General features: G+C 40.7%; 6 protein-coding genes across 6 annotated transcripts; 2 read left to right on the forward strand and 4 right to left on the reverse strand.

The window, feature by feature from the left end:
- Nucleotides 1–12,037: 12,037 nt before the first annotated feature.
- Nucleotides 12,038–14,397, reverse strand: LOC127652018 (E3 SUMO-protein ligase ZBED1-like). Its single transcript, XM_052138082.1, has 3 exons — nucleotides 14,186–14,397; nucleotides 12,760–13,428; nucleotides 12,038–12,584 (listed from the first exon to the last, which is right to left on the reverse strand). Exons 1-3 carry the CDS (start codon nucleotides 14,395–14,397, stop codon nucleotides 12,038–12,040), a joined length of 1,428 nt encoding a protein of 475 aa, XP_051994042.1.
- Nucleotides 14,398–22,376: 7,979 nt separating this feature from the next.
- Nucleotides 22,377–81,797, reverse strand: LOC127651148 (complement C3-like). The gene is made up of 41 exons (XM_052136849.1): nucleotides 81,712–81,797; nucleotides 81,382–81,577; nucleotides 81,082–81,250; nucleotides 80,699–80,772; nucleotides 80,527–80,615; nucleotides 80,211–80,293; nucleotides 80,018–80,105; nucleotides 75,282–75,384; nucleotides 75,033–75,153; nucleotides 74,783–74,898; nucleotides 74,516–74,662; nucleotides 74,153–74,356; nucleotides 73,737–73,925; nucleotides 73,409–73,561; nucleotides 73,169–73,298; nucleotides 71,932–72,003; nucleotides 68,920–69,114; nucleotides 62,924–63,038; nucleotides 61,182–61,273; nucleotides 60,931–61,070; nucleotides 60,362–60,574; nucleotides 60,159–60,219; nucleotides 54,805–54,897; nucleotides 50,709–50,912; nucleotides 50,207–50,282; nucleotides 45,093–45,252; nucleotides 44,892–44,987; nucleotides 44,648–44,804; nucleotides 44,260–44,420; nucleotides 38,870–39,028; nucleotides 38,724–38,783; nucleotides 38,558–38,648; nucleotides 38,387–38,435; nucleotides 34,771–34,861; nucleotides 34,147–34,236; nucleotides 33,273–33,378; nucleotides 33,051–33,143; nucleotides 24,039–24,119; nucleotides 23,831–23,914; nucleotides 22,715–22,850; nucleotides 22,377–22,576 (listed from the first exon to the last, which is right to left on the reverse strand). Exons 1-41 carry the CDS (start codon nucleotides 81,780–81,782, stop codon nucleotides 22,435–22,437), a joined length of 4,950 nt encoding a protein of 1,649 aa, XP_051992809.1. The 5' UTR covers nucleotides 81,783–81,797; the 3' UTR covers nucleotides 22,377–22,434.
- Nucleotides 81,798–94,462: 12,665 nt separating this feature from the next.
- LOC127652019 (DENN domain-containing protein 1C-like) lies at nucleotides 94,463–96,926 on the reverse strand. The gene is made up of 7 exons (XM_052138083.1): nucleotides 96,845–96,926; nucleotides 96,117–96,154; nucleotides 95,983–96,033; nucleotides 95,801–95,839; nucleotides 95,573–95,692; nucleotides 94,883–94,977; nucleotides 94,463–94,610 (listed from the first exon to the last, which is right to left on the reverse strand). The coding sequence occupies exons 1-7, from the start codon at nucleotides 96,924–96,926 to the stop codon at nucleotides 94,463–94,465; spliced, it is 573 nt and encodes a 190-aa protein (XP_051994043.1).
- A 552-nt stretch (nucleotides 96,927–97,478) lies between these two features.
- On the reverse strand, nucleotides 97,479–105,531 carry LOC127651160 (uncharacterized). The gene is made up of 8 exons (XM_052136868.1): nucleotides 105,417–105,531; nucleotides 101,487–101,674; nucleotides 101,055–101,166; nucleotides 100,780–100,898; nucleotides 100,264–100,425; nucleotides 99,928–100,151; nucleotides 99,624–99,783; nucleotides 97,479–97,681 (listed from the first exon to the last, which is right to left on the reverse strand). Exons 2-8 carry the CDS (start codon nucleotides 101,671–101,673, stop codon nucleotides 97,533–97,535), a joined length of 1,113 nt encoding a protein of 370 aa, XP_051992828.1. The 5' UTR covers nucleotide 101,674; nucleotides 105,417–105,531; the 3' UTR covers nucleotides 97,479–97,532.
- Nucleotides 105,532–106,380: 849 nt separating this feature from the next.
- On the forward strand, nucleotides 106,381–114,893 carry LOC127652020 (GTPase IMAP family member 4-like). The gene is made up of 2 exons (XM_052138084.1): nucleotides 106,381–106,426; nucleotides 114,040–114,893. Exons 1-2 carry the CDS (start codon nucleotides 106,381–106,383, stop codon nucleotides 114,891–114,893), a joined length of 900 nt encoding a protein of 299 aa, XP_051994044.1.
- Nucleotides 109,961–121,571, forward strand: LOC127651163 (GTPase IMAP family member 9-like). The gene is made up of 3 exons (XM_052136871.1): nucleotides 109,961–110,094; nucleotides 115,373–115,409; nucleotides 120,552–121,571. Exons 2-3 carry the CDS (start codon nucleotides 115,406–115,408, stop codon nucleotides 121,349–121,351), a joined length of 804 nt encoding a protein of 267 aa, XP_051992831.1. The 5' UTR covers nucleotides 109,961–110,094; nucleotides 115,373–115,405; the 3' UTR covers nucleotides 121,352–121,571.
- Nucleotides 121,572–124,967: the final 3,396 nt, after the last annotated feature.

Genomic DNA, 124,967 nt, shown 5'->3' on the forward strand with positions numbered 1-124,967 from the left:
TGGGGGGACATGGGTTGTCTAGTATCGGAGCAGGCCTTTTCTTTCAAAGTTTTTCTCTCCACGGAATATTAGATTCGGCTGGGTTCTTTAAATGCTCAAAATCGTTTCCCTTCTTATTCTTTCAGGAGGAAAAGGCCCAGTGGAGACCACACCCTGGAGGGCAAAAAGTGGTTAATGCGTCATATGGGCCAGAGGCCGCACATGGAAGAGGCACGGTGGTAGGTCCTGCCCTTCATAGGGGAGGAGTTCTGCAGTGACCGGGGTAGAGAGGTCTCTGCCAAGGGAGACGCAGGTCTACCGAAAGATACATCTTACCCCAGTTCAGGACACGTTAGCACACATACTGTGTCCGACTACAAATTCCTCCACTGAATTCATGAGCAATAGGGCTAGGAGGAAGGACATCTAGGGGCCACAGATCGTGAACACACATGGGAGAGAAGAGCGTACAGCTTCACCCCGTGGAGGGGAAAGGTGTTATACACAAGCGGGACACCCGGCCAGCTGTCCCGCATAACGAAATTGTACCTGAAAGAACACAGGTACAGTCTATCCAGTGGGCAAGCCTCTGTTTGGAGACAGCATTCCCTTTCCGCTGTCCGCTAAAGCAGACAAAGTGCTGCTCAGAGCATCTAAAGCTCTGCGTGCAATCCAAGTAGATGTGCAAAGAGCATGCACTGGACACAGCAACAGCCTCCTCCAAGGACAGTGCTTGCAGGCTCACCGCCTGATACCTAAAAGGATAGCACATAGCCTGGTCGGGGTCTCAGGATCACGCGAGAGTCTTGAGTGCCTAGGAGTTTGGTCCGTTTCGCTGACAGAGAACGCTTGCATGTCCCTGACCGTCTTGATGGAAGTGGGGGGGGGGGGGTCTTTACCTCGACTGACTCTAGGGGCTCGAACGGGGATCTCCATAGGCCTAAAAAGACCACGGAGAGGTCCGATGAGGGAAACAGGCGCGGCCTAGGAGGGTTAAACCTCCTGGCACCTCTCAGGAACCTGATGATCAGGTCATGCTTACCGAGAGACTTACCTTCAACAGTGTCGTGGTGTGCTGCTATACCAGCTACATAGACCTTGAGAGTGGAGGGGGACAGCCACCCATCCAACTTCTCATGCAGGAAGGAAAGCACTGACCTGACTGCGCACCTCTGGGTGTCTTCGGTATGGGAAGAACACCACTTAGCGAAGATATGCCACTGCAGTGAATACAGTTGCCATGTAGAAGGAGCTCTGCTGTGAGGCACGCTATCATTGACACGGAGTCTAACTACATGCCTAGAAAAGAGATGCTCTGAACCGGAGAGAGCTTGCTCTTTTCCCAGTTGATCAGTCAGTCGTCGAGGTAGTGGAGTATGCACTTCCCTTATCGGGGCAAGGGCTGCCTCTGCGACATTTGTGAAGACGCGAGGGGACAGGGACAAGCCAAAAGGGAGGACCTTGTACTGATATGCCTGACCGTCAAACACGAACGGTAGGAATGGTCTGTGTCGAGGTAAAATCGAGATTTTAATGTACAGGTTCTTCAGGTCTACCGCCGCGAACCAATCTTGATGCCGGATGCAAGCCAAATGTGCTTTTGCGTCAGCATCTTTAACGGGAGTCTGTACAAGGCCCGATTCAGAACTCGCAGGTCCAGGATTGGCCGCAACCCATTGGCCTTCTTGGGAACTATGAAGTAAGGACTGTAAAACCCTTGCCTCGCCTCGGCTGGAGGGACAGGCCCTATCACGCTCTTCTGCAGAAGGACTGCAATCTCCGCCCGCAGGACGGCGGCGCTCTCGTCCTTTACTGACGTGAAGTGAACGGCGCGGAACCAGGGCGGGCGCTTGGCAAACTGACCATGACCACTTTCTCTATAATGTTGGATGGAAAGTGAGCCTGTAGATCCACATTCTGCTTCTGCAGCGGATCATCAGTGAAGAAGTTTTTATCACCAGGAATCTGCAAAAAAATACAACAGACTGTCTGAATTATTGTGTAAGTGCTTATCCCTCTTGTTGACCACATCAATAATTGTAGGGACAATCCCTCTGGAATAACCTTGGGTTAGTAAATGCCCAGTGTCCCGTTGCAACAAACTCCCTAATTTATGAAAACAATCAAGTTATGAAGAAAAGTACGTCTCACCTGAAATGAGAATCTGAAAATGGATCTAGAAGTGCCTCAACAAAACACATTATCTGAGGAACCCACCCTCAGCAAATAAGGGGCTGACAGAACATACCTGTGAAGTAAAGTATATTTTTGTATATCATCGTATATTTTTTCATCTCAAAGTACTTATATGGAATGGCTTGGACTTTGTGTGACCCAGGAGAGAGCATATGAGGTTACTAAAAGTGTTGATGCTGCAAAAACCACACAATGCACTCAGCTGTAACAGAAATAATGATACTATGGACCATGAGAAACATAGCTGAAGATAAAGATTAAAACAATCAGTGGTCAAAGTGAATGTATTATGCTCAGACTGTCATGTTTTATTTGCCACTTTAATTAAAAAGAGAGACTAAATCCAGGTCTCCACCATTAAAAAGAAATCAAAGGCTCTGTGAGGCTAACAGTATCCATTGATTAAAAAAAATAATGAAGGGGTATTTAGACTTGCTTTCAGAGTGTTACGATCCCTGGTTGTCTGTCTCGTGTTTCTCGTGTCGCCGTCACGGACTCCAATTCCCACGATTCCCGGCCCTCATCACTGCCATCCCCGTGTCATTGTTCTCACCTGATTGTCGTTTTGTCATCATCATGTCTCTGTATTTAAACCCTGGTTGTTTGTCCAGTCTCTGTCGTTAGTTGTTTGCTCATGTTTGGAAGTAGATGTCTTCCCTGTCTTGCCTTGTTCACCCAGTTTGTGTACCCCTGATGTTTTCGTGTCTTGTTTTCAATTTTGATTAATAAAACCCACGTTTAGATCCTAACTCCTCGTCTGCCTCTTCCTGCTAACGTCACAGAACGAACGACCATCAGGTGAGAACAATGACACGGGGATGGCAGTGATGAGGGAATTGGAGTCTGTGACAGCGACACGAGAAACACGGGGCAGACAACCAGGGATTGTAACACAGAGTATGTAATATATTTTGTATAGACCCTTTTACTGTTTGTACACAATGATGACGTGGCAACGTATGCGCGCGCATATTGGCAACGGAAGTATGGCGAGAATCAGCAGCGTGTCAAGCTACGCGAGCGGATTAAGCAACACAGACAGAGAAAGTTATTTCAAAAAGTTGACTTTATCAAATGGTATCCGGCTACCAGATCCGTGTACTATAGTGGAGTGGATAGAAGACGTTAGCAGATGGCCAAATATACAGTGGCCAGATATATATACGTATTTAGTTGAGAAACCGAGCGTGTACACCCGAGAGAAATTACGAGCATATAAATCACTGGATGCTTATGAATACGTTGTCTGTGGTCATGTACAGAATGTCAAATACCATGACATAGACTCAGAGTTTTGTGTGTTGAAATCAGAAATTCTTCCTAGTCAAAGACAAGGACACAAGACAACGATGTATGAGGCTTGGGTTATTATCAACCAACGAGAGAACTACGTCCTCACGGCGAACTGCACCTGTATGGTGGGGTAAGTAGGCTATTATTTGGTGTTGTGGGCTTGTAGTTGACATACAAACATGAATTATGCTTCAGTGTTACTGTCCTTTCAGGTTTAACTTAGGCTTAACCTACTCTCCTTTACATATTCTCATATGTTCTCATAACAAGGGTTTGAAACAATTTTCACGAAATACACAGTGCCAACAGTGTTCAAAATGTCAGCAGCCAGCCAATATCATTCAGTTACATTCAAAACCTGTTTAGGCTTAGGTCGTATACACGCGTAGTAAGTCAGATGTTTACTTACTTCATAGTCCGAGACGAAATTTGGCCACAGGCGCCGCCGGTTCTTCTGAAATGGCCGTGATCCTGTCGGAATCCTATAAAATTTAAGCCCCTTGGTGGAATATCGATTAGTGCAACCGTAAACGCAACAACCAGACATTTTGATGCTGGGAAACCGTTTTGATACACTTCCGGAGTTGCTAACACTTTAGAGCCAGTGGGAAACCAAAATGCACGCGCAACTATTTGATCACGTGGGCTGTAAAAGGGTCTATATAAGTGTATTTTTCACTTGTTCATACTTCTGCCAGTGCAGTAAAGACATTCAAGATACATTCTATGAAAGCAAGTCTAAATATCTTATATGTTGCTTCTCAAGTAAATGTATCCTATTGTAAAGATTTTCATATATTTAAAAAATATTTAAATATTATATTCAACATTCACCGATAACAAATTTTTCTTCTGCAGTATAGCTCCTAAAGTAAATATAAGCAAGGACATGGGCGTAGAATACACGGTGGATATGGGGGACATGTTTCCCTCACTTTCAATATAACCAAAGTTCGTCACCCGCAATTTTTCACAGGGCAAATGTGTTTAGAGCCCCAAACACCTCTATTATTTTGAGAAAATGCCAATGAGAATTGGCGAGTGGAATTTGCATGCCACTCCCCCGGACATACGGGCATAAAAGGAGAAGGAATGCCCAATCTCATTCAGGTGTTGTGCTGAGGAGCAGAGACAAGGTCTACTTACCACTAGACCAGTGTTTCCCAACCACTGTGCCGTGGCACACTATGTTGTCAGGTGTGCCGTGGAAAATTATCAAATTCCTCATAATAAATAAATGCATGAAAAAAAAATATTTCAGGGATCCAAACTCCTCACTTTTCAGAGAAACCTTGTGAAGAGCAATGATTAATGTGCAAAAGTGAGTGATATTTATACGTGTAAAGGGTCATCACATGACTCGTGTCTGCACTGCAGAATACATTGAAGTCTGTGAAGTGAGTGATATTTATACATGTAAAGGGTCATCACATGACTTGTGTCAGCGCTGCAGAATACATTGAAGTCTGTGAAGTGAGTGATATTTATACGCGTAAAGGGTCATCACATGACTCGCGTCAGCACTGCAGAATACATTGAAGTCTGTGAAGTGAGTGATATTTATTTGCGTAAAGGGTCATCACATGACTCGCGTCAGCACTGCAGAATACATTGAAGTCTATGAAGTGAGTGATATTTATACGCGTAAAGGGTCATCACATGACTCGCGTCAGCACTGCAGAATACATTGAAGTCTGTGAAGTGAGTGATATTTATACGCGTAAAGGGTCATCACATGACTCGTGTCAGCACTGCAGAATACATTGAAGTCTGTGAAGTGAGTGATATTTATACGCTTAAAGGGTCATCACATGACTCGCATCAGCACTGCAGAATACATTGAAGTCTGTGAAGTGAGTGATATTTATACGCGTAAAGGGTCATCACATGACTCGCGTCAGCACTTTAGAATACATTGAAGTCTATGAAGTGAGTGATATTTATACGCGTAAAGGGTCATCACATGACTCGCGTCAGCACTTTAGAATACATTGAAGTCTGTGAAGTGAGTGATATTTATACGCTTAAAGGGTCATCACATGACTCGCGTCAGCACTGCAGAATAGATTGAAGTCTGTGAAGTGAGTGATATTTATACGTGTAAAGGGTCATCACATGACTTGCGTCAGCACTGCAGAATACATTGAAGTCTGTGAAGTGAGTGATATTTATTTGCGTAAAGGGTCATCACATGACTCGTGTCTGCACTGCAGAATACATTGAAGTCTATGAAGTGAGTGATATTTATACATGTAAAGGGTCATCACATGACTTGTGTCAGCGCTGCAGAATACATTGAAGTCTGTGAAGTGAGTGATATTTATACGCGTAAAGGGTCATCACATGACTCGCGTCAGCACTGCAGAATACATTGAAGTCTGTGAATTGAGTGATATTTATTTGCGTAAAGGGTCATCACATGACTCGCGTCAGCACTGCAGAATACATTGAAGTCTATGAAGTGAGTGATATTTATACGCGTAAAGGGTCATCACATGACTCGCGTCAGCACTGCAGAATACATTGAAGTCTATGAAGTGAGTGATATTTATACGTGTAAAGGGTCATCACATGACTCGTGTCTGCACTGCAGAATACATTGAAGTCTGTGAAGTGAGTGATATTTATACATGTAAAGGGTCATCACATGACTTGTGTCAGCGCTGCAGAATACATTGAAGTCTGTGAAGTGAGTGATATTTATACGCGTAAAGGGTCATCACATGACTCGCGTCAGCACTGCAGAATACATTGAATTCTGTTGAGTGAGTGATATTTATTTGCGTAAAGGGTCATCACATGACTCGCGTCAGCACTGCAGAATACATTGAAGTCTATGAAGTGAGTGATATTTATACGCATAAAGGGTCATCACATGACTCGCGTCAGCACTGCAGAATACATTGAAGTCTATGAAGTGAGTGATATTTATACGTGTAAAGGGTCATCACATGACTCGTGTCTGCACTGCAGAATACATTGAAGTCTGTGAAGTGAGTGATATTTATACATGTAAAGGGTCATCACATGACTTGTGTCAGCGCTGCAGAATACATTGAAGTCTGTGAAGTGAGTGATATTTATACGCGTAAAGGGTCATCACATGACTCGCGTCAGCACTGCAGAATACATTGAAGTCTGTGAAGTGAGTGATATTTATTTGCGTAAAGGGTCATCACATGACTCGCGTCAGCACTGCAGAATACATTGAAGTCTATGAAGTGAGTGATATTTATACGCGTAAAGGGTCATCACATGACTGGCTTCAGCGCTGCAGAATACATTGAAGTCTATGAAGTGAGTGATATTTATACGCGTAAAGGGTCATCACATGACTCGTGTCAGCACTGCAGAATACATTGAAGTCTGTGAAGTGAGTGATATTTATACGCTTAAAGGGTCATCACATGACTCGCGTCAGCACTGCAGAATACATTGAAGTCTGTGAAGTGAGTGATATTTATACGCGTAAAGGGTCATCACATGACTCGTGTCAGCACTGCAGAATACATTGAAGTCTGTGAAGTGAGTGATATTTATACGCTTAAAGGGTCATCACATGACTCGCATCAGCACTGCAGAATACATTGAAGTCTGTGAAGTGAGTGATATTTATACGCGTAAAGGGTCATCACATGACTCGCGTCAGCACTTTAGAATACATTGAAGTCTATGAAGTGAGTGATATTTATACGCGTAAAGGGTCATCACATGACTCGCGTCAGCACTTTAGAATACATTGAAGTCTGTGAAGTGAGTGATATTTATACGCTTAAAGGGTCATCACATGACTCGCGTCAGCACTGCAGAATAGATTGAAGTCTGTGAAGTGAGTGATATTTATACGTGTAAATGGTCATCACATGACTCGCGTCAGCACTGCAGAATACATTGAAGTCTGTGAAGTGAGTGATATTTATTTGCGTAAAGGGTCATCACATGACTCGTGTCAGCACTGCAGAATACATTGAAGTCTGTGAAGTGAGTGATATTTATATGCTTAAAGGGTCATCACATGACTTGCGTCAGCACTGCAGAATACATTGAAGTCTGTGAAGTGAGTGATATTTATATGCTTAAAGGGTCATCACATGACTTGCGTCAGCACTGCAGAATACATTGAAGTCTGTGAAGTGAGTGATATTTATTTGCGTAAAGGGTCATCACACGACTCGCGTCAGCACTGCAGAATACATTGAAGTCTGTGAAGTGAGTGATATTTATACGCTTAAAGGGTCATCATATGACTCGCGTCAGCGCTGCAGAATACATTGAAGTCTGTGAAGTGAGTGATATTTATACGCATAAAGGGTCATCACATGACTCGCGTCAGCGCTGCAGAATACATTGAAGTCTGTGAAGTGAGTGATATTTATACACGTAAAGGTTCATCACATGACTCGCGTCAGCGCTGCAGAATACATTGAAGTCTGTGAAGTGAGTGATATTTATACGTGTAAAGGGTCATCACATGACTCGCGTCAGCACTGCAGAATACATTGAAGTCTATGAAGTGACTTTACACCATAGTGTTTTTCTACACCCATTTTTGCTTCACCAATAATATTTTGAGTGTACTAAGCAACAAGAAATATTTAAAAACTGTCCATATTTGTGAAGAGACATTTAATGTCTCATATTTTTTTTATTAAATGTTACCTTATCCTTTATGAATATCAGAGACCCCAGTTATTGAACTATTTTAAAATCACCAAGAAAACGCTTCGACCTAAACGTAAACGAGTCCTTTTATTACTTTCTGCTATTAAAGCAACTGCAAGCTTTTTTCTCTCTTCCAAATACATGTTTTCAATGTTTATTTTGCACACCTCAAGCTTTTTACTTGGCAAACTGGTAAAATCGCCCCTCTGTGACGCTTTCTGTAACTCATGTCATCTGGAGGGCGATGCGGCACCTCACAGTGGGTTCAGCCTCCAGAACCAGATTAAAACTGCCATGAGAAGTCGTCTGTCCAAGGCAAAGACACAAAATCTATTGACAATTGCCATCAGTCTACCTTGATGCGTTTGATTATGCATCTGTAAAAGTTTGAATTCACAAATATTCTGTCAAATGCATGTCTGGGAAATGTATTTATTTTAAAATCGCCCACTGTTCACATTATCAGTTCACATCAGAAAAGATGCACCATAAAACCTCAAAACAATCTGAAGGTCTGTGCCAAATGGTGGATGTAGCATAAAAACTATTTTGATAAATGTTGGTCTCAGAAGAGAGAGAAGTATAAGAATCTTAAATAGTTAATCAGTTTGATGGCTTGATGATTCAGAGTCATAATCTTCTCCTGAACAATTATATTCTGCAAATGTACATCTGCCCATGCAGAAGCAACTCTCTGGTCACTGCTATAATCCACTAAATGGCATACTATAACCAAAGATTTTTATGAGTGCATACTGGTGTAGAGATCTATGCCTCGATCACTTTTGCAGCTTGAATGAAATCACAAAATAACAAATGTGCCCGTTTTCTAACATACGATGGCAATGTACAATTTATGACCCATAACTATAATACCATGGTTTTCTAAATCCAAATCTCCAAACATTTAACACTTCATTGCAACAGCACACACCATTCTGTCGATTACCTGCAGTATAATGCAGCTAGACTATTATTAGTTTAACATATCTAGCAATGAAACGTTAGAATCTATAGAATTGTCTTATTACTGAAAATGATAAAAATCCATACATTTTAGAAAGCCTAGATGAACAAGACAACGATGACCAGAGACTGAAAAGGCAGAAACAAATGAAGCAAGTTAATTGAAAATATTCAGAAAATTAGGATTTCACTTCAGTGCACATTCATGATAGAGAAGACATGACTATAGCTGAAGAGGATGATTTTAGCAAATGAAAATCGTAAAAAAGGATGAAAAACAGAACATAGGAAGAAAGCTGTGAAGGTGAAAATGACTGGGAGATTACACCAGGTCCAACAAAACTCAAACTATCAATTTAGATGGAGAACTGGGGGAAAAAAAGCTGCAAAACAGCTCAGAAAACCATTGACAGATGTATTATATGATCGGTTTACAAAGATCAGTCCTTGCTGTGTGGTATCCTTTAAATACCAGCATATAAAAGCAAAACAGCCGGAAACGATCTTCCTTATTTTACTGCACATGCCAAAATTCAGGCAATCAAAGTATCCATGAAGGGGTAAAATTGCAAAAGCAATCACAAACGGGGTGAATAATTACCATTATGACACCTTAAGAACAGCACCCACTGAAGAGATTCTGGCTGGTAACATCTCACAATGCTTGACCAAAAGATGTCCTGAGGGTTATTTCAACTGAAATACAAAAAAAAAAAACACCAGGCTATATGATGACATCATTATGAAGCTGATGCTTATGTAACAGGTTAAAGAATGACAAATACTTTTGCAACCTTTCTTTCTCTGTTTTGTGGGTATGTGAGTTTATTTCACCAAAATATTGTATTGTTCAGTCATTTCATGGTAGTTTATAGGTTGGGAGAGTTAATTGTTGTGTAAGTGCGCCCTCTAGTGGAGAGAGGCTAGAGTTGTGGTCACATACTGATTTTTCGCGCTCTTTTGTCAGTCTGCGTTCTACTTGACTGAGAGAGGTACGTGCTTAGGCGGAAATCGCGGGGGGGTCGGGGGGTCAGGACCCCCTTATCTGAGGATTGTCCCCCCCTAAAATATCATTAAAATATGTGTATTGTAAATAATATAATGATATATTCTTAAAATAATTGTTTAAGAAATAAAATAATACAAATGCAAACGGGGCAACAACAAAAAAAACCTTGGTGTCCCCTTCAAAAATTGCTCTTGAGAATTGTTATGTTTATTGTCCCCCCCAACATTTTGATGAAATTTTCGCCCCTGGGTACGTGTGCACATCAGTGCAATGTTAACTTGAAATATACCTGTTGTAACTTTAGTTTTAATGCACATGATAATTTGTACGGGTATTTTATGATGAGTGCACATACATTTAGTCGAGATGTGTTGAGAACTTTGCTGTTTTGAGAGCTTAAGAAATTGCTAACATAGCTAACCTCGTGTTTTGTTTTGCTGTATGCTAGCGCTCGCATTTCTATCTTCTTGTGATGTTGCCCAGATGTTTCAGTTGTCCTTTTTTAATGTTAGGCTGATTCTGATTGAAGATAGAATCCTGAACTTTTGCTCTCTTTGAAATTGTACAGGTATGTACTTCCAATACCAGGTTTAGAATATAACGTGTTTGTTTAAAAGTTTTCTTGTATTGATTGATGTTCAATGGCACTGAACAGCCCAGATGTAAAGCATGTAAATTTTGCTTTGTGCATATAACTGTATGTATTAATTATTGAAAGGAAGATGGTTAATTTCATGTTGCATAATGTTAATGTAAAAGCTAAAAGCCCATAGTTAACAGAAATACCACGCAACATGACACATACACATGATATACACAAGCCTAATGCAATATGTTTATTTTCCATAATTCTTATATATTTTATTTTCAGATTTTTGAAAGTGAATTCTGATTGAAGATAGAATCCTGAACTTTTGCTCTCTTTGAAATTGTACAGAATAAAGTGCCTTAAGGAACGTCAGTGTCCTGTCATCAGTGCACCAGAACACAACGCAGTAGTCACGAAATGCAGATGGCGCTATTGAAAGATATTGAAAGAATGCACTACTTCTGAGATTTCTGGCAACCTGCAACACCTACAGATGGACCCATTTGCGGTCCACTTGTATACGCAATGTGGTTTACACAAATTGGCCCAGCACTTTCCAACAAATCCTACAGTAACCCTTCACCTGGATGCAACTGGTAGTGTCATTTCATGCATTCCCAGTAGGGCTGCAACTAACGATTATTTTGATAATCGATTAATCGGACGATTATTTTTTCGATTAATCGATTAATCAGATAAAGTTTTTTAAATTCAATTTGATTTTTTTTTGTAACAAAATAAAACCCTAAATCAGTGTATTTATGTGTAAAAGTGTACTTTAAAAAGTGCAAAAGCCACACATTGAGTTTTACTAATATAATCTTTAATTTGGACATTTTAAACCTTAAAACACAAAAGTTTGTCCAGTTTTTAAACAGTAAAACTTAAATATCCAAAATATAAATAAACAAAACAAAATATTGAGTTGTGCTCATATAAACTATTAAGCAGCAGATTTAGTTGAAATATCAAAATTATAAATAATAAACAAACAAACAAATGTTACTGTTTTATACAGAGGTAGAATGTAGAAGAAGAGGAAAACTGTCACTGTTCAGTGTTGTTCATACTGAACATGTTTCTTATTCACTATTCCAAAACTTTGAATTGGAATGCAAAAATGTCAGCATGTCCACATGCTCCGGGCTGAGGCTGGCTCTCTTTTTGCAAGCTATGTTACCTGCAGCAGAGAACAGACGCTCAGATGGTGTTGAGGTGCTTGGGATACACAAGTAGGATTTAGCTAATTTTGCCAAAGTGGGATATTTATCTTTATTATCTCTCCACCAATCCAAAGGATTTTCTTCCTTGGCTAGGGGCCTCTCAACAAAGTAAGCCATGACTTAATTTCTTATTTGAGTGTAGTGGTCCTCCTCAGCTTTCTCCTCTCTGCTCTCTTCCTCACTGCTGTCTCCAGACTCAAGGAGTGAGTCAATCAAAGATGTTGAAGGTTCAGCTGCGGTTCTTATGGTTGAGGTGGTAATTTGCTGCTGCTGCACCATCTCCCTTCTTGCTGCAAGTGCTTCAGTTTGCAGTTTAGCTTGAACTGTTATAATTTGCTCAGGTGACAGAAATTTCAGTTTTCTGAACCTTGGGTCCAGAGCAGAGGAGAGAATCACAGGATTATCTACCTGATCAAAGAGTGTTTCCTTCCATCTGTTTTGAAGCTGCTCAACTGCTGTGACTTGGAAGGACTTCACTGAAGCTGTATCGTAGGCAGCACCTTCAGTGGACTTCAAGAGCCCTTTCACAAGTGGAGGCAACGAAGAGACTGTTATATATTCCGGCCCACTCATAAAGACAGTGGCACATTCAAACGGCTTAAGAGCAGTGGAAAGCTCTTCAAGCAGACTCCACTGGTCTGGTTTCAAGTCAAGATAGCGTTTGCCTCTGTGAGTGAGGGATGGGTCAGATAGAGTTGCAGTTACAGGCCACCTCTGTTCAATCAGTCTGTTAACCATATAAAATGTACTGTTCCATCTTGTACTTACATCCTGAACAAGCTTATGGTCAGGTGTGCCCATTTGTTTCTGTTTTTCTTTCAGCTTGCTGCAGGCTAGCTCACTTTTTTTTGAAATGCTCGACAAGACATCTTGCAGCTCCAACAGCTCTTTGAATGACTGTGTTCTTTAATGCAGCATTAATCACCAACTGCAAGGTGTGGCCAGTGCAGCGTATACTGGTCCACCCATGTTTCTCCTCCAGTAATTTTGCAGCAGCCACAACGTTCGCACCATTGTCATGTACAATGGCACAAATGTTCTCAAAAGGGATTTCAAACTTGACTGCTACTTCTTCCAACCACTCTGCAATGTTGGTTGAGGTATGTCTGTCTTCGAGTGGCATGGTGGTAAGGCAGACAGATGTCATCTTCCAGTCATTCCCAATGTAATGGCATGTAATGCCAAGGTAAGCTTCAGTGGCAACACTTGTCCATATATCAGTAGTTAAAGCCATTCTGCTGTTGGTGGTGTTTATAGCACTCTTAATTTTTTGGAATGCCTCCTGGTACTTCCTCTCCATTAATTTTGTGAAGTGGGTCCTTGAGGGAAGAATGTATCCTGGGTTGAGTATGCTGACCATTTTTTTGAATCCTTCATCTTCCACCATTGCCATTGGCCGCATGTCAGTTACCAACATACTAAGTATGGCATCTGTTACAATGGCTGCTTGTTGAGGAGTGCATGGGGGATTTCTCCTCTGAACAAATTCACTCATGGTGAGCTGTTTCTTTCTGGAAAAAAAAAACAGCATTTGAGTATGCAAGGAGAAACAATTTATGTTTAAATCAACATTTGCATTGTTTTTAATGATAATTGCTGATGGCAAGTTGACAACCATGATTAATGTAAAAAAAAAAAATCAGAATTATATACAAATTTACACAGACATGTTGTTCAGATGTGAAGATATAAACCAAAAACATCTCAAATATATAATTCATTTAATTTTTATGAATTATAAGAATATATTGATAAATTAAATATAGAAAGACTGAAAACAAGCTTGTGAACGTAGTAGAGCTACGCATTTTTTTTCCCCGACAAAGCCTTTTTTAATCGGTGATTGATGTAGAATAGAATGACTGCTGCACTTGACAGGGCGAAAACGAGCAGAGAGAGCGCGCGCGCGCGAGAGAGAGAGAGAGAGAGAGAGCCCCGGCCGCGCGCGCGCCCTCTCACGTCTTCAAACAACACGAGCGCTGTCTTGCTCTCTCTCCCTCGCGCATATTAATCAAAATCTATTGACACGATAGTAAAAGGTCGGAAGACCGCAGTTTCACGTGGAGCATTTGGAGATTTTTAGAGATTAGAGACTCTAGGAACAACATCTCAATGAACAAAATCTCAACTAAATTATAAAGGCCTGTCTCAAATACAAGCCGGTGCAGTTCGACGATTTGGGAAAATAAAAGCCCGGGCTATTATTTGAAGTTTTACGGGTATACCATTTTCACATCTTCATATAATGAGGATACAGTTTTTGCTTACCGTGCTGTTTCACCTTCATCCGTGACACCAACGTGTTTCCTCTTCATGTGTTCGTGCATCACTGTGGTACTTCCATGCCACACAAGCTCAGCTTTGCATAACTTGCAGGTAACGATCTTCTTTGCTGCATTTAATGTAAAATGCTCCCATGCCTTAGATGACTTGGGGCGCACACTTTTTTCTGCCGCCGATTGATTTGTACTCTCTGCCATTTCGCGTGTGACTGTTGTCATGAAAGTGACGTCATCAGTAAACGCTCCCTGTGACGTAAGCAGACCAACTAATCGATAATGACATTCGTTGACAACGATTTTCATAATCGATTATTATCGATTTTATCGATTAGTTGTTGCAGCCCTAATTCCCAGTCAGCCCAAGATTGTTCTGTATAATTCTCTTGTACTGCCAGGAATAGAAAACAACAAGCCACCACTTCCTGTGACCGAGCGGATCACAAATCGGCTTTCTGTTCCAACATTGACATTTTGACTGGTGGAAAGTCTCAGGAAACTTGGACAAATTACATCATGCCAGGTACACCAGGTGGAGACTGTCTACAGCTGGGCACTAACTGGAAGTGTGCTTCTGGCTTTTAACAAAGAGCACATTTCATCATATCTGGAAAGAGCCAACCGCATCATTTCCAACAACACAAAAAATGGTGAGCTTCACAGTGTTACATCTGCGTGCTGCTCACATTCTAAATTAAGTTTGCGAGGCATTTGCGAAGAAGACAAACAGCAAGGCTTTAAAACAGTATGCCACTTACTGCTCTGCCTTGTTAAACAGCACTCATCTGGTGTTTTGAAGACATGTCTGTGTTGTTTACATCAGCGGAGGAGACTGATGTGGCGAGTGCTGCCAAAGCATCCCTAGATATGAAAATCATGCAGACTAAAACAACCATCAATGAGGATGAAACCATGCCAGAAAAAATTGAAATAACTGAAAGTGGAAGAACAATGTGGCAGATCACCTTTCACTTTTTTTAGGGCCATTCTGGATAAAACTGGCAGTCTCTACTTTGAGGGCAAGACAAGATATAAAAACATATTTCTGTCCCCTGCTCATTGATGTCTTCATGGATACATACATGGCCATTTTTCCCCTCTGGAGTGGAGTGCTGCTTGGGGATCGGAGCAGGTATTCTGAGGACATCACAGCCAATGGCCAAAACCAGGGAAACCAACGGTCATGTTGAACAGTGGTTTTGGATAGTCAAATGGAGCATCCTTCAAAACAAGAAGTTCCTGCGTCCTGCTGACTTCATTCACACAATGCATGTTTCTCTACATGGCAGGTACAAAGAACACACGATGGCCCATAGTCTTTCAATGGCTATGATCCATGCCCCAAACCAAAGTTTTTGGACTCACAAGAACAATGGGCCAAAAAAAAAACAAACACAGAACAAAATATTTTGACCCACCACATTCATTCAGTCCAGAGTGTAAAGACACCCAAATCCTTCCCAATGTCATCCAAAAGGATAACACCAAAGTGACTGTAGAGACACCAAATCTCTGGAACCACACAAATGGCTCGTGGGAGAGGCAAGAATAATCATGAGTGATTTAAAAGTGTTTCAACTGCCGAATGTGCACGGTCAACATTTTACACATCTGAGAAGCTATCAGTTACTATTCTGCACCCTCTAATATGCATTTTACATGTAATATTTCATATCATTTTGTCTTTTACTCAGACAACTGAATGTTACTTCCAAATAATCTTACACCAAATGGTGCAAAACACCATTTATCTCCAGAATCACTTCTCGGCTGGTGTCATCATCAGTGGAGACTGAGATGCGGTACGCAGATAGAGCCTACGGAAGGTACAACTTTATTATTATACACTGAAGACCTGAAAGCACACCTTTAACAGACTTTACTGATGTGACACAATCAAACATTTATTTCAGGTGGACTTTGGAAACTATAAGGCCATACGTTTTCTGAATGTCAATAGGAACCACTGGAAGTTTTTGGGAAAAGCTTTCAAAATTACCAATAAGTCTGACCCCTTCATGGATCTGTAGTCAAAACTCAACTTTGATTTTAAATATTTATTTTACCATTTTCTGCATGCATCCTCTGGTCAAGTGTTTGTGATTGACCGAGCAGGAGGAGAAGGACCAGATTGAGGTAAAAACACCCTTCAAAACTGTTAAAATAATAGCACTAAACCCAATAAAAGCACTAAGACCGTTTGCCATAAAGGTGTCAAATCAACTGCAAATTACTCAGAATATTATTCCCTCTGTTGCACAAGGCTTATTTGTGGGTTTTTCCTTTGGTAGTTTTGATATAGAATCATATCAATCTCTTAAATCCATAGCCAAAACATTTCTCCTTACACAGCACTATCCTTTTGTTAGTAGTATTTTGGTTTGTTTTTATATATGCCAGCAACATGAGTAACAGAGTCACCAGATTTCCTCACTGTAGGGGTCGAGCATGTACTATTCTCTTGGGTTATGCCATGCATGCACTTGCCCACTTTCAATAATATGGTGACAAATGACTCATCTGGCTATATCCGTGCCCCAACAAAGAACCCTTTTGAAAGGGAATAACAGCAAAAATTCCAGGATATCAGCAGTAATAGATGGGCTCAAACCAGCCCATCTGGCGCTAACAATCATCCATTTGATTATCTAATCAGCCAATCGTGTGGGAGAAGTGCAATGCATAAAATCATGCAGATATGGGTCAGCAGCTTCGGTTAATGTTCACATCAACCATCAGAATGGGGAAAAAGTGATTTCCACTGTGATCATGTGTGTTGGTGTATATACAGTGAGGGGATCTGGTGTTTCTGTTGTGCTCTGTGCGACATTTGGCTTATATAGAAGCAAACCAAAATTACTACTCCCAAAAAGTAGTGTTTTGGCCATGGATTTGAAAAGATAATGAAGATTCTACATATACAAACTACAAACTAAAAAAATAAGTCTTACTGCAGTACTGAAGCGAGACCAGATCCAGATTAAAATCGCTGAAAGAGCTTCTGATAAAAGAAGGGGTGCTCTATCTAAAGTAGAGACATAATGTCATTATGTTTTAATGAGGTAATGTTAATTCTACCAAAACAATTTAAGATTTAATCCAGAAATTGCATTATGTTCCCCGTCTGTCGCTCACTTCGACGATGAGTCGAAGAAGCGACACTAGGGGTCTCTCTTGTGTGCCGAATATGCCTCTGAACTATGAAAAAAGGCCAATGAGAAGTTGGCAGACAGTATTTGCATACCTCGCCCCCGGACATACGGGTATTTAAGCGGGCAAATACGATGAGTTAATTCAGTAATTTTCTTCGGAGCCGATGGTAGTGCATGCAGTCTGCTGCGAGTTACGCCCGTTTCACACATACTCCGTGTACAGTGCGTATACGGTACAGGAGCAGCACGCGCTATAGTGCTTTCACATATGCTGCGTTTGCAGTGTGCTACTGATCCGCAGATTCTGTGTGCCACAAAATAAAAAATGTGTAAGGAATTTTGATTTTAAATCCAAACGTTAACTTTGAGATTGTTTAAGGCATTGAAACAGTATGAAAAATCTTTGTTTTACATGTAGTTCGAGTTGTTGACAGAAGAAAAACGCGCTATATCTGTTGCTAATAAGAAAAAGAATGAGACTCATTTGGGTTCACTCTGTCTTTTTTTAGGATAAAAAAATCATATATGATGGCATTTTGCAACTTTTGATACTATAATCATACTTTTTTGTTTTTCTTGACCCTGTAATTTAGTAACTGTAGAACACATTAACTGTAATTATGCATATATGATGAAATTATTACAGTTTCTTGACAATCTATGTCTATTTTAATGTGAACAATGCGCTGCCACTTTAATTCAGTGCGGTGCAGCACAGCAAAAATAGACTCTGTCCGTTAACGATCGCTGCACTGCTGTATACGCATCGCAACTGGAACAGATCGACGGACTGCATCCGCGTGCAGTGTAAAAGCTCTAACCTGTTAACATGGGTACGGAAAAAAATACGCATCGCATACGCACTGCAAACGGAGTATGTGTGAAACGGGCATTACACACCAGTTCCTGTTTATCCTCTGACGCTCTGGATGCTGTTGGATGGACGGCGCATAACAGCGGCTTTCTCCTTGCACGGCAGTGCAGCTTTGCCCCTGGGTGCTTCGACAGCGCAAGAGCTTAAAAGAGATGTAAAAGAGTATTTTCCTCTATTAGAGCAAATACACAGCTGGCGTTGAATGTCCTTTTCAGGACGACATCGCCGCTGCATCAGAGAGCATTACAGCAGCGTCTGATGCGGATGACTCGCCTGGGCCGCCAACTTCGGGTGTGCTCGCCCAGTCCGTGCCTGATGAACGGAGGTCAGCTATGCTTTCCTGGGCTACCGCGAGTGCGTGGCTGGACCGGACCCCCCACCTCACGGCTACTTGATTGGTTCTATGGGCATATGCCTCAACCCCCCCGGTTCCTTCCTGAATAAACCGAGCTTCCTCACTCCTCTGCTCTCGCTACCCTCGACGGTGGAGCGGTCCCAGATCCTACATGCCATGGCTCACCTGCAAGTCCACCAGGCCAAGGCACTTAAAAATTTGCACTTGGGTAGTCCTGTTCTTGACGCGCTGCAGGAACTGCGCTCAGTGACCGATCGCGACCCCCGGGCCATGAAGGTCAGGAGCGCCGGCACTCAAACAGGCGAGGGCCACCCCTGTGGTCCGGAAACGTAACCTATGGACTGGACCTGGTCGAAATACGGGAGGTAGACAAAGCACGCTTTCTCGAACGCCCCTTCTCCCAGCTCCGTCCATTCGGCGGCGTCGTTGACTACTCCGCCCAGCAGTCCTCAGCGGTGAAGAAGCAGACGGAGGCTATTTCACATATCCTGCCCCGCCGGAAACCTGCCGCCATGGACCATGCCCCGTCTGCTCACCAAGGACGTCCTCCTGCGGCTTTAAAAAAATAAAAAAGTGCTGCTTTGCCTCAACAAAACAAGAGTGGGCCCAGCTCTCAGCCCCAGCATTGAGCACCCCGCAGAAGGCGGACGCCCCCTGTCTCACGGTCCCCCTCGAGGACCCAGAAGGCTCCCAGGCACTCCTGAGATGACCGACCCAGAGAGCGAGACATTAGCTCTGGAGCTGGTAAGACCACTCTGTTCCCCGGTGGGGTGCCGGGAGGAGAATCTTTTGTTGAATTAATTTCATTTGCCGCACCCCTAGCCACATTCTCAATAACACCGCTATTTCCTTTTGTCTCTGGGTCACCTGGCCCGCAAATGCCATTCTCACGGCACTCTGCCGCCAGATTTCAACAGTTCCGGCACGCTGGACGTGGACCCTCAGCCCCACGACTGTTCCCCGGCCGGCCGATTCTGATGAGTCTAGAGGATGCCTACACCGGACCTCCTCCTCAGTCACTAAGCCCCTGCCAGGTGCGCGGAGCATGGAAAGTGTTTTGAGTCTTTTCTAAGCACTAGAGCCTCGGGAAGCACCCTTGCCTCCCGACGCCAGTTAGGTCAATGCTCTTATTTCTGCAGGAGTGGTTGGAGGGGAGGCTGTCCCCTTCCACCCTAAAGGTGTACGTCGCTGCCATCGTGGCCCAGCATGATGCAGTAGACGGTAAGTATTTGGGCAAGCACGACTTAATCACCAGGTTCCTAAGAGGCGCCCGGAGGTAAAACCCCTCCCGGCCAAGCCTGTTCCCCTCCTGGGATCTCTCAGTGGTCCTCGCGGGCCTCCAGAGACCTCCCTTCGAGCCGCTGGAATCAGTTGGACTCAGGGCCCTCTCTCTCAAGCCGGCCCTGCTGATCACACTCGCCTCCATCAAGAGGGTTGGGGACTTGCAAGCATTCTCTGTCATATGTGATCCTAAGACCGCGGCCGGGCTACGTGCCCAAGGTTCCTACCACGCCCTTTAGAGACCAGGTAGTGAATCTGCAAGCGCTGCCCCGGGAGGAGGCAGACCCAGTCCTTTCGTTATTGTGTCCGGTACTTGCTTTGCGTACCTATTTGGAACGCACGCGGAGCTCTAGACATTCTGAGCAGCTCTTTGTCTGCTTCGGTGGACAGCGGAAAGGGAACGCTGTCTCCAAACAAAGGCTCTTCCACTGGGTCGTTGATGCCATTTCATTGGCTTATCACGTCCAGCCCCCCTCTGCCTTCAGGCTCTGAACTTTTAAATACTCCTAAGGGATTCATGTGACTAACACCAAATGTATGCAACATCCTGCCAATATATTGTAGATGCTAAATTGTAAATAGATTTTTGATATTTTGATATCAAAACTATGTCAACTTGGAGAAGAAAAATATGGGATACTGGGAGTGCCTTGTATCTTCTCTTTGCATTGTGATTTTGATGAAAATTCAGTTGTATGTTTGGAAATGGGGCTGATCACATGGATGTGGATGTTATGGGTCACCATTATAGTGCCACCAAATGGCAGCAGGAAGTGTGGCACTTTTAACAGACTTTGAAATAGCCCTTTTATTTTTCATGAATTGCTTAAAAATTATTTTGAATAATGTCAAGACACCGCTGATATCACATTGTCAACAGATATTTGATATATTAAATAGTGTCACCATGGTAACACGTTAATTGTTATTATTAAATATTATTATGTTGTTATTAAACTTCCTGGCTGATGTTTTGAGATGTTGCTTCAATATATCCACATAATTTTCCTTCCTCATGATTCCATCTATTTTGTGAAGTGCACCAGTCCCTCCTGCAGCAAAGCACCCCCAAAACATGATGCTGCCACCCCCATGTTTCACAGTTGGGATGGTGTTCTTTGGCTTGCAAGCCTCACCCTTTTTCATCCAAACATATCAATGGTCATTATGGCCACATAGTTACTTTTCTGTTTCATCAGACCAAGTTAGATCTTTGTCCACATGTGCACTTGCAAACTGTATACAGTTTTGGAGCAGTGGCTTTTTCCCTTGCTGAGCAGCCTATCGGGTTATGTCGATATAGGACTCATTTTACTGTGGATTTAGATACTTGTCTACCTGTTCGTTCCAGCATCTTCACAAGGTCCTTTGCAGTTGTTCTGGGATTGATTTGCACTTTTCTCACCAAACTACGTTCATCTCTAGGAGACAGAATGAGTCTCCTTCCTGAGCGGTATGATGGATGCATGTTCCAATGGTGTTTATACTTGTATACTATTGTTTGTACTGATGATTGTAGTACTTTCAAGAGTTTATTGCTCCCAAGTGTGATCCAGACTTGTGGAGGTCTTGGCTGATTTCTTTTGATTTTCTCATGTTGTCAAGTAAAGAGGCACTGAGTTTGAAGTTGGGACTGATATAGTCAATTAAAAGTGAATTGTCTGTAAAGAACTGTAGGAAAAATTACTTGTCATACACAAAGTAGATGTCCTAAACGACTTGCTATAACTATGGTTTGCTTATATTAAATCTGTGGAGTGGTTCAAAAAATGAGTTTTAATGATTTCAACAAGTGTATGTAATCTTCTGATTTCAACTGTATTTATTTATTAATCTTTATCTTTGGCCTCAATGGAAAACTCTTTTGCTTTTATTTACTCAGCTGTCCTTGAGATTCATTAAACGAACAGTTCACCCAAAAAAGAAAATTCTCTCATCGTTTACTCATCCTCATGTCATCCCAGATGTGAATGACTTTTGCATTTGGCATTTTTAGAAGTGCACCTCTGTTTGTCCTCACAATGCAAGTCAATGGACACTGGAAGTTGGTGGTGGTGGTGTAGTGGTCTAAGCACATAACTGGTAATCAGAAGGTTGCTGGTTCAAGTCCCACAGCCACCACCATTGTGTCCTTGAGCAAGGCACTTAACTCCAGGTTGCTCCGGGGGGATTGTCCCTGTAATAAGTGCACTGTAAGTCGCTTTGGATAAAAGCATCTGCCAAATGCATAAATGTAAATGTAAGTTTGAACTTTCAAAGTTCTGACCACACTTTTCTTGCATTGAATGGATGAAAAGAGCCGAGATATTCTGAGGTTTTCTGCAGATATTAGTGTTCATATTTAAAATTAACGGTTTTACACCACCTTTTATCTAGTAAGAGTCAAACACCAACATTTTAAACTTTTGTTCAACTAACTTTTATTATGAAATTATAATAAAGTATTTTGGCCAAAACATTATTATTATTATTATTATTATTATTATTTAAAAAAAACTTTATTTAGAGTCAACTGAAGAATAGTATGCAAGAGAGAATATGTTTGATCTTCTGTAATATAATCATTTGTTATATATTTATGTAGAGCATCCTTCTTTTTGTAGCTTATTCTCGAGAGTATTGATGCCGATGTACGATTTCCTGTACTGTGCAGTTTGACTTTCCTCTCTTGTTGGCCAGTATTCAATCCAGGTCTGATCACCCAAGATGTACTGTATTCTAAAAACAACAGAAGTAGAACACAAAACTTGACTTAGTTTGCTGGTTACACTTGGGTATAAACAACCATCTAAGCATTTTCAATAAATGAACCATCATTTATTTAACACATAAAAGAGACACACAGTGGACACCTACCTTCCTCCTAGCTTTGGCAGATCAATGGATTTGCCCATTATGAGGTACGACTTTCCTTCTTGTAATAACAAAGATTCTCTGCAGTTGGGATGACCCAGAAAGTCTCTTTCCTGTCCTTCCACACCATCTTCAGTGCCTAGAGGACAGTACAGTACTTAAAAAAACGATTCTGTTGTAAAGTAATTTAGCCTCGTAGGCAGAATCCTAGCATCCAGCAATATCACTATTCAACTAAGCTATAAACAGCAAGCAATACATTTGTAAGTAAAACAATAATTAAATAAAAAAAAAGTCCCTGCTTTGCAGACATGCAGTTCTTTAAACTTAAGAAATATAATGAAACCTATATGAATGCAGAAGGAGATTTAAAGCAGAATGTTAGGCAATTACTTAAAAATAATCCACTGCAAATTTACATTTATGCATTTGGCAGATGCTTTTATCCAAAGTCTATTACACTTATTACAGGGACAATCCCCACCAGAGCAACCTGGAGTTAAGTGTCTTGCTCAAGTACACAATGGTGGTGGCTGTGGTGATTGAACCAGCGACCTTCTGATTACCAATTCAGTGCTTTAGCCCACTACACCACCACCACTCAAACGTACTCTGCATTATTAGATACTTTAGTTATTTTCTGAAAACATTTTTCACAGCAAAGTTTTTGTTTTTCCGCACAACAAATTCAAAATAAAGGCTATAATTCCTCTACATGCAAATCAAATCTATTTTTCCTTTCTAATGACTCATTAGTGATTCTTCAGTTGTCACAGAGATGCAAACATATGTTCAAATTTATTTTTCCTCCCCAATTTGGTATGCCCAATGCGCTCTAAGTCCTCGTGGTGGTGTAGTGATTCCTCAAATCGGTTGCATCTGAGACCATCAATACACAAGGAAAGTGAATAACAAAAAATATTTTTGGGTGTGATTAAATGATGACACCATTGGTGAGTGAACTATCCCTTTAAGACTAATAGGACTGAGAAAGACTGACCAGGAGAATCTGTGTGTAATTTCTTGCATTTTATGGAATCCGGTGAAGAAGCACGTAACATGCTCAACAAAGAGACATTTCCACATACATTGTAAACGCAAGAGAAAAATGAAACTTACCTTCTTTCAGGACTTTCTCCACCTTCATTTTATAGATGTCTGAGTGTTGTGACAGATCCATTTTCACCACTTTGACTTTATAAACTGTAAAACAGTACAATGTGCTATTTCAATATCTACACCAGATCAGTAATGTGGAATGAAAACATTTATTGCTTGACGGTCATGAAAAACAGTTTGTATGTATGTCATTTTGTAATGTGTTTACCATAATCCATGCCACCTTCACAGGCTTTATCCGAACGCAAATCTTCTTTGACATCGTTTTTTTTCTGGTAACTGCAGTTTTCTATGTTAAGAGATGATGAAACACACTTGCAATAATCACCACCAAAATCAATACCACTTTTTCCATTTAAAGGGGCCATATAACAGTCATTATATAACACACACACATATATATATATATATATATAAAACAGACATTATATAACACACACATAACAGACATTATATAACACACACATATATATATATATATATATATATATATATATATATATATATATATATATATATATATATATATATAAAATAACAAATTTCCAACATTTGTCTTCCATGTCTACATTCGCTAGATGGATGTCTTTGACCACTGTGCCATGTTTCGCTGTGTTTTCAGCATCTCTTGTACAGGACAGTTGCATTTTTAGACCGTGTGTGAGGTTAAACAGATCTTCAACTGTTAAAATGCATTTCGAGACTCCTGCGTTCTGCTCCATTCATTGCGTGAATTAGTTGTGAGTTTGCCTTCGCCAATAGTTACATGATTGTTACACATGCTCAAGAAAATTAAAATAAATGCTTCTCTCAAAGTCACCAGACCTAAATAATTTGGCGTTATTTTTTGCAAACAGATTTATCCCAGGATAATATAATATTCTAGATATCCAGAAGGTTGTGCTGTTCTTGGGTGAGGGGTAGCAGCTGCTTTTCTGTCTAATGTGTGAAATATTTTTTTAAATAATTATTTTCTGGACTTCCGGTTGGGCAGTGAAGCATGATGGCAGGTTAAACTGTGAGCTCCCTTAAGTCAGATTAAAAACTCCGCTAAACTCGATATATATTTGTTGAGAATTTTCGTGTGCTGAGAGATGAGCGGAGGTAACAAATCTAAAGCTAAAAGAAACCTCGAAAAGCAAGGTAAAGATCCCAAACGAATAGAGAAAGACAGCATGCAAGAAAAAGAGGGAAATGGCGACCGAGGAACTTCAGATGCTCTGCGCGCGGGTTTAAATGATATAAGTAAGCAGATACAGGAATTTCGCAGCGAGCTGAAAGCGGAGCTCGGGACATTTAAAGATGAACTCAAAACCCAGATGAAACGCGAGCTAGAGGAGTTTAAAGAGGACATAAATAAAAAAATCGTGGCAACAACACAAGAAATAAAGGAACAAAATGCAAAAGCTGAGGCCACCTTGTCGCGTGTTGAAGAAATGGAGTGCTGGAGCACCGAGACTGATGGTCTACTACACGACTTCATACAAGAACACAAAAAGATGATGGAAAAATTGGTGGACCTTGAGTCGCGGTCCAGAAGAAATAACCTGCGGATTTTCGGAGTGCCAGAAGAGGCCGAGAAGGGGTCTGTTACTCAGTTCGTCGAAGAAATTATCCGGAGTAAACTTGACATTGAAACCGACTGTCAAATTCAGCGGGCGCACAAGGCTCTGGCGCCGAAACCTAAAACAGATCAACCAACGAGGGCCATCGTGGTGAATTTCCTACAGTATAACACGAAGGAGAAAGTCCTGAGAAGAGCCTGGGAAAAGAAAATAATCACACTTGGAGAGCGGAGGATTTTCTTCGACCATGATTACACCTCGGCTGTGGTGCAGCAACGCAAGTCATATGTTAAAGCCAAGAAAATTTTGAAAGAAGCGGGGATTCGATTTCAGACTCCATTTACAAAGATGAGAGTTCACTGGGATAATGGAGTAAAAACATACCACGAAGTGGAGAAAGACTTGCATGATAGAGGATATAAAGTGACGGATTCTGAAGATGCAGCCGGCCCAATAACGTTACTGGAACGACTCGAGGCACGGAAAAGTTTAGCATGGCAACGGGTCGGCAGAGAACGGAGAGCGGAGGCAAGCAGAAGAGCACGGAAACGGCTGGAGGATTTTCGGCTGACAAACACGGTGAATTAGTAAGAAACCCTCTATATGACGACGTGAATAAGGGACTAATACATAAGGGGTTAAGGGGAAACAATGTTGCGCGATGACCGTAATTTAGAACAATTCAATAATACAGTGAGAGGCGTTTGTGAACATGCATTGACTTAGGGGAGACGTGGACAATGAAGAAAATATATCTAGTATGGGTGCAAAAACATTTTACAGACTACATCTCATATCTAGAAGGGGGCCCTCAGTGCAGCTGAGGCTTTCCCTCTCTATGGAGACAGTGACTCAAAACCCTAAGTTATGGGTAATCATTCCCATCTGGAGGTCAGTTGATATCCTTTCAGTTAATCTAATATGTTTTGGTTTATGTAAAAGTTGTTTAGTAGTTTGTACTTGTTCAAATGTTTGCCAGTGGGGTTATCATTATACAATGATTGTTATAGAGATAGTTGAATGCAGGAGAGAGACATTGAGATAATGTCTTTGAATGTTAATGGACTAGGGAACCCAGCCAAAAGAGCTAAAGTTATAGCCAAATTGAAAAAGGAAAAGAAACATATTTATTTTCTGCAAGAAACACATTTATCGAATGAGGAACATGAAAAACTGAAAAAATTTGGTTTTAAAAATATATTTTATAGTTCATGTCCAAACCATCGTAAGAGAGGGGTCATTATCTTAATTCCAAAAGGTGTCAACATTGATTGTCACAAAGAAGTAAAGGATAAAGAAGGGAGATATGTTATTGTCAAAGGAACAATTAATAATAGCATGATAACTTTGATAAATTTTTATGCCCCACCGGAAAGCAATAAACAATATTTCAAAGTACTATTTGATATTGTGGCGGAGGAGATGGAGGGGGTTGGTATATGTGGAGGGGACCTAAACATAGTGCTTAACCATGACCTGGATACTACAAGCCATAAAAGAAACAAAAAACATATAACAAAATTCATGAATCACATATGTACAGAAATGGGCCTAATTGATGTCTGGAGGGAATTACACCCATTAGAGAAGGATTATAGTCACTACTCTGCCACGCATTCTGTGTATTCTAGAATAGATTATTTTCTCTTACAAGTAGAAAACAGACACCGCATACAGAATTGTGGTATTGGGGTATCTGACGTATCGGACCATAATGCTATTTATATGAAGATTTCTCTGGGAGAGGAAAAAAGGAACACGTTGTGGAGATTAAATCTAGGAATATTAAATAATAAATCAATAGTTGAGCAAATCCGAATAGAAATAAAAAGATACTTAGAAGAAAATAACAATGGAGAGGTAGACCCCTCTATACTATGGGATGCACTAAAAGCAGTGATTCGAGGAAAATTAATAGCTATTACAAGCACTTTCAAAAAAGAAAGGATAGCTCATTATGAGAAACTTATTTCAGAATTAAAACAATTGGAGTTAAAACATAAACATAAATCAAATAAAGAGGTGGTGGCTCAAATGGGAGAATTGAGAAAGGAAATTAACAGCTTGTTGCAGTCAGAAGTGGAGAAAAAGGCTAGATTCGTGAAACAAACTTACTATGAATCAGGACCGAGAGCACTTAAATTATTGGCAAGACGAATGCGGAAGCAACAGACTGATAATTTAATCTCCAAAGTACGAGACCCCAAAACGAATCAAATTAAATCCGAACCAACAGATATTAGAAATATATTTAAGAAGTACTATGAAGAATTATACAAACAGACCTCTGGTATGAATGGAACCAAAATACAAGAATTCCTTAATACATTAGATATGCCCTCTATTGGTGAAGTACAAAATAAAAGTCTAACTGCAGAAATAACCACTGAGGAACTACAACAGGTCATGGGCAAATTAAAATCAGGCAAATCACCAGGGAGCGATGGTTTCCCTTCAGAGTGGTATAGAACTTGCTACAAAGAACTGATGCCATTACTAAGGGACACGTTCAATTGGGTCATAAAAGAAGGGAAAACTCCTCCATCGTGGAAAGAGGCTATCATTTCTGTTATCCCAAAGGAGAAAAAAGACAGGGAACATTGTCAAAACTATAGACCCATATCACTTCTTAATACAGACTATAACATTTTTAGTTCTATCTTGGCATCCAGAATACAATTGTTCTTACCAGACTTGATAGATGAAGACCAAACAGGTTTTGTTAAAGGTCGACAAACATACGACAATATAAGAAGAACTCTCCATATAATAGATAGGGCTCATCGAAATAAACTACCTATAGGCCTAATCAGTCTTGATGCAGAGAAGGCCTTCGACAGGGTCAACTGGGAATTTCTTTACTTAGCATTAGAAAAGTTGGGTTTTAATGACAAATCTGTCCAGTGTATCAAGTCATTATATCAGAACCCAACAGCTAGAGTAAGAGTAAATGGGTCTCTATCAGAGAGATTCCTCCTTGAAAGAGGAACTAGACAGGGTTGCTGTCTTAGTCCCTCTCTATTTGCCATCTATATAGAGCCACTGGCTCAATTAATCAGACAACACTTGTTGATTCCAGGGGTCAAAATTAACGGCATTGAACATAAAATTTGTCTTTTTGCAGATGATGTTATGATCTATTTAGCTGAACCCAAAAAACATTTCATAAACCTTATGCAAGTATTAGAGCAATTTAATGAATATGCTGGATACAAATTAAATGTAACAAAAACTCAAATTCTTATGCTTAATTGTAAACCAAACACGCAACTCAAACTAAACTATGACATAAATTGGGACGCAAAATGTATAAAATACCTAGGTATAAATATAACTAAAGACTTAACAAAACTGTATAGGGCCAATTACGATTCAATTACTAATAATATAAAGAGTGACATTGAGAGGTGGTCCACGTATCCCATGAGCTTCAGTGATAGGATAAAAGGAATAAAAATGAATGTCTTACCGCACCTGCTGTATTTGTTTCAATCCCTCCCAGTGGAAATCCCACCAAAGCAATTCTTTGAATGGGACAAAATAATATCCAGGTATATATGGGGGGGTAAAAGACCCAGAGTGCGCTTTTCAACACTCCAATTATCTAGAGAGAAAGGTGGCATGGCTCTTCCAAATCTTAAAAATGATTACTGTGCAGCACAGTTGCGTCCCATCTTATATTGGTGCACCTCTAGTTACATAGCCAAGTGGAAAAACATAGAAACACATATACAAGATCTTCAAGTTCAGTCACTTATAGGGGAGAGTAAAATCCATGGATATATTAAAGACAAACTGGACCCAATAACAACATTCTCATTGAAGGCAGGGTTTCCCGCAGCACTTTGTAACTAAGGCGGCCGCCTAAACAACACACGCCTGCCGCCTTAACTACGTCGTCAAAAAATATATATATGAGCGATATTCGCCGTGTTACTCTGTCCTGTTTTCTCCCTTTCCATCTTTAAATATGTGATAAGCCTTCGTGTCCCCTTCAGTCTTGTTATCAGCGCGTTCTTCCGCAGCGGCACCGAGTGTGTGTGTGTGTGTGTGTGTGTGTGTGTGTGTGTGTTCATCTGAGCCTCATTGGTCTGTCACTGCTCGTCAATGTCAGAATATTTGAGATGACCAATCAAATCAAAGGCGGCGGGCTTTATGTTCACAGCGCGAATTTGCGAAGTGCGAGATAAGACGTAAGTTGCTAAACTATAGTAGCCAAGCGTAGTTTGTCGTCTGAAATGGGAACGTTTCAGTTTAATGCCAGAATTCAATAATTTAAACCCCAAATCAGAGCTTTTCTGTTAAAAGAACATGTTTTCTACCCGGTCTTTTCAATAGTATCTGGCAATCATGCGCGCGCGCTCTAACGCAAGAAGCGCGGATGATCTGTAAACACAGACGAGCTGGAGTTCAGCAATCTTCATTTGAGATTGTCAACTTAAATTGAAGTGTCATTCAGTCGGCCTGTGTTCTGTCACGAGCGCTTACGCTGTTTGTGCTGAACAAAATGCAGGCTGATATCCCAGCGGTGTTTTTAATGTTGATGCAATGTTTCCCGAATATCCACACGATTTCAAATGTGACATTAATTTTATACAACAGTTAAAAAACAAAACAAAAGGGTAACATTAAGTGATTTTACTACATTTAAAACAGTATAGTCAGGCTTATTGCTCTATTTTGCAATGAAATCTGTGGCTTTGAACGAATCGTGAGATTCAATGAATGACTCGATGACTCACACATAAAGACAATGAGTTACCGCCACCTACTGGCGATTTTAATATACTTTTATATAATATTTTTTATTTTATAAAAGTATATTATTTATATATATTTATATTTATATAATACTTTTATTAATATCAAACGATTTTAACATTGCCTATTTATTGAACATTGTTTTATTTAAGGCATTATTTATTTTTTTAAAGGTATTACAAAGGTAAAAAATGAAATGGGAAAATTGATTAAAGGGAGCAAAATATTGTCCCTTAATGGAAAAGGTGTGACTGCAGTCGAAGTGGAAGAGGGTTACGGCACTCTAAAAAATTGGAGAACCACGGAACTAAGGAAAAGGGATATGTAGAATTGCACAAGTGCTACTGCTAAAGAGTGCAATATCAATAATTTCCCATAACCCCCCGCCACCACCACCACCCACCACCTTAACTAACACATTTTCTGCGGGAAACCCTGGAAGGTATGGCATTCTATTGTTAAACAATTCAAATTGGAGAAAGAAATTGGAATACTTGGGTGGGTGACTCATGATGAGGAATTTAAGCCAGGAAGGGATGACCCAATATTTCAACAATGGAGGGATAGGGGAATAACAGCATTGTGCTGTGTAATTACAGAGGGTGAAATTAGAAGTTTCCAGGACTTAAAGGAGAACTTTGGAATAAGAAATCAGGATTTATTTAGATACTTCCAGTTAAGGGATTACTACAACAAAAAAAGGAAAGTTAAAGTAAATCATATCCATCCCCTTACTAAAATGATGATGGACGCCTATGAGCATACACTACCTAGAATAATTTCTTATTTGTATGAAGTGTTGATGTGTAGCGGCCCCTCCTCTACATTATATATAAAATTGAAATGGGATAAAGAACTAAAGATTGAATTAACAGAAACGGATTGGTATGACTTGTGGTCAATACACCAAACTACTACCAGTTCACAAATATGGAGGGAGTTTTGCTGGAAGTGCCTTATCCGCTTCTTTATAACACCTAAGATCAGAAACAAACAAGTCTCCGGACAACAAGCTTGCTGGAGGCAGTGTGGACAGTTAGAAGCGGATCACACACACATTTTTTGGAGTTGTGAGAAAATTCAGTCTTTTTGGGACGATGTGCAGGTAGTTATGTCGGAAGTGTTTGGATTTAAAATACCTAGAACCTCTTTGTTTCTACTAATGGGAAATATTAAAGGCATAGTCCCTAAAAGTGATCAATACTTATGTAAGATCCTTCTTGCGGCTTGCAAAAAAAACTATAACTAGGAACTGGCTTAAAGATACGACTTTGAAGTGTAAACAATGGTTTGGAATTATTGAAGAAATCATGGATATGGAAGAAGTTACTTATATTTTAAAGATGAAAAAAGGTGCTTTTAAAAGGGACTGGGAAAAGTGGTTGATATATAAAGAATGTAAAGACATCTTTAACTAAGTAAACAGTAATGGCTATTAGAATGGTTAACCTCACCAGTTTGGCTTTGTTGTTCAGTGTTTCTTTTTCTTTCCTTCTTTCTTTTATTTATTTATTTATTTTTTATAGGGGGGTTAGTGCATACATATAATTTTAGGAATACAGGTATACGATGATTTATATTTGAGAATATGCGTGGATATTGTAATGGCCCCGGGGCCGTATAAAGTTGTATAAGTATAAAGCTGTCTATGCTATGTAACATACATCTGCGATGTATTTATGCATAATTCCTTCTCCTCCCTTCTGTTAATATTGTTTTTGCTTTAATTGTTCATCCTGTAAATCAAAAATTAAAAATAAAAGTGAAAAAAAAAAAAATATATATATATTTTCTCAAGGTCCCTGATCATCTTAACATTTTTTTTTTCATGAATCTGTCACAATGTAATGCAGCTTTGCAAAGAAGTTCATATTAAATGATGGGATAGTGCAAACTAGAGGTCGACAGATGGTGGATTTTGTAGATACTATAAGGTGGTGGAAAAGGCAGACAACAAATTAATCAGCCCATCGTTTTTAAGTTACTTTACAATGCTAAAAAACTTTGTCTTTTCTTACTTTGACGGCTAAAGACATGGAGGCTACAAGAATAAAATACAAGATTCAGTTTCTTCTGCAACAAAACTACAGAAAATTACCATAAGAAAATTGGGATTTGGTGCATAAAGCAGAAACTATAAACGAGCCTGATTTTCACAGAGGACTCTTATTTTAAATTGACGGAGACTTGATTAGATTACAATGGTCTACATTAAAGTATTTGGCATGCCCAATTCCCACTATTACTAGGTCCTCGCGGTGGCGTGGTTACTCAATCCGGGTGGCGGAGCACTTCTGAGACGTCAATCCGCACATCTTATCTCGTGACTCGTTGTGCATGACACCACAGAGACTCACAGCATGCGGAGGCTCATGCTACTCTCCACAATCCACGCATGACTTACAACACGCCCCATTGAGAGCAAGAACCACTAATCGCGACCATGAGGAGGTTGCCACATGTGAACCGATAGGTTTGCTAGCAATTTGGTTATTTAGGAGACCTGGTTTGAGGCACTCAGCACACCCTATATTCGAACTCCAGGGGTGGTAGTCAAATTTACTTGCTGAGCTGCTTTATATATCTTTTATATTCACCAGGATTTTGTGTATTTTTCCACATTTTTGTTATAGAGGAACACAGCAGAAGAAAGAAACTATCTGCATGGATTTTTTTCGATAACCTATAGTTGCCAAAAAGCAACTATCAGCACAGATTACTCAGTAAAACCGATATATCGGTCTAACTCTAGAGCAAACTATATTAATACCCAAATGGAAAATGGTCATTAAACTCTTTTTGCAATGACACTGTCTAAATGCTACAAAAAGACATGACCCCTTTAAACTTTTGCACTGAAGTGTCCCTCTAGCACTGTTTCTGGGTTACAATACCTTCTGCACACTGACATATTTCCTTGTTTAAGCACAGTCGGGTTAGAGCGCCATCTTTCTTTTCAGGGTGGTAGAACTTTGTACAGCGTGCATCTAAGAAAACACATGGGTTTCATGAAAGAGAGGTGGGTATAGAATATAGCATTGGATCATCCATAAACAACAAACTATATAATATAACATAATATAGTATAATTTATAATGTATGTGCCAGCAGATTACCTGGAGAGTAATATTCATACACAGTCACTGCAGCAGGTTGAAGTAAACCCACATTATTCATCTTGTGTATTTTGAAGGAAATCCTTTCATGCTCTTTATGAGAAACCTAATAACACCGAAATCAAAGCAAATTTATAACAGCAGAAATTATTTCCAATACTTTCCAAAATAAAACTTTGTACCATATACAAACCTTTTTATATCTTGAAATCTAAAATAGAAGTTTATCATTTGCTTCTGAAGAAACTCTTTATGCATTAATTATAAATCAATTCAGAAATAATTTCATGATCTAAGTCATCTTTTATATGAAGCCAAATCCCTGATTAAGCTCATCACTCCCTCAAAAGTCTTTTATTTGCTAGTAAGCAAGGAATCATTGACTATGGATCATTGAATTATTGGGGGGAAAAAAGGAACTCCAGAGGTGGAAATGCGGCTTCAGCACGAGGCAAACTTCTTCAAACTTGAAACAGTAATTCAATGGTTCTGAGTTAATTACATGGATAATAAAATTGTTAACATATGTACATGTTTCTTGAGACATTTTTTAGGTTTTAGTCCCTAAAACGCCACCAATAAATGATCTTGCTTAGAAACAGCCCAAGCCGCCATTACCATTGTTGCTATAGTAACCTGTATGTCTCATGGAAATTTCATCCATTTGGAACGTTTAAGACATTCGGAAAGATTGTTTCAACCTGAAACTACTTCAAAGCCGTGCAGTTATGGAGAATTACTCAACACATCAGAACTTCTGTCAACCAATCAGAATCAAGAATTCAACAATGCTGTGCTATAAACCAAAGTGCTTTCTTTTAAATTCTCTTTCAGTGTTGCTTTAGACATCTGACAACACAATCGGCTGAAATACCTTATCTAAGTAGATGATGAGGGATCCTCGCTCCGAGAGCTCTTTGTCCATCTCAAATTTCTGAATAGTACGATCCTTCCCTGTGGCTAACTGAAAGTACAAAAAAAGAAAAGTCAATAAATGATATGATCCAATGTTGTTCATTTTGATGTCTTATATTTTGCATTATTCCTCTTGAATATACAGCGAGGTCTGAATTATTAATGCAATTATTTGCTATTTTCTACAGAACTATTACAGTTCTTTCCACTAAATTATCTTATCAGTATAACAATTTGAGGGAACAGTATTATTGTAAAATTAGCATGGATTTTGGTATGTCTCTCTTTTGCTTTGGAAGGAAAAGGAAATCAGTTTGAAAATCTGACCTTTTGTACAGAGTTAACATGGTCAGTGTCACAAATTTGCTTGTTTTATTAGAGACCTACATTTTTCAAAATCCTCAAACTTTGCTTATTTCCATGTTTAAGTTGTATCTTCAACAGCAGGTGTTCAATGTGGACTTTTGAATCTCATTGTACATACAGTGTAAGCTGTTCCACAAAGAGCAAACTGGAATCTAGAGCAATTGATTCGTTCTATTCAGACTTGAAGCATCATTGCATCAGTTTATCATCACATTACCGCTTCAAGATCTCCTTCATCCACTTTATACCCAGTCAGTAAGCCGATATCCACAATTGTCATGGTGGCATCATTTGTCTGGCTTTTGTAGCTGTAAAGACAAATCAATGACAAAAGTTCTTTACAGGTTAATAATAGTTTTGCTCCATCCACTTTGGATCCATCCAGTCTGCATTTGTGTGAATGAAGCATGTACCAACATGCAGTGTGCAAACACTCTTCTGGATAGCCCGGAATGATTTGGGGCAAACTTTGTGTCTTCATGTGAACAGCGATCATGTCACGTGGTAAATGCGGCTGCGGGTGTGAATGGTCAAATTCAATTTTTGGTCAAAATGCCCTTCTTGACCAGTGTTGGATGTGATCTTATTACAAAGTATGTGTAACACATTACAATTAAAATGCTTGTAATCAGATTACAGTTACTGACTTTCAATTAAATTAGGTGCTGTACTTTTCCATAAGTTGTTTTGGGTTACGCATTTCTAAAATACTTTTTCCTTACACATTTAAAACATGGAATATGTTCTTGTGTACGTCTGTTTGCGTTTGTGATTCTGTGACAGCTAAAAGGGATAGTTTGGCAGGGCGGAGGGCGGGGCCGAGTCGTGATTATACACACCCGGACCCTTACTCTGACTGTTGTCTGTGCATATGCACCGAACAGCAGTTCAGAGTATTCGGCCTTTTTGGAGACCCTGAATGGAGTCCTGAATAGGGCCCCAGTAGGGGACTCCATAGTGATGCTGGGTGACTTCAACACGCACAGGAGAAATGACAGTGACATCTGGAAAGGCGTAATTGGGAGGAACGGCCTCCCCGATCTGAACTCGAGTGGATGTTTGTTATTAGACTTCTGTGTTAGTCATGGATTATCTATAACAAACACCATGTTCGAACATAAGGATGCTCATAAGTCTACGTGGTACCAGAGCACCTTAGGCCGAAGGTCGATGATCGAATTTGTAATTGTGTCATCGGATCTGAGGCCATATGTTTTGGACACTCAGGTGAAGAGAGGGGCAGAGCTGTGGTGGACACTGGTGGTCAGGGAAGCCATCTGACTGAAGAAAGAGGCCTTCATGGATTTGTTGTCCCGGAGGCAGTTGCAAGGTACCGACAGGCCCAAAGGGCTGCGGCCTCGGCCGTGAGGGAGGCAAAGCAGTGGGTGTGGGAAAAGTTTGGAGAAGCAATGGAGAAGGACTTTTGGTCCTCACCAAAGTGCTTCTGGAAAACCATCTGCCACCTTAGGAGGGGGAAACGGGGAACCATCCAAGCTGTATACAGCAAAAATGGGAATCTGTTGACCTCATCCGAGGAGATTATTAGGTGGTGGAAGGAACACTTTGAAGAACACCTAAATCCCAACACACCCTCTATGCTAGAGGGAGAGCCGGAGGCTGATGGGGGATCAGATTCTATTTCCCTGGGGGAGTTCACTGAGGTAGTCAAACAACTCCAAAATGGATGTGGAGGGGGTGTCATGGATGACATGTCTCTTCAAAATTGCATGGAAATCTTGGACAGTGCCAGAAGTGGTAAAGGAGTGGCAGAACGGGGTGGTGGTTCCCCTTTTCAAAAAGGGACTGCTGGGAGGTGCTGCGGGAGTACGGGGTGGGGGGCCCTTCTTAGGGCGATCCAATCCCTGTATGTCCAAAGCGAGAGCTGTGTCCAGGTCCACGGCACGAAGTCGAGTCCGTTCCATGTGGGGGATGGTCTCCGCCAAGGCTGCACTTTGTCACCAATCCTGTTTGTGATATTCATGGACAGGTTATCAAGGCGTAGTTGGGGTGGGGATCGCTAATTTTTGCAGATGATGTTATCTTCATGTCATCATCGGTCCATGACCTTCAGCTCTCACTGGATCGCTTGGAAGTCGAGTGTGAAGCGGCTAGGATGAGGATTAGCAGCTGGGATTAGGATTACCAGGTAGGGAAGGAGGTATTTCCCCAAGTGAAGGAGTTCAAGTACCTCCAGGGTCTTGTTCATGAGTGATAGGACAATGGAGTGGGAGGTTGGCCGGAGAATCGAGCAGCGGGGGCGGTATTGCACTCGCTCTATTGCACCGTTGTCATGAAAAGAGAGCTGAGCCGGAAGGCAAAGCTCTCGATCTACCGGTCAATTTTTGTTCCTACCCTCACCTATGGTCATGAAGGCTGGGTCATGACCGAAAGAACTAGGTCGCGAGTACAAGCGGCCGAAATGGGTTTCCTCAGAAGGGTGGCGGGTTTCTCCCTTAGAGATAGGGTGAGGAGCTCAGTCATCCGTGAGGAGCTCGGAGTAGAGCTGCTGCTCCTATACTTCGAAAGGAGTCAGTTGAGGTGGTTTGGGCATCTGATAAGGAGCTGAGCCGGAAGGCAAAGCTCTCGATCTACCGGTCAATTTTTGTTCCTACCCTCACCTATGGTCATGAAGGCTGGGTCATGACCGAAAGAACTAGGTCGCGAGTACAAGCGGCCGAAATGGGTTTCCTCAGAAGGGTGGCGGGTTTCTCCCTTAGAGATAGGGTGAGGAGCTCAGTCATCCGTGAGGAGCTCGGAGTAGAGCTGCTGCTCCTATACTTCGAAAGGAGTCAGTTGAGGTGGTTTGGGCATCTGATAAGGATGCCCCCTGGCCGCCTCCCTAGGGAGGTGTTTCAGGCACGTCCAGCTGGGAGGAGGCCTCGGGGAAGACCCAGGATTAGGTGGAGAGATTACATCTCCACACTGGCCTGGGAACGCCTCGGGGTCCCCCAGTCAGAGCTGGTTAATATGGCTCGGGATAGGGAAGTTTGAGGCCCCCTGCTAGAGCGGCTGCCCCCGTGACCCAACTTCAGATAAGTGGTTGAAGATGGATGGATGGATAAACATAGTTCTGTTTCTTACCCACATCTATTATATTGCATCTGAAGAAATGGATTTAACCACACAAGATATGGATGTCCATGGGCATTTGTGTTTTTCTAAAAGAACTGAAGTCTGCAATTGCAAGCAAGCCATCTCTAACATGTTCATGTTCAGTTTCATGAACTATAGCTTATTTTTGGAATTAAATGACTAGTCCTTATCCACTTGTGACTCTTCTTGTAATGCACTGTTGCTGTAACCAATATCACCTGTCCAAGATGCAATTATGTGGGTTTTAAAAGTGACAACATGGATGAGTCGCTTACTTGCTTTTTAGACAATGAATGGATTTGTATTTACTTTAAGTAAAAGTAGTATTTTTATGAATTACTTTAATTTTTTTCACCATAAAATCTTGTTTTTGGTGATTTCGAGAAGCAACAACTGAAAACGAAATGGGCCAAGTGTGGCCTGAGAAGCCAATTTTAAAGTAGTTTAAAACATTTTTTGTTTGGTGGTTATATTGACATTACAGTTAAACAAACAGCTTACTAGCTAGCTAGCTTTGATCATTAATTAAAAGTCCAAATGTCAAAAATATTAATGTAAACAACCCAAGATTGAAAGCTGTACAGGAGTTGTTTTTACAAATGTTTGTCTTGGTTTAGACATTTCAAGCACTGAACAAGCATTTTAGAATAACAATATGTTGGTTTTGTCAAGCCAGCATAATAAAATGGTTTGTTTACCATATATATATATATATAACTTTATTTTAATTTTTTACTTACAAGAAATCAACAACAAGTTTGTAACTTTCAATGGCTCCTTGGTATTTTGCTGAAGAGAAAAAACACATTAGAAAAGAGAATAAGCAATGAATAAAGAGGTACACTGGGGGTTTTAGGACTAAAATTATGGAAAGAGTTTCAGAAAGCACAACAATTCTCTGTCAGTCCTACCATTGCGTTCTGGATTCATTGCAACACTTAGATTGAAATGTTTACAGTCAGCCTCCTTCGCAACAGGCTTGGCGTAGTACAGGGTAAACACCTGAAATAAACAAAATACACTTGGGTTAGATGTTTCAACATTTTGCTCTTGACTACTGTGTAAATGGACACTCACGGATAGAGTGGCTGTTCCAGGTCCTTTAGCAGTTACATTGAAGTTATTTTTCATCTGGACCTGTTGAGTGAACATAGACAGATGTCAGCATGATGCATGCAGGATACAGTATGAACATTATTCATTTCCTTTCTCTGTCTCCTCACCTTGTCTGATCTTGTGACATGCATAGTATCCTTTCTGAAACTCCATTTGACTGGTTTGCTTCTTCCTGCAACAGACAGCTCAACGTCCAGATCAAAATTCTGTGGGTTCTTCACCTGTGTGCGGTATTCAGCCACTGCCTGGAACACCATGATGGTTGCCTAGAAGAGAAGGGTGTGTAAAATGTTGGCTTATTAATTCAACTGATTATGCTTTTAATTTTGTAACTGTGACGGTTCTTGTCAAGGAAGACACGGGAAACAGCGTTGGCTTCAAAGGTAAGATTCTTTTAATTCTTTTCTGACAGTTAAATGTGGGTAACTCTTTCTGTGTTGGCGACGGGTTCTCTCTGCCTCTCCTCTGTGGCTGCTGGCATTTTAACCACTCTCCTCACTCTACTGCAATTAGAGACAGGTGTTAGACATAATTTAGCCCAGGTGTGAGCGCCCTTACCGCTTTTCTCTCCCGGACGGGCGCTTGACCACGCCCCCGCTGCCACATACCCCCACCGCCCAACTCAGGCCGGGGGCGTCATCCGGCCTGCCTACCACTCCCCCCCCCCATTTCTGGAGAGGAAGTCGGCGGCAGCCATCTGCACCCCCGGTCTGTGGACCACCTTGAACTTAAAAGGCTGGAGGGCCAGATACCAACGGGTGATCCGGGCGTTGGTATCCTTCATGCGGTGGAGCCACTGGAGTGGGGCATGATCCGAACAGAGGGTGAAGGCCCGCCCCAGCAGGTAGTATCGGAGGGTGAGGACCGCCCACTTGATGGCCAGACACTCCTTCTCCACGGTGCTGTACTTAGTCTCCCTTAAGGTGAGCTTTAGAAGTCCCAATTTCTAGCGTCATCGTGTACGAATTTACGAATCATGTTCTTGAGCGTTCTATTAAACCGTTCCACTAGGCCATCTGTCTGAGGATGGTAAACGCTAGTGCGAATCGATTTGATGCCCAAGAGCTCGTAAAGTTCGCGAAGTGTTCGTGACATAAAAGTTGTGCCTTGATCGGTGAGGATTTCTTTCGGGATCCCCACCCGGGAGATTATCTTGAAGAGTGCCCCTGCAACACTGCGTGCGGAGATGTTGCTCAGAGGCACTGCTTCCGGATATCGCGTCGCGTAATCCACTAGGACTAACACGAAGCGATGTCCGCGTGCTGACCGTTCTAATGGCCCGACGAGGTCCATCCCAATTCTTTCGAAGGGGACCTCGATTAATGGTAGAGGGCGCAATGGCGCTTTTGGGGTGGCCGGTGGGTTTACCAGCTGACATCCTGGAAAACCATTTCCCGGCGGCTCCGTGGAATCAATAATTGCGTTACTTCCTCCTTTGTTTGGGCGTCCTGCGTCACCCTGTATAAGCGATCTTTAATAAGCGAAAAATACGGATATGAAACGGCGACACCCGGCCGGAGTTGTTGACCATCGATTACTCTCACTTGGTCAAAAGCGTGCTTAAGGGTTTCATCTCGCGTCTGCTCCAAGGGGAAGTCCCCTCCGAGAATTCCCGAGAGGAGGAGCGTCCACCTCGCCCCTTCCCACGTCATTCGAGCAGCCGAGGATGGCCCGGCTCCGCCTCCCCGCCAAAGCATCGCACATCACACACCCCTTCACTTCCATGCAGGACCCATCCGCACAAACCCCTCCAATAATTTTCTAAAATTCGGCCAATCCGTACCCAAAATTAGCGGATGGGTGAGGCGGGGACTAACCGCTGCCTCTACACTATGTTTTTCTCCCCTGAATTTGATCGCCAGAGTCACCACGGGATATTTGTGAACATCCCCGTGCACACACCTTACCCTCACCAGTTTAGCTGAGCCCAAAGCCCCGGGTTGAACCAAGCGTTGGTGGATGGTGGTCTGGTTACAGCCGGTATCCAACAAAGCTTGGTATGTACCCCCTGGATTCTTACCGAATCTGCACGCTCCAGCCCAATCGGGGCAGCCTGCGGAACATCGGAGACCCGCACCACTGCCCCTATTTCCATCAGCGGACACTGATCCCGGAAGTGGTCCGGGTCTCCGCACCTCCAGCAGACCGGCCCAGGCGCTGCGGCCGCACCGCATGCTGGCGGGTGCCCCCACCTGAGGAGGAGAGCGGCTGAAGGATGGGGAAGGGCTTGGCGGGTGTTCCCAAGGCCGGGAGCTGGGCGCGAAGCGCTCAGCGCCTGCGGGGGCAGGAACGGACCCTGGGGAGAGAGCAGAGCGAGAGGGAAGAGGGGAGGGAAAAAAAACAGGGGAAGACACAGAGGAAGGGGAGACAGACAGAGAGGGCTCATCCGCCCTGGGAATCGCCGCCATGTGGTCCTCCGCGAGTTGGACGGCTTCCTCCAGCGACGCCGGGCGGTGGCACTGGACCCACTCGGCCGTCTTCCGGGGCAGACGCTGAACAAACTGCTCCAGTACCACCTGGTTGATTAGTTCCTCGACGCCGCGGTCCTGCGAGAGCAGCCACCTCCGACAGGCATCACGGAGCCGCTGAGCGAACGCAAACGGGCGGTCGGACTTTTCGAGCTTCAGGGCCCGGAAGAGCTGGCGACTTTCCTCCGGGCTCCGACCAACCCGTTGCAGGATGGTTTTCTTCAGGTCGTGGTAGGCCAGGAGGCTTGTTGCCGGCAGTTGTTGGGCCGCGAGTTGTGCTTCCCCGGACAGAAGAGGGACTAGACGGGCCGCCCATTGGTCTTGGGGCCACCCCCAAATTTCTGCTGTCCGCTCGAAGAGGTCGACGAACGCCTCAGGGTCATCTGCCGGCCCCATCTTCTGCAGCGCGGGTGGGGGCAACGTGGCGCGGGTGTCCGGGGTCGCGGCTGCGGCTGGAGCGGCCTCCTGGCTGAGTAGGCTCCGGATGGCGTGTCGGTCCTCTGCTTGAGCCCGCATGATTTCGAAGAACCGACGATCCTGGTCTTGCCGGAGCTCAAGCAGGGATTGTTGGTGGCTCTGATGGAGTGTCGCGAGGGACTGGAGGACTTCCGCCAGCTGGGAGGACTCTATGGGGCGACTCTGGTCCATAACGGGTAGACGGTCTAATTTTCCTGGATTTCGGCACCAGTGTGACGGTTCTTGTCAAGGAAGACACGGGAAACAGCGTTGGCTTCAAAGGTAAGATTCTTTTAATTCTTTTCTGACAGTTAAATGTGGGTAACTCTTTCTGTGTTGGCGACGGGTTCTCTCTGCCTCTCCTCTGTGGCTGCTGGCATTTTAACCGCTCTCCTCACTCTACTGCAATTAGAGACAGGTGTTAGACATAATTTAGCCCAGGTGTGAGCGCCCTTACCGCTTTTCTCTCCCGGACGGGCGCTTGACCACGCCCCCGCTGCCACAGTAACATTTTAAGGGATAGTTCACGCTCAAATGAAAATGATGTCATTTACTCACCCTCATGTCATTCCAAACACGTCATTCTTTCTAAGGTAGAATAAAAGTACCCCTACAGTATATCCTCACCATATAATGAAAGTGAACGGGGATGGTCAAGATAAAAGTACAGCCAAAATAAAAAGCAGCATAAAAGTATTACAAAAGTGGTCCATCTGTCTTCACAAGTTATATACTAACTTTTTTCTGTGAGGAACAGACCAAAATTTCAGTCATTATTATGTTGGCTTGTTGAAGTTATTTGACAAACTTGATTTAAGGTTTTTTTCAAAATACCAAAACGTTTAACATTAACTCCTCCTCGAGCTTTCAAGCTACATCCACCAAATTTGGCACAGACCTTCAGACTGTTCTGGAATAGCATGCCATGTCTTTTCAAACTAATCAGAATTGCGGTTTTCTGAAAAGGTAAAAATCCATAAACTTACATTGAATGTTCAAACGTGCCTGTTCAGGTAGGTGTGTGCATTAATTTATACCTTACATAATGAACTGCTTGTAATGATTTCTATGCTTGTTAATTCAAACTTCAACTGTCAAATTTTTATCTATCTATCTATCTCTCTCTCTCTCTCTCTCTCTCTCTCTCTCACTCACTCTTATCCATCCATCCACTACAAACAAAAATGTATAATTTGACTGTACTCAATTGATTGGTTAAACTTGTTTCCACAATTGAATTTGAGTAGCGGCGTCTCCAAAACTTGGGTCATTATGTTCACTTTACTTTGTGTTCATGTAGAACTAAACAGTTTAAATTAATGTAACTAGATGCAACTAGACTTAACTCAGATTTAAATATTGCTGTTTCTAATTGATAATTTTGGTAACACAATAAAATAAGTTTCCATTAGTTAATGCATTCGGTATCATGATCTAACAATGATCAATATAGTATTAATTACAGCATTTATAAATCTTTGTTCATTTTAGTTAATAAAAAATACAATTGTTAATTGTTTATTCATGTTAGTTCATAGTACATTAACTTATGTTAATTCATGCAACATTTGATTTTAAAAATGCTGTAAAATTATTGTTCATTTTTAGGTAATGTTGAGTAATGTATTTAACTAATGTTAACGAATAGAACCTCATTGTAAAGTATTACTTACATTTACATCATACAATAACAGCTTAAATAGAAGATTATAATCGATTTAATCAATCATTAAATAATCTTAATTCTCCACTGATATACATGTACTTCAGGTGCTCATGCACAAGGTAAGGTGAAATAGAGCTAACAGGGTCCAACTTGACCAAAGAGGGCACAAATCACCCTTAAGGTGACATCACAAGAAACATCTATTTGCCACAAAACAACATAAATTATGCAAAAATGTAAATGCCCCCATAAGTTCCCTTTGACAAAAGAAACAATTCAGTAATTCAAGTGCAAGGAATTATGGGTATTCAACATATATTTAATTGTGTACTATATATTTCTAGGATAAATAAATTCAAGGTTATGAGTTATGAGCTCAAAACTTAACATTTCAAGTCATGTTTAAGACAAACAATTTTTTCTAGAGTGTAGAAATGGATCAGTCCAATTAATGAACAAATCATTTAGTTTTGTAGATCATAATGATTATTTGACTCAAAAGAATGAATCATTCACAAATCGGACCTCGTTGCTACTTGCATGAACTCTCATGGTGGATTTCAAGATTTTCAGTAAACAACTTCTTCAATTTTGGTCTGTTTTTCACACAAAGCTCACAGTCTTATGGCTTCAGAAGACTTGCACAAGTTGTTGGAACACTTTTATGATACTTGAATGGTGACACTTTTGTCATTTTGAATCTTGAGTCACAGTCCTCATTCAGTTTCATTATATAGAAAAGAGCAGACAGTATATTCTTCAACATTTTACAGAATTGTAACTTTTGGCTAAACTATTCCTTTAAATATAAATGTGTTTGCCTATTTATGTTGGCTTGAAAAAGCCATGGTTTAGAGTAGGAGCTGATCCATATCTATCAAACTCAAATGACAATTTGTTACTGTACCTGTGTGGTTCCACTTGAACCATACTGAGCCTGTTGTCTGGCCAGCCAGTGCACGGCCTCTCCAGCTTTGTCATAATCTCTTGCCCTTACGAGTGCGAGCACTGCATAGGCTGTAGCTTCTAGAGAGTGATGTTTTTGATTGGTGTTCCAAGCAGTTCCTTCTGTTTAAGAGACACAATAAATATATACAAGATGGTGTCGCTTTTTCATTCTCTATTCATACCATTACTGTGATGATTACTAATGATTTCTGAGCACAAAACGGCTTTCAGGCTAGAACTAGGAAAGCCTTCTCTTCCATAATGATCACTTATTGCCAAACTCATTGAATTGCTTCATGATATATAAAACATTCTGTCTTTTTGGATCTGGTTGTGATGCTACTGACCTTTCATTTTGGTGGAATGCTTCATCAGCAGGTCTTTATTGAGTTTGTCCGCATTGGCCATGGCGTAGGACGTCATCGCAACAGCATAAGGATTGGTCATTTTTGGAAGTCTGGATTCCAAATAGTTGACTGCCTTCCTCATACTGTCATGAAGACTCTATAAAGTGTGTAAGTGAGGTTAAAACCAAGAGTGAGAGATCAGTGCAAACAGTAGCAGGACAACATGCTAACTCCTGTTACTTACACCAACTGATTGGGCACAAATCTCGACGCCCTCTTGCATGGCAATCAGGACAAATGCAGTGAGAGAGGCATCAGCATCATTACCCCGTACATCACCCTAAAAGCACAAATAAACACACTGTCACAAAAGACCATCAGACAGTGTTGTTTATTTTACTTGTTTTGTGTGTTAAAGTGGCTAATCTCTCAAAATTCAACTTACGACCATCTCTCCATGAACTACAGCTGTTCCTTCTTTAAAGGAGCCATCTGGCAGTTGTTTATTGAGAACCAGCCACTTGAGAGCGCTGCAGATCACATTCTCCTCTATTGCAATGAGGTTATTAGCCATAGCAAACACTTTCGCCACATAAGCTGTTAGCCTTTAACAGACACACAAAACAGAAACAAAAGCCTGTTAATGTTACATATGGATAATAGGAGAAAATGGTCATAAACAACAGAAGGCTTATTTCTCAATAGCATTTCTATCGGGAAGACACGCAGGCTTGAGTGAAGTTTAAGATGCCATTTATTTGATTGATGTAATACAGAAAGTAATGTCTCTCTCTTTGGCATAGGCCCTGTCCGGCGTTCTGAGGGATTTGTACCCGGAACCATCATGTCCTTCCGGAGATAGTTGGTAGGGGCGAGGAGCCTACCCCCAAAAAGAGAGAAAGTAGTATACTACCCCCAAAAGAGATGATTCACTTTGGTATGAACCAGGTCTTGTGTAAGGCGTTCATTCTGGAGGAGAAAATAAGAGATGCATGCGTCAGAATTTGACATGAAATTTGCAATACCTCTGGGATGGTTGTGTGAAGCCTTTGCAATGGGAAAGTAGTTTTTCTCCTTTTTTCTCCACAAGTTTGATTTAGTCCCTGTGCATTTCCTCTTTGTCCTCGAGTGTGATTTTGGGCACTCCGTCAAGAGCCCCTGGTTGAGCAGAATCTTTGCTTTAGGCCGGCATTGCTGTGCAGTGTCTTTGTTGAAAGATAAACGGCATTTGATATGAAAACCCTCCGGCGAGGAAAAAGTAGTTTGAGGCCTCTTTGCCGAAGGGGACAACATGTGTAGAGCCATACGATAATGGGGATGTTGCGTGCAGTGTCTTCGTTGAAAGACATTTGATATGAAAACCCTCCGGCGAGGGAAAAGTTGTTTTGAGGTATCTTTGCCGAAAGGGACAACGTGTGTAGAGCCATACGATAATGGTGATGTTGCATGCAATCCCTTCGTTGAAAGAAAACAACACTGATATGAAAACCCTCCGACGAGGGAAAAGTTGTTTGAGGTATCTTTGCCAAAAGGGACAACGTGTGTAGAGCCATACGATTATGGCGACGTTGCGTGCGGTCCCTTCGTTGAAAGAAAACAACACTGATATGAAAACCCTCCGACGAGGGAAAAGTTGTTTGAGGTATTTTTGCAAATGTGAACAGCATACATAAAGCCATACGATAATGCCGATGTTGTAGTGCAGTACCTTGTTGAAAGATATCTCGTTATGGTGCGAGCTTTCCGGCGAGGGCGGCTGGCTTGGGCAATACCTATGCGAAGGAACTGTGCTTGAGATTATGGAAGCCCGGCAAGGGGGGGGGGCATAGTTATGCGCTATCCTTGCAAACGGTGGGCTTGCTTGAATTGAATCATTGTGTTGGTAAGGATTAGCTGGGGAAGAGCCACCAACCACCACCAGATATGCATGAGAACTTATGGCTGATGGGGAGTTGAGCTTGTTTGATGATTTGGGTCAAGTTGACCATTTCAGGTACAATTGGGGAGAGCAGCGGCCAAGCATCTTCATTGTAGATTCCATTATACCTCGAAGGGTGCCCGTATAAGCTGGTCTGTGGAACTCCTTGGAAGTGAGGGAGGGGGTCAGAGACTACGTTGAAAAACCCAGGAATGTGTCTGGCTGGGATGATGAAGTTACAGGAAATGCTCTGCCATGTCAGACGTCTCATAGGGGACATGATGGTTTGAGGAGGGCCAGCCTTTATTGATAGTAGTGACGACTGCGGAATTGTTGCATGATTACGATGCGTTTGCGTTTCTGGAGGGAACCCATATGACGCTGGCCATGACAATGGGTGTGGAATAAGCAAGGCCTCTTTTAAACTTCTCTTGTAGATGTAGCTTGCGGTGTCATCGCAAAAGAGGCTGCAGTGGTTCTGGGAATGTATTTCTCATTTCTAAACTCAAACATATATTTTACCCCATATAAGGTAAAGAACCATTTCATTGGAGGGTAGAGGGGAAGGTTGTTTGCTGGACGATATGATGAAGTGCTGTATGAATGGCAAGGAAGGATTTGAAGCTTGGGTCTCGGTGCCATTTCTTTCTTCTCTCCGCTGAGCCGCATCGAGACGGGGATTGTAGATCGAGAACATTTATTAAATATAATTCCCCTGTGAACCATGGTCCTAGACGGCAACCCCTGAATCCTAGGGAGCCATGTCCGAAAATAGGGGCATGTCATCCGGAGATTCTTGGCAGCCATCGTCGAATGGTGGGTAGGAGAGGCTGTCTATGGAATGAGCTAGTGTGAGGAGGCGGAAAAACGGCGGAGTGGCCTTAAGGATGATGAGCATGGCAAAATTGAGGTGGCCTGATAGGGCTGGAGATTGCGTTAGGAGACCCAAACTGACCAGAGAACGACATGCAAATAGACCTGATCCTGTCATGTTTCTTTAGGGGGGAAGCTTGCATGGTTAGAGAATGTGTGTGATGTCTAGAAATTCCAGAGACGTGGCTCGTTGTGTTTTTTTTTTTTTTCTTTCTTCTCTCTCTCTCGCTCTCTCTCTCTCCTACCACTTATTCCTCGAGCTGGAGCAAATACGGTGAGAAATATAATGTCTCAGCTTCATGAGAGTTTTGTTGTTGGCTGTAAAAGGAACATGAGAGTCTTCATGTACTCCCCGCATAGAGCCCTGAAGATGCAGTGGACAGTTTAGTTTTTGAAGGAGGTGTGCCCCAAAACATACAAAAATGTGTGTATGTTTGTGCAAATCATTTTGCACAAGACTGCTTTGTGAATGTGTGTTGATATGAATCGGATCATCAAGCATGTGATTCTCGAGCATGGATCAGTTCCAGCTGTTCATGTCCCACCTTTAAGACCTGAAGATGCAGTATCGCACTTTATATTTTGTGAATATTTGATAATCTCCTTCCGAATGTGCTTGATAGCTGATTCGACGGCTGATGTGCCAAGTTACCATTGTCTCTGACATTCCGGCATTTACGCTGTCAATCATATTGGTTCTGATTAGTTGTTGCTGTAGTGGTCTGACCACGATGAGTGAATGATTTGTGAAGACATGCCAATGAAATTCTGCTCTTTGATGATGCCTGAATGATAATAAAATAGAAGTATGCCATGAGATGGGAATTACTCGCTGTATGACCCGATCATAGCGAAATGCCTTACGCTGGTAATAGATAATCTGATGAATAGGGGAAGCGGTGCGGAGCCTACCGCTAGGTTTCAGAGGCATGCCGCAACAGTGGTGCTAGCGATGAGAACATGGAAGTACGTCTGGAGTAAGAAAATGCTGCATTTTATGGATTGCATATATGCGCCCTTGGAGGCGCTCTGGGAACCTCATCGAAATGTTGTACCGAACGAAATAAATTCTTTCACAAGGCTTGGTGAAGGCTATATTAACCTGTTGATGCATATTTGTTCACACTCTGGAGTGACGTCACTCTGCTTATGTTTAATATATTTGCATTCTGATATCTGCATGCATGGATATGCGATTAATGTTAACAGATTATGCGTCTTTTCAAATGTCTAAGTGTTCGACGTTGGTGTCCGATCTCTGTTGCATGATAGCAATCCTCCAGAAACAGCAATTAGTTAATTTGTGCCGGAAGTGCGAATGAAAACATGCAATATCAAAATGGGACTTCATACCTTATTATGAAATCGCGATCGACAGGTGAATCCAGTTCAGCCTGCTTGGGTCAATTGTCCGTGACTAGTTCATTCTATAACGTCCAGTAGCACTTTTGTACGTAAATAAATCTTGATATGTTCTCCATTGTTTACATGAGATCTCGCCTGAAAGAAATACACTCCATCGTTGTTCTTCGACAGACTATGTCTGTTGTAAAACTGTATATTATCTTATATATTGAAGTCTTCTAAACAGAATGAGCCCATCTCAAAGTCCTCATTTCTTTTTTTTTTTTTTTAATGGATTGTAGTTTTCTAGCTTTAAAAATAACAACATATATTAATTCTGAAACTGGAAAATAAAGCCCAAAGTGTCTTCTTTCAAAAGATACTAAATGTGTCCATACTCCAAGGGGGCCAGTGAATACAGCCATTTAAGTTGGGTATGATATTTGATATTTCAAAAAAAAGGGGGCATCAATGGGTTAAACTGTGATGTCATGCTCCCTCGGAATGCTCACATCATGGACTCGGTCTTCCTAGTGAGTAGGGCATAGGGATGATGAATTGAAAAGCACCCATTACGTGATTCTGGTGAAGGCGACTGGCAAAAACAGGGGTATCTTGCTGAATTTAAGTAATGAGAGCCAGCACGATAAGCATTGACTCTACATGATGATATGCCTGAATAATTAACTTAATTTCCCAATGGGGAACGCTCGGGCATGCAGACTGTGAATGACAAGTGAATTAACCTTGACCGAGCTGTCCTCATGAGATTACGCGATTGCCTCCTATTACGATGAGAGTGAATGCGCTGTTGACATGAAATACTGTCTTTTGATATTGATGCGGATGCGTTATGATGAACAGGCAGCGTTACAACTTTGTGATGAACAGGTAGCATGTCAACGGAAGGCCTAGACCCATGACTAAATCTGAGTGCATTTTATGAATACGATAATGACTTAGCTTATTTCTGATAGAAGCCGACTGCTGCCGGAGCCGATGATTTTGCCAAATTCGCGTGGAGCACGCTCCTTCCACGCCGGGTCGTGCAGTTCAATTGAAATAGATCTCCTAAATGAATGAGATATGGGTGAAGATCCGGGTTTGCTGGTTGTTTACTTCCCATGGGTTTGATGTTGGCAGAGGTTGAGATGAAGTGACGACGTCGTTGGAAAGGCAAAGCGGGCTTCCAGAGATGTTCTTTGCACTGGTTCTCCTGTGGCCTAGAGAGGTTAAAACGTGTCTATTTGCAGTGTTAGCACACCGAAACAGCAATGTGATAGATTGTGAGCGGACTTATAAAGCAATGGCTTACATGCGATTGGATAGGAATTACTCAGCTAATGATGTGATGATGTACAGCTGCTAGTCTTCCCGCTGGAACTACACTGCGCTTCCATTTATTGAAATGAAAAACATTTTACCACGTGTTGCTTGGTCTGTTTATCCAGGCAGCGTATGAGCCATCTGTTTTACGGTAGGCCAGCTCCGCTTGATAACCTAAACCAAAAAATAATAACCCCATAAAAGTTTAGGGCCCATTCTGTTTAATTGAAAATGCTTTTGATTTTATTTCAAGCCACTTCTGATTCTTTATCTTACAAGAATAACTCACTCAAAAATGAAAATCCTGTCATCGTTTGCTCATCCTTATGTTGTTCCAAACCCAAATTACCTTTTTCCGTGGAACACAAAAGGACATTTTAGGCAGAATGACAGTATCAGTCACCATTCATTGTCATTGTAAAGGAAAAGATGCAATGAAAGTGAAAGGTGACTCACATCCTGCACAACATCTACTTTTGTGTTCCACAGAAGAAATAAAGCCATCTGGGGTTGGAACAACATCCATTAATGGTGAGCAAATAATCAATGAATTTTCATTTTTGGGTGAACTATCTTTTTAATTTGTTGTATTCTGCTGACCTGTGTTGATGTGTTTAATGGCTTCATCACGGCGGTGCATGCCAACAGCCTCCCACTGATTGGTGCTGTCCAGGTAATGAGTGGCAATGAGAGGTAGTGTCATTTTGATCATGGTCTGCTCTCCACATCCATGAGGCTGGACGATAAGCCGACCCATGAAATCTCCACTGATGGCCTGCTCAACTGTCTGAGTAATTTCTTCACCTGGAGGCATTAAAGAGTGATGCAAAGATTTCAGTTCAGTTCCTTTATTATCATTGAACAAATATTACAACATTTTTCATGGAGGCAGTGTACATGTAAATGGATGTATAGAATTCACCTCTCCTTAAAACAAAACAAGCAAACATTTCTGAACATAAACGCAAAACCGTACGTCTTACTCATGAACCACACATCCAATTTAAGTACTGTAGATGCAATATACGCTAAACAAGTGTCACAACGTGCGCTAGTCACTGTCATTCTTTTCAGTGCTAACACAGAGGGCTGAGCATGGATGCAGATTTCCCCATTCAGATCTGATCCACAAGCTCACAATTTGATTTAAATTCCATTTAATTCCAATTCTGTTGGGTACATTTCCATTTTAATGTCCATTTTGATTACACATGAAAGAACTTATCTCTCAGCTAATGCTGTTAATTATACAGGGGACCTTCTAAGTTGGCACATTACAAAATTATTAATTTTACACATTTTCTCTTTTATTTTGGTCACATTGTGTACAAATTCCACGTCATCCATCATAACTATGATATCTTAAATTTCCATGTATTGTATAGCACATTACATGTTTATTGTTAACACATAATTTGTACTATTTACATGCATTTATATTGACCTGTAGAACGAGTGCTAAAATGGTGTTGTCTCTTTAAGAATAGTCGCAGCTTAGTGAGCATTTCACAGATGTTGAGTGCTTATTAACGCATCCGTGCTCTGTGTGATTAGAATAAAATGTTTTTGTTTTTTTTAATCAACAACTAATTGTTAATAACTGAAAGGCTATTAAAAGAAACATTGTTAGACATGATTTAGATGGTGTCACTGGTGGGTGAAATCTGAACATTTACCAACAAGCTAATTCCGGCTAATCACCAAAATATTTACAGGCATAGCCCAAAATTCGTTGCATATCCAAGTGATTTACTCCCAGATTACCGGTGATCTGTAAATGTTAAAGCATTTCTTAGTCTTTCCTTACTGTGAAAAATGTATGAAAACGTCTAGGTTACGTATGTAACCTCCGTTCCCTGATGAAGGAAACGAGATGTTGTATCGAAGAAGCGACACTAGGGGTCTCTCTTGAGTGCCGAATATACCTCTGATCTATGAAAAAAGGCCAATGAGAAGTTGGTGTACAGAATGTCCCGCCCCCAGACATACGGGTATAAAGGCAGGAAAATGCGTCCGTTCACAACAGTGGTTCTTAGCAACGTGGCCGGGAGGACACAAAGTCTCGTTCCCTCCATCAGGGAACGGAGGTTACATATGTATCCTAGACGTTCCCCGTCTATCTCTCACTTCTATGTTTTGTCGAAGAAACGACACTAGGGGACCAATTTAAATCACGCCATGCGCTGAGCTGGGTACTGCTGACACAGGAGCAGGCAGGTACTTGATGTGCCTAAACGACAAGCTGTATCAGACTGCATGTATGTACCCTTCCCCAATGCCCCATAAAGTCGTCGGAACCCTTATAGTTACCCTAGACAGGGGAACAAGGAAATGAGCCTAGCCGGGCCTCTTTTCTCTCTATGTTTCTCGTATAGAGCCAAATGGCTGGGGCCCTTACACGCATCGTGGGAAGGGGGTCTAACCCAGTTTCCTATTCTTTCAGGGGAAAAGACCCTGCGGAGACCACACCCGCCCAGAGAATGGGAGGTAAAAGTGGCGAAATACACCACATGGGCTTTTAGGTCACATGTGGGAAGTGGCACGGTGGTAGATCCCACCTCATCGGAGGGAGGAGTTGCTACAGACACGGCAACCGGGGGCAGTGGGAACTGTGTCCACTCGTAAGGAGACCATACCGCAGAAAATACACACAGGGGGGAAGACCACATAGGAACCCTGACCTGCGGAGCACCTATTCCAGTACAGGGTAGATTGAGTACCCGCAGTGGATTGGGTCGGTGAATTCCTCAGCTGAATTGTGGACCCCGAGGGCTAGGGAGGAATCATCCAGGGAGCCGAGTGAGTGGGATCTCCTGGGAGAAAAGGCACAAGGTTTTACCTAAACCGAGGGAAAGGGCACTAGGTGCAAGCAATCCACCCGGTCAGCCCATCAGTGTGTTACCAGGTTCTACTGGCTCGGACCTGAGAAAACACGGGACGAAACTGACTCCACCCTGAGATTGTAAAATCTCGCAACGGTATTAAGTGTTGCCCAACCCGCTGCTCTGCATATGTCTGCCAGCGAGGTGCCTCTGGCTAGTGCCCAAGAGAACGCAACACTCCTTGTTGAGTGGGCTTGGACCCGCAAGGGGGAGGCATGGCCTGGGTGCAATAGGCTAAAGAAATGCCGTATACCACCCAGTGGGAGAGCCTCTGTTTGGAGACAGCATTCCCTTTCCGCTGTCCACCAAATCAGACAAAGAGCTGCTCACATCTAAAAACATCTAAAGCTCTGCATGTGGTCCAAGTAGGTATGCAAAGCACGTACTGGACACAGCAACGAAAGGGGCTGGGTCTGCCTCCTCCCGGGGCAGTGCTTGCAGGTTCACTACCTAGTCTCTGAAGGGCATGGTAAGAACCTTGGGCACATAGCCCGGCTGCGGTCATAGGATCACATGTGTGTCTGCCGGACTGAACTCCAGGCAAGTGTCGCTGACAGAGAACGCTTGCAGGTCCTTGAACCTCTTGATGGAGGCGAGCGCAATCAGCAGGGCCATTTTTAAGGAGAGTGCCCTGAGTCCAACTGATTCTAGCAGCTCAAACTGGGGTCTCTGAAGGCCCGAGAGGACCACTGAGAGATCCCAGGAGGGGAACAGGCTTGGCCAGGAGGGATTTAACCTACAGGTGCCTCTTAGGAACCTGATAATCAAGTTGTGCTTACCCAAAGACTTGCCGTCTACTGTGTCGTGGTTGGCTGCGATAGCAGCTACATACACCTTCAAGGTGAACGGGGACAGCCTCCAACCTCTTCTGCAGAAATGAGAGCACTGACCTGACGTCCAGAGGTCTTGGTGTGGATGCCAGAGCGTGCCCCGTCCCTGAGAAAGAAGGTCTTTCCTCAGGGGAATTTGCCAGGGAGGGGCTGTTGCGAGGAGTATGAGGTCCGAGAACCATTCCCGGGTGGGCCAATAGGGAGCCACTAGAGTGACTTGTTCCTCGTCCTCCCTGATCTTGGACAGCACATGCTTGCGCAGCCCCATGGGCCAGCTGTGTGCCAGTGCGTCTGCCCCAAGGGCAGCCTCTGTGTGGGCATACCAGAGCGGGCAGTGGGAGGTCTCTCGGGAGGCAAACAGGTCTACCTGAGCCTTCCCGAACTGTTCCCAAATCAGCTGGACCGATAGGGGGTGAAGCCTCCACTCTCCACTGGGCAAGCATTGTTGAGATATCGCGTCCGCCACCACATTGAGGTTGCCGGGGATGTGAGTGGCGCACAGCGACTTGAGGAGGAGCCAACAGGCGAGTTGTGACATGTGGCGGGAGCGCACGCCGCCTTGGCGATTTATGTCGAAATCGCCAAGACGTGTTTACCCTGAACCAGAGGGAGAAACCTCTGCAGGGCAAAGAATACAGTCAACAACTCTAGGCAGTTGATGTGCCAGCGCAGTGGGGCCCCTTTCCAATGGCCCGTGGCTCCGAATAATCTGTAAAACTGATATTTCATCGGACCTCATATGGAGACAGAAGTTGAGTTAAATGGAATACTTCTTCATCATCGTTATCAGTTTTCATGATTAGTGAATCATGCCAGCTGTAATTGTAATCTCTAATTGTAATAACTTTTTTGATTAATGTGCAGCCTATGCAAATAAAAAAAATACATTATAAATAATTTTTAGCAGGCAAAATTCATTTTTTTTTGCGAATTTCCTCCTGAATTTTCATAGAACACAACATATTACTTTGCCTTTTCCCTTACCAGTCACTGTGATATGCGTGCTAGCAGGCGTATCTGGGACCCAATCCTCTGGTATGTCTGTTCTTACAGATATATGTTGCTCTTCATCTTTTCCTTATGGGATGAAAAAAGAGAGGAACATGATGATGCAGAAAGTGTAATGAGGCATCTTCATAATAGGAAGGACAATGTGTGATATCAAGAAATGGTCAAACATCTTTTGGCTATGCTAATTCGCTGGTCAGAGTTCACCAAACATAACATTTTGTGTGTAGTGAAAGACAAAACCTCTTTGCCTTGGTGTATGAGTGTGAATGTGTGTGTGAATGGGTGAATGGGACACAGTTTAAAGTGCTTTGGTAACCTCTTTGGTTAAAAAAGGCACTATATAAATGCAGACCATGTAGCATTTTGCATTGGCTGGCATTTCTGCTTTCCTGCATTTGCATACGTATGAATGGAGAGCCAAGGCAAGTGTGACCTTTACTGGTTGGAAATATAATGTTTTAAAATGTTTTGCAACAGAAATGTGGATTCTGACTTCACTGGACTTCCACGCTGAATGAGTATTTGTAGCCTGCTTAGCATTGCTAATTCTTATTCTCATACATTCGTATTTTTAATCCTTTTTCATTTTACAGCATGTTTTGGGTTTTTCCGTCTTTTCTACTGTTTCACCTGTGTGTCTTTTACCTCTTGCCTAGCTCGAGTCTGTGTTTGTAGCCTGCTAGCTTTTTAGCATCACTTACATATCTGTTTTCAGCCTTTAATTCTTAACATCTGCCTAAACGTAGATTTTCTATAATTGTAATTCATGTAAGCACTTACGGTGTCCGGCTTTGGCAGTAGGAGATCACTAAAGATAATGTAAAAGTGGTGTGTGAACATGCAAAAACTATATCAGACACTGTAATATCCACTGGCCTCCTCCCTGCTCGTCGTGGTGATGAGGTTTATAGTAGATTAGTGTCAGAGTTTTTGGGGTAGACCTGACCTGCTAAAGAGAGACAGACTCCATCCCTCCAGGGATGGTGCCGCTCTCCTCTCTAATAATTTGGCTCATAGTCTTAATAATGATAGTATTTGACTAACTGGGGCCCAGGTCAGGAAGCAGACAAACTGGTTAATCCGAACATCTGCTAGCTGCCTTGAGACATTACACAGGTCACATAAACTACAACACATAGAGACTGTATCACCTAGATATCTCATTGAGACTGTGTCTGTTCCCTGAAATACATAAAACCCTCACTAAATAATTTAATTTTGAAGGTTTTGGTGTTACTCAGGGGACAGGATATATATGTAAGTCTTTTGAACTGATAATACTGGATGTGGCACCCTCGTGTATAAATAAAAAAACTCTGTCTTCTTTTACCCTTGCTACGGTATATAGATCACCTGGGCCATTTTCTGATTTCCTTGGTGAATTTGCTATTTTTTTTTATCAGATCTTGTAATCACTGTAGATAGAGCTTTAATTGTTGGTGACTTCAACATTCACATAGATAATGAAAATGACACATTGGGATTAGCATTTATCTGTATTCTAAACTCTTTTGGAGTAAGACAAAACGTAACAGGACCAACTCATCACCATAATCATATGCTAGATTTAATTCTGTCATATGGAGTTGATGTTGATAATATAGTAATTATGCAGCAGAGCAATGACATTCAATCCTTCGCTGTCATAGGTCATGAAGAGCTAACAAAACTTTTCAAAACATCAAAAGCCACAACATGTTTGTTAGATCCAGTACCCTCTAAGCTTTTAAAAGAGGTATTTCCTGTAATTTCAGAACCTCTTCTTAATATTATTAACTCCTCACTATCCTTAGGACATGTCCCAAGAAACTGGCAGTTATCAAACCGCTTATTAAGAAGCCACAACTTGATCCTGGAGAACTTGCTATATATAGACCTATTTCAATTCTCCAGTTTATGTCGAAAATAAGAGTAAAGGTAGTATCCTCCCAAATATGTTCATTCTCTTGAATAGGCTAGAGAATTATTTTGCCAATTGGGGAGTTTAGCATGGTTTAGGTCCTATTTAGGTCCTGACCGCTTCCACTTTGTCTATGTAAATGAGGAATTGTCAAACCAAACAAAAGTATGGAGTTCCAAAAGGATCAGTTTTAGGGCCTCTGCTTTTCTCCTTATACATGCTTCCCCTGGGAGATATTATCAGGATTTGTTGAATTAGTTTCCACTGTTATGACAATGATACCCAAATGTATATTTCTTCAAACCTGATGTTTATATTTCTTCACAATTCACAATTCTCCAAATTGGCAGAGTGTATCAATAAAATAAATGTTTGGATGGCCAGAAATTTACTTCTACTCAATTCCGACAAAACAGAGGTACTAATTATTGGACCAAAAATCTCAAAAAATAAGCCGCTAAAATATAATTTGACTCTCGATGGATGTACTGTTACATCATCTTCAACAGCGAAGAATTTAGGTGTTATATTTGATACCAATCTGTCCTTTTAAAATCAAATTACCAATGTTTGTAGAACAGCATTCTTCTACCTAAGAAATATTGCTAAATTAAGGCATATGCTCCAGAGGGGTTACCAGGATATCATGTTTGGGGGCATTTGGCTTGTTTGGGGGGGCAACATAAACAATTGAAAAAATCAGTGCAAAATTAAGCTATACTACACACAATCTGTTTTAGTGCATATCTTTTTCTAAGCCAGGAACCCAGAGATAGGCACAGGGCCCCTATTTGACTATAGGGCTTAAACTGGATTTTTGTTGTGTCAGACCTCACTCATCTGCTAGCGATGGAAAAATATGCACAAAACAATCCACTTTTAAATTGTAATTTATCGAACTGTATATAATTCTCATCATCTCTATGAGAATAATTCATCTGTCAAAATCCTTTCATTAGGATCATTGAGATAAACAATGTTTCACTTTTAACTTTCTCTAAAGTAAAGTGACTTATTAATTGTTACCAGTTTCCATGCCTGATCCTGGCACAGCTGCTGCTGCTGCTGCTGCTCCTCAGTCTGTTGCTCATCTTTGCTACACTCTACAAAACCATTTAATCAAATCAAAGTGTATATTTCCTACAAACTAATATCACAAAACAAGTCACACATACATTTTATGTTAATGCTTATTGGTTATCCTTAGCGAAAACAACACCTGATAAACAAGAAAAGTACGCTCGTGGCGTTAGAGGCGACTGCGTTAACTCGGAGCTACCAAGCTGCGCCAATCTAAACAATAAGGTATCTTATGATTTCGGGGGTTTACATAGGCTTTTGTCCGGTTTCATATTTGTCAGTCAACTATTCAAAATACATTCGGGGCTACACTCAAAACAACAGATGGACAGATTATTTCTCAAATTCTCAGGGGAGGCAGAGCTTATCCTAGGGGAGGCACTGCCTCCCTAGACACGCCCCTGATATGCTCTCTGTTGCTGATGCCGAGAAACGAATTAATGCGTTCATGACCTCAAGACTAGATTATTGTAATGCATTACTGGGAGGATGTCCAGCAAGATCAATAAATAAACTTCAATTGGTTCAAAATGCAGCAGCCAGAGTGCTAACGAGAACCAAGAACTATGATCATATTAGCCCCATTTTATTTTCATTATATTGGCTAACTGTTAAATTTTGTAATAATTTAAAAATTCTGTTAACTACATACAAAGCTTTGAATGGTCTAGCTCTGCAGTACTTAAGTGACCTTCTACAACACTATTTTCCATCACGTTCATTACGATTGCAACATTCTGGCCTGTTAATAGTTCTAGAATATCAAAATCCACAAAAGGAGGCAGATCCTTTTCATATTTGGCTCCTAAACTATGGAATAGTCTCCCTAATACAGTTCAAGATGCAGACACACTCACTCAGTTTAAGTCTAGACTAAAGACTTAGACATACACCTAATTTATCCTTCAACACACAATTAGGCTGCTTTAGTTAGGTCTGCTGGACCCAGAAACATTGATCATGATCTAAAATCTCTGCCTGTGGTCTAATGATGGACTACACTCTTGAAATGGAATATATAGACTATCAATTAATTGCCAACAAAAGCCTTCGTCAGCCAATTATCAAGGACAATTGTATCAATGTGAACTTCTGCCGTTAATCCATGATGGACTTCAAAGACATTAGTCATTAATCTTACAGTTCATACAAAATCTATGTTTAAACACTGTCCCTTAACACTTACTCAGTTTAATCATTTTAAACCATGACTTGCACTATACATAAGTAATATTGTCATTATATTAATGATGTTAGTCAGAGGGGAACTGGCCCCCACAGTGAGTCTGGTTTAGGGTTAGGGTGGGGTTAGTCAGAGGGGAACTGGCCCACACAGTGAGTCTGGTTTAGGGTTAGGGTGGGGTTTGTCAGAGGGGAACTGGCCCCTACAGTGAGTCTGGTTTAGGGTTAGGGTGGGGTTAGTCAGAGGGGAACTGGCCCACACAGTGAGTCTGGTTTAGGGTTAGGGTGGGGTTTGTCAGAGGGGAACTGGCCCCCACAGTGTGTCTGGTTTAGGGTTAGGGTGGGGTTTGTCAGAGGGGAACTGGCCCACACAGCGAGTCTGGTTTAGGGTTAGGGTGGGGTTTGTCAGAGGGGAACTGGCCCACACAGCGAGTCTGGTTTAGGGTTAGGGTGGGGTTTGTCAGAGGGGAACTGGCCCACACAGTGAGTCTGGTTTAGGGTTAGGGTGGGGTTAGTCAGAGGGGAACTGGCCCCCACAGTGAGTCTGGTTTAGGGTTAGGGTGGGGTTAGTCAGAGGGGAACTAGCCCACACAGTGAGTCTGGTTTAGGGTTAGGGTGGGGTTAGTCAGAGGGGAACTAGCCCACACAGTGAGTCTGGTTTAGGGTTAGGGTGGGGTTAGTCAGAGGGAAACTGGCCCCCACAGTGAGTCTGGTTTAGGGTTAGGGTGGGGTTAGTCAGAGGGGAACTAGCCCACACAGTGAGTCTGGTTTAGGGTTAGGGTGGGGTTAGTCAGAGGGGAACTAGCCCACACAGTGAGTCTGGTTTAGGGTTAGGGTGGGCTTAGTCAGAGGGAAACTGGCCCCCACAGTGAGTCTGGTTTCTCCCAAGTTTATATTTCTCCATTAATCTACATCTTATGGAGTTTTGTGTTCCTTGCCACAGTCGTCTTCAGCTGCTCACTGGGGTTATTAATACAATTATTATTCAATTACTTGTTTTTAAACACAATTCACAATCTTATTTTATCAAACTACACAATGATGACTAAGACATTATAGATATTACAGTTTTATCTTCTGTAAAGCTGCTTTGAAATGAAGTGTGTTGTGAAAGGCGCTATACAAACAAAAATGACTTGGCTTAATCTAAGAAGTGAAATCTCACCGTACTTAGCAGGATTGAGCTCCACATTTTTGATCTGTAATGGAACTAGCACACCCTCCGACTGAAAGAGAAAGAGAGAGAGAGAGAGAGTTTTTCAGCATCCTAATCAAAATGACAATTAGTCTTGTTAAAGCATATGTATTTATTCTTATGTTACAAACAAAACAACTGTTATAGGAGTGACAGATTCACATCAGACTTACCACCACCTTCAGGGTCTTCTTCACTCCATCAGTGCTGAGAAGGTCATTTGCTGCAGCTTTCACTTCAATCACATGATTGCCCACCGTCATGGGAATAATCACAAATGAAACCGCTCTGGTGGATTGGCGCTGGACTTCTACCACTGTTCTGTATTTGTTCTTCTTACTGGCAGCGCTGCAAACATTTTCTGTCTCCATAAACTCCACACGCACCTGGTGAAAATCAGACAGTGGGGAGGATCTTGTCAAAATTTTGGAGGAGTGAGGAGTCTTGTGGAAGAACTGTTCTAGCCTGCACAAAGCCCAGAAGACTCTGATTTGAGTTTGACCTCGTTCGTGTCCCATTGCCAAAAAATAAATAAGTGTTGCCCAAAATCAAAACAAAAAAACAATATCCAAAACTATGCTTTAGTTTGAGTCATGACCAGCTCAAAAACATATATTACTCTGTGATATGAGTCACGGAATTCATTTATCCTGATTTTTGGAAAATGATTTCACTCAAGCACAAATGATTATAAATGATCAACATTTGTACGCCTCATCTGATATTTTACAGACAGACTGACCTTCATCTTCTCGTTGTTGTAGTTGTGAATAATGGCTCTGATTTCTACTTGTTCATTGCGCACAGCTGAATAAGGCATCTTCAGATCAATGAAAAAGTTCTTGTAAGTGATCATCTCCTCCGGTTCTGCCACACAGATACCTTTGGAGAAGAAGACGGTTACAGAGAATGTTTTAAACTGGCAGAATTATTTCTGTTTCTGAATCATCATGAATGTCAAAAAGTTCTGCATGTTTGTAGCTTCACTCTTACTGTTTGTTTGTGACAGGCTGATGGCTAAGATTTGCCAGGTAGTGATCGATTCTTTAAGGTAGATTCCATTTCTTGTAAATGATGTTGTTTGACTGGAATATGAGGACAGGACAAGTAAAGATCAGAGCAAACAGCATCCCCAGCACTCATATTGGAGGTGCCCATTTCTAATACCTCACTATTACATAAAAAATAGCTCATTGAAATAAATTCACAAAACCAGCAAAGCTTCCTTTTTTTTTTTTTTCAATTTAGTTGCATATTTATGCTGTGAATATTTCAACAGAAAACATTTTGCTACAAAAAATTCCATCATGAAAAATAAATATTCATCTTCAAAAATTAAATTCCAAAAAATTCAGTTATTTAAGAGATCATCTTAATTATTCAACTGGTAATATTCTGTCCAGTATATTTTGCTTTGCAAATTCACCTCCAAAATTTGATTGGTTAAATGTTGGTTGGAAATTCAACCTTGTACCTCCAGAGATTGCAGGAAAAGAAGTAAATCTTCATATGCTGCTACTATGTTTTATCACTAGATGGTGCATTGGGGTTCATTTTTGTAACTGAATTTTGGAAGGTGAATATTTATTATTGAATTTTTAATTGTGAAATTTTGTGTGAAACGTTTTCAGTTGAAATATTCACAGCCTAAATGAATAATTCACCCAAAAATGAAAATTCTCTCATCATTTACTTTCCCTCATGCCATCCAAGATGTGCAAGACTTTCTTCTGCATAACACAACTTAAGATTTTTTGAATAATTTCTCAGCCCTTTTGGTCCATACAATACAAGTGAATGGGTGCCAAATCTTTGACCCACCAAAAAGCACATAAAAGGAGCAAAACAGTAATCCACAAGAATCCAGTGGTTAAATCCATGTCTTCAGAAGTGATATGATAAGTGTAGGTGAGAAAAAGATCAATATTTACGTCCATTTTTTCTAGAAATGATTCTCCCTGCCTAGTAGGGGGCGATATGCATGAAGAATGTGAATCACCAAAAACACAAGCAGAAGAATGTGAAAGTGACATTTTATACTTGTATTGTATGGACCACAAGGGCTGAGAAATTATTCTAAAAATTTAATTTTGTTCTGGTGAAGAAAGAAAGTCACACACATCTGGGATGGCATGAGGGTGAGGAAATGATGAGAGAATGTTTATTTTTGGGTGAACTATTCCTTTAAATATACAACCCTATGAAATTGCATCCCAAAACAACTCAAGTGCTGTTAATGCAATGCGTTTATTTATTAATTTGTGCAATTTAGTGTGCTGTTTTTCCCCAAGACATTTGTCATTAAAATACTTCCATAAAGGGGTTTCAAGAAGCGCTTTTCAAACATGATGAGTCATCTAAAAAAATGCGGTCTTCAATAACAAGATGTGTAAAACAGCAATTCTTGACACATTGACCAAAGATATTGATATCTCAAGTTGTAAAATTAATTGCTGTGTACTAGGCCAGTGATAGGCTTATGTTCAATCACAGACAGCAGTATTTCTACATTTAATTCAGATTTCAAATGAAGTTTGTACACTTTCGTTTTGGCTGCGTTGAAATGTATATTAAAATTACACCGTGCCTTTGCACATTCAGATTTAAAGTTCACAACATGTAAATGTTACAAAAGTTATTCATAATGTGCAGTGCTGTACTCCCTAGGACTAAAAGTGAGAATCACGGATGTAGATGAAGTCACAGCTTTTGTCTATCAGGTGATGTTCACTCACCAGTTCTTATCTTTGCAAGCGGGTAGATCTATCTCCTCCCAAAGCCAAGTCTCAGGGAACTGTGTGCGTGATACGATATAATCAGACTCTATATAGTAGTCATCATCATCTTCACCTGTAACAGATTACAAAATACAATTCAGAGAAAATCAGACAATCTAAGTTGGCAACTGTCCACTATTCCTGCCATCCACAGTCACTACCATCAACAGTTTCATGTATCCACAATTACTACTTTTCAATCCATACACTCCACACTTTGTACTACTCACAATTACTACTATCATCTATTATCTGTTTCTACCATCAAAAATGGCTACTATAAAGTTTTAAACTTTCAATTATAATTCCTAATATTTACACTACTATCCACAGTGAATACTAGTTCCAATAGTTCCAAAATTATTTGCAAAAAGTGCTATACTATTAATTTGCAATGACTACTATTAACATCTTAAAAAGGCATTGCTTATACAACAAGACGTTGAAAAAACAGCAAGATGTCCATCTGACGCATGTCTACATCGTACAACAATTACAAGAACAAGTTGATTATTTCATCTGTCGAGTACTCGAGTAGTCAAAATGTTCAAAGTGCACATCTCTAATACACACCATATTTAATAAAGTAATTATATTTACAACACAATATCAATTTAACAACTAAACACAAATATATGTACCCTACTGTAATCCAGGATCTATCAACTTAATTTAGCACAGTTAATTAGCATTTGCCACCTGCTGTACAGTTTAAGGTACAAAAAAGAAAAATATAGTAAGGCTCAACCCTCACTGAAGGTTAATGGTTATTTTTCCATATTTCTTACATTTTTAATAATCATCATTACATTATAATATATGTTTTGTTAATGTTACAGAGAGGTTTTTAATAGACTTAAAAAATGACTGTAGAAATGAAGATGATGGAGTATGAGATTTGCTGCCAAAACGTCTCGGGTTACGTATGTAACCCTTGTTCCCTGAAAAAAGCGGAACGAGATACTGTGCTTTGCTAAGCGCTTTGGGAACAATCCTAGTTGTGACCGAGCTGTGAATATGTGTGTAACACGTCAATGAACATTGACTGGAATTTATAGCCTCGGCTGATGTAATCATTAGATGCACCTGTGGACAGGCTATAAATGGATGTGTCAGATACTTCTTTTTGAAGAGCAGTGCTGGGGCATCCCAGTGTGGCAAAATAGCGCAGTATCTCGTTCCACTTTTTTCAGGGAACAAGGGTTACATACGTAACCCGAGATGTTCCCTTTACAAAAAAGCTTCACTTGATGCTGTGCTTTGCTAAGGGCTTTGGGAACGCAATACCCATGCCGCCGCACTGAGGCTATCCAGACCCCTACAGTTGTGAAGTGTGCTCACAAGAACGCGAGAGGTCTCAGACATGAGCTTGAGATGTCGACTCAGGCGTAAGAGCCTGGAGTAGCATAAATATCTAAACCATAAAATTGTATGAATGTGTGCGGAGAGGACCAGCCTGCCGCATCACAAACTTGTTCAGACATGAGCACGAGATGTCAACTCAAGGGCATAAGAGCCCGGAGTAGCAAGAACATCCAAACTATAAAAGCCTAATGAATGTGTGCGGAGAGGACACAAACTTGCTGCAGAGGGAGACCTCTAGCCAAGTCTTTAGAGGAGGAGAGCCCTCTGGTAGAGTGCACCCTAAAACCTACTGGTGAAGCTTGACCACGCGCCTCGTAGGCCCAGGCAGTAATGTCCCTCACCCAAAGTGACATAGTTTGGCAGGAGGTGACCGCCACCCTGTCACAGCTTCCAAGTGAAGAATTGCTGCCCTGACTTTGGTGGACATAAGTCTGAAGGGTACAGACTGGGCAAAGTCTGAGAAGTCTTAGCTGCTCCGGCATTACAAACGGCAGGGAGCAGAAGGCTTAGAGAATTACCGGCCAAGGGTCGCGAAAGGCACCTTGGGCATGTAGTCAGGGTGAGGGTGAAGTAGAGGAGACATTGCGCTATCAACAGAGGCGAAGAGGTCCTCTTCTGCCCTGTAAAATCTACCCAGATCAGTTCCAAGTGGAGGGAACTTGGAACTGATCTCCTCAGGAGAAAGCCCTACAGTGGCCAAGCATGAAAGGTTTCACAATTCGGGCCGGGGATGAATATGTCCCCTGAGCCTGAGAAAGAAGGTCCTACCTGTTCGGAATCGGCCAAGGCGAACCGTCGAGGAGAGATATTAACTCCGATAACCATATCCTGTTTGGCCAGCGCAGCGCCATTAGTAGGAGGCAAGACCCTTGCTGGTGAACATTGGCCAAGACTCCCGGGAGCAGAGAAACCGGGGAAAGAAACACATACAGATGCATTCTGGATCATTTGTGTGTCTTAACGTCCAGACCCAAGGGGGCTGGGTGACTCAGGGAGAAGTAGAGGAGACATTGCGCTGTTCATAGAGGCAAAGAGGTCCTCTTCTGTCCTATATGATCTCACCCAAACTTGTTCCAAGTGGAAGAAGCCCCCCATTGGTATTTACTGTCTGGACAGTAAATCCAGGGATACAACTGCCCTGAGTGACAGGAGCTTGCCCTGGGCCCTAAGGAGAATCCGACACGTCAGAAATACAGCTGACAAGAACGTGATGATTTCTGTGAGAGGCTACCGCTGTATTGCCCACCTGCACCAAGACATGGCAGCCTCAGGAGGAAGTATTTCAGGGCCAGAAATACAGCCATCAACTCGAGACAGTGACTGTGATAACCGAGCTGACAACCCTCCTATCCCCCTTAAGCTTGACGACCACTTAAGGCCGCTACTCAGCCCATCAGGGAGGCGTCTGTCGTTAGCAGTCTGTGACAACAAGACGCACCTAGAGTGGGACCCAAGGAAAAAAAACTGGGGTCTTAACCACATAGAAAGGGAATGAAGCCAGAGGCGCGTAACCCTTATTAGCCTAGGGGTTTTGGCCCTTGGAAGAAATCCCCTGGCTTTGAGCCACAACAAAAACGGTCTCATGGGCAGAAGGTCCAGAGGGATCACCAAGGACGTGGTCACCCTGAGACCTGGAAATCGTTGATACTGATAACAGTGCAACCTTGACCTAGCCTGACTTTGCTCAGGGTGATCTGAATGGACTTAATTCTAGCGGGAGACTGTTGTGCCCACATTGTGACTGAACTCCATACAATGCCCCGTTAGACAGTGTTCTGAGTGGGAGAGATGACGCTTTTCTTGGCGTTGAGCCTCAACCCCAGAGAAACCAGATGAACTAAGACGATATCCCTGTGCTGAACTGCCAGTTCCTGGAACTGTGCTAGGATCAGCCAGTCGTCTATATAATTCAGAATGCAGATGCCCCGGAGTCGCAAAGGAACCAGCGCTACATCATGCATTTGTGAATGTGCAGGTAAAAGGGCTAGGCCGAATGGAAGAAACTGACACTAGAAGACTTCACCCCCGAAAGCGAACCTCAGGAACTTCCTGTGTTGTGGTAGAACTTCTAAATGAAGTAAAGAAGTGCATCATAAGATTGATGGTGACCAGCCAAATGAGATGTAGGGCTTGAGACACGATCGTCTTGATATCTAGGACTTGAACACCCAGACTGGGAAATTCAAGCTTTAAGATCTAAGCCAGATGCAACCCCTCACCCTCCATGGGAACCAGGAAGTACTTAGTGTAATAACCTAACTCTCTCTCTGGAAGGGGAACACATTCCATGACCCCTTTAACCAGTAGATTTGCTTTTCACAGTAGACATAAAAAAGAAATCCGGTTTACAGTAGTGAGAACCACGACTTTGAAACACGGCAGTGAATTAAATCCTGACGCCCTTTCCTACTGTTCTTAAGACCCACAGAAAAAGTATATATCTGGCAGAAGTTTCTACGCTGCCAGGATCTCTGAGATGGGTATTAGATTTTAACACTTCCTGTTGAGTGGTTTTCGAGTGTTTCGCGTCCTGAATAAATGCAGAGAACAGCAAAAACACCCAACTTTTGATGGGAGCCTCTGCCACACGAAACACCAAGAGGTGGCGGGAATGGAGAGGCTTCGAGGGGGTACCGGGAGGGGTGAAGTGAAGCATGCGTCCCGTCCCGAGGGGAGCTACCCCCTAAATCTAGGCACAAGACCATCAGGGTTTTCTCCTTTCAGAAATTATGGTCCTTGCTTCGGGGGCTGCCGAGGGCGACGAGACTGTCCCCGATCCCTGGGAGGAGGAGTACGACTCACCACGTTTGCGTTTGAGCCTCCCTTCTAACAGGATTGAGTCTGGGGTGGGTTGAAGGACCCGCCCCTGAGTGCGGCGAGGTTGGAACTGCCCGAAGGCTTCCTCATGGCTTTTCGGAAAACTTTGTCCTTGTCCTTGATGCCCGAAAGGTTGATCCAAATGTGCCTCTCTGCGGTGACCAAGGCAGACATAGACCGGCCAATAACACGGGCTTTGTGCTTGGTCGCGCAGAGAGAAAGATCTGTGGCTCGGCGAAGCTCAGAGAAGGCTTGCTCGTCGAGCGCAGCACCCACACTCAGGTCGTCCAGCAGGTCAACCTGGTACGCCTATAATACAGCCATAGTGTGCAGAGCAGCACCAGCCTGACCTGCTGCTTGATAAGCCCTTCCCACTAAAGTGGAGGTTGTCCTACAAGGCTTTGAGGGGAGAGAAGGCTTTTTGAGTGACGATCACTGAATATCCCCGTCCCTCAGCACCCACGATAGTTGAATATAATGACGTCGAGGGTACGTGAACACTGGAAGAATAGGGGTTCCAACATGAGCGAGAATGGAGGTTATCAAAGAAGGGAAGGGACTGATGAGGCGTTCCCTTCCCCAGATTGCTAGATAAATATCTATCCCCTAACTTGGAGGGTTTGTGAGTCTCTTTTTGGTATGGCCAGTCCAACTGGAGTCTGGCAACCGCACGAGTAACCACATCGAGCAATTCCTCCGCTGATTTTTTTATCGCGAACAGAAAGCTTGGAGGCGGGAAGAGAATCGCGGTCCCCCTCATGAACCGAAGAGGTGTCGGAACGCGCTTCGAGATCATGTGAAGGACCAGCTGGGTTTGGGGAGAGAGCGAGAGAAAGGGACAAACACGTATCTTGCTCCACAGCCAAATCCATGCGAGAGCCCCACGAACTAAGCGTTGATGCTGACTCCCGGAAGTGAGCGAGGCGAGCACGAAGCACTTTGCCAGAAAGCAAATCGCAGTGCTCGCACCCGCCCTGCTGCAACGCGAGAGCAGCGTCCTCTTCCCCCAAACAAACAGAACAAAACTTTTTCCACAGCTTTCAGTCATTGAGGAAAAAAGAGGCTCTAACGACACCTGGTGACGCATCCATTTATAGCCTGGCCACAGGTGCATCTAATGATTACATCAGCCGGGGCTATAAATTCCGGTCAATGTTCATTGACGTGTTACACACATATTCACAGCTCGGTCACAACTAGGATTGTTCCCAAAGCGCTTAGCAAAGCGCAGCATCAAGTGAAGATTTTTGTCAAGGGAACGTATTATTACACAGCTGAATATGTGTAGTGCAAATAGCATACAAAAATCTGATATATTCAAAAGCATATAATCAGCCTTTTACATTCATCGACTGAGATCTGCTTATTTGCACAACTTAAACATTAACGGTCATACAGGTGTCCCAACTCATTGACTCACATTAATTTATTAAATCTACAATTATTTACAGTATATTTGTGAGATTATATATTTTAGAGATTTTATAAAGGTTTAACGTCAACTCGAACAGAAAATTATGTTTTTGTTAATGAAAATGAGACGTGGATATGTCCAGACAACCGACCGTACAGTTCAGTGGTAAGAAATTAATCTATTGCAATATTAGTTTTTCAATTTTTAATCTTTCTCAATACTTTTCTGATTTCAAAAACCCTACATTGTGTTGAAGGCATTGGTTATTTGGCATAATCTTTTTCAAAATCTGTGTGATATACTGTAGTCTAAGTGGAGCAGTGTGATTCATACAGTGAATATTAGTTAAGAAACTCACTGCGAGCCAGAAGCAGCTCCTCATCTCCGGCTGTAGCTGTACGTTTTTTCATTTCATTGCAGCAGTGCAGGAAGGCTTTGGCACATTCTTGTCCATCTACGATGTATGTGGCTCGTCTTTCACAGGTGTAGTCAAGTTTATTCTCCTTCATTCCATCAAAACAGCACACCTTCAAATCACCCGTGTATTTACCAGCTGAGAACACAACATTATGGTAAAAAAGCCTTTCCCCTCATTGCCCCCCCCACTCACAGGCCTGCCCCCTCAGATGACAGTCACACTCATACCCCTACACACCCTCAATGGTTTACTCTTCTCTAACAGTGCTCATTGATAATTATTTTGCATATGAAATTCATGATGCTTAGCTCTAGCAGCTCCGAAGCCACCCCACACTCTTCCTGATTTCTCCTCTGTAGCTTCCAAGGGGCCATGTGAGTAAGACGAGAGAGGACGGTATAGAGAGCGAATACATTTTAGAAGCGTTTCTCGTAGGCTGAGGAAGACGTTTGTAGAATGACATTTTGATGCCGGTTTTACTGTGTTGATGCCATGCCAGATCACACTCACAACACAAATATTAATCCTCAATGCAATGCATGTATACTACTAAAAAGATATTGTGAAGTGGTTTCTCCTGTATTCCCAGGACAACGCTCTTGCTTTCTCCATCCAGTGTGACTGGCTTGAGAACACTATTTTCAGTCTTTGCTGTTCAGAATCCCAGAACTCTGCCATGCCCCAGCACGACTGACAGACCTCATAGTTGCAGAAAAATGCACAAGCATGTTCACAAATGTGAGCAAAAATCTTGGTTGCACTGAGTGACCAAGGCCCAATGGTTGATTGATTGAATTTATCTGATTCAACATTTTTAAAGAATGTATAACATTGATATATAAAACACAATCCCACACAATTTTTAAAAACCGTCAGGGATAAAACACAACATACAATAAATACACAATAAAGGCAATAAATAAAAAAGAAAGCCAAAGGCTGGGTGGCATTCAGCCACTGGCGGCCACACACTGAGCACAGCTATGTGCTTCGGTTCATAAGGAAACTGCCTCACTCGACAGTGCGAGACTCTTTTACATTTACGTTCAGAGGCACAATACCTCCTTGCCAAATATGTGATGATAACAGGGTGTGAGGCACATGATGTCTTCTACAATAGTACATTTTCTGGTCACCAAGTACGATGGTGGCGCACTAAAATTGAGTATGGTCACATTCGTTGTTGAACCTGGTGAGTCAAATTCTCCTCTGAATCGAGTCTTGTCTTCTACATGTGATGCACAATCAGTTTTGAGGAATTGGGAAGTAAGATTAAAGCCAAGATTAACCTGTTTGCATCCCAGAGACCACGCATCATTGCCTTTGGTACTCCATGACAGCAAGCTCCACCAGGCTTGGGCACCTTAGCACACAGATGGCTAGCGAAACGTGAATTTGCGCTTCCCCCTTCAGCTTGCTGCATCAAGTATTGTATAAGATACGGGAAAACAAGTAAAGAGTGATAATATGTGCCAAATGGCCCAACAACCACTGTTCCCAGATGTGGTAGAGCTGTGCTCCCCAATGGGAAATTCTTTTGAGGTCAGATCTGCTCTCACAAGCTCATGGTACAATTTGGCATCCCTGTCCAAAGCTATGGAGACTGCATGTCTTGCCCCTAAACAGGGCTCACCTGGCACAATTAGGTTGTCGCAACTGGTGTAAAACAGCATACTATGGGTCTAGGCCCCATCAACAAGGCGGCTGTATGCCTTAAAGTGCTGACCTTTGCAGACAGGTGCTCCTCCCAGTGCAGGACCCAAAGCATTGCTCTGTGCAGACTCACTCCATCCACACTCAAGGTTTATATCAATACCAAAGCAACCACTCATGACCTTTTAGGGCTTGTCTATCAACAAACACCCTCTGGTCAGCAGATTTATGCATTGTGCCAGACAGCTTGGACCCCTATTTTGCCCTGCTGCCTTCCGGTTCGGGACTTGATGCTGATTTTAAATAAGCTTACTGGTTCCCTGTTTGGGCCACTAGATGTGGTAAGGCAGTTTCTTACTCTCTTTGGAGACTGTGCTGCTAATAATTTTGCATCAGTCACACGTGTAGGAGACCTACAGGCCTTTTTGGTAAGCAAATATTGTTACAGTTTGGAAAGAGCCTGTAAAATGTAATTCTCAAGTCCAGTGTGCCAAATGTGCTGTCAACCCCTATATGTCTCAGGTTGTTACCCTGTAGGTGTTCTCTAAGAACCTCCTCCCTTGGAGTTGGATGAAGCTCAGGGACTGTACATGCTCTGCAAGGGCATTACACATGTTGACCAACAGGTCAATTCAGGGTATTGGAACAATTATATGTTTCTTCAGAGACTGCTCATAGGTTTTGAGCATGTCCAAGCAAAGAAATTCCCACTGGGTCGTGGATGTTACTGCGTTTTCTTCCAAGGCATACAGTGTCCCATGTGCATAAAATCTCATTCTATCATTCTAAGAGTATGCTATCCTCTTGGGCATGTGCAAAGGTTGTGTCTCTAGAAGACATACAGCTTGGGAAGCTACAGTTTCAAAGTAGCTTCACCAAAAATGGAGGGGTGTAGTGGTATATTGGAAACTACTTTGGAAATGTAAGCGTAAGCATAGATCTAGTAGGAAAAATTTGGAATTAATTCAACAGGAATTACATTCCATCAATATACATCCTCTGGTTTATAAGGCTACTAGCTGCCTCTCATTGTTCATATACTTCCATGTTTTCACCCCATCTCCACCAGTTTAGGTCCCATACTCATCGACTCCAGCAGGATCTGTAGGATGGGGCTTGCGCCAAATTATATAAGTATCTTTTTGTTCACATTATTAAAATAATCTTGAGTCTTTCTGATTGAACCAGAGTTCTCTAAAGTTGGGAAACATTATTTTTTGTGTTTGAGGACTAAATAGTGCCAATAGTGCAATTGAATTGAATGGTTTGTTTTAAATCAGAATAAATCAAGTTTCTCACCCAGTGTAGCGGTGACCTGCCAAAGACTCTCAGCTCTCCGTCGTCTCTTTGGAGGGGTGGGACAGCCATGTTCTAGAGGACATTTAATCAGAATGAATTAGCATATTGTACTAAAACTCAGATCACTACAATGCAGATGTAAAAGATTCCAAGCGGAGAAGACTTATTTAGTAAACTTATTAGTCTTTCAAGTTCTATCATCAGTGACACTAATGGCACTTTTCCATTGCATGTTACGGTTTGACTCGACTCGACTCCCTTTACATTTCTGAGCTTGCTTTTCCACTGCTGTTTAGTGCCGCCTCAATGTTGGTGGATTATAGGCTGATTGTCATAGTTGCACCGTCTCTACTGCTGTGACATCATCTTAAACGCGACACAAAACAACAATAACACCACCGCTAGCTGTTAGCTACTAGCTCATTGTGCTACATGAAGCAGTTGTTGCATGGTGATTTTACACAAGTGTAACAGTTAAATTGGCCTGGTTGTTTTAGAAGCTAGTTTTCCAGTAGCTGGCCAACTAAATAAAGTGACACTTTCAAGCAGAGTATAGAGTTAACATAACAAAGCAAAACATAACATCCTCCATTGTGGATCAATTTGATTGATAATCAGTCCAGGGCACTCTCCCTCCCATTGCTCACCAATCTAGATAGTGTCCATTTGGTCGAACCACTTCCAATTTTCCTTGATAGTACTGTAGTCATTTTTAAGTTGTTGTATTTTTTTTCCTTTTCCCTACACTGTTGGTAGGACCAGTGGTAGCCGTGTCTCAGCTGTGCAGCCAACAGCTAAGACACTTCTTAAAATATTTTTTTATTTCTTTCTTTGCTAACGAAAGGAATGTATGCACCTCGTTTATTGACCGTGCCGTGGTTTTACGCACAGCCATTTCTTTTTACAATTCGAAAGTCACGTGAACAAATGATACTGCTATCGCTGTAGACAAATCAAAACTAGTGGGTTGATGCCTGTGTCGAAAATCCAGTTATGCTGGTAGTGATGATTATCCTTTACCAGTGATCTGCAGGGTTTTGACATCACATTTAGTATCGGCTCGGCTTGCTTGGAACCTCGACCGAGGTGGGACTAAAAAAAGTACCAGGTACCAGGGACTATCCACAGTGGAAAACCCCCAAAAAGCGAGCAGACTCGAGTTGAGTCGAGTTTTACCGTTTAGTGGAAAAGCCCCATAACATCACTTTCCTTAGTGAAGAAATAATAAAATATTTACCTGTTCTGGTGTTGGTGCCTCCTGCACTGTTGGACTCAAACATCAGACCTGCATCATAGAAAACCCCCATACTGTCCTTTCCACTACCTGCTGTACAGCCAGTGTCATGTTTCTCTATGATGTCCCAGATCTAGAAGTGACATCAAGAAAGAAACATTGAGACCAGCGAAGTACGTTTGATACAAGTAAGAGTCATGAGCTGTTTGTACCACTGTATGTAGTCTGATGAAGATTCATCACCTTAGTCTGAGTGAGTCTGTTCTTGTTAAGGACCTGCACAGCCTTGTCAACCACCACCAGTCCAACTTTAGCTCCAGGGTCTCCAGTTATTTGCAAGCTGAACTCATCTCCTGGTTTATAATATATTTTCTTGTCCTTCACCTCAAGTTTGAGCTATTTTTAAAATGAGTGTTAGGCTGGTTTAAGACATTAGTTATTATAATTTGTTTTTTACAGCAGGGCACTGATAGCTTGTTCAAGTTAACGCTTTTCCTTTAAAAGAAGCTGAATCAGTTAATGTGTTACATGCTTAGATCATGTTGACCATTTCTTCTGATTGTTTACCCACCGTTCCCATGCACGTGTCCTTCACATCAACCCAGACTGAGTCAGACACCACCTCAGAGCCCACATGGTAATAAGCCACAAAGCGGAAGGAAGGCAGCATGTTTTTGGTCACAGGTAGAGACAAAGTCACTAGAGCTTGTCCTTTCCTCTTAAACCTGTCGGCTTGCACAATCTGCCCTTTACTTAAGATCTGAAAATATCCGTGAAACAGGTGAGTAAAAAGACAGTAAAGCATTCAGAACATTCATGCAATCTCTATTACAAGCTGTATGATTTATTTTCTTGTATTAAATTGATATTTAAACAATAATTGAGAGAGACCATGTGTTTTAGTCTGCATGAAATAACTCCCTCACCATATAGGTGAAACACTGTCATATTAATGGTACATCTAAATTACAAAAAAACATCTCTCACCATGTAAGTATAATCTTGATTTTTGGCTCCTGGACTGTTTCCCGTGTACAAGTTGACTTTCATTTGACCACCAATCTCAAGCTCTGCAGCATCAATGCCAATGTGCAGGTAGTTTTTGGAGTCACCTTTGGGTATGTAGGCTTGAGCGGTCATCTTATTCACCGCCTGCTGTTCTTCACTTAACATTGGATCTTTGGTCTTCACCTAAAAATATATATTGATTTGAACCAACACAACCAACAAAGAGCTATTTCAACAACACTTTTCTGATTGTTGACTAAAGCTCAGATCTGATTTGAATCATCTCTCACTTCACCAGTAAAACTGACTGAACATCAGTGCAGTTGAGATGGCAGATCTTACAGTGATCTCCAGTGTAGAAGATCCTTCCTGAGAATTGATGGTAGCCTTCGCAATGCCATTGGATTTTGTTCGATATCTGTCCCCTCCAAAGTTGACCTCCATTTCCACATTTTTAGCAGGTGTCTGGTCGGGATTTGTCACATAAACCTTTTTGGAAAAGCAATGACCAAAAATTTTTATAATTGTGGTTTATAGAGCAAATTTATAATATAACACATTACATTGGATAGCGTTCAAAATTGTTGCTTTCTTCTCAAAGTTTTCTACCGAGATATCCAAGGGCATTCCAGGTTTAAAGTATTGTGGTGTTCTTTTGAAGTGGATGGTGTACGGTGATGTCACAATCTGAATACCTCTCCTGTGAGCTTCTACCATTTCACTGCCTGAAACAAACACACACACACACACACACACACACACACAAATACTCACCCTTATCAACAGTTTACACTCACACACATACTGTACAGTGAATCAGCATAGATTAACATTAACCAGTATACGGTTTCAATCTTACCACTTTCTGTTAAAACACTGACTGAAACATAGATTGAGTGTCCAACCAGCTGTTCAATGTTTGGAAAGGTCTTAAGTATCATATCGCTGGTCAGCTCTGCAGAGCTCTTTCCTTTATTGATCTATTTAGAAATAAGACAGAGAACGGCCTCAGTATACCAGAAGTGTATGATTGTGTTATTGTGTCATTGTGCATAACTGTGAAAGTGATCCCAAGTTGAATATTTCAGCTCAGGTCTGTAGAGCTCACCCGAACCCTTTGCAGAGAGGCAGCAATACTTGTTTTACTGTCATCTTTCATCACGCCAAACACCACAAATCCATATCCTTCTACCTTCTGTCCAAACAGGTAGCTAAAAAAACAAATACAATTTATAAATGACTTGATTAGCCAAAATTGAAAATGCAAGATGACAATAGATACTAACTAAGGCTGTCAATTTAGGGTGGTAATTCAGTGTGATTAGTTATATAAAACACACACAAAATGCAATTAATGATGCCACCACAATAAAGAATTTTCCAACCAACAGAACAATTGAAAGTTGAAGTGTGTAATTTATGCGCCACTAGCACCATCGAACATTTGTTTTCAAACAGAGTTGTGAATGCACCCCCAGTCTGCTGTTGATTGAATAAACAGATAGTTTGTCTTTTTTTATCAATCTCATAAGCAGTATTTTATTAAATAATGGGGAAGATTATTCTAACCTGCCATATAGACCATCTTCGTCATGTTAAAGAGATGATTTAGGTGTCTGGATCACAGTAGTGCAGTGATGCTGTACAGTCCTGGTAGAGTGTGTCATAACTTTACAGCGCTCAGAAACAGCCTGCAAAATTGGAATTGAGCATGCAAATTGCGTTCCGCACACATTTTGAAGGGGCGTTTGTGCTTTTGGCTGATTTGAATCATTTCTTTAGTCAATCGGGTGGTAAACCAGCGCAGACAGCATGTGCAACTAACTAGCAATTTTACTGGCCGCAATTAATCTTAGTGAATTCCCCCCGTAGTGTTTATGAGTTTTCAACAGAGGCGGCAGCAGCCGATTTTGCCGGGGCTTCAGCCCCGAATGGTTTTAGTGTAGCCCCGAATGTATTTTGAAAAGTTGACTGACAAATATGAAACCGGACAAAAGCCTATGTAAACCCCCGAAATCATAAGTTGCTTTATTTCATTGTGTTCTGGTTTTGCACATACTGCATACAGCCTGTAAAAATAGACATAGGCTTAATCTAGCCTATAGAATAAGTTCCTTTGCTGTCGGTAGCCTATGGGCTACTCCGTTTCTTCCTCTCTGTTGAATATGCAGCAGGTAGGGGAGGAGCTTGCACAGTCGTTGTCATAAACGTACGTTACTTAGTGGCGAGTTAACGGCAATTAGCAGGAAAGACAGCAAAAATGAAGCAAATGAGGCTTCTAAAATTTTCGAAAGAAGTCAGTGGGTAAGAATTCACATTTGTTTTTGTCCTTAAAGTCTAAAGATCATCATACCGACTATTATATCATATGTATATATGTAGCCTAGTGGTTAGCGAGTCAGCCTCTTACGCTGGAGACTGCGGTTCTAGTCCATTTCGGTTCATGATTTCTTTTGTTTATCAGGTGTTGTTTTCTCTAAGGATAACCAATGAGCATTAGCATAAAATGTATGTGTGACTTGTTTTGTGATATTAGTTTGTAATAAATATGCACTTTGAGGGTAGCAAAGATATGCCAGAATCAGGCATGGAAACTGGTAACAATTAATCAGTCACTTTACTTTAGAGAAAGTTAAAAGTGAAACATTGTTTATCCCAATGATCCTAATGAAAGGATTTTGACAGATGAACATGGAGAATTATATACAGTTCGATGCCATGGTGTGTCAATGAACTTAGACTAAAGTCATTCATGTATTGCTTTAACTTAGGATCTTATACATCATTTTGACTATTTATGTCAAAAAAAAAAATATTTATATAAAAAAAATGTTTTTACCTCACTTTACTCACTATAATATAACTCTTTTGTGATGACTTTATGTTAATTGTACATGAAAATTCAAGAATCATGATAGATCTTAGGGCAATCACTGATCTGCTCTTCCCAATACATTTCCTTCAATGGTATTGGTCTACAATTTGACATATGTAGCACTTGATGAATGAGTTGTTTGAAGCTGATTTGCAATAAGTTATGTGCTGTATCTGTTCTTTTGCATCGCAGATGATTCAGGGAGGAGAGAGGATGTTGAGGACAGTACTAGAGTGGAAGATTTAGGAACTGTAGAAACAGACACAGCCAGAGCAAAACTCAAAGAATACCCTCTCACCAGCTCTGGACTACAGAGAAGTGGTTGCTAGTGTGAAAATAAAATTGTCTGGGCTAAGCCCCCGATGTCCTTCAATGCTGGAAACGCCTCTGGTTTTCAAGAAAATTAACCTACAGTTGTCTTTGTATATTAAGCTGAGAAAGGAGAAAGTATTTCAACAGAAAATGTAGGTGTAGCAGAGTGAAGTTAAAGTTGTTTAGAGTTTAAAACTACGTTTAATCTGAAACATGTCCAGAAATGTGGAGTTAATGGTTAGAGATCAGTGATAGTGATGCAGCCACAGTGAGATGCACCAGAAGCGTTCATCGGACATATGTCGAGACGGAACGCAATAACTCGCGGACAGATTGAAGAACAAGGAGTGGATTGTAGGCGGGTGATATTCTTCTGTTCAATGATATGGAAATAAACTAAACAATATATTGACTTCAACAATTTTGGCATCGTCCATTCAACACGTTAGTATATTATTATATTTAGAATTTGGACTATTTATATTATTATATATTGAATTTATCTATATACAGTAAGGTCCATAAGTATTGGGACATCGACACAATTCTAATCTTTTTGGCTTTATACACCACCACAATGGATTTGAAATGAAACTATCAAGATGTGCTTTAACTGCAGACTTTCAGCTTTAATTTGAGGGTATTTACATCCAAATCAGGTGAACGGTGTAGGAATTACAACAGTTTGTATATGTGCCTCCCACTTTTTAAGGGACCAAAAGTAATGGGACAATTGGCTGCTCAGCTGTTCCATGTGTGTTATTCCCTCATTATCCCATTTACAAGGAGCAGATAAAAGGTCCAGAGTTCATTTCAAGTGTGCTATTTACATTTGGAATCTGTTGCTGTCAACTCTCAATATGAGATCCAAAGAGCTGTCACTATCAGTGAAGCAAGCCATCATTAGGCTGAAAAATCAAAACAAACCCATCAGAGAGATAGCAAAAACATTAGGTGTGGCCAAATCAACTGTTTGGAACATTCTTAAAAAGAAAGAACGCACCGGTGAGCTCAGCAACACCAAAAGACCCGGAAGACCACTGAAAACAACTGTGGTGGATGACTGAACAATTCTTTCCCTGGTGAAGAAAACACCCTTCACAACAGTTGGCCAGATCAAGAACACTCTCCAGGAGGTAGGTGTATGTGTGTCAAAGCCAACAATAAAGAGAAGACTTCACCAGAGTGAATACAGAGGATTCACCACAAGATGTAAACCATTGGTGAGCCTCAAAAACAGGAAGGCCAGATTAGAGTTTGCCAAACAACATCTAAAAAAGCCTTCACAGTTCTGGAACAACATCCTATGGACAGATGAGACAAAGATCAACTTGTACCAGAGTGATGGGAAGAGAAGAGTATGGAGAAGGAAAGGAACTGCTCATGATCCAAAGCATACCACCTCATCAGTGAAGCATGGTGGTGGTAGTGTCAGTGGCGGGGGCATGTATGGATGCCAATGGAACTGGTTCTCTTGTATTTATTGATGATGTGACTGCTGACAAAAGCAGCAGGATGAATTCTGAAGTGTTTCAGGCAATATTATCTGCTCATATTCAGCCAAATGCTTCAGAACTCATTGGACGGCGCTTCACAGTACAGATGGACAATGACCAAGCATACTGCGTAAAGCAACCAAAGAGTTTTTTAAGGAAAGAAGTGGAATGTTATGCAATGGCCAAGTCAATCACCTGACCTGAATCCGATTGAGCATGCATTTCACTTGCTGAAGACAAAACTGAAGGGAAAATGCCCCAAGAACAAGCAGGAACTGAAGACAGTTGCAGTAAGGGCCTGGCAGAGCATCACCAGGGATGAAACCCAGCGTCTGGTGATGTCTATGCGTTCCAGACTTCAGGCTGTAATTGACTGCAAAGGATTTGCAACCAAGTATTCAAAAGTGAAAGTTTGATTTATGATTGTTAATCTGTCCCATTACTTTTGGTCCCTTAAAAAGTGGGAGGCACATATACAAACTGTTGTAATTCCTACACCGTTCACCTGATTTGGATGTAAATACCCTCAAATTAAAGCTGAAAGTCTGCAGTTAAAGCACATCTTGTTCGTTTCATTTCAAATCCATTGTGGTGGTGTATAGAGCCAAAAAGATTAGAATTGTGTCGATGTCCCAATATTTATGGACCTTACTGTATGTGGACCTTTTTCATCAAATATTGATATATGTGATTAATTGTCATTAATTCAAATAATTTATTGGCATTTATTGTAATTGATTAATCAAACATTTTACAGCCCTAATTAACAGCTCTAATAATAACCAACACTCAGATTATAAAATGCGTCTTCTGAGGCTAAGATAAATGTTTTTCTATCATTGTTACTTCAGGGGGTCCTTATGCCATCTCAAATAAACAGGAAAGACAAGTTGAAAGAGTTGTTGCTCAATACGGTTGTAGAAGAGGAGAACATTCTGAAAATTGTGCTGTCACTCCTGTTTAACTCTAGTGTACTGTAGGTGAGATGGCAGGTTTCACAGTGATCCCCAGGGTAAAAGTTTCTGGCTGAGAGTTGATGGTGGTCTTTGCAATACTATATTCTTTGTTTTAACTCTGACCCCAACCTTAATAAGCCCTGTCCCTCCAGACTGGTTTCAAATCACACCCTCAGAAGACGAAATGGATAAGAATATATCTTACTTTGCAGTAATGTCGACTGTCAGACTCTTAGCACGCACATAGAAGAATGACTCACTGGGTGTTAATGTGACTTCAAATGTTGGTAGCACTAGAAACCAAACATAAGACACACATAGATAGATAAATACATACATTATTTTAAGTTGTGATCTCATTCTTCTACAACATACTGGTTTGTCGATGAACATCTTACCATATTCTTTGACCTCAAATTCGGCAGTAAACGTCTTCTGTGGGGTGTTTGCGTACCGTGTGATCACCTTCCAGATCCCAGGGCTTAAAACATAAACATGTCAGAATTCATAGCAATAAAATAGATGATAATAGACCACGAATAGAGATGAATCTGACAACAAATAGAGATCCTACCTACAGCTATTTTCAAGACTTGTTTATTGATATCTTAAATGTCTTGAAGCAGACGGCAAAATTAAAAATTAATTTTAGTTTGTTCATTTGAGTACAATAAATTCAGTCTTGATTGCACTTCACACATGTACTTAACACACCTGGCAACCTCAGGTATGGTGTATGTTCCAGACTTCATCCCATTAGCTGGAAATATCTTCACTGGGTCAAGGGTGATGTTATGTGGATTCTTAGTAGACATTGAAATCATACAAGATTATTAAACAGTGCCTGATAAAGATGGTCATTATAGCTGTGTTGACAAATATGTACCATGATTTCCACGGAGATTCCAGACTGACTGAGAGGTGTCAGATTGGGAGTCAGAGAGAAAATCCTGTATTGAACTACAGAAAAAGAAATATGATTTTGAATGGTTGGTTTTCTCTATTTATTGACAAACAGTGGAAACGTGAAATCATCCAGAATGACAAAATTGAGTTATACGTTCATTATTTCTTAAGCTCGGAGAACAATTGCTGATTTCATTAGGACCATGAATAGAACAGGGCTGCATTTCCCAAAAGCAGTGTGAGCCTAAGTAGATCATAGAAACCATTGGCGCCAATAGTCCCTATGATCAACTTAAACTTACAATGCTTTTGGGAAATGCACCCCTGTATTATTTGTACTTATTCTCTTTAACAATATCTTACCTGTGCTAGCAGGTGTGTAGATGGGCTTGTCAGTTTGTACAAATATAAATCCAGACTGGAATGAGACCATGACCACTTTCTCTAGAAGGTTGCCTGGAAATTGAGCTGTTAGATACACGTACTGCTTCTTCAGAGGATCATCAGTGAAATAGTTTTTATCATCAGGAATCTGAACAACAGAAAATTAAGTCATATACATCAAAGAATTTACAGCACAAAGTTTCAGAGACTTAAATGCACTTAAAATTCATCATAGCATAAATACAAGATACGCTTAGGACATAAGAATGGTGATGTCACCTTTATATCTGTAAGGATCTGGTAATTGTTTTCTGCAGTCAGGGTCACTTGTTTTGACATCATCTCTATGATTTTGTGTGGGTGGTTCTTCACTGTGATCTTCACATTCAGGGGTCCTCCGGTGTAGTCCTGAGCCTCCACAAACACATTCTCCGAGGAACCCACCCTCAGCAAATTAGGAGCTGAGAAAGCATATCTGAGAAAACAACAATCAAGTAGTTTGAATGCTTAAAGTCAGACATACGGGAGACCAGAGTACGCAGTGACAGTATACTGTAGCCTGGACTCCCCTATACATAAATATATCGATACACAGTTTTAAATACTCACAGTGGGTCACACAGTGTCAGCAGGGGTGAAGAGAGAAGAACTACAGTGAGCCACAGCAGCTTCACTTCCATCCTGTCTGTCTGTGTGTGTCTTGCTGTGAGTGTCTGTTGACATGCAGCACCTCAGATTTATACTCCCTTCACTATCAATCAGATTTCATCTCCCTCTGACACCCCTCGTCCTATCATAGAGATTACATAAGACACTGGGAAAGAGGAGGATCTTGGATTTTCTGCAATATATCCAAAATTGGGTAATAAGTCCCATTAGTGTGCTTAAAGGAAACATTCTGTCATCATTTATGCACTGTTGATCCAAATTATTTTCTTTCCTCCATGAAATACAAAATACAATTTTAGGCAGTTTTAGTGCAATTTTAGACTTCTATTGCAAGTCTTAAAGCCATACAAATCTTTATGTGAGGAACAGATGGTTATTGAAATCATCATTCACAGTTTATTACTTCTATTGTAATCTGTTACTATCAAATCTTATTCATCCTTGTGTTTAATTGAAAAGTGGCCAATTTAGATGCGTTGCACCTGGTTTGACATAACTGATGGCAGCGATCACAACACAGTGAATATAACAGTACGTCAATGCAACATTATATTATTATTACTACTATTATTATTAATTAAAATATGTCAACTTTAAGTAATATTGTGTTTATAAGTCTTTAGATTTGGCATCCTGCAGAACTTATAAACTGTACAGCACTTTTTCAAGAGCACATGAGAATGTGAAGAGTTAACTGCAGTCAAATACAGATTTCCCGTAAATGACCTGCACAAATTTCTTGTGTACATTCAACCTTTGGTAAATTGGCAGCTGCTCTGTTGATTTTTTAGGTTAAGAGAATATTGATAGGTACATTTCCATGATGATGTGTATGTAAACTGCAGCTCTTCAGTGAGGTGTGTTGACAGACCTGATTAGTTTACATTGCTCAACATTTGAATGTTTTCGTGCTTATTGAGTATTTAAAGTTATTAAATGTGTGATTTCAATAATTTAATAGGCTTTAATTTCCCACAAAATAATTAATAATATCGCTAGTTTAAAAATACTTTGCATCAATATTTTAATGTGTGGATGGATCCTCTCGATATACAAATGTTTGATGTTCTGCGGTGTGATACGCTCTCTACATAAGCACCAGAGATAAGAAGCTTCACGTAGATTACTTCCACACCTTGCTCAACGCGAAATAGGCTTGGACGAGCTCAGTTGACGTGATTGAATCAACATCAGTTCCACGTCTTTTGATAACTTTGCAGCCGAGAAAACAGAATTCCTCAACGTCTTTGACTGCCCCATCTATACGCGCTTGCTGATTTACTAACCTGTGTTGTGTGTGTCTATGTGTGTTAGTTTAGTTTTATGTTGTACTTGTAGATCGAACAAAGTCTCATTTAAATTCAAAGAGAAGTTGACTGTGGTGTATGATTGTACTTATTGGTCACTTAAAATCTATTCAATCCTTACCTACATGCTTATAAACTTCACTATATAGGCCACGACTAGAATCTCTAGAATTATGTGCACTTCAACTTATCACTGGCCAAATAGGTTGAGCAGATTTAAACATTAATTATTTCAATATTCCCTAAATTAATTATTAATTCTCTTATTGAGCTAAATTCCATACACTGAACTGCTGTATAAAAGATCACACTCGCAATAGTGCTGAATATTCATCAATCGTTGCATAATGACTATGATCATGTGATATTGCTTTATTCAATTTCCCAACCTTCAGATGTGTAATCGGTTAACCTCAAGTTAGAAATCCCAAATTGCCTGCTTATGTGGGTAGAGCCACTGATATTAAAGCATTATTGCACAAGCAAGAGTGTTGTATAGCCTTATATGTACAGCGTGCCCCATCAATCAAGGCATGGCGAGCCGAAATAGCGGCCACATAAACCCTTAGAGTGGCGGGGCATGTGCCTGCTGACAATTTTTCCTGCAGAAAGTTCAGAACTGAAGCAATCTGTCAGTTAACTGGATCTGCATTATGTGCACTGCACAATCTTTCAAAGACACCCCCATTTATTGGCGTAACTTCTCCTAGTAGAGGGAAATGCATAGAGGCGCATTCTGGACCATGTATGCGCCATCGCGTCCAGCCCCATGCCTATGGAGCAAATACATGTTTTTTTGTAGTGTTTCAGTTCGTCTATGATGAGATGACTATTTAGCACCAGGTTCTCCACAAACGTGTGGTGCGTGATGGGAGAGGGGCGGCATTCATCTGGCCACGCCACAGCCCTGTCTCGAACGGCTCTCCACGCCAGGCCCATGAGGGCCGTCTCTCCTGGGACAAGCGGAGTCCCGCGGCACTGCGGTATCATTACATTTAGGGTGTATTCTGACTTAGAGGCGTTCAGTCATAATCCCACAGATGGTAGCTTCGCACCAGTGTCTCCTCAGCCAAGCACACGCACCAAATGTCTGAACCTGCGGTTCCTCTCGTATTGAGCAGGATTACTATTGCAACAACACATCATCAGTAGGGTAAAACTAACCTGTCTCATGAGGGTCTAGAGCACCACAGGCCAGTTGAATAAAAGATGCAGCTAAAATTGTGTGGGTGTGTTGATATGGATGTCAGAGTGTGTTTTGTATGTGTAAAACAACATGGCATTTTATAAACAAACTGGCATTTAATGGGTTAAAATCCTGAAAATGAATGAATATTTAGTAGTTATGATCAGGACTGATGTTGGTTAAAAAAATAACTAATTTAAAGTGGAAAATTATGTTAATATATAATATTATTATGGCAAATTTTTCGACGTAGACATTTTTGTCCTCAAAGGACCTCTGAGGTCTTTTATTGATACACAAGGGTTACATCCCCTGAAAGTTGATGCTTAATTGTCTCGCATTAGTTTGATCGTTCAATATAAATTGTGCCTGCACATGAATTTCATTTCAAACTACTGTCGATTTTTACCAGGATGCTCCACATGAAGTAAGTTGAGAGGAAGAACGGAGTACACAGGGCTGAGATATAGACGAAGGGTGGAGACTTTAAAGAAGATCAAATAGAAGAGAGTTTTTGTGGCCCATGCATAATCCCCATACATCTGTTTGTGTGTTTTCATAGTGGGAAACTGAGTGGTGTGGCCAGATGTTTGACTGTTGCACTTAAACAATATTATGATACTTCCATCTTATTCTACCATTCTCTTTTACATGGTGCTATTTATAAGAGGAGACCAAAGTATTTAGTGTGTTTGTGCTTTGGTGCATTTTTGTGGATGTCCTTGTAGTTCTGGCTCAGTGGTGTTTTCCCAAACTAATCATTAACGCTCTCAGTCCACAGCCGAAACAGAAGACCCATTTAGTTTGTCTTCTCATTTGTGAATGCGTGTGATTGTGTTAACACTTGGGATCCTCCAGAAGTTTGCCAAATCTTACAAAACCTCCCTTTGGGGACATTTGGTGACGCCCTGATTCAAAAGGTTTTTGGTTTTATTTAAGAAGATCTCATTAGAGATGTATGTTCGCTATGTAAATGTTACTGTAAATTTGGCATATTTCTATCTTCTTACTGTTGTAATCCACTTGAAATGTACAGTCAAAAAAATAAATCTGATTTATGCATGAATGGCAAAATTCCATCAAATCGAATTGAGAAATCTTTAACAAAATCAATAAAATCCTTTATATATTAAGTTTTATTAATTTAATTTGATAAAAAAATTACACTATTCAATCCGATGGAACGTTTTCATGTGTACATTTTAAAAATAGGCATATATATATATATATTGTAAAGGGGTTAAGGGAAAGGAGAACCAGCTTGAGAATATAAATAATATTTAATAAGAAAATTAAACAAAAAGACAAACACTCAAAGGTGTCAGACAGCTGTCCGTAAATCTCTCTCTCTGTCGCACTGCCATCTTTAGTCGGCCCCTATCCCTCTTGAGGGCTAATTAGCCTGGTTAGGGGCCCGGTGTGTGGAATCACGACCCGACCCTGCCTCCGTCCTGCCACATATAAAGCACTATATTTGACCCTACTGTAGTTCACTTCTACATTTAAAAAAGTCTATGTTATGTCTTAATATAGATGTAAATGTGTGTGTTTAGGAAATGCAGATCTCACTTCTCTCACTTCTTTCCACTATAGGTTAAAGTCTTCTTCTGAAATGTAAAAGAATGACCATGCAAAAACAGTGACTAGTGTATGCACTAATAATCAGGTACACACACACACACACACATGCATCATGGATGCACATCTTCTGTCCTCATTTACAAACACACCCTTAAGCAACACATTGTCTGAGCCTATGTTTGTTTGTTTGTTTGTGTGTGTGTGTGTTAGGGGTGTGTATGCACGAAGCACGATGACTTCGGTGAGTGTTTTGGGCCCGTCCCTGGCAGTCTCTGTTCTTTTTGTTCTGGTCGTGGTCCTGTTGTCTTGTGTGTTCCGTAAGAAGAGGAAGATGGAGGGGAGTTACCAGCCCAGCGCAGAGGAGCAGAAGCAAGCCAAGAGCCACGGTCCTGAGAAACCCACACTCACCCTGCCACTACCCAAAGAGGAAAGACTGATCTGAATGCAGCTCTATGACAAACGATGCTGACGCTAAACCATGCCACTAAGACGAGAGTCTGGGCTGAGACCGGTTTAGAAATGTTCAACTGTACCTAAACTCAATGTTTTGAACGAGTGCACCGGTTCAGCACCTCGATTTGAAACATGATCTCTCTTGCAGGTCTTGGTCATACCTGGGCTAGATGCCCCAAGATCATGGCTGAATATCTTATATGGAGAACACTTAAAATGGTGGTGGGTATTTATTTGGCATTTTTGACTGAGATTACTTTCATATTTTCAGTTACAATTGATCATTTCAAGTGTGACTTTAAAGAGATTTTCTTACACACTGGAGATACCTGAAGCCATTGGGAAATACATTTATAGAAATACAGAAGCAAAACGATGAAATGCAAAAGAAGAACCAGTTCAACCTTTTTCTGTTGACTTGATCTGTACATATACTTAAAAGTTTACTCAGCTGAGAGGCATTTCGAAGGAGTCTGCACTTCATTAGTGTGCCACACTATGACACATGATCTACAGAGTTTACCCGTATCTTACTGAATGCTTCAGATATCCAAACTGAAGAATTGTATCACAAGACATCTCACAGACATAAAAAGTTTCACAAAGAAAATGATGTACCTTGCACTTTGCCAAATTTTGTTTACTCTTTTTTTTTTTTTTATTATTATTTGTAATGTTTAACACCTGTTCATGTGACTTATCATGATGTTGATCATAACAATGTGATGAAATGGATGTGTAATTATTAAAATGCATCGAGTCAGTGACCTTGTCCTCAACTTGGAGCTTTTAACGAACACTGTAAAAAAAAATCCGTAAAATTTACGGTAAAAAACTGGCAGCTGTGGTTGCCAGAAATCTACCGTAAAAAATACGGTCAAAATGTTCTTCTGTTTACGGTTTACTTAGAAGAGAACTGTAAAATTTACGGTAAAAACTTGCAGTTTTGGTTGCCATTAAAAACATTCAGAACTGGTATGAAAAGCAAATATACATTTTTATTTAAATACCACAATTTTACATAGTAAATACATACTTCAGACAACCATATTCTTCTTAAAACAGCAGTAAAAGATGGCTTCAACTTGCAGAACAAACATTTTTAATAATTGCAATCTTTACCAGAAAGCCACACATTAAATAACCTGAATAGACAGCACACCACTCTATTAATAGAATGGATTAATCATGAACCAAATGCTTGGAAAGCATTAACATACAGCTTTTTGCAATCTCAAATGCACAAAACAAAACTTCCTGTAGGAAAAATTAAATGTATAAATTGAAAGGACATGAAAAGCATAACCATACAAAACAGAAAAGAAAAAAAGTGACATTTTATTTTAGGTACACACAGTGTTTTGTTGGCTGCAAATCATTACCATATAGTACCATAAGCCAAAAATAGCTTTCTAAGAGGACAGGACTCACATTTAAGTAGTTTTCGACATTCAAAGTTCAAGCATCTTTCAGTGTAAATCCAGATAACACAGTTGTAAAACATTCTCAGTGCCAACGTAATCTTCAGACATCTGTCAAAAAGTTTTTGTCCAACCTTATTCTGCTCTCCATTCATGATCAGCAAGGTCTGCTATGAGTAAGCACTCGGGGGTTCACTGGGAGCTGTTTTTTGTTTTTCCTCGATTCCACTTTGGTGACCTTCTCTGGGTTTATGCTGAAGAAGCACCTTAAAAAGATAATTGAATGACTGAATTTGTTGCTCATAAATATACACTGATTAAAGCATTAGTTTACCAAAAAAATGAAAATTCTGTCATCATTTACATGTTCCAAACCTCTATGAATTTCTTCTGATGAACATGTGGGTAACCAAACCATAGTATGGGAAACAATTACTATGGAAGTCAATAGGGACTAGAAACTGTCTGGTAACCCATATTTTTCAAAATATCTTTTGTGTTCAGCAGAAGAAACAGGTTTGGAACCTCTTGAGGGTGAGTAAATACCCAGCAACCATTTGGACTTTTAATGACCATTGAAAAGACATCCCTCTGACACGTCCCATCATGGTTGAAAAATTGTTTCAAAATGAAAGTTATGAAACGTATCTGAATGCATTTTAGGAAATGTTTGGTGTAGCGTATTTTTACAGATTTATGCCATCCTACTGCGACTATTTTTGGGCAGGGACACGACGTTGCCGTCGGTCCAATGTTTGCTGAGTAATGACAGAATTGTCATTTTTGGGTGAACTATACCTTTAACCACAACAAAACTTTTGTGTACTATTTAGAGAGTAAAGGAAGTCATTTATTTGCAACTTTTTTGCATTGTAACATTCTATAAAATATATAATTTGTGATCTGCTGAAGTCAGTTTTTGGAATGTCATTATTTTCTCACCATCTAGTCAATGTTCCATTTTTGGGTGAAAATGTTTACAATTTCTGTAACACTTTACAAAAAGTTAACATTAATTACTCACCCTCATATCATTCCAAAAGCGTAAGACTTCTGTTCATCTTCGGGAAACAAATGAAGAATTTAATGAAATCTGAGATCTTTCTCTCCCTCCATTGACAGCTACACAACAACCACTTTCAATCCCGAGAAAGGTAGTTAAGACATAATTAAAGCAATCATGTGAATCCAGTGGATTAACTTCAATTTTATGAAGCAACATGGGTGCATTGTTTGGGCAAAAAACAATTTACCACTTTATTTACAAAAATATTGACCTGTAACACTTGTTCATGAGAGCATCATGACACGTGTGTTGTATGGCTGTGAGAACAGACATTGTGTGAGTGCTTTTGATACATAATTTTTTTTTAAATAAAGTAGTAAATTTTGCTCTTTTGCACAAACAAAGCAATCGCGATGCTTCATAAATTGAGGTTAATCCACTGGTGTCACATGGATTACTTTAATGATGTTTTTACTACCTTTCTGGACTTTGAAAGTGGTAGTTGCATAGCTGTCAATGGAGGGACAGAAAGCTCTCATGTTTCATTGAAAATATCTCCATTTGTGTCCCAAACCTGAACGAAAGTCTTATGGGTTTGGAAGGACATGAGGGAGAATAATTAAAGACAATTTACATAATTAACATAATTTTCAACATCAGTTAATGCACTGTGAACTAACATGAACAAATCATGAACGGCTGTATTTTTCTTACAAAAATGAAGATTAAATACTGTTCGTACATTACCTAATGTTAACAAATGAGACCTTACTGTAAAGTGTTACCACAAATTTCATATAAAAAAAAATGGTTTAATGCCTACCTTTGCATGAACTCCAGAGTAGAACCCAGTTCCAAAGGGTAATGAAGGTTAAAACAGTAGTAACTGCCAAACATCATGCACAATGCCGAGATGAATGTAGAAATGTGCAGAGTTGTAATCTTTTGGTCGATGCTCAGCATGAATAGTTTTGATGTGTAGAAGGAAGAGCCCTACAGACAAAAACAAACAATAAAATGCCTTTGGTTTTAATATATTTTGGAGCTTTAATCTCAGTGTACTGAAATTCACAACCAGCCATTCTGACAATGTACCTGTGAATTACCTTTAACAGTAACTTCCCTATAGTTCACCCAAAAAAATGAAAATTCTGTCATCATTTACTCACCCTCATGTTGTCCCAAATCTGTTGTCCCAAACCTGTATAAATGTCTTTGTACTCCTGAACACAAAGGAGGATATTTTGAAGAATGTTCTGTTTAACCAAACAGTTGTGGGGCACCATTGACTCTCATAGTATATTTTTCCTTAAAGTCAATGGTGTTTGGTTACATTCTTCAAAATATCTTCCTGTGTTCAGCAGTACAAAGACATTTATACAGGTTTGGAACAACATGAGGGTGAGTAAATTACGACAGAATTTATTTAATTTTTGGGTGAAATATCCCTTAAAAATGTTTTATGACACAAAATTGTATTCATTCAAGCTTGGGTTGTCTTGAGAGAAATCTCTCCACTTCTGTATTTGTCCATCTGTGCAATCACAAAGTACATCAGTAGAGTTTGTTTTTGGCAGGTGCATCAAAATGCAATTCCTCCCAACCTCTGAATTTAACAGACAATTGAATGTCTCTTTCACAGGTACATAGTATGCAAATTGCTCTGTCCGATTCTCATCTCTACCTAAAGGTATTATTTTTGGTTCAATATATTTGAATACTTTTTTAAAGGTCTGACTCCTTGAGGACTCTGTTCACATAGGTCCCTTATGACAAACAGAAAACAAGTCTGATTCCTTTACAGCAGTAAAGATTTGAGAAATAGTCTCCATGGGTAACGTCAAACTCTGCAGAAGTGAATGTAGCTTACTAAAAGTATATGTCTGTCCCAATTAATGAATATTTTGCATCTCATCTACAATATTTTGTATTGTAGAAGCTGGGAGAAGAAACTGTCCTTGTAATTTCAGATAAAATATGTTAACATTTCCCATATACAAATCGTCAAAATTTTGAAACGGGCCAATTTCACTTATGACTCACCTGTATTTGCATCCAGGTCAGCTCAGTTGAAACAGACGGTATTTCCGATGCAGAATGCCGATGTGAATCGCTAATGCTGTTTACTGAACAGTTCCTGTGCTTCTTAGACCTATGAGATGTAAAAGAGGGCATTATTTGAAAAGCACTTTTGCTCACTTATGGTTCTTTAAGTGAGAAACAAGACTGGGCACATCCTGGCACTGATGACTACATAGTGAAATACTGCATGTCAAGGCCGTATCACCTACTGCATGTGCAGCCACAGCAGTGTTAGAGCTTTTATGGCTCTTAATTTGGAAAACGGCTGTTTGCAATCAACTGCGACACATTTGAAAATGGCGCGAGGTTCGTTGCGATGCAGTCTTCATTGCATAACATATTCCCTCAGACTTTGCACTGTTAAACAACAAGAGCAGCAAGTGTACATTTTAATGCATATTCAAAACTTATCCTGAACTCAACCAATAACCAATGCGAGATATCGTTTAAACATGTTATTCGCCTCGCCATGGTTACAGTTCGACATACTAAATGCGTTACAAACGTTTCAAATAAAATAAATCAGAGCGAATTTGTTTATTTCCAATATGTAAGTTTATCTATTAAAAGGATACAACGTTACCATCTAGACAGCCAACAGGTCCACGTCATTTAAGATTTACAATGACATTAAAGATGAAAATAAAATACAACATAAAAATTTATTCAAATAACTAAAACAATTATTGAACGTCAACTTTACAGAATTTGTTTATTTATGCTTACCAGACAGATTTCGAGTGGGGAAAAAATGTCACTTCAGCAGCTCGTCGTGGTCTGTGCGTTGATTCTTGCTGTCCGTTGCAGAAAAACCGCCAGTTCAAGTTCAAAAGGCGCGAACACACGTCTTGAGCGCTGATTGGACAAGTCTAAAGGCAATAACTTTAAAACATAAAATGCTTGTTAAAAATAGGGTTTCTTTATATTGTGCAGCGTCGTGGCACATATTGGACAACTGAAAATCCAATAAAAAATAAAGACTGAGCTTCAACACATACAATTATGCTTTTCAACATTTTATTAATATGATGCAATACGATGCATATGGCCAATGAAATAAAAGACTGGACTTTAAAACATGGCACACATTGCATGTTATATCAATTTAATAATAATTCCATGACACTGCATTAGTTTTTATTTTAAAAGTTTTATTTGATAATAATAAATCAAAGTCATTGAAATCATGTAATCCAGAGACCAGGTCAGGCGTATTTTCATAGAGGTACACACATATTCTTGTAGACCATATCATTGTGATTTATTGTTAAAAAAACACAACAGTTCTAACAGCATGCATCTGTAGTAAACACAGTGATTTACCGTTTAGTGTTTTTGTGTAATTTACTGTTGTTTTAAGGGTTTTTACGGTAAAGTAATGCAGTTTTTACAAAGCAATAATGCAAAAGTTAAATTTTTTTCTTGTATTTACATTAACGGTATTTAACTGTTAATTAAATGGTTATTTCATGTTTTATCATTTACAGGTTTTTACCGTTGCTACTTTACAGTCTTTCACCGTTAAAACTACGGACATTTTTTACAGTGAATGATTTTGCAATGTCAATGTTTGCTTCATGTCTTCAGACTTTCATCAGCCCGCGCTTTGCCCCCTATGATGAACCTTCTATAACTGATTAATGATATTTGGTCTCATGGGGTTGGACACATTTTATATATGTCAAAATTGGTCCATTTGTCAGTTTATCTAAATGATGTGTATGTTACTTGGCAGGTAAAGTCAATTCCCTTAATTCTGTTGCTGTGGGCGATTTATCAGTGCACATTTGATTACTTTAGCAAAATATAAAAACTTGCTATACCTGTAAAATGACTTTCCTTTACTGCTGACATCACAAAAAACACTTGAGTTTCAACCAGTGGCTGGTGGCAGTGTTTCAGATGCTTTGTAGTCATTCCCAACTTACGCCCATTTTTCAAAATCCAATCAGTTCTTGAAGGATAAATTACATTTACCTCTCAATACTTCCTGTTTAAGGAAGTAAAAACATGTTGCGATTATCGTTTCATGTTGCCTTCAAATGCAGAAAATAATTTTTTTAAAAACAACCTGGTCTCTTGCGATCACGTTACTATACTTAAAGTTTAGCCGAATCATTTTTCGTGGTGAAAGGAACACTAGAGGCATTACAACAATGTTAAAGATACAGTTCACCCAAAACAAATTAAAATTCTCTCATGATTTACTCACCTTCCTGGCATCCCATCTGTGCATGAATTTCTTCAGCAGAACACAAATGAAGATTTTTAGAAGAATATTTCAGCTCTGTAGATCCATACAATAAACGTAAACATTAAAGTGATCCATATAACTCCAGTGGTTTAATCCATAACTTCTAAAGCCAATAAATCCAATAAAAAAAAACAGATCACTATTTAAGTCATTTTATATCTGTCATGATTCACTGTTGTCTGGCCTGTGTTTCTCCCCTGTCTTCTGTTCCCGGACTACACTTCCCATTATTCCCTGCTCTCATCTCTGCCAGCTGTCCTTCATTGTCCTCACCTGTGTTTCATTTAGTCATTATCCTTTGTGTATTTAAGCCCTGTTGTTTGATCATTCATTGTCAGTTGTTGCATGTGTTTGACCTCTCGTGTGTTTCCTGTATTTTTTTTTTTTTCTTTCTTTCTTTCTTTCTTTCTTTCTTTCTTTCTTTCTTTCTTTCTTTCTTTCTTTCTTTCTTTCTTCCCTACTGTGGATGTTTTCTTTGTTCCTGCTTTTGCCCGTTATTTTTATTTTGTTTAGCTTTCCATTCAAATCCATAGCCGCACCTAGATCCAGCTCTCTTGACTTTTTTTTTCCTTGCGTTACAGAACAACTGACCGTAAAATGGATCTAGCGGCGTACTTCACTGAACTAAGCCAGGCGGATTTAACAATTCGAGAATTCTCTCATTTCTTCTCCACCACTACCATCCACACTGGTTTTGATGACGAGACCCTGAAAACCATCTATCTATTCGGACTACCAACACCCCGGTGGAGGGAATTGCCGGAGACCAAAGATTGCACATGGAAGAAGTATGTGAGGCTAGATTTGGAGACACTCGCTGCAGAGGAACCACCTCTCTCAATCCCGGTTTCAGCTTCTGAGCATTCCACGCCTGCCACGGCCAACGAGCCAAAGCCCACGCCTGCCACGGCCAACGAGCCAAAGCCCATGCCTGCCACGGCCAACGAGCCAAAGCCCACGCCTGCCACGGCCAACGAGCCAAAGCCCACGCCTGCCACGGCCAACGAGCCAACGCCCACGCCTGCCATGGCCAACGAGCCAACGCCCACGCCTGCCATGGCCAACGAGCCAATGCTCACACCTGGCACAGCCAACAAACTGGAAGTTTCGTCCGTCCCAGAGCCAGCGTTGCCAGCCTCGTCCGTCCAAGAGCCAGCGTTGCCAGCCTCGTCCGTCCAAGAGCCAGCGTTCACAGCCTAGCCCATCCAAGAGCCGGCATTCACAGCCTCGTCCGTCCGGAAGAGGAGGAGAAGAAGAAGAAAGGCTTCTGTTTCCCAGTCTCCGCCTCCCGAGCTTTCTACGGCTCCGCCTTCCAGGGCTCCGCCTCCCAAGCCTTCCACGGCTCCGCTGAGTGTATGTGATGCATAATTAAAGGCCCCAGATCTTACATGCAAGATGAATTCACTGCTGTTGAAGCTGAAGAGGTCGAGAACACTCAAAGATCTCCCCGAGAAGGTCCATCTCCTCTGGGTCAGCCAAGAGAGAAAGCTCATCATCATCCTGCAGCTCACTGGAGCCAGAACACTGCTCAAGACCCTCCGTTAACTCACTAGTTAACCCATTACAAACACACACATAATAACAAATGAGGGAATCATGCAGAAATAGTTTTTTACAAATGGCACCAGTTGCACTCCTGCCACATTTATTTCTCTAGGTAAGATAATACATGACTGAACCCCCCCAAAAAACAACATCACTTTAACGACTTTGCATGTATGTGCATTTAATTTTGGTAGTTGCACTGAAGCTCCTTTTGGCTCAAACATCTGAGGGAGAAAGATGCTTCTGAGAACCTCATCTATTTCTGTTTCTTCTCACCTGTCCTCGCAGGTGTTGTTGTCGTCCTGTGTCTCATTCTGTCGTTCATACCCCTGGTTAATAGGATGCTTGTGTGTTGGCCGACGTGGTCGAGACTGAAAACCGCAGCACAGAGTGCAGGAAAAATATCCATAAAGTGAAGTCAAAATCAATGTGAAGTACTGTGATTAAACACAAGGTCGAGCCAAACTCATTCAAACTCAATTGCCTCATTCAAACCTATTAGCAGTTTTACGGTAGAAATATCAAGCAGGGATAATGTACAGTTGCTCAACTGCACATCTCACTTATTAAACAGCTGCTTACATAGATTTATGTTGAAATAAGGCCTAGTTCATTGTTGAGTAAGAAAGAGACGGGAAATTAGCCTAGCAATGTCAGATATAGCTTGCTTGTTACAACAATCAATTATAGAGTTTAGCGCTCATTTTAGAAAAATATTTCAACACAGAATGTCACAATTGACCAAAATACAATCAAGTATTCCAGAGAGCCTGCGTGTAAAGGCTTGGGTATACCAGAGATTATTTAGCAGATATGGGTCACTTTTATTAAAATGAATGGGAGAAATTAGACATTTCAACCAAGGAGCTCTGAGCGCCCAACAGTCAACGGATGTAGAAATGACTGTAATAATAATCTGCTTTATGACATAATTTTGGACAGTTCTGCCCTTCACGTGTCACTCACCCTCCCAAAGTGCTGTGTGATTGGTATACGGTTCTGAAGGCAATCTGATTGGAGGAGTCGATACGTGTTTGTATCACAGACAGACCCACCCCTCTGCAGCATGTGAGCGTCAGATTGATCCTGAAAGCGAAATCCAGATATGTGATATAAACATCCACAAATTCATATCAACTCACTTATATTGCATACAGACGTGTCTGAATAGACAATATAAAATGATGAACTCACCTTTGATGACAGGAGGTTTTTCAATCTGTGATATTTGGTCTTAATGAGATATTAATAAAGAGATTGATATAATTTAAGAACAATCAAAACCTTTCAGAATGGAAAACATGTTTGTATTGAAAATGTAACGTTTAATAATAATAATGCATTATTAATGAATTGATGAATATATAAATACTCACAGCTTTATTGGCTGTAGACTTCCATGTCACAGTCAGAGCCCCACCCCCTTTCTGTGAATTAAGAAAGGAATACTAGAATACTGTTTGTTTGTTTGTTTGTTTGTTTGTTTGTTTGTTTGATTGATTCAACTTGCCTTCAAATTCCCCACCCACTGCCGACACATTTTAGAACCTGAGAGATGAAAAGCAGAAGGGATGTTCAAAAGAGCAAAATTAATTTGATACATTTATTAAATTAATTCATCTCTGTTCTCACATATATGGCCGGTACTTCAACTTTTTGGGCACTTTTCGTTATGTGGGTTTCTAGATGTTGGATTAAAACTTTTTCACACTCACAATTAAAAAATTACATATATATATATATATATACACACACACCGATCAGCCACAGCATTAAAACCACCTGCCTAATATTGTGTAGGTCCCCCTCATGCCACCAAAACAGTGCCAACCCGCATCTCAGAACAGCATTCAGAGATTATATTATTCTCAGCACAATTGTACAGAGGGGTTATCTGAGTTACCATAGAATTTATCAGTTCAAACCAGTCTGGACATTTTCTGTTGACCTCTCTCTCATCAAGTGTTTACGTCCACAGAGAATGGCCAGACTGGTTTGAACTGACAGAAAGGCTACTGTAACTCAGATAACCACTCTGTACAATTATAGTGAGCAGCATCTCAGGATGCTCAACATATCGAACAATGTGGCAGCCCAGACAGCAAACTGACTACGAAACGCATCTGCCGCGGAGGTACAGTGAACTCCGGAACGGATCAAGAAAGCGGATCCGAAACTGTGTCCACTTGCACACCGCGGCGGATACGCCAAGGTGGCGGCTCGCGGATCCGGTCCTACATCGCTGCGGTCCCTTTGCGTATCCGTACATAAATGGGTACATCCGCCCCGGCTTCGCTTTGGATCCGCGAATGAGCCGCATATCCGCTCCGGGTCCGTTTTAGACACGGTCATATGAGCATCGTATCCAGCCCGGGTCCGTTTTGGACCCGTTCAAAAAATTCCGTCTGCAATGCCACTTTTTTACCCACACTGCCTGATAACTCATCCAAAATTCATGCAATTAATCCAGTGTGTGAACGTGATTGCACTGCGCCTTGTTGACGATGTCAGGAGGAGAAATAGGCTGTGAAATCCGAGGCTTGACCATGTCTGTGGGTTTTGGTATGTGATACATGTTACATTTGGCTGAAGCATTTTAACCAAAGGCTACACAGTTTGCTTTTTAAGGCAATTCTCTCAACAATTATATTTAAAAAAAAGGTAGAGTACAATAAGAATAAGAGCATCAGTGAGTGCTGTTTTTAAACAGTTCTAAGTGCTATAGCAAGACTATTGTAAGTAGTGCTACAAGAGGAGATGTTCTCTGATTATAAATAGGCTACAAGCCAATGGAATTTGTAAAGGGCATGGTCTCTGAATTGGAAAACAATGTGTAGCCTGCGACAGACTATTTAAATGAAAACTGAAACAATTTGAAAGAAATAAAACATTTTATTTAATAAATGAACACATAAATATAAATTGCCTAATCATCGGCCTCAGCCTGGTTAGACCGGTTGGTCAGGCGCCTCCTCGCCGCACCACGGTCTGCAGCCAAGTTAAACCATCTTATGGCATGATGTTGAATGTCTGTGTCTGTGGCTGTGCGACACAAACCATTTGCACGTACAGCACCTGTAAGCACAAAATGAGGTTTTAAATTCAGCATGCATTTGGTAGGCTACTTATGTCTTAAGCCCGGGCTGCCCAGTTATTGGCTGGAATTAATCAGTGTTGCCAGATTGGACATCTTTTGACTTGTAACACCGGCTGGGGAGAATAAGCCGGTGTTACAATTGCTGCGTCCCAATTCGCTTACTTATACTACGCCCTAAAAGTATATACTCTTTTTGTGAAGAAAAAGTACATACTTTTGAGTGTGTAGCAAAAGAGTAGGCAAGCTTTGGGACATACTATCACGTCATCTTTAACGGACAGATCTGTCGCGTGCATCCTGTCACCGTAAACTTCCTTGTCAATCATCTCGTCACAGTTAAAATCCTCCATTCAATCGAATTTGATTTCCTACTGTTTCGGAGAGCACGTTCATCTGCCAGTCGTGGGTCTTTCATGCGGATACTCTCCTCGTGTTTGCAATTTGAATATAATGATGCATTTAAAAGTTAATGGCTAAACGTATCTTTACAAAAGTTCACAATGCTGCTGCAGATGCAATGTAATGTGGACAACATTGAATAAATTCATTTTCGTCAGGTTAGATATTGATAATTAATCACTCAAACCTCTTTATCTAAACCTCTCTACATAACCGCTGGACTCGAGCGTCCTCCATGTCTGTAGTTTTTTAACACCTTTTCACTTATGTTTGTAGTTCTAACCGAATCCTCGTCCAACGCGCGATGGGTTGTGGGCAATATCAGCCGTTACACTGCGCATCAATCTGCACTTCGGATTCTGACCGGAAATAGTAGATCATCCGGGTATCTTTGAAACACTGGTTTCAACATACTACGATTTGGGACGTACTAATTATATTTTCGAATACTATTTAGGACGGATAGTATGCGGGATAGTATTGGGACACAGCAAATATATTCGGTTCCTGAAATATTTGGTTCCAAAGGGTGGATCTATCATGAATATTCACGAGACCATAGCGTGGGCGGGGTGACAAATACAAGCGAGTAGAACAGAAATGATTAGCGTGAGCGCCTCGTTTTGTTTTATGGATTATTTATTTCAAACAGGTAATAAAGTTGAACGAAGTTAAGCTTAAACTATTCGTATATAATTTATAAATAATTCATCGTTCTGTAGCATGTGTTTCAGTACTCTGAGTTTACCTGAACTATTACAGACCTGATCCTGTAGGAAGCATTGGAAGACCTACAATAAAGGCATATTTCTCAAAATTTTCCCAATTAGTTGTTGCTGACATTCTATGAAATAGAACTGTTCGTTTCTCATGAATGACTGAGATTAGGATTTTTAAAGGTGTGTGATTGCTGTCTAAATAAATATTTACAAATATATTCTTGTGTCTTTATTCTGTCTCCCAAAGTTGTCTGCATATTATTAAAATATTAAAATAATTATATTAAAAAATATAAAATAAATTTAGTGTTTCTAAAAAATGAAAGAAATGTTCTTCTTTGAAGGCCACAGAACTTCACAATGAGAGGTGAGTTAAGTAACACAAGAATATATTTGTAAATATTTATTTAAACATGCAATAAGAGACATTTAAAAAGCTTAATCTCAGTCATTCGTGAGAAACAAACAGTTAGGAGAAGTTTAGGACAAAACGCCATCTCAAGCGCTCTCTCTATTAATTTCTGTTCCACTCGCTTGTATTTGTCGCCCCGCCCATGCTAAGGTCTCGTGAATATTCATGGTAGCTCCACCCATTGGAACCAGAGGAACCGAATATATTGTAACAACGGCTTAGGCGGGCAGATAAAGTTAAATTGTAGGGCAGATTTGAGTTAAATTGTTTAACTGTGGCAACACCGTTTACAGTTTCAGTCGACCCCAGCACTGCACCGCACGCAGCTGTGTGTGGGAGCCGTTACACTTCCCTTCCCTTCCCTGCTGCTGAATACTTAAATTGACTTACGGTACATCAGTGTCTTTGACGACATGTGACTGAATGCCCTCTTGCCGTTTGCCCCCTTCCAGCTTATGGTCTTGGCCACTTCTTCGGTGAACATCCGAGAGAGGATGTTCCACGCCACTCTCTTCACATCTTGGCCACCAATCGTGGCCAAAGAAGAAATCTAAAAGTAAGTCACAAAACACCTTAAAATACAGACAAGGTATAAAGCCCTGATGTAAAAACTTGTACGACAATCTTTGCCCCACCTCCACCCCACACCCACCACTTTACCAATTAGAGTTGAGAGTGACTGGCAGGAGCATACCATTCTTTGTTTGGCTGCTGCATTGGCAGCGTCTTTCAGGAATGCTTCAAGCTCATCCACCGCTTCCAGTGATTCGATGGGCAGCTGAATGCATTCAGGACACTCTGGCTCTTGAGGTGTTGAGGTGTTGAGCACCCTGCTGGTCAGGTAATTGACCTTGGCCACCAGCTGGTCCTGCTGCTGCTTAATGTGCTCCAGCAGGCTTAAAATGTGGACCTGAGCAGCTGTTGAATACATAGAATTATAGAATAATTATTTCCCCTCCATTCCATGCACTTAAGTCCCCCCGTGGTTAAAGTCAAGGTATTATAGCTTGTAGTTACATTTATTTCTTACCAGTGCAGGAAATGTTTTCTGGGCCATGTCTCCCACCTCTCCAGGTAGGTCTGTAGACCTGGCTTGGGTCCTCTGGCCCCCGTTGTTGCTGGTTGCATTGTGCAGGTTGAGAGAGGGGTGTTTGTGGTGGTAGTGGTTGGGGAGGGGCAGTTCTGCCAAACACTGTGTTGTTGTTGGGGGGGAGAGGGGGAGTTATACAACATACACAACACAGACTTAAGAAACATTCACAGAGTCATGTAAGATGACTACATATTCAGTATGCATAGAGCAGATAAAGCTAAAAGCTGGATGGCCCGGGGAAGAAAGGACTTCCTCAGCCTGTCTGTTGAGCATGCTAGTGACAAGAGTCTGCCATTAAACTTGCTCTTCAGTGTAGTGAGTGGGGGTCATTTTGTGGTTTGTGTATGTGTTTTTTTTTTGTGGTGGAGAAATAGAAACACATTTATATGTAAGGATATATCCATTTTTTTCTTATTTGAAATTATTAGGAAATGAATACTCTCTGACTCTTACTTTGACTATTCTCTGGACTATTTTCAGGGAGTTGGTGACTTGTCCCAGCAGCTGACCCGGATTTGGACCTCTTTGGGGGTCGGTAGTCCTCCTCTACATCAGTGTCACCAAAGAAATGTCTGTTTAAATAAAAAAAAAGATCTTTATCTACATGCAAATCAACATTTAAAGGAGACAGAGAATGGTTGAACAGGGCAGTGATCTCTGTTCTGTCTTTTTAATAAAACTATATGGTGTTAGTGTTTGTATGTGTAACATGAAGGAAAAACACTGACTTCGCTGTTGTTCTCCTTCTCCCAGGTCGTTCCTGTTCATCCTCAGTTTGGAGGTCCGAGGTGCTACATGTCAGAGCCTTCTTCAGGATTTGACGTGCCTCCATGTAAGTATCTGAAAGGTAAACATTCAGCTTGACATGCGTCTTAAAGGAACATGCCACCATTTTATGAAATGAATTATTCACGGTCTCCCCTACAGTTAGATTAGTGAAAAACATTTTTGTCTCCGTGCATGCATTGTCTTAGTCCGGCAGCGCCCCTGCTAGCTTAGCATGCACGGTGACAAAAACGTTTTTGCTCACTTATCTTACTCAAGGGGAGACCGTGAATAACCCAATTTCATATTCTTTTAAATAGTGGTGGTAGTGGATTTGTAGGTGTAGGATTTGTAAAAACCACTTAGCCAAATAATAACTTTGAGATTTGGCATACCAGATGATTTGATGATTCTGACATCATGTGTCTGCCAGTCATCCTGTGGCTCCTCTTCATGTTTTACTGCCCTATTAATTCTTTCATCACTGTTATAAGTTGGCCACGATGCACAACCATCCTCATACCAGCTTTGGGGCACCACTGCTATAGTTTTATTGGTGACAAATTCAACTACATGGAACATCCTTAATGGAGAAGACAAGAAAAGAAACAAGTGTGAATGCACAGTTATTGTGAGTCAGAGTAAGAAGATCTAGTGGAAAAAGCTGTGACATTTTGTTTTTATTGATTTTGATATTATAGGGGCTCATGTGAAGTGTCAACTTAAATTAAATGAGCAAAACTTCAATATTTAATATTCAATCATTTTAATTATCACAACTAAAGTTTTAATTTTACTAAATTGAATAAGCACAACATTCAATCAAATATGGTTTATTGTTATTTCAACATAATATCTCGTCATTTCGACATATGTGTGTGTGTGCAACATAATCAGAGAGTAGCCTATTTTCGTTTGGAATTGTTTCGTTTAGTTTAAAGATTTAATTGCAAGCTTTCTAGATATATATTTCTCATGCCTGTGAGGCATATTTCGGTTAATTTATGATGAGATGCGCTCAAGTTCACTGCAATGCAAGTGACCGCGCCGGCGCCTCCATGTCATGATTATATTGTCTGCTATATTTGCTTTTTATTTATTAAATCCAGGCGATTGGTTGATGAATAAAAAAAAAATGATGATACAATTAATATTCACTTTAAAGAAAGGCTTTACAAAACACAACGTAGGCTAATGAGTCAAAATCATGTCTGACCCACTTCATGTCTCCCGATAAAAAACATTATATTTGAACAAATATGAAACTAAATGCGCTTAGGCTATTAGTAGGCCTACAGCCTCTCTATTTGTGCAAATTGCTGCACATTCATTTAATTCTGAATTTTGCACATTGAAAGGCATTTTTGTGCATAGTAAAACATATCTGCAACATTTATCAAGTTCACGGATAATTGTGCGTGCATTTATTAATCATGAAATTGAGCCCAGAATCAGATGAGCCCAGAATATAAACGCAATACGTTTAATTAGTCTACACACTTAGATTAATGACTTTTAAGTACATGTCGATCAAAAGAATGTGTACGTTACGTAAGGTTAGGCCTGTAGGCCAAATATAGGCTACGTAGACTGTCGTAAGTCAAGTATACTGTTTTTTTTAGGCAATATTTCGGAGTAGTACCTATAGGCTAAAAGTAGACTGAACATATTTTAGTGTAAAAGAAGTAACGTTAGCACACTTGAATAAACTTTCTGTAAGGGTGGTCAGTGGATTCTTTGATTTCAGAAAAAAAACGGATGTCTTCTGCACATTAGTCACATAAACGATATAATCATCATCAAGACATTTATTTCGTCTTGTAAACTCGGATCACATTTGAATGTCCAATAGGGAGTCAAGTGGGGACATTCTAAAACGCTTAACGTGAAAAACGCTTAACGTGGCTGTACTAATACAGTGATATTGAAAGACCAAACTCAGTACACATCATATTAATAAACCATACTATGTATAAAAAAATAAGATGAGTCCAAAATATGAACGCAACGCGTTTAATTACACGTTAAGCATTTTCTTCCCATAGAAAACCGTTATAAGAATACGCTTATATAATCATATTAATTAATGCTTAACGTGTAATTAAACGCGTTGCGTTCATATTTTGACTCATCTTATTTTTTTATACATAGTATGGTTTATTAATATGATGTGTACTGAGTTTGGTCTTTCAATATCACTGTATCAGTAAGCCACGTTAAGCGTTTTTCACGTTAAGCGTTTTCTTATAACGGTTTTCTATGGGAAGAAAATGCTTAACGTGTAATTAAACGCGTTGCGTTCATATTTTGGACTCATCTTATTTTTTTATACATAGTATGGTTTATTAATATGATGTGTACTGAGTTTGGTCTTTCAATATCACTGTATCAGTAAGCCACGTTAAGCGTTTTTCACGTTAAGCGTTTTCTTATAACGGTTTTCTATGGGAAGAAAATGCTTAACGTGTAATTAAACGCGTTGCGTTCATATTTTGGACTCATCTTATTTTTTTATACATAGTATGGTTTATTAATATGATGTGTACTGAGTTTGGTCTTTCAATATCACTGTATTAGTACAGTAAGCCACGTTAAGCGTTTTCTTATAATGGTTTTCTATGGGAAGAAAATGCTTAACGTGTAATTAAACGCGTTGCGTGTCAATAGCTATACAGCGATCCGGTCTGCAAATTATCCATATCGTTAGCACCAAGCTAGCACAAGTTACTGCAATGAATTTAGGCATAACTTTCCCAAATTAAAACAACTTAACATAGGACGTCCGGGATAGAGCGCGAATATGGGGAATGGGAATTAAAATCAGGCACTGGTCTACTTTATGCTACACAGGCTATTCTGATACTGCAATGCCTTATAAAATAGCAACCAAAATCCACGAACGTTTTACCAAAACCTTCGACAAAGCAGGTTACACCGATAGATTATATTTCAATGACAGATATAACATTAATAAAACGTTACACTTACTTGGCAGCCTTCACGCAAAAGAGATCCGACACTAATCCCACGTACAGCGTCCGTTATCTAAGGCGCGTCCGAAGTGCGTATCCGTATGTGATCCGTTCTGGGTCCGCCAATTAAAAGCGCAGGCGGGGCCGATCCTGTTAGCGCAGCGAAAACGAATCTGACAGTCAGGCGGATCTGGCGGCTTGAGGGCGGGTCCGCCACGGACTCCTTTGCTGTGTGGGAGATGTGCTACAACAGCAGAAGACCACGTCATGTTCCACTTTGCCAAGAACAGAAACTGAGCTGCAGTGGACCAACCACCTGCATGTCGCAGCAGAAATCGAGATTCATCAGACCAGGCAATGTTTTTCCAATCGCCTACCGTCCAACTTTGGTGAGCCTGTGCCCAGTGCAGCCTCTGTTTCCTGTTCTTATCTCCAGTAATTGTACCTGGAGGGGTCTTATGCAGCTGTAGCTCATCTGCCTCAATGTTCGACGTGTTGTATGTTCAGAAATGCTTTTATGCATTGCAATGTTGTAACGCATGTTTTATTTGGGTTACTGTCACCTTCCTGTCAGCTTGTATCATCTAAAAGATACATGTATTTTTAAAGTTCTCACAGTACAAGACAAACACAGGTCCAAAGAGAAAAAAATCATGATAAAAATAGCATAAAAGTAGTCCATATAACACAAAGCTGTTGTATGGCCCCAGGAAGCGTGGAATATAGTGCACTTGGACTACTTTTATGATGTCTTTATACTGAACCTTTAATAGTGCATTATAGTATTTGTCCTTTATGAAGCTTGACAGCTCCTGCTCACTATAAACTGTTATTTTACACCGGGTGCAAACAGACACTCTGAATAATATTTTCCCACTTTTTGCGTAATTTGACAAAATTAGAGCTTGACCGGGAATGACGGCCAATTAAAGCATTTGGACCCACTTTATATTAGGTGTCTTTAACTACTATGTAATTAAGCATTTCATGCAATGTACCTGTATTTAATCACATCTATTACACTGTTAACCTCAGGAGCAGCAAATGTGAATCTTGTGAGAATTTTGCAGAACAACATGTAGTTACACAATAATTACATTGTATTGTATGTATTTTAATGTGGTTGCATAGTCGTTAGAGACACCTAATATAAAAAGGGACCAAATATTCTGCTCACAAGTGATATTTACTACACATTAACACAACACATTTTGCTTTTATTCCGCAACATTCCCGTAACTTGAGCCACATTCATTGATTGAGACGATTGGGACCACAGTCGGTTATGATATATATCGTGCAGTCTGACAAGCAACAATATTAAAGGACAATAATAAATCATACAGTGTGCACCTGCCTTAAGAGAGCAAGAAGCTGCTGGCGGTGTTATTTGAAGTGTCTGTCTGGTGGAGGTTGGCAGAGGTTCATTGTCTGATGAATGTCTGAGAATGGGCCTGCAAACAGCCTGAATATTGGGAAGTAAGAGCACATTATAAATTGCTGCTGTGTGAGGATCTAGTCTTAAAGATGTAGCTTCTAGAGAAAACTCAGTTTGCTAAAATTAGGTAATGTGCCGCAACTGGACCTTGACATAGATATTGTTTTACTTGTTGTATAAGTTAGCCTACAGCTTTCTCTATGGCCACATGTTGAAATAGTCTCAACTGTAGATTTGCTATAAAGTGACATTTTTCTTATGCATTTACAGAAAAAAAGCATTTGCAAGAACAGTAGGGCCTATGGGGTGTTTCCTCATAATTTTCATTGATATCGACTAGGAGAAGCTATTTCTTGTGTTTCAGGGTCTGATTTGGTTGTCATCATATATATATCATATTTAAAGCAATAAGCCATAAGAGGCCTTGTGTGGCTCGCTGCTTTCATAAAACAGAGACAACATCACTATGATAAAAGACACCAAAAATAAAGTTCATTATATTAACTGTAGGCTAGTTGCGGTCGGCAAGCAACGTAGCATCTACGTACATTTTATAAAGAATATGTGCTCACAGGTTTGAGTTTATCAGCGATTTACAATGACTTCAAGCGTGGCTCATCCGATCAGAATTCAGAGTTGTAACCGTTTCATAATAATGTACGCACTTGGCCACAGAATTGCCACCGCGTGGTCCGATTGAACAAGCTTAGCATGCATTTTTGCATTTCCACGGTGGTAACAAACCTCGTGCTGCATTCTATTCAACTCGGAAAGTTGGATTTTCCAACTTGCTACTTAAAAGTGCAATGAAACACCACTTGAAGGCAGAATTCCAACTTGGAACCTCATACTGATATTTTCTACTCTGATTTCGCCGAGATGCAGGTGCTTCTCAAACATGTCGGCACTCAGGGAGATGTACAAAGTAAGTGATAAACTTATTATAATAATATTGATGAATTAGTCAAAGTTCCTACATTAAAGATATTAAAGCTTGTTTAACAAACATATGGAGAGACAGGTGTATAAAACATGGTAGATGAAGCTCTCTTTTGATAATCGTACACTTGTAGCTCAGATGCTAGCGTTGCATCATTGTTTATCAAGTGGGTTGCTAGGAGACATCTCTGGTGACAGTCAAACACATGCTAAACTACACATCATCTTCCGAACATCGGGTAATGGAATGCCTTCATGGTCGGAGATCAGAGATATCAGGTAGAAATCACATCAGACTTGAATGGAACGCAGCACGAGTCCTCAAGTGAGCGACAGATTCACATTTAAAAGTCTGAGCCATTAAACTGGAAGTGTTATTATTCAGGTAGTTTGTTAAAAATGATAGTGTTTGACTTACTTGCTCAGCAATATTCTCTTCAAACTGTTGCTCCGACATGACAATAGTTGACTTAAAGGTGACCTATAATGCAAAATTCAAAATGCATCGTTTGAACATAAATGTGTGTCGGCAGAGTGTGAACAGAACCACCCTATAATATTAAAAGCCCACACTCCTCTTTCTTATATTTATATTAATCATAAACAGTGTGTCAAAATGAACGGTTTTCCTTTCTGCTCTAAAGTGACGTCACGTTAGTACAGGCCATGCCCAAGACTGGTGACGGACTCGACCCTATTATCATAGCTCCTCCCCTGAGTGATCTACACAGTCTGTGCTGGAGCAGATACAGTGAGAAGAATAATGTCTCATAAGTGTTCTGTTATTGCTGTAAAAGTGAACAGAAGTGTCTTCATGTACTCCCGGATTCAGAGCCACTGAAGACACAGTGGACAAGTTTTGTTTTTGAAGGAAATGTGCCCCAAAACATACAAAAAAATGTGTATGTTTGTGCAAATGTATTTGTGCATTTTACACCGGAGTGCTTTATGAATGAGTGTCGATATAAAGAAGGATGTTTGCAAATCGCCTTTCCGAATGTGCTTGTTTGCTGATTCACGGCTAATTCAGCTAAAGTTAGCATTGTCGCTGATTGTATTCACGGAGACCAAAGCAATGTCGGGGGCGGGGAGCAGCATCTCATTTGCATTTAAAGAGACACACGTGAAAATAATCATTTTTCATCAGATCCCCCAAAGTTGTAGCTGGGCACCGTAAATGGGTGTGGAATGGCTGTATAAAAAATAAGGTTAAGTGTGCTTATAGAAAACATGTTTCGAATTTTAGGATGCATTGCCGTTTGCCTGTGAACCCCTAGTTTAAGGTCCAAAAGCCTCTCGAGTCTTGATTTTACAGGAGGAGAGGGGTGTTCATTTGCCTTATTCTTTAACCCCCCTTAACACCATAATACCAGTGCAACACTCAGACTAGAGTGACTTATTACTTAAAAAACTAAAAAACAGTTAAAGGCATAGTTCAAACAAAAATGAAACCCTCATGCCATCCCAGATGTGTATGACTTTTCTTTCTTAAAACATTTGTAGCTCCATAAATCACACAAAGTGAGCATAAAAGTAATCCATAAGACTCCAGTGGTTTAATCCATATCTGCATAAGCGATATCATAGGTGTGGGTGAGAAACAGATCAATATGTAAGCCCTTTTTACTCTAAATCGCCAATTTAACTTTCTCTTTCAGATGTGAAAGTGGAACAAAACAGACACCACATGTGACTTCCAGATGTAAATGTGAAAGTGAATATTTAGAGAAAAAAAAAATACTTACAGTTTGATCCGTCACGGGATGTTTTTTGTTTTTGGCACCATTCAGAGTAAATTCTAGAGACTGTTGTGTGTGAAAATCCCAGAAATACTCAAACCAGCCCGTCTGACACCAACAATCATGCCACGGTCCAAATCACTGAGATCACATTTTTCCCCATTCTAATGGTTGATGTGAAAATTAACTGAAGCGTTCATAAAAGCACATGCACACCACAGCAAAATTTTGTATGGTGCTGAGTCAAAACTGCTCCAAAAGATTTGTCTTGTAAATAACCATATTGTTAAAGTTTCGACCCATATAAAAGTCTTCCTCAAAACTTTTTTTAACATTAACTGAAGCTCCTGACCCATATCTGCATGATTTTAATCATTACACTGCTGCCTCATGAATAAATAGGTGTACAGGTGCACCTAATAAAGTGCTGGTGAGTGTGTATATGTGTATTAAAGCGCTATACAAACACCAATGACTTGACGTGAAGTAAAGCCCCCCTTCTTTAACCAAACTGTTCAAGAACTGTTCATTGATTGTTGGGGTGGTGCCCAGCAGTGCAAGTGCAAGTTCAAAAGCATTGTAACAATGTGCAGACACACACACGCATGCGCTCAGTTTTTGGAGTAGGACTTTGGGTTCGGGTCGGGTTCGTAATTAATGAAAAAATAAATGGGCTTACCGAACTGGTTTCCCACATGCACACTAACTCAAAGACTCCCAATTACCAAAATCAGCAAAACAGATTTTTATGAGTTATGGCATCATTGAATGAATGAACGAATGTTACATTTATATAGAGCTTTTTCAGACACTACACTTAAAGTCCTTTACACAGTGAACAGGGGACTCTCCTCAACCACCAGTGTGCAGAATCTACCTGGCTGATGCGACAACAGCCATAGTGCGTCAGTATGATCACCACATACCAGCTGTTGGTGGAGAGGAGATAGTAGAGTGATGTATTAGTCAATTAATTAAAGGGGATTATTAGGACGCCATGCTTGAGATGGGCCAATGGGGGGATTTGGGCAGGACACTGGGGTTACACCCCCACTCTATACGATTTTTGTATTAATTGACCACAGAGATTCAGGACCTTGGTTTAACATCTCATCTGAAGGACATCTGAAGAACATCACTATACTGGGGCATTAGGACCCACACAGACCACAGGGTGAGCACCCCTGCTGGCCTCCCAAATACCTCTTCCAGAAGCAACCTTAATTTTCCCCAGGTGGTCTGACCAGGCTCAACCCTGTTTAACCTTATTGGGCAACGAGTCTTGAGATACAGGGTGATATGACTGCTCACTAACATGTCAGTTCAAAGTTTAATTTATTCTGCATTATTGATAAAAACAAATCTGTAATTTGGTAGAAATGTTACTGTAATGGCTAGATTTGTGTGGGCAGAAATGTGAATTTGAGCCTTGGAGGAGAAAATGATATATATATATAAAACAAAAAAAACAACAAGTAAATGGAAGTGGAGCGTAGTTCTAGCGGGAAGACCAGCAGGTGTACATAATCACATCATTAGCTGGATAACTCCTAGCCAATCGCACGTGAGCATTGCTTTATAAGTCTGCTCACAATCTATCACATTGCTGTTTCGGTGTGCTAACACTGCAACTAGACGCCTTTTAACCTCTCCAGGCCACATGATAACCAGTGCTCAGCACATCTCTGGAAGCCCGCCTTCCCTTTCCAACGACGTCGTCACTTCATCTGAACTTCTGCCAACATCAAACCCATGGGAAGTAAACAACCAGCAAACCCGGATCTTCACCCATATCTCATTCACTCAGGAGATCTCTCTCAATCGCATTGCACGACCCGGCGCGGAAGGAGCGCGCACCCCGCGAATCCTGCAAAATCATCGGCCCAGGCAGCAGCCGGCTTCCATCAGAAAAAAGGTAAGTCATTTTCATATCCATTAAATGCATTCAGATCTAGTCATGGGTCTAGACCTTCCGTTGCCATGCTACCTGTTCATTTCAAAGTTGGAACGCTGCCTGTTCATCATAACGCATTCGCATCAATATCAAAAGCCAGTATTTCACGTCAACAGCGCATTCACTCTCATAGTATGGCAGGCAATCGTGTAATATCATGAGGGCAGCTCGGTCAAGGTTCATTCACTTGTCATACACAGTCTGCATGCCCGAGCGTTCCCCATCGGGGAATTAAGATAATTATTCATGCATATCATCATGTACAGTCAACGCTATCATACGGGCTCTCATTACTTCATTCAGTAAGATTCCCCCATTTTGCGGTCGCCTTCGCCCAAATCACGAAACGGGTGCGTTCCAATTCAATTCATCATCCCTATGCCCTACTCACTAGGAAGACCGAGCCCACGATGTGAGCATTCCGAGGGAGCATGACATCACAGTTTCACCCGCCGATGTGCACCCCCCCTTCAGGAGCACAAACCATGCAAATTACATACCCAACTTAAATGGCTGTATCTACTGGCCCCCCTGGAGTATGGACACAGTTGTAGTATCTTTTGAAAGAAGACACCTTGGGCTTCACTTCTCAAGTTTAAGAATTAATATATGTTGTTATTTTAAAGAAACAAACTACAATCTCAAAAAAACAAAAAAAAAGTTCTGGACTTTGAGATGGGCTCATTCTGTTTAGAAGACTTCATAAGATAATATACAGTTTTACAACAGGAATGCTGCTCCGATTGCATAGTCTGTCGAAGAACGACGATGAAGCGTAATTCTTCCAGGCGAGCTCTCATGTAAACGTCTTTATAAAGACGCGTCCTGAAAAGGACTTTCAACGCCAGCTGTCTATTGCTCTTTTAGAGAAAATAAACTCTTAATTGCACTGTCGAAGTGCCCAGGGGCAAGCTGCACTGCCGTGCAGAGAAGGGAGAAAGCCGCTGATATGTGCCGTAGATCCAACAGCAATTGCTCAGAGATGGGAGGAACAGTGTGTGTCTCGCAGCTCGCTGCATAGGCTCCGAAGAAAATTTCTGAATGAAACAGATGCATTTCCCTCCCTTTATACCCGTATGTCCGGGGGCAGGATATGCAAATTTTGTCTGCCAATTTCTCATTGGCATTTTCTCTTAGATCAGAGATGCAAAAGGTGCTCAAGAGAGACACCTAGTGTCGCTTCTTCGACACAACGTCGAAGTGAGCGACAGATGGGGAACATAAGCTTCGCACACAGGTCACAATACTTTAAAATACACACACATGGACTGAGGTACTCAACTAAAACAAACATCACAAAGCAAACAAAATAAGTAAAATTCAAAATATTAGGTGCAAAATCACAGCAATTCAAACACAAATAAAATGACAAACTTAGTATCCCCAGACCATCCTGATAACCCCCGCTGTAATATGAATCCATCCAGCTCAAGGATAACTAGAGTATATAAATACAGCAGATTAATAAATATAGTGGTTATGACCCCTTTAAATATAAATCAATCTCTGGGTATAAAATAGCTGAAGGTGGTATAAGCAAGTATAAATCACATCAATACAGTGGTGGCGCACACACACACACACACACACCTACACACAAATACACACATCAGTATCACATATTTCCATTTCAGTATGAAAGTACACAATCATCATTATACTCTCTTTTGTAACAGGCTTGACCTCACACGTGTTGGTTCTACACATGTGGATGTATACTCAATCTGTAGAACCAACGTTCCACTTAAGTCACCACTATTGACATCATAAAACAAACAAACAGCATCTTATCATTAATCAAATATAAAATATTAAAATAACAACATCCCTCAAATTTCATAGTTTACCCTCAACCGCTAAAATAAACAACTGACCTGCTATTTTCCCACACAGACCCAGCAAGTTGCGCTCCCACCGCGCTGTATCAGCCCACACTGTTTGTTTGTTTGCACGTGTTCGTGATTGAACTCCAACAACAGATCACTACCGCTTGAGCTTTCCGGTAAATATCGGCATCCGTGCATGCCGATGTCACTACGTTCAGATTGAGGTCTTAAAGGGCCATCACTCTTATAGAAATTAATTCAAAATTAGGTCATCTCACTCAAGTAATCACCTTAAAGTATTATGGACTGCCCTACTTACACCCCATTACATCTCAATAAATTACACATTAATTACGAACGCCACCCGTTGTAACAAATAAAAGTAAATTTGTCATTAGAAATAACATTTTAAAATTATTCTAAAAGTTACTCAAGTAAATGTAGCACGTTACTACCCACATTCAGATTTTATGTATGCAGACTTAAAAACTGAAACATGTGAAACCAGTAGTTGATGGTTCTGAAGTGCTGCTCATCTCAAGACTTGTCTAAGCATAACTTGGTACCACAAACACATTTAATGGGTCCTGGTGCATGTTTCCTGTCTTGCAAATAATGATATCAGTCCCAAGACAATCTATGTACTTTCAGTTCCACTTTAATATTATGCTATCAAATGTACTCTTAATGCAGTATTTTGTGTCCTGTTTGTTGACAGTATGCCTGATCAATACACTATAAAACTGACAATATTTTTGGGTGTTCTGTTCTGTAATACATTACAATCTAGATTTGTACCCACATTTTTCATGTAATTTCATTATGAAAGATAGTGTTCAATATACACTTGGCTAAAAAAAATCTGGAACATGTGCATGACACTTCTGTGCACACATAATTTCATATTCAAATGTATTAATGCATCACTTGAATCAATAAATGGATTTCTGATGCATTTTCTACAGAAAAAAAGTGTGTAGTTTAAATTATTATTTTGAAATGACATGATACAAATGGTCAAAGACAGATTTATGTGGGTTTAACTGAACATGAAACTGAAAGTAAAGTGTGGATTTTGAACAGCCTTGGTTTAAAAGAAAGGATATAATGCACTGGGGCGTCTCTGTTTGGCTCCATGCTCATTAATATTATTTAAAACATTAGTAGGAGGGGCTCTTCACATGCACAGGGATATTTAAGTCTGCTCCTCATCTTTGAGTTGTTGTCTGAAACTCTGAAATTAGGAGCTATTCATCATCAACAAGTAAGTACACCAATCCTGCAACTAACCAACAAATATTGAAATGTGAAGTTCTGTTCTTCTTCTTCATAATATCCTTAGTGTTTCTTTTGTTTATTAAAGTAGTTCTAGTTGTTGTTCAGAATTACCTTAATAACTAAAAGCAATTTATATTTTTTGTCTATACTCGTTTTAGTAAACATTATAATGTTTTATTTTTTCACATGCAATATTTTCTATTTTGATTCAAACATAAATCAAAACTTTTCAAATGTTAAACTCTGACTTTATAACTCTTCACTGCTCATTTTATGATGAAATCAAAAACCTCTTATTATGTCTGTAATCTTTCAAAATGTAATAACTTGCTCCACCTCTGAAATTACTTCCGATAATTGCTCAGAAAACCTCGAGCCGAGATGAGAGTGAGAATATAATGATTTATACATGTAAATATCAACTTTTATTATTATTATTATTTTAAAGGATGAAGTGTGTGAATGTTTTTCAATGTTGAAATACTTTCTCCAATTCTAGATTAATATACAGAAACAATTAATACAAAAGCAACTTGTGTGATAATTGTCCCGAAAGCTGTAAACATTGTGTCACTGTGGAGCAATACAAAATAAATATATATAATTATTATTATTATTATATATATATATATATATATAGACCCAACTACACCCCCGGTCGGACACAACTTCTGCACCACAGACTGGTCACTTTACCCTGCCCAGCCCCCCCTGTGAAAACAAATCCTGGCATCGCCCCTGTTGTGCAGATGTTACACACTACAGAATTAACAAGTTCAAACACTGTTTGTTTGTCTCGCAGTGTCTGAAATGAATATTGTTCTACTGGGTAAGACCGGATCAGGAAAAAGTGCATCAGGAAACACAATCCTGGGAAGAGATGTTTTTAAAAAGGGTTCCTTCTCAAAGTCTACAACTAAACTGTGTGAGAAACACACACAAACAGTAGAAGACACACACATCACAGTGATTGACACTCCAGGACTGTTTCACACGTCCATGACTGATGAAGAACTGATGGCTGAGACTGGGAAGTGTTTGGAGATGTCTGCTCCTGGTCCTCATGTGTTTCTTCTGGTGATCAGACTCGATGTGCGATTCACAGAAGAAGAGAGGGAAACATTGAAATGGATTCAGAAGAACTTTGGAGAAGATGTTATGAGATTTATCTTAATATTGTTTAATGGAGTTGATCAATTAGATAAACCAATAGAAGAATTTTTGCTGGAAAACACAGAGCTGAAAGAAGTCCTGAGTGAATATGGGGCAAGATATCATGCCATTACAAATGTGGAAAAGAATGATCGATCTCAGGTTTCTGAGCTGATGAAGAAAATAAAAGATTTAATAACAGAAAATGGAGGACAGTGCTACACTCAAGAGATGTACCAGGAGACTCAGAGAAAGATCAGAGAGGAAGAGGAAGCCAGACTGAAAAGAGAGGAAGAGGAAGACAGACTGAATAGAGAAGAGAAAAACAGAAAGAGAATCATACTGAGAAGAGTGGGAGTGGGAATACTGATAGGGGGACTTTTCTGTTTTTATCTTTATCGATATGGAAGAATTTATCAAAGCTACAACTGGCTGATGTTTTTATTTGGAGCACATAGCTCTGAACCAATAAGATTGTTTGTTAAATTTGGTGCCACTGAATAGCCATTACTCACACTTTAAAATGACAATACCTTTGACGACACAATGATTGTTCTTGCTAAGAAGTGTTAATTATATTATACTGTATGTTAGTTATTCATTTGATTTACGCTGTTATGGAAAGGGATTTACAGTGCTTTCAAGGTATATACTGTATTTTATATTTGTGTTTTTGAATTGAAACAATAAAATTGGTGTTACTTGCACCACACACCGCTTGAGCAACAGCTTCCCTTCAATCTCTTTTAATGAACTAATCATGCATTATTATAGCAGCTGTAAAAGCAAAACCCATCCATTAGAAGGGGATGTCCACACTTTTGGTCATGTAGCGTACGCTCATATATTGTAGTTTATGTATTGTTTGTAACCTGATTACACATTATTGTTAATGCAACTATAACAATGATGCAATGCATTATTCATGTTTGACAATCACATAATTAATTGTTGAGGTATTTTTTTATATGTATTTTTTATAGGTTCATCTGAAGTCGTTCAAAATAACAATTGCAATGGGTGAGTGAGAAATCTTTTGTTGAACTATTACTGCTTATAAGTGTTAGTAAATATCATGCAGTTTGTGCTTTTTTTAAGAGAGAGAGAAGAGTGCAGAAAATAGAAATTAATATGAACAGCCACACCTAAAAAAAGACAGTAACACAACAATGAAGTTGCATTTGTTAACATTAGTTAATGTCTTTAGTAAACATTAAATAATGTACTAGTTAACAGAACTAACAATGAACAACACTTAGTTACATAATTTATTAATAATGGTTATTTGTGAACATTAGTTACTGCTTCAGTTAACATTAATTTATTAGTTAAAGAGGACCTATAAAGAACAGCTTTTTAATACATGTGTTCATACATGTATAATAAACATTAACTAATATCAATAAATGCTGTAAATAAGTGTTCCCCTTCTGTCACTCACTCAACGTTGTGTCAATGAAGTGACACTAGGGGTCGATCTTGAGAGCCCAACACACCTTCAGATCTTTGAGAAAATACGGGTATAAAAGGAGGAGGGCAGATGAATTCATTCCGATTTTTTCTTTTGAGCCGAGCGGTCGTACTACAGCTTGCTGAGTCGTCTGCTCCTCACCACCTTCTCTCCTTCTGAGCGAGTTTGCTGTTGGATCTAAGGTGCTTTACAGCGGTCTCTCTTTATCTGCACTCCGCTGTCACGTTGAAGAAGCGTTCGTGGATGGTTCGTGCCCCCATTGCGAGAGCATGACCATGGCCACTCTCAGAGCGCGCCTCTCCTTCCGAGGGAGCGCCTCCTCAGTTGTCCCCTTCCCGCCCCGCTACCTACGGGTACGGTGCCGATGTGGTGGACGCTCGTGATGTTGGACTTCACTGGCTACGGCTCCACAGAGTAATTTCCCACGGACCGGCCATCCAGCGGTGCACTCGCTGGCGTCCGTCCCCCTCTGGGGTGAGACAGGCAGCTCTCGAATAAGTGCCAGCCTAATGTCTCCCCTGGAGCCCGAGACCTGGATGAGATGTTGATCACTGCATCGGAGGGCGTCCTGGCGTTGTCGGATGCGGAAGACTCGACCGGACTGCTTCCTTCGTGTGTGGCAGCCCGGTTTGAGGCGGACGCTGAACTCAATGCCATGCTTTCCCGGGCTGCCGCGAGTGTTGGGCTTGAGTGAAACCCTCTGCCCGCCCCTGACCACGGCTGGATGATTGGTTCCTCTGGTCGGCACGCCGCTCGCAGCCTGTCCTCCCCCGGTTCCGTTCTTCCCAGAAGTGCATGACGAGTTGAAACAATCCTTCAGCTCATCAGCCCTCACTACCATCGACCGAGAGTTATGCCACGATTTCCCTAGTGGATAAGGTGATCGCGGCACACCTGTGCCCGCTGAGCGCCGCCACCTGGCAGAATCGGCCGGCACTCCCTTCCCGAGCCTGTAGGGTGACGTTGTCTCTGGCAATGAAAGCCTACAGTGCTGCTGGTAAGTGCTTTGAGGTCCCCCTCAGCGCTTCCGCCTCCGGTCTCAGCGCTGCTCCCCGACGAGGCTCTCCTTGCTTCTCCCTGCCGCGAGGCTCCACCCCAGGAATGTCAGATGCAATCCTTCCTATTGTGCCCTTCACCCGGCGTCTGGACGCGTGGCTATCACTGCCAACCTGTTGCACTGTTTGGCCAGGACCATCCAACTCGGTGGTGACCGATATTGCAGGCGACCTCAACATCACAGCAGAGGCTCTGTCATGGCAAGTAACGCTCTGAGGAGATCGGAGACTCCACCCTCAGGTGGTCCGGCTGATCTGAAGTCGATTCTGCAAGACACAGGTAGACCTGTTTGCCTCCCAAGAGTCCTCCCACTGCCCGCTCTGGTATGCCTTGACGGGAGCTCTCCTCAGCATGGACGTGCTGCCACACAGCTGGCCCCGAGGGCTGCGTAAATACGCATTCCCCCCAGTGAGCCTATTTGCACAGGTGCCGTGCAAGATCAGGGAGGATGAGGAGCAGGTCACCCTCGTGGCTCTGTACTGGCCCACTCAGACCTGGTTCTCGGACCTCACACTCCTCACGACAGCTCATCCCTGGCGAATTCCCCTGAGAATTACCTTCTTTCTCAGGGACGGGGCACAATTTTTGCACCCACGCCCAGACCTCTGGAACCTCTATGTCTGGTCCATGGACGGGATGCTGCGGACCTAACCAGTCTACTGCCCACTGTGGTTAACATGATCACTCAGGTCGGAGCCCCTTCTACAAGGAAGCTCTACTCCCTGAAGTGGTGTATCTTCGCTAGGTGGTGTTTTTCCCAGAGTGAAGACCCCCACAACTGTGCAGTTGAGTCAGTGCTTTCCTTCCTGCCTGAGAAGTTGGATGGGCAGCTGTCCCCATCCACTCTCAAGGTCTATGAACATGTGCTACATGCCCTGTACAGGGGCAGGTTCTACACAGGTTTAACCTCCTGTGATGTGTCTTCCACGGCACGGTCTCCCCCTCCCGGGGTAGACACACGTCTCCCTTGGCAGAGCTCTACGGACAGGGTCGTAAAAATACCATCATAATGTATTGTTACCTGTCATTTTAGCTTTTATTTTCATTCACATTTTAATTTTTAATCGTGAACTTACAGGACGAGCATATAGCAGATTATGCATTTATTTATTTATGAAGAGAACAGATGAACAACAGAGACATCACACAAAGCAGATTAATTTTTCCCCGCAGTGACAATGGAGACCACTGAAACACGACATATGAACAACGCAATATTACAAAAACGATAGACAACTCAAATCTTCCTCCTGGTCCGTATTGCTGAGGCATTTGTCATTAGATTATGTGTCTCTGTCTCAGACAGAAGACTTCTCAAAGTTTTAATTTGGTTCTGGAGGCTGAACCCAGCGACAAGCGCCGCATCGCCATCCACATGACAAGAGTTTCAGAAAGCGTCACAGAGGGGCGATTTTACCAGTTTGCTAAGTATAAAAGCGGGAGGTGTGCACAATAAAAATTTTATTGTGTATTTGGAAAAGAGAAAAAACTTGCAGTTGCTTTGAGTGCAGAAAATATTAAAAGGACTTGTTTATGTTTAGAAGCGTTTTCTTGGTGAATTTAAATGAGTTAAATAACTGGGGTATCTGATATTCCTAAACGATAAGGTAATATTTCATTAAAAGAAATTATGAGACATTCAATGTCTATTCACAACTTTGGACAGTTTTTAAATATTTATTGTTGCTCAGTACTCTCAAAGACATTATTGGTGAAGCAGAAACATGTGTGTGAAAAACACTTTGGTGTGACTTCACTTCATAGACTTCATGTGATGACCATTAACGCATATAAATATCACTTACTTTTGCACATGAATCATTGCGCTTCACAATCTCAAAAGTGACCGATTATGGGTTCAAAATGGTGAAGTTCTCTGAAAGGTGAGGAGTTTGTGTCCCTGAAATTATTACTTCTTTTTTTTCATGCATTTATTTATTTTGTGAAATTGGATAATTTTTCAGATGCACAGCGGTTGGGAAACACTGTTTTTTTACATCGATCGCGATAGCAAGACAACCACTGGTTGGTTGATCTAGATAAAATATAAAAGATTGACTTTTTATTTCCTGATGTCTGTAGCTGCGTACTGTTTGACTGACAGGCGATTGTTTCAGCGCTACTGCAGTACACCTAAATGATCAAATACACTTCATAATTCCACCACTGCTCGTCTTGATGAGGATTTCATGTAAACGCAGTTGTGTATATCTAACATTTGCGTATTGCACAAAAATACTTCAAAACAGCCAAAAGTGTCACTGAAAAGTAACAGCCTAAAAAAGTCTGGTGTTTATTGGACACTTCTCAACTCTTTCATTGTGTACAAGTTGTTTGCAATGTGTTACAGACATGATTATTTTAAACATTGATAATTGTGTCTTTATCCAGTTTTCAGTTGAATACCGGCCAAATAGATTTTTTTTAACCACTGTCCCAACTTTCTTTGAATAAATCATTTTATTTGTTAGACTGAGAGAAAGAGGTGTGTATAATAGAAACCATTGATCAGACTGTATGACACGTTTGTGTCTAAACTGTGTACAGAATTAACTGTTTATATATTTATTTTTAAATTTTTGATTTCTCCTGAAATTGCTCAATCTCAGAGCGCAGACGGAGCCTTGATCATCCCCCAGGTACCTAAGAAGGAGATTTGTTAGGTAATTTTCAAATGCAGGTTTTGTTTAGAGAAATTTGGTGTCGTGAAATAAGACACAAAAGACACAAGCAGCAAAATTAGGCCCTGGACAAATCCAACAACAATTTTCAATAGAAAGATGTTTCGTATAGCTGAACTGATAATCAAATGACTGATAGTCAAGATCATGTTATCTTGCTTCTGGAATGTATTGATACACTGATGCAGAAAATCATGGTAGCGTGTATATGTAGATGAGAAGATAAAAGTAAAGAGAGAGCCTAACAAGGGATGGTTTACACACAAATGAACATTTGGTCCACATCTTCTCACGCTCATGTTATTGTACACCTGTATGCTTAACTGTATTATTTCTCATTTATTTAATTGATTGTCCAAGCTGCTCTTTTCCATCATGTAAATAGAAACAGAGGCTCTCAAATTTCAAAAAGGTTTATTCCTTATCAAGGTATCGTATGACTTCAGGAAACTTGGAATATAGTACACAATTTGTTGGATTTGTGCAGGACCTAATTTTGCTGCTGGCGTCTTTTTTGCAGATGCAAAGGGCTGCCATTTTTCACTACACCCACATTTCTCTAAACAGTCCTTTGTCGTCTTCTTATTTAAAAAAAAAACTACTTCAGTCTCTCATCCACCTTGCTTGGTGTACTTCTCTAAACTATTTTAAAACTTGTCTTACTGCTGCTTCCCTAAGATGATTAGCTTCTGTTGTTTGGATAAAAGTGTCTCCTAAATGAATAAATTAAATGAAAAAATTAAGTCACATGGACCACTTTTATAATACTGATAGTAGAGTTACCACATGCTGACTGGGGGGCCCAAAAGGCTCTGACCAGCACTGACTATTGACATGATCATGCATCTAACAAAGTTTGAAGAATCCTGTTAATTGTGTATTTTGGTTTATACTCATCTCTGTGCAAACCACAAACTGTCTGTCCATCCGCCTTATTTATTTATTTATTTACAGTGAACATTGTGCTGTTGGGAAAAACTGGATCAGGAAAGAGTGCAACAGGAAACACTATCCTGGATGAGGAAGTTTTTGAAGCAAAGTTTTCTTCTAAATCTGTGACCAAAACATGTAAGTCATATCATGGAGAGGTGAATAGACAGAAAATCACATTGATCGACACACCAGGACTCTGTGATACGACAATGTCAACAGACGAGATTAAAACTGAAATAGAGAAGTTATTTAATCACTCTGGTGATGGTGTTGATGCGTTCCTGCTGGTGATCAGAGTGGATGTGATATTCACACAAGAGGAGGAGAACACAGTGAAATGGATTCAGGAGAACTTTGGAGAAGAAGCCACAAAATACACAATGGTGGTGTTTACTCATGGAGATGCAACAACTGATTCAATTCAGGACTATATTGATGAGAATGAAAAGCTGATGTCACTGGTTAATAAGTGTAGAGGAGGATATCATGTTTTTAATAACAAAGACAAAGATCGATCTCAGGTCACTGAACTTCTGAGAAAGATTGAAGAATTAAAGGAGAAGAATCAAAGTAAACACTATAAAAGGGAGGACTATGAGAAAACTCAGGAAGAAATTCGGCGCAAAAAAGGTTTAATTGGAGCAGCAGCAGGAGGAACTGGAGGAGCAGGAATAGGAGCAGCAACAGGAGCAGGAATAGCTCTTAAGACAGGAGCAGTTGCAGTTACTGTGGGGAAGGCAGCTGCTACTGGGAGCATTAGGAGTAGGTGTTGTAGGAGCAGCAGTAGTTGGTGTAGGAGTGTATTTATATTGCGGAAGTAAAACATCCTCTAAAAAAACTGATAAAAAAGAAGACTGAGGCATGCGTCTTTTAAAACATGTTCAAGGGATTATATGATATGGATAGAAACTCTTGAGAAGCAATAAATCAATAAATCAGTTCATGTACCAGTTAAGATTTTATTCAGATATTCATTCAATATTTTGTTTTAAATATAAATGAGTATTTCACAATCTAATAATAGTGTCTTTCATTATCAGATGACACCTAATGTATGATTTCAATGAGCTCTTAATCAATCTCATAATCAACTTACAGTCATGTACACTTAAATATGACTTGCTTTTAAAATAATGTAATGTCTGATCTGTTGTATTCAATCCATCTATCTTATGTTTAAATACAATTTAATTTAATAAAAGGAAACTCTTTAACATTCTGTATGTGTGTTGATGACAAAATGTTACACCCATGAAATGATCATGAATGGGGACTGGAGCTTTTAAGCTTTTATATGATGCACGAGGTCCCATTAAAGTTGTAACAGGTGAAATCTGTTGCTTCTTATGTAAGGCACTGTGGAGCGGAGGGGGGGCGCGGCCGATCAGAATATCGCGCGCCCGGTCCCCAATCGGCCTGATGAGGCGCGCGAGGGATAAAGGCGGCCGGTGACGATGGTTCGGGAGAGAGAGAATTATGGGCATGTCCGTCGTGTGTGTGTGTGTGTGTGTGTGTGTGTGTGTGTGTGTTTGTGTGTTTTGGTTTAAGTTTTCATTAAATTATCATTTATATTGACAAGCCGGTTCTCGCCTCCTCCTTGCCCATCCTTTAACTGTTTTACAGGCACACTTTTACTTTGTGTGAGGACAAGATTTAATTACAAGGCCTTATTCAATGAAAATATTGAAAATCATCCTGACTCTCCTTGTTCATGAGAAAAGTGTCCGATTTGTGAATTAATGTTTATTTATTAATTTGTTTTATCAGATGATTTCAATAATCTGTTTGATCTGGTTCAGAAAAGAAGATTCATTCACTGATCTGATTCAACTGACTTGACTTGAAATATAACACATGGACCACTTTTATGATACGTTTATTGTGCTTTTGTGTACTTTTTGAAGTGTGAAAGCTTCAGTTCACATTCTTTTTAATTGAATGGAAAACAGTGACTAGAACATTCTTCAAAATTTCTCCTTTTGTGTCACAAGTCTGTTTTGAAAACATAACATGTATAATAACTGTACAGTACTTGAACAGTAACGTCTCAGTGAGAAAAACAATTACACAATCAATTATTGTAAATTTGAAGTTGGAAACAGACTTCATGAAAACACACAGTAACTGCAGAACGGCAAAGATAACAGTCTAAAAACCACGACACACATTACATTTCTATCAATAAAAAATATGTGTAAAAGATCAACTTTTTTTTATAGTCAGTCGTTTAAAATGTAATGTTTATTAATGTTTATTAACACAACATGATTTTATCACTTATATGAATTGAAGTGACAATATTAGTTTTTGTAAATGCTCTTATTGTCATCACAATTGTGTGTAAATAGTGTGTAAGACTATTTTTTAAATGAAAATATTCCATAAAATAAGGAAACAATACAAACAATATAGAATACACATACAATAAAAATAAAGAGTACATAAATATATATATATATATATATATAGTTGTTGTATTGTGGAGAATATAATTATGATATATATTTCTTCTATATGAATATATAATATACTCTTGGCACATCAACATGTAAAAAATAGAGTTCTTTACTTTTCGATTCGATAACAAGTACTTTTAGGCCAGTATCGCTGATATCGATACCAATAGCACTAATAAATTATATTTTTATGAATTCTTTGGATAAAATTACTAACTTAAATTATTACTTAATGTTTGTATACATTTATGGGCCTAAACTGGAAAAATATTAGGCTGCTTTGTTTACCTTACTAATTCTTATAAGTATAAGCAACATATAAAACCACAATTAACCACAGATATCATTATATAGTTACTATTAATAAAACCAAGTTACAGTATGATACTACAGTAATGCTGTAGAAAATCCTTGATTAATTGTATCAAAACCTTGCTTTCTACAAAAAAAACATGGTCACTACAGTCGTGGTTAATACAATATCACTACAGTAAATCCATGATAGTTTTCATGAGGGTATCATTTATTAACGAGGATTAAAGATCATTATCAATATTTTAACTCCTGAATTTAAATAAGCCTGTAAAAATGGTCACACAAGCCCATTATAATACATGTCATGTCTAGGTTTGTCATTACTTAATTTAAATAACTCCAGATGCTGTTTTTCTGTCATTACCTCAGGACAGTTCTGCTCCTTCTTTGAATGCTATGACTGAAAGGGTGAGCGCTGTCTGATGGTGTATTTTAGCATTTCTGTGCGTCAAGATGAGCAGAAGAAAAAATAGTTCCTGTGTCATGCAACAATTCAACAATATAATAACTGTTTTCCACTTTGATGCTTATGAGATGCATTAATATTCATGTTATCTAAATAATAAGATCACTAGTTAAAAAGGATCGATATTCTTGATACCACATCAGTATCGGAAGTATCGATCCGCCCATCCCTAATGTAAACAGCTACTAATAACAGTAGTCAAAATTAAATGATTTTTTCATAAAGTTAAAGGGGTCATTTATACAACAACAACAACAAAAATGCACATTGTATTCTCATAATTTACTAATTTACAGTAACGATGGATGGACAGAGTTAAAACTCCATTTGAGACAAACCACATATCTCCAAACTGTCTGTTGTGCAAACCATTAGTCATTGATTGAAAACTTGTCACTCTGTCAACATGGCAAGAAAGTCATGTAGTCTTGAACTTGTGGCCCAGAAACCACTCAGAGTGCTTTCACAATTGGTTCGATTGCTTCGATCGCACCCCAGTTCCTTTCTTCCCCCTCCCCCTGCCCCCTCTGGTCTCTGTTAACATCATATTTTTGGGGTCTGTACTGTGGTACGATTACACCATCAGTGTGAGTACAAGTGGCAGCGGAAACTGTGAAGGATGTGGCAAGGGATCATCTGAATACTGGGTCAGTTTCTTGGTATTATTCATCTTCAATGTAGTATTACTGACCGGTAATGTCTCTCCCTACACATACAGTATATTACACAGTCTGCATGGTTCTACTACTCCCCAGGAGGGCGCCAAAAACGCTAACGGCTGCCGTTCCTCACACTGGTGAACTTTAGCTGCTTGGTGATGCTGTCTTTAAACATGTTCTGTGTGGGCAGCGACTGGGTGAAACCATGATGGCCATTGATTGTCAAAATGTAGACGATAATGCAACGATTAACAGAAATTGATCTACAGTAACCCTACAATTGCTTTCTTTCTTTATGATGTCATCTGCAATCAGTTGATTGGGCAGAAGACTGAGGGAGCACTGACACATCTCAGCTGTAAATACCTGAAGCAACCAAAATGATTTCAAATGTATCGTTAAAATTAATAATAATCACTCAACACACTTGCCCAGTCCAAGTCAACACAACTGAAGCTTTTACCTCCAGTGCACTGCAGGAATAGTTGTGTGGAGGAAGAAGGAAGAGATCGTGTTATCAATGCAAAAGTTGTGGAAACAC

This window comes from Xyrauchen texanus, chromosome 11 (assembly GCF_025860055.1).
Source record: "Xyrauchen texanus isolate HMW12.3.18 chromosome 11, RBS_HiC_50CHRs, whole genome shotgun sequence".
Lineage (NCBI taxonomy): Eukaryota > Metazoa > Chordata > Actinopteri > Cypriniformes > Catostomidae > Xyrauchen > Xyrauchen texanus.

Excerpts from the sequence above, each read along its gene's own strand:
- LOC127652018 (XM_052138082.1), bottom strand. The coding sequence starts at position 14,397 with ATGGCAGAGAGTACAAATCAATCGGCGGCAGAAAAAAGTGTGCGCCCC. Across the intron at positions 13,429-14,185 it reads GATGAAGGTGAAACAGCACG|AAAGAAACAGCTCACCATGA; the intron begins GTAAGCAAAAAC and ends TTTTTTTTCCAG. Across the intron at positions 12,585-12,759 it reads GTCGAGCATTTCAAAAAAAA|AGGCAAACGCTATCTTGACT; the intron begins GTGAGCTAGCCT and ends CCTCACTCACAG.
- LOC127651148 (XM_052136849.1), bottom strand. The coding sequence starts at position 81,782 with ATGGAAGTGAAGCTGCTGTGGCTCACTGTAGTTCTTCTCTCTTCACCC. Across the intron at positions 80,294-80,526 it reads ACCATACCTGAGGTTGCCAG|CCCTGGGATCTGGAAGGTGA; the intron begins GTGTGTTAAGTA and ends TTATGTTTTAAG. Across the intron at positions 74,663-74,782 it reads GAATGCCCTTGGATATCTCG|GTTTATGTGACAAATCCCGA; the intron begins GTAGAAAACTTT and ends TTTTCCAAAAAG.
- LOC127652019 (XM_052138083.1), bottom strand. The coding sequence starts at position 96,926 with ATGCGGCTCATTCGCGGATCCAAAGCGAAGCCGGGGCGGATGTACCCA. Across the intron at positions 96,034-96,116 it reads AGTGGGTGGGGAATTTGAAG|AAAGGGGGTGGGGCTCTGAC; the intron begins GCAAGTTGAATC and ends CTTAATTCACAG. Across the intron at positions 95,840-95,982 it reads AGTCTACAGCCAATAAAGCT|ACCAAATATCACAGATTGAA; the intron begins GTGAGTATTTAT and ends TATCTCATTAAG.
- LOC127651160 (XM_052136868.1), bottom strand. The coding sequence starts at position 101,673 with ATGTTCCATGTAGTTGAATTTGTCACCAATAAAACTATAGCAGTGGTG. Across the intron at positions 101,167-101,486 it reads CAGAATCATCAAATCATCTG|ATACTTACATGGAGGCACGT; the intron begins GTATGCCAAATC and ends TTTACCTTTCAG. Across the intron at positions 100,899-101,054 it reads AGAAGGAGAACAACAGCGAA|ACATTTCTTTGGTGACACTG; the intron begins GTCAGTGTTTTT and ends TTATTTAAACAG.
- LOC127652020 (XM_052138084.1), top strand. The coding sequence starts at position 106,381 with ATGCAGGTGCTTCTCAAACATGTCGGCACTCAGGGAGATGTACAAA. Across the intron at positions 106,427-114,039 it reads CACTCAGGGAGATGTACAAA|TGTCTGAAATGAATATTGTT; the intron begins GTAAGTGATAAA and ends TTTGTCTCGCAG.